General features: G+C 37.3%; 1 protein-coding gene across 2 annotated transcripts; it reads left to right on the forward strand.

The window, feature by feature from the left end:
- Positions 1 to 1,898: 1,898 nt before the first annotated feature.
- On the forward strand, positions 1,899 to 112,234 carry LOC131034024 (uncharacterized). Of its 2 annotated transcripts, none has more exons than XM_057965366.2 (9): positions 1,899 to 2,146; positions 5,714 to 5,740; positions 7,505 to 7,584; positions 24,302 to 24,374; positions 24,736 to 24,799; positions 42,582 to 42,633; positions 78,525 to 78,549; positions 104,753 to 104,788; positions 104,865 to 104,956. In XM_057965366.2, exons 1-8 carry the CDS (start codon positions 2,048 to 2,050, stop codon positions 104,771 to 104,773), a joined length of 441 nt encoding a protein of 146 aa, XP_057821349.2. In that variant the 5' UTR covers positions 1,899 to 2,047; the 3' UTR covers positions 104,774 to 104,788; positions 104,865 to 104,956. The 2 variants fall into 2 exon arrangements, with proteins under 2 accessions (XP_057821349.2, XP_057821348.2); XM_057965365.2 differs by lacking the exon at positions 104,753 to 104,788 and adding an exon at positions 111,850 to 112,234 and having other exon boundaries at positions 1,903 to 2,146.
- Positions 112,235 to 144,179: the final 31,945 nt, after the last annotated feature.

The raw sequence follows: 144,179 nt of genomic DNA on the forward strand, positions 1-144,179 counted from the left end.
CTCATAAGTTATTTAAAAAGAATCCAGGACTGATGGCCTAGGATTGTCTTTAATCATACTCTATGCAAAAGAAAGAAGACTTGGATGCAACAAAATAACAAATGGTTAAGGAAATGGAATATCTACTTGAACGTGTGCCCCACCAATAACAAGGAGATAAAAGCATTTGTTATAGACAAGTTTCGCAAGTGCACTTGGGATAAAAACCTTGGGAGAAAGAAAAAGACGTACACAGGGGTCAATATTCCTTGGAGAGCCAAAATCCTTATTACTCAATTAAGAACTAATTCTCACTTTCATAGTGAAACCCTTCTCCTTCTCCTTCTCCTTCTTCTTCTTGAAAGCTAAAATCCTTCTTGAAAGCCAAAATCCTTAAGAACTAATTCTCACTTTCATAGTGAAACCCTTCTCCTTCTCCTTCTCCTCCTCCTCCTTCTTCTTCTTCTTCATCAACTAAGAACTAATTCTCACCTTCTTCTTCTTCTTCTTCTTCTTCTTCCGAGTCTTGTGCCATGATGCTTGCCCCTGAAGGTCCAGGGGTTGTCTTTCGAGGCACCATCAAAATTATTTGACCCTCCGGAGGAGACTGGATCAACCCAATAAGTCCCATTAATAGGCCTATTCTTTTTAAATTTTTAATTTAGATTTAAATTAAAAAATTTCTTTGATTTTTTTTATGGAATTACGATAAATAGAAGTTATTATAATTAATTTAATTTATAATTATTTATCTTATTTAAAAAATTAAATAATAAATATAAAATGAATGAATCAAAATTGACTTATTTATTAATATATATTTTGGTTTATAGCAAAATATTTATTATTCAATATATATACATTTATTTCAATTAAAAAACTCTCTAAAATTAAAAGATCAGTGTGCTTTCTTTTATTAGGTGAATGTTCCCAAAATTTAGGATGTGAATAGTCCAAAGCTTCTAGACACCCTAAGTAAGCAAGAAATGATCTAATGGGTCGAGTTTCACAATTGAGGAATATATTAAGACCATTAGCATAGTGGAACAATGTAAATAAGATGTTTAAAAAGTGGACAATAAGGTTCAATATGACTGTGGGAAGGCAAGAATGCAATTACCAAGTATTGGCGAGGCCTTAAGAGGTTGAAAATGGTTATTGAATGCCTCTCCTTCAATAATTTTATCGACTCTTTCGGTTCTCCTTCCTTTTTGAATCTTGCATACATCCATTTTTTTTGTACTCGTTAATGCAAGAGCATCAAACAAATTTCTTAGAGATAGTTGGATCATTTGATAGGCTTTTCCCTTGTGTGTACTATTGTTTTGTATTTGTAAATTGGCTCAATACGGTTGAAATACTCCTTTTTACCCTTTCATATTAACTTAGAAGAAGAATTATGATAGTATTCATATGCAAATGTCTTATGCTTATATGGCTAAATTAGTTTCATTGGACATTTATTGTTAAGAGCTTTCATATATTCCTAGTTCTATCGAATTGTTAACACCCTACAAAAATATACAATTTCGAAATGGTCAGATTAAGTCAACATCTCTAGATGAACTCGAAAGCCTAAGTAAATACAAAGATACAAAATGCAATGATGAAATTGACATACCATACTGATTTGTGAGATGTCCTAAATGCTCTTCCCACTAAAACTTCATACTAATCCAAAACATCACACCATCAACAAGATCTTAAGAGAATGCGTCTCTTATTTTAATTTGTTCTTACTAGTTCATCATCCCTTAAACGGTCTTTAGCCTTGGGAAATTTAAAAACCTTCTATTTCTAAAATATACCTAACCAATATTTTTTAAGTTCCTTTAATATATATATATAAAATATGGTCTATCCGTAAAATAAACCATGTTTACGTGGGGTTAAAAGCAAATTGCATTATCAATTTAAGATTAGAAGTTCGCGGGGTTATTCGTTGTATTTATGTCTCCCGTTTGCAGCCAAAAATGTCTCTAGATGTTTGAATTTGTGCCAAGCGAGGATTGGAGCGTATAAAATTTGACAAGGGCATCATCAGACAATTCGTCGATAGTTCAAAACAATGGAAAGATCTATATTACAGACCATGTTTTTGATTCTCTGTCTACTGCGTCCTATTGCTTCTGTAGAAGACAGATGTGGAGCTTGTAGAGCTGTTGCTGTAAGTTTCATGCTATCTGCATTCTTTTTTAGTCTTGAACATTCCCCCTTTTCGGAAAAAAAAATGATACATCATAGGCGGTGTTTGTATGGTGATTTGTCGATTAATTGTTCTACAAACCCAAATACGTGCTTTCAGAGACCTGAACTTACTAGTAGCTACTCAGTGTTCTGTAGAAGACTATTTGACATATTTTTGCATTTCCATATGAATGGTGTCAAATACAATTGTAAGTCGTAGGATATACGCTTAATTTGGCAACACGTGGATTGTGTAAATGAAATTTTCTTGTTTGTTTGCTTGTTTGTGGGTTATGAGTGATTGGGAACATCATCGGAGACTGGTTGTGGATTTGAAGACTGTTTTACATTTTTGGAGGTCGATAGCAATGCTATCAATGGATTTTGGTAGGATATTGCTAAAGTTAAGATCAATTGGATGGTATTGATAGGTATAGCATAATTTTTAGTTTAGGAGTAATTTGGAAGGCCACTGAACATTATTAAATTCAAGATCAAGTAGATAGTATTAATGGGCATAACTTTTTTCTCTTATTTCGATGATTCAGAAAATTACAGGGCCCAGATCGGTTCTAAGGATGAGGTGGATCACGTTATTGTAATGTTGGGTTTCGAACTTGGGCCACTCTCTTTATAAATGGACTACTACACCATCACACCACAAGCTCTTGGACATGTGAATGGGCATTGTGATTTGGTTACAGTTTTAAATATCTTTATAGGTTCCATAATGCTTAGGAGTTAGGACCATGTTATTTGATCTTTATATAATTATGTGCTGCTAAAAATTGCAAACCAGACTTATTAGATGCATTCACTGTGCTAACTTCAGTGCTGAAATCTCAAACACAGTAGCCAGGGGCAGGACCCAACAGGACGAGGAAAATAGTGGAAAATGTAAAAATTATAAGATGAATAAAATTTCAGCAGAAAAGTTTTTGCCTGCAGTTACTCTTATCGTAATTGACTAACTATTTCCAGGTCTGGATCGGTTATAGGGATGAGCCCGCCTACACACTCGTCTCCTCCAAATTGTGGTTAGTCTTATCACAGTGTGGGTATTTGAATCTGAGAGTCTATTTAAGAATGCACCACCATTTCATCACTCCATTAGAACTGCTTTTGACATGTGCACATGTATATACTAGTGAGGTTTCAGTTTCAGGTAATTTGCAAGGTGCTCCATTACCCTGTGGCCTGGACAATGTTTTTTAATCTGTATATCATTGAGCATTGATGAAAACGGATTTGTAGATTCATTACAAGTATTTATCAGGCTTAGCTTCAGCATTGAAATCTCATCCATAGTAGCCAGATCAAGAACTGTAAACGTTACGAAAAGTGTGGAAAATTAAAAAATTGTAACCTGTAGGAAGGTTCAATGGAAATGTTTTGTTCATTTTGCATGAATTTAACTTAAATGATGTCCACATGATAATGTATGAATATATACTAATTATCAAAATGTTATTTAATCTTGCAATTTCGTGAAGAATGAAAGATTTAATTTGCACTCATTGCCCCCAAAACAGAGTACACAGCAGACCTCAGGGAAGAGTGGAGCCACCAGACTTGATGCCATTTGACTTACCCTTTTAGACGTCTAATATATATCCTTGGACAAGTTTTATATGCACGAGATTCTCTCTCTTAGCTTGTGGTACTATGGGCCCTACCTACCGTTGAAAATCTTTTGCTCTTTGCCTCAAGTTACACTAGATATACGTCTCCACATTGGATGGTTTTGAGCTTCATCTGTATTGGTTTGTTTTTGCCTACACTGTGTAAATAGGAGCAGTACTTTACAGATATGGGTTTGAAATTTGGATATTGATGCCAACACAACCTTCATAAACAGTTTGGCCTTATGTTGGATACAATATGGTGTAAACTGTAAAGAATGTGACAAAACTTCCATTCTCTTATTGGAAGAAAGGTGTAGTTTTTAATAACGTCTGTTTAAGTAAAATCTTTACCCTATAGCATTCTGAAGTTTGTTGGATTACTGTGTTTGCTTATAACATTGAACATGCATGAGAGAAGTTTGATGTGCTTTTATCGTCTGTGTTCAACCATCTTAATCTTTTTAAATTCCAAACTTGGTGAGGTATAATCAGATATTGATCTACTGATGAAGGAATGGGCTTGCCAACTTAGTGATGCATATGCATGGAATTAGAAACATTGGCCATAACATTGCCTTGTTTTTAAATAAATTCATACTTATTCTGAGGTTCCTTGATTCATCTGCCAACAGGCTCTGTGACCGGGCTCGGCCAAAACCATGGCCAAACCTGGAACAGTTTGGACAGGGTGCTGCTGCTGTCAGCATTCTATCCTGGCCCTGGGTTTGGGCCAGGGTAGAATCCAGGCCAAATCTGGGCAAACACAGAGAGAATCTGCCCAACAAAACACGAAAAAATTAAAGTTTTTATGAAAAATTCAAAAATATGAGAATTAAAAAAAGACCCTAACTAACCAAACAAGAAATAAAAAAAGAACTAACCAAACAAGAAATAAAAAAAAGGCCATAACTAACCCTAATCCAGTTTAAAAAGTGACTTCAAAGTCACTGACATCACACAAATCAAAAGCAGCTAGTGGTTGCGGCACTGGCATTGCTTGTGTTTCTAACAAACCAGCTGATGACATTGATGATCTCGATGAAAAACACTATGAGCCTGGGAAAAAAATGGCAAATCGTCAAACCTGAGCCTTAACTGGCAACTTAGCCCACAAACCACTAGGACAACCAATGTCATGCAGATGGAGTGCAATAAGTTGTTTGATGTAACCTTTTCAGGCTTGCTTTATATTATGATTCTTAACTTTGTAGATGTCTGGGCTTCTCTTATAATTTTTCCGTTGCTAACTATCATGATAAGAAAATGATTGACAAAGGTAATTGGTCTTTCTAGGATGTTTAGACCAAGTTTGGCTTCCACTTTCAAATAAATCCACATCAGTATACAAAACTAAATAATATCTCTTAATGTGATGTGAAAACATAGCTGTTTGTATCATCTTAAAGTCTGACTAAAACATGGTTCCCATTGTAACATCACTACAAAAGTAATCCAAGAAAGAAATAATCACCCTTACCGTCTACTTGAGCTAGGTAGTTCAGGTTGAAATATGACTGAGTATGAGATGTATCAAATCTTGTTCAACTGTAATTGGATTCTCTACATGCTGCTTCATTTGACTTCATTCTCTTTTGAGTATGTGTTCTCTTTTTTCTTTGTGGTGGTAATGTTTTTATTAAAATAGTACCACCTTTGTTTGTCTTTGGCAAAATAATAGAATGGTTTTTTGATAATTATATTAGTGAGTGCCCATTGTGAATTTTGAGAGGAAATGAGGTAATTTAATAAGATTTTTTTCCCTCTCAAGGATTTCATTTTCAATGTGAACTGCAGTATTTGATACCATGTATAATGAAGCTTGATTTTTTTTGAATTATATTTACAGATAATGGAATAGGAAGTGATATTGATTTGAATTTTTGAAACAATAAGCTAAGCAAGAAAGTTGATTTCTTATGCAGGCTGAGTTGGAGTCCGCACTTGCCAATGTAAGTTTTATTAAAATTCCTGTTTCAATGCTATGTAATCTTATTTTAAATTCATTGTAATGAGGCAAATTGTTTGAAACTTTTGGTTTATGTTTTTCCCTATGTACGTTGTTTCTTGTTTGATGTTATATGATACATTGATATATATTTAAAGTGCTTTGAATTGCTTACACTGCTGCTTATTGTTATAGTTTCAGAATATTCAGTTTCTGTAAAAGCACTTACTACATGAACTTGATTTTTTAAAATATATTGTCTGCACATTTTCTGGTAGAAAAAGTCAGCATGGGCAGTGATTTACATTTATATCACGTTTCTTTTTTTTTTTGTGTTTTAGCATAATAAAAATAAAAAACTGGAAGTTGTCTATGAAATTGTTGAATGTAAACTTATTACAAGGAATTGGGCCTGAGAGAGACTGTTTGATCTCAACAAAATTGTGCCTAAAGCATAGAAAACTTTCAAGTTCATGTCAATGTATGGTTGGAACTTGGTATAAGCAACAACCCTTCTTGTGCTGAAATCCTAGAAAGCTTGCAAAATCTTGTACTTTATTGGTTGGTTTTAGAAATTCCTTGTGCTGGAAGCTTAGCTTAGAAAGCTTGCAAAATCTTTTCAAGACTAGGAGGAGGTTTTTCTCTTGTGATGATGTTATATTTTCATGTCTAGCACACCATTGTAAGAATCTAAGATAATGAAATCGCGCTGCTTATAGGTGATCACTATTGTCTCATTTTTGTTGAGTAATATATTTCCACATAATATAATGCTCTCTCTAGGTAATTTGCTACTGGTTAACTAGGGGTTGCTTTGAGTACCAATTTATTATTGCTCACCTGGAGTGATATTTGCAAAAGAAATAGCCACTAGTTTTTTTAGAATATTTTACGTTGTAGGTAAAATGTAAGCTATATATGTTAGGTAATACCCAAAATAGATATACAGAATATTTTAAAACCAGATCTGTCAAATTTGCAGCAGAAAGCTATTCATAGTTTCTACCATGCTCAGAAAGATCCACGAGGTGAAGATATTGTAGATTTATAGACAAACAAAAATAGGACATAAACTATTGTAATGGCCAGAAAGCTAGGTCCTTGAGGGCTAAATTGACACAGGTCATCTTAAATATAAATGTTCTTTGCCTTTCTTTTTCTTTGGTAATAGTCTTACTTACCATATTCTTTAATGTACAGAGGGAATGCACTATCAAGTATAGAAATTTTGTTGTCAGAAGCTATGCTAGACAGCTACTTCTTCTATCAAAATTCATGCAAGACCTGCACTTAGCTTTGCCTTTGTGGGCCTGCATGGCTGCAGTGGTTCAGCACAGGGAACACATACACAGGGTCTTGAAACCCAGTTGTCGTAATGGCAGTTTCTTTGGCTTATCATATGATAATGTTTCATCTACATAAAGTTTTTGTGATTTTACTTAGCAGAAGACAAGAACGCTTCAAGACAAAGCTAGCATTTTGTTATGCGAATTCTTATTTAGTTTATTTAGATTGGATTATGAATTTAGAAAAATAGTTTTGCACATCATTAGATTTGTATTTTAATTTCCTTGGATGAGGAATAGGTTATGTATGTTATGGAGTTAAATTGAATAATTTTCTTATGAATAGGATCATAATATTCAAAATGTATCAAGTAAATTGAACTGTTCATCTTTTACTTGTGACAGTACTTGGTTTATACCATCATCTGCTGTTTAACGTGATTTTAATTGTGTGTATTGTATATAATATGATACATTACCAGGAAAAGCCAAAAAATCACTTGGATATGCGACATCGCTTGGATTCGAGAGGTCAACGGGAAGGGAAATTGATTGATTACAAGTATCTTTTTAATCTTGGAAGGGCTATATTTTACAATAAATATTGATGACAGGCATCAGTTCTGTTGAGTTATGATTTTTTTGGTGTATGGAGCTGTGTGAAATGTGAATCTTGCTTCTCTTTGATTTTTTCTTGTGATGAAAGAGGTTAAAATTTTCAGAAATGATTTCCCAATGTGTGATTCATTTGTGCTTCTTGTTGAGCTAGATACAACATCCAATCTCAAGTAGATTTAAAATAGGAATAAAGTCATATCATGGAATGTTTCACGAGAAGCATGCTTTGCATGAAATATCCCGAAAAGGTATAATTTCAAAAGAATAAGATTACATTACTGAAATGTTTTATTTATCTACCTAATCCTAATTTCTTCATTGGGGTGTTATGTAGCTAGATGAAAGTTGACCTGTACATCTGACAACAATGGATTTCTTGTATGATTTTAATTTCTTAAGTGATTAAAGTGTTTAACAGTTTGCAACCTACAACAGTAGTATGTTGATTCTATACAGGATTCTAATGTTTTAAATTCATATAGAGTTCTGATTATTTATAAGAATGCCTGGGTTTTCTGCTAAACAACTTTCATGCTAGTTTGACATTTAATTACTACAAGTTTTTGGTCAAACACGTTAATGAGTTTAAAAAATGGCAAGGGCAGACCTAACAATTGTATTATAATCCAAATTACTTTTTAAGGAGACAAAACAGAAGTTTAGAGGTTGATGTGAGGATGGCGTTAATTGTTGTGTAATAGTATTGTTTTTTATTGTTTTGTGTTTAGGGTTTTGTATTTTGTCCTATTAAAGGCTGGTTCTTCATCTTGTTGCCTTGTTGAATCAAGTTACATCATTTTACAAATATGTATAATTCAAACCTTTTGCTCTTAAATGTGAAGAATTATTATTATTAGCCTTTCTGTCTTTTATGTTGATGTTATAGCAGCAGGAGATATCTTTCCCCTGACTGCTATCTTAACGATTATTAATACCTTATTTATTTCCTAATCATCGCTGTCTTTTATCTGCATTTACTAAATTGATTGTTAGTTTGTATCCATTTGTTATCGGATAATTAAGTGTAGTTGTCTATCGGGTGTTAGTTATATCGCACCCCCTTGTTTTGATGGGTTACCCCGATTGGGGTCATGTCCCTTCATATGCCTTGGACAGGTATATTATTTCTTCAATCAGAGCTTTAGAGAATATATAGTCATTGAAGGATATGCTGTATCTATTCGTGTGATATCTGTGAAACTATAGCTGTGCACATTCGCATTATCTTTAGGAGTTATATGCTGTTCATATACTGCAATCTCTGTGAATGAAGAGATTGATCTGCTGTATAGTTTGTGGAACAATCGGTGAATGACCTGTGGTGATTGTATGTGTGAAACCTGTGAGAATTACATGCTGTATCGTGCGTGAATTATATGCTGTGCACATACAGTCAAAGCTCGTGACATATATATATAAATGCTGGGTATCTTATATGCCTGTCATTAACAAGATAATGCATTTCAAGGAGGCCCTTTGTTCATGAAGAACTTTGTGTACACAAGGAAACACCCGTCATCGACTTTTAACCCTACAAATGATCTACTTAATATGGACATGTATAGGTCAGGCTTCCATTGCCACCAAGAGAATACAGGCATGAATTCTGCCAGAGGAGGATGAGAATAGCTAATGGAGGATACATCACTGCTTCAAAGTTCACTAAGAATCATGGCATGCTAAACTATGCCAGAATCTGCATCAGTATAGATTTAAACCAAGCCTTTGCAATAGATCAATCTTGGACATGGGATTTACTAAGTGGTAGCAGCCTTTGGACTGTGAGAATATCCCCTTCAGATGCAGAATATGCCTTGAGAACGAGCATTCAAGCCAGTATTCACAACACAAGAGCAACAAAGCACACAGATGCAAGAAGAAATAGAGCAGAAGTCCCAGAACCAATAGACAAAGCAAGGAGACTTAATCCAAATACTTCAATACCTCAATTTCTCAGCCAATAATACCTTACGTGTAGGGAATTCAAACATAAGACACAAACTTCATTGATTCTGCACATAATACTTCATAGTTTATCCTATGCCACAAATGTTTTAAAATAAGTTCTAAATAAATTTTCTCCTTTGCAAATCAAGCAGACTCTAGCAAGAAGTCTTTTAAAATATCTCAGAAACATATGAAGAAGGCAAAAATAAAAATTTGAAACCAGTTACATGGATTAAATAAAAAGCAGATTTCATAGATAAATTTCCAGCCAAGACATATTTTCAGCACTATTTTATGAGACACGTAGGGATACAATAGAAAATGACCCAATGACTTTAATAAGAAATTTGGACAAGATAAATAATTATTGAAGCAGTTCAATTATACAGGGCTTGCACCTATACCAAATGCATCTCAAGCTGATAAGAGTGATCAATAAGATCGATACTATTTATGTCATCTGACTTAGAAGATCCTTGCAAAGGTGATTGCATCCCATCTCAGGCCTCTATTGCAAAAGTTGATATCAAATACTCAAAACAGCTTTTTTATTTGGCGGAGTTATAGTATTTAAAAATTCAACAATGACCAGGCATGATCAAATTTAAGATCTCAAAAGCCTTTGCTTAATATAGCTAGGATTTAATTGGACAAACTTTTCAAGCTTTGAGATTTAGCCATTCTGTCTTCAAATGGATAAATAGTTGCATTTGTATTCCCAACATACCCTATTTTTCTTGATGGTTACGGGACAACTTTTCTATTCTACTAAAGGCCTTCGCCATGGGAACTCTCTTTGTAGTTTTCGATTTTGATTGGGGGCAAATTTATTCAAAATCTTGAAGTAAGGAGAACAAGGATGGTAACTAGCATTCTTACAAGAGGTGGCTCCTTTTATTTTCCAATTTTGGAAAATGGGAGATGAAATTTTTGAGGAAAATACAAGAAGTAAACCAAGAGGGCTTGGGATTGCAAATAAATACATGTATATAGTATTATCTTTGAAAGAAGAAAAAGAAACAAACAAGGAAAGAAATTAATAATTTATATAAATGTACACATATGATGTGCAGGTCAAAGGGACTGGACTGTGTTGTGCATTTTGCACCCCATCCCTGTCATGGATAGGGGACCCCCGTCTCTGAGGTATTCGTATGAGAAAGTTTAGGTTGAAATGCTTCTGAAGCCAAATTCGGCCTCTAAGGCCAAGAACTCTAAGGCTCTAAAATCGTCCTAAAAGGCCGAAATATGAGATAATTCATAAACTTTCAAAACAGCTCATTTGGCCAAAAACCATCAAGGAATCCCCAAAACTCGCGAAATAGGCTTTCTGAGCCGAAATTCCCAAACTCACAAAGTCAACTAAATACCCGAAACCCTAGTCACGCGACCATATACTGAGTTCGCTAAGTTCGCCAAAAGTGTCTTGTAAGCCGAAATGAACATGTTGGTTGAAAATTTTGTACACTTGGAGAAATATACAAAATTGTGGTTTCAACCACAGCGTGTGAGTAAAACTCTCCTAATTAAGGGAAGGCTCCCCCTATCTAACTACAACTTTGAAAATAAAATGGGATGGGACAACAATCTTTCTTCTTCTTTCAAGAAAGACAATATCCTTTTCTCTTCACAGAAAAGCGATAGCGATTTGATATAAAACAATAGTAACAACTTTCGAAATGAAATGAGAGAAAGGAAATGAAGTTTCCTGAAAGCTCAAAGACTTCCGTCACTTCCTTCGGGACGGGACAGCAATATCAAGCTCAAAGACTTGATTATGTGAAGTCCTATCTACCCTTTTCTATACTAACGCTATCAAGAACAAATTATAACAGCTCAAAGACTGGAATATCTTATTCTTTTCTACTTAAAACAATGAGAAGTAGTATAAGCTCAAAGACTCACAACTATTTCTCACAAAATCTTCTTATAAACTCTTTTAAGAATAAGTGCAAGCACAAAGACTTACAACTCCTCTTAAAAGAGTATTTATTCTAATTTATATTAACCTCAAGTACTTGGAGCACAAAGACTGCAAATCAAATGCAATTAAGCTCTTTAAGAAACACTTGCAAGAAAGATAAAATAGAACACAAACTCAAGAATGTAGCACAAAGACTCAAGGCTTGAGCAATTTCCTTCTATTCCTTTTGATTTTTGAATTCACACATGAAAGCCCAAAGACTTCTTTGCTGTAAATTTGGCAGAGTTTTTGCTTGCTTTCCAAAAGATCTCAATTACAATAGACCCCTCAAGTATTTATAGAAGAGCAGCCTTGAGAAAAAGGTGGGAGGATCCTAACTAACTTTAGAGATTCTCTCAACCACCAAGACTTATTCAATAACTAACTAAGACTTATTCCAACTACAGTCCTAATTGAACACAACTCGTAGTTGCCTTACATGTAATTACAAAAGTGCAAGTAGAGACTTAACTTGCATTTTACAAAAAGGCTTTTACATGTAACTTGTCAAAAGAAAAACTACAACTAAAAGATTACAAATCTGGAAAAATACAACTAAGTGTTGAAAAACACTTAAGCTGCAGCACATGAAGACATGAATCCTTCAAACTTCTTGATGATCATTCGTAGTTCATCAGGATCCGGTTCATGGATGTTCTTGGTAACAACCATGGTCTTCACAATGGTATCATGGCATCGGAGGAGCGTAGAGTTGTCCTTCTCCAAGATGGATTGAATTTCATGCAAAAAGATTTGGTGTTTCATCAAAATTTGAATTGAAGCAGCTGAGAATTGTTCGCTCCTCCATTCATTATGAATCCTCATTTGTAAATCTGCAAGAACTTCTTCTTCTGGTATCAACTCTCCCTGACTTATTATGTTGTAAGAAGCCTTTTCACAACGAGAAACAATATCTTGGAAAACTTCACCCCGTAATCTCATTGCATCACCAATCTCCTCAATGAGGGATTTAAGAACAAGGGCCTTATTTTTCAGAAGCTCTTCAAATTCCAATAAATGACCTTGGAAGGGATAATGGCATGGTCCTGTAGAACACTCAACTGTTGTTGGGGCATGGTGTGCCAGATTGTCAAACTATCTTCAACACTTTCCAGATTCTTCTTAAAAACGTCGGAGGTATGACTTAATTTCTCTTCAATAGTCTCCAACTTAGACATCATCTGAAAAATGTCTTTCAACACTTGTGCACATAGATCATGAAGCTGATCAACCCAGGAATCCAATGCTTGTACTTTCTGAGCAGCCCTTTCAACACTACGAATTGATTCTCGTGCCTCGGTAGAACTTGAAGGATTACTCACCTCACCGGTATGTTTTGTGATTTTACGAATAGCTGCAACAAGTTGTCGGTTGTCCTCTTCTAGCTTGTCTTTCTTAGCTAAAAGTTCATCGCACCGCTGTACCAGTGAAGCTACATAAAACTGAGCATCATGTTTAATCACCTCATGCGTTTGCTTACCCAATTCTATCCTTGTAACTTTGTAATCAGCAACTGACATCTCTTCAAGTGGCTTATCTGCAATGGGTTCAACAATTTCAGCTACCTTCATCTTGTTGCTGTCAACAGTTACTTTGGAGATAGTCTTGGCCTTTTTAGCAACCTTGGGTCTAAACTGTTTAAGTTGTTGATAATCAAAGGCATTAGGTGAGATTTCTTGCTTTTTCCTTTTTGGAGTAAAAGAACTAAGCCATGGAGGTAAAGCCATCAACTCTCCTTTAGTAGCAGCTGTAGGCAAAGGAGAAGCAGTTTCTGTTTGAACAGCCGTGGTCATCTTGGGAGGAGTATCTGTTTGGATGGGACCACGGTTTGCTCAGTAACCAATGGGCATGAAGATTGCCTCGTGAATTCTTCAAAACCAGAAGTGGAGGTATCAATCTCCGATAGCTGGATACATGCAAGAGTATCTTCAGGAACTTCCAGCACACTCTCTTGTTGATGATCAGGAGGCGGCTCGTATGCTGAAATAGGAACGACATTCTAAGGAGACTCCTCCACCATTAAGTCAGGAGGAGAAAGGGGCGTTTCAATGGACACTGCGGAAGGGATCTCATGAGGCGAGTTCGATGTTGGAGACTTAGGAGCATCATCAGATTGCTGCTCTTTTTTTGGATTATCAAGATCGATCACCTGAACATGAAAACGTGGCTTTTCCTTCCCACGAACTATCGCCTCCTCAGGAGGAAGCACTATTGCCCGACTAACTCGCAATTTGATCCTGGTGCCAGAAGATGATGTGCCTTCCTTGTTGTCCAGCTGAATCTCAGACTTGCGTCCAAGAGGCCCGGTAGAATCATCGTCTTTTCCAATCTTGATTTTAATGAGTCTAACAACATTACTTTTTAGCCAAGCGTTGGTGTTAGCCAAGATAGGCTGAAATCTCTCAAGAATGGATATGCACTCCTTGTGTGACCTTTGGATTAAAGGAAGTGGAGCTTCCTCAACCCTTTGTGAAATATATTTAGGATCAAGTACGTGCCCATCGTCAATCATTCCTTATGGAATATCCACCAAGTTCAAATCAACAACTTGCTCAGCAGTGAACATGCAGTAATCCATCTTCAGAATTTCTATCTCTGTACAGAGATCTACCCAGATATCCTCAATACGATCCATGTGCACGAAGGATTTTTTGATCTTTTCCTTCATACCTCGGTAATCAAAATCAGCTCTAACTTAAACCTTTTGAGCTTAATTTCCTGCATTTCGGTTTCCATGGCCTTGGCTTTAACAGATGTGACAAGAGAATACCGACCAATTTTTAATGGGTTTGTTGTAGAGATCCCCGTTCCAACCTTATGTTTGACGGACTGATGAGCGTGGACAACCATGATCTATCTTCTCAACTCCATAAGAATGATCTTATCAGTTGGGTATCTAGGGAGCATGTATGGCTGCCCACTATAGCATCCAATTCTCATATAGGTAAAGGTCGGGAATTGAAGAAACAAGCATCCATACTCATTCACTCTTTCCCATGCCTCATTTGATATCCTTTTTTTCTTTAGAGTTCTGTCAAACTGGCCTTGAAATAAACGAAGAATGCATCTTGAACTCTTCTGAAATGCAATCTGCTAGGTCTCAAAGGCAGCTGATCATAATTTTCCCATACCGGTATAAGTGAGCGGTCACCCTTGGTAGAAAGACCAGGGAAATGTCTGAGTGACGTTGCCAAATACACTAAGTATGAATTCATATAAAAAGTCATGGTGGAAGGGACTGCTGCAAGTTGTTCGCACAAGGCGTCGCTGATGACTTCTCCCCATGATATATGATGGGACTGCCTTATGAATATGACGAACTGGTACATCCAGGGCTCAAAAACATTAGAATGTTCAAGACCCATTATCCTGCTGAGGAGGGTTATGATGCCTCCAATCTCCCATTTGAAGTCACAGCGGTACAACTTAGCCCACTTTGAGAAGGTGGCTCGTGGCTCTTGAATCCACCTGTTAATGTGATGTTTGTAGTCCTTCTCCGTTTTCACATAGTACTCAGTTGCACTATCTTTGGAGATCTCCATATAAACAGGTGCAGGAGGTATTCTGAAGACTTTCTCAATTGTGTCTGCATCAAGGCGGATTATTGCTTCACCATCAACATTTTTAATGGTTTTTGTCTACTTGTCAAAGTGATGGGCGCAAGCAAGAACAAGTAAAGAGGGAAAATGGGGAAGATCAATGCAATTCAAAAATTGCTTATCAAGGGGGAAAATCTCTCTCACAAAACCGATTTTTGGGGAAAAAACAACATATTTACAAATCTACAATTAGGAAGGAAAATAAGAAAACAAGAAAATAAGAAAATGAAACAAGAAAAGGAAAGAAATCATACCTTGTTTCAATCTGAAAATGCCTCTCCAAAAGATGATCAATCTTTGGAAGAAAGAAGAATAGCTCTTAAATAGAGATAAACCACAATCAAAAACCCTAGCCACGTTTTTACCAAATCGCCATAAACTGAAAAATGTGGCAGCAAATGCAAATAAAATGGCCCAAGGAGGGGTCGAATCTTCATCCACCTTCAACGCTTAGGCAAGAGAGGCAAAAACGCCTTAGGAGTTTGCTGCTTTGTGGAGAAAAAATCGCCTAGAACTTAGGGAAGTTTGAAAATCGTGAAGTCTTGCAAAAAGGTCTAAAAAGCCGAAAATGAAAAACAAGTGTTGAGTCACTTAATATAACCTTGGAGGCCGAAATCATTCAAAACTCACAAATCGACTAAGTTTCCCGAAATGCATATAAAGGAATCAATAAAGAAAATCATGAGGAAGAGATCTCAAAGCCGAAAAACTTAGGAAAATGCAAAATTGTGCAATTCCCCATTTCAGCCCGAAAAGCACAAGTAAAACCAAAATCGCACAGAATTTCCTTGGAGGCCGAAAGTTCAGAAGCCTGAAAATGGAGAAACACATTAAAACTCGCGAAATACTAATAGCCCAAAATCGCATTCGCCCCAAGTGACCCGAAATAAACCTAAAGTTTTCCAAATCGTGCAATTTCATCAAGTAGGCCGAAAAAGAAAGAAAAATCGCACAAAACAACTTCAGTAGGCCGGAAATTAGAAAAGGACATTAGGTTCGCATTTTAGCTTTATAAGGCCCGAAAACATTAAAGTTTGCAAAATCGGCATTTAGGCCGAAATTGCTAAGAAAGACGAAAATTGCGAAAAATAAACTTATAAGCCAAAGATGAAGTAAAAGAAATAAATCACGCATTTCAGGCATTCAACCCGAAATTGGAAGGCAATACAAAGAAGTCTCGCAAAGTAGCTCCAAAGGCTGAAATTCGAACATTAAGGGCTGAAAAGAGGAAAGAGTTTTAAGTGGGCCTTAACTTAAAACGAAATCTCTCAACTTGCCTAAAGGTCCTGAATTCCGAAAGGGGAGGCGAAAACATTTAAAAGATACATCTCACAAAGAGCTTCTCAAGCCCGACCTCGCCAAAGAAATTTAATATTTGTCAAATTAATTTAATTAATTTTTCAAATTGATTTATTAAAGTGGAATTCATTGCTCGCAGATTGGCAATGTTGAGAGAGGCTAAGGTATCGATCTAAAACGCAAGGTGAAGACCTGATCGCAATCGACACCAAGGAGCTAAAGTGACGATTTTACACAAGATCTAAGACAAGCGCTGGAAGCTAGAGAAGAAGATGTAGGAGCGTGAGATCGGAACCAAGCATTGGGAAGCGTGCCGCTGGACCCCGAGTTGAAATCCACCCCCGAGACCAAAGACCGAAGAACATTAAGAATCTAGCAAGTATGCGCATTCCTAGAAGGATACACTGCTGGAAGAAATTCCAGAAATTCAGTTTGAGAAACTGAAATTGTTTTAATGTAAAACTGCCTGTGGGCCCCACTCAAGATATTTTAAAACAGAGGGGACATAGGTCAATTATGTCCAACTACCGGATAGACCCAAATTAAAGCCAAACAGTGATAGGTAGTTGAGATAGTGGTTGGATAGATAACTGAAAATTTAGTGGGCATGGGTTAAAGATGCCAGCTTCTGGAAGGCAGATTGCAACCCTTGGATACAGTCAATCCTGGCCACTAGTTCGACATGTAAAATCTATAAAAGGCAGGATGCCTCTCATTGTAAAGGGTTAGAGTTTTGTAGTTAGATTTTAGAGTTAGAATAGGTTAGATTTTAGGCATAACATAGAGATGCTGCAAAAACTGTTGTAATGGCAGTTGAAGCAAATATATGAACGTTGAAATATGGTGTTTGTTGTCTTTGTTTTAGTCAGTTTGCTTGGTTTCTTTTAGCTGGTTAATTTTAGAGTGCAAGGATTTTAATGGTGAAGTGTGGAGGGGTATTTGATGCATTTCTGGTTCATACCATTGGGGGTTTGTTGATTGTAGGTCACCATGCATGGTTAGTCTGAACCCAAACTGTGCTTAGTTCAACTGCAGGCGTTCATTTTAGGTTGCGCCATAATTGGTGCTTAAATGAATGTCTTCGGTTTGAAAATCCTTCATCCCTTGGAGATTGCACAGTTCTTGTCTAGTTGTGAGTGTATCTCTGGCAAAAACAAGAATCTGTTTATCGAAATCTAACTACCCACTGCATCAACTGTTATCATCATTGTCCTTAGGTTTCCTGAACCTCCCTTCCCTTTTGATTTTTATTTCGCAGTTTGAGAATCGCAGCAGACCATCTTGTTGCAAAATCGTAAGACCCCTTGTGCTCCCAGCAAAACACATTGATCACTGAGTTATCTTGCAGTCAAGAACTGACATTTGGAACCTTGAGGTTGCCCCCATTGATCAACTAAAACAGCATTAGGGATTTCCTTATCTCAAGAGAGGATAGGATACTCAGCGAGATCATTCTATTCTGCGTTGGCCGGATAGAGTTGCAGCGATGCGATTTTAGCCACGACAACAGACTATACATTAGTTATAATTATTAATAGCAAAGACTTAGGGAAAATGGGGGGCTGCACATTCAAACTCGCAAAGCAAATGCAATAAAGTAGAAAAAAAGCAAGATTAACAAATAAATATACACAGATGGGGTTTACATAGAAAAAGTTATCTCCTAAACACGTACAAGCATAAAAAGTGTGCAAGGGGAGGATTGTACAAAGTAGTGGAAGTAGATGAAGACCAGCTATGCAGGGAACAAAAACTTTGAATTATTGTATTCTAGGATGTGTTGGAAGAGTCAACAATATTATTGTCAATAACTTTAGGATTATCACAGCAAAGTCTAGGAATGCTGATTGAGGAAAGTCTAGGACTAGGGGGATTGGGTTGGATAATCCGAGAAGACAGTTGATTCCACATAGAACCCTCCTTAATGCTCAAGACTGAAGAATTGCCGGTGATAGAAAAGAAATTGGTAAGTTGAGTTTGTCGTTGGGTTTTGCGCTATGAGAGAGGGGTGTAGAGATTAGAAGAGAGATAGTCACAAGCATTAGTATTAGAGCTGAGCTGTGGAGGAGTCTTAGCTATAGTATACCATAAAGATGTGTAATGTCTCATTGGCTTGTCTCCAACTGTATGCGAATCAATAGTATCCAAAGAGTGGTTAACACCTCCAACATCTGTAATGGGATGAAAGAAGAATGTAATCAATCTGCAATATTTTGTACCTTTATAGAGAAATCTATGCCTGAAAATGGTGACCTCATGAAGAAAAAGGGTAAAGGACCTCTAATCAGGGTGGTGGAGGAAAGTTGATACAAAAGGACTAGAATATCTAAATAATAGTGGTACCTTATGTGGATTTCACTTTAGACTAGACACTAGTAAATAAAGGTGTGGTTCACTTCACTTTGTAAAATATGGCAATCCCTTTTAGCCTGAAGCTGATAGCACACCTGCAACTCGCTGAGGGGTCAAAGTTCAAACCATGAAACCAATGATGCTGAAGATAGTTGGGCTCCACAGTGGTCCCATCAGCAACTTGTAGGAAGTCCTCAGTTGTAGAATTTTTCCATATTTTGGAATTCAAATAAAGAAAGTTGCCAATGAATTATCAAGGTTTTCCCATACACTTATTAAGTACTTCAAAGCTCTAAGCTCTAACTATAGCAAAATGCAGCTCAAATTATCTGCTCATATTGGCTAGACAAATTCAATTTAGCCAAACAGTTTTGTTGGCTGTCACAGATTTTATGTCGTCCTATCTGCTCTTATCTCCTAAGATTTAAGTACAAACAAAGAGGTTACAAAAGAATTTTTAATGTAAAAGAATAGATGATAACTCCAAACATCCTCTTATTGCCTAATCCCTTGTGAGCACCCTAAAACAAAAGGGAGGATTCAATTTAGAAGATATGGGATTGTTCAATCAAGTATTGACTACGAAAGCTAATTGGAAATTTAGCAAGCATCAGATTTGCTTTGGGGAACAAATCTCCAGGAAAAATTCATCTTCACTACAATAAGGATAGCACTAATACAGATTGGAGACAATCTCTTTTTAGTACATACAAGGTAGTCCAGTTCGGAGAATAGAGGCTAAAAGATCATGCTTATTGGCAATAAGAAGATGAGACAAAATTAGATTTTGGGAACACTATAGGAACTGGCAATTTTCCTCCTCATAAGCCCAGTTATAAAGAATTACAGCAGGGGCTTCAAATAGAGGATATATCATGATATCTGATTAGTGCATACAAATTGAACAATGCCTCACAATTTGGAACAGTTCCAAATTGAAAAAGTTTAAGGTCTGAACTACAAAATCAAGTGCAGAAGCTGAAGAGGGATCTTAACAATAGACCTATCTTTCCTGTGAACTTGGAATATAAAAAATTATGGCCACATACTGAAAACAAAGGCCGTACTGTCACCTCAGCATACCCAATTTGCTACACAAGGAAATGACATTATATGGAACCATTGCTGGAATTACTAGGTTCAAAATGAAATCCCACCTGTAGCTGGGATGGATCACAAGAAAATCCTGACAGCTGGTAATATATAGAAAAGGGAAATATGGGTTCTGTAATCTGTTGGAATTGCAAAAGCTATACAGAAACAATCCAAAATCTATTTCTACAGTACCCTCTAGCTAAAACAATCTAGAAGGTCTATGCTGGTCTCTTTGGTAGTACAGGTCTGCATTTTAATTCTATTGAGCAGGTCCTTGAAAACAGATGTGTACACACAAAATAGAAAATTCTGAAGTGCATTCCATGATTCATGCCAGGTTTTTTAACATGGCATAGCTGGAAAGAATTCCAGAACAAAATTCCTGAATATTCAATTTTGAGATCACTGCACTTTCTCAGCTGATAAACAAAATAATGTGGATGTTCCTAGTGCACCTACGACTCATTATTGCAAACATATTAATAATTTAGATGGATTGATGGCTTGTCACAATGGAATTATTTTCTGCAAATATATTAAGGATCCACAAGGCTACAATCAAATGGGATTTGTGAATTAATAATTATTGTTAAAATGATGGACACGGCTCTCAGCAGAGTGTGCCAAATATTATACACCAAATAGTTGGCACATGCTCTGATTTTTCTGGGCATTCAAGTGGGAACATAATTCAGTGGCATGAATCTATTATCAACTACTGCAATGCTTCTTCAGCGAATCAAGAATTCCCAATTTTTACTCAACTGTCGTTGGAAGTGATTACTGTCAGATCTAATGAATATGGGAAGTAATTTGAGAAACAAAATAAATTATCAAGTTCATTTTACTCATCGTGTGCTTAGATGTTATTTTCAGTCACAACACTTTTATTTTTACCCTTAGTGTATGTTAACCATTCCCATAGGCCTTCTGATAAATTCACCCTTTCTCCCATGCTACATTTTTGATAAGAGAAATGGATCCTAAATTATTTGTGACTAGGAATAGGATATCGTTTCATAATAATATATTAGTATCTTTTCCCAAGTCATTTTCCTTACCATACTTCTAATACCTTTTTGCCGTTTTGTGATTCATGCCCCATTTGCTTCCCCATGCCAGGCAAACGTCAAGCCACATGCATTTAACATATTCACATCCTTTTTCATTTTTTGCCCTAGGGTAAAATTGGCTTTTTCTCATTTTTGTTTACTCCTTTGTTTTTTTCACTCACTCCCTAGTGTTTATCACATTTATCATATTCAGTCGCATTTTAATTTTTATTCACCATTTGACCTCTTTTGCTTTCTTTTTCAACTTACGCCATTTATATGCCTTATTTTATCTCAATCCTTGTTAGCATTATTCTTTGCAGGTTGTCTCCCCTGTGTCCATATTTCAGATTTTAAAGGGCTTAATGCATTCAACAAATCAGTAGTTTCTTTTTACAGGCTCCTATTGGCTATCAGGCACATTAATACCATATATATTTACTTTGACATAGTTCTACGCTGTTGTCAACACTGAGAAACCGAAAGGTATATGATTTAATGGCCAAGAACGATTTCCTTATATGCTTTTTAATTAAGGGGAAGAAGATCAGATCTATGAAATTATGGGTAACTCAGCAACAGAAGTGTTTATGAAGGAACACTAATGCCGAATGGATTAGGGAGTTGTAGTATTTAGATGAGCTTCTAATGATTGAACTGTTTATAAGCAAATCCCATGGTAGGATCAATGTAATGCTGTGTTGTTTAGGTTCCTTTCCATACAGTTTCCCCTTCATAATGTTACTAATTGTTCTTAATACAAAATTATTATGGCAGCAGCATTTTTACTTCCATAAATCCATCTTTTTGATCTGTGAAAGATTACACAAGATCTGTCATTCAACTCCAAGTCAGGGTACTTGAGTGCACATTGATTTTTTTGGTGCTATAATATTTAGGAGTGCCAGGTTTGAAGGATTGAGCCAAACTAGAGAATGAGGAGGGCAAAATGCACAAGGGGTAGGCACAAAAATAAGAATCTACAGGTGTGTTGGAGAGCTTCAACACAACAAAGAGAGAAGAAGTAATCTGCATTAGTACTAGGTACAAAAACAAAGATGGAGGAAAATGCTGAAAAGCACCATCATACTCGGATTGAAGGATTGAGCAAAAATAGAGAATGAGGTAGGGTAAATTGTACAAGGGTGGCCACAAAACAAGATCTAAAGGTTTTTAAGAGGAAAGGTTAAAAAAATGAAGAAAAATGAAGAAATCTGTGTCTGCATTAGTTACAAACTTGAAGATGGAACAAAATGCTAAAATTCACTAGCCTACCCTTGTTTATGAGGAATATATTATCACCAAGTGCACTGCTAATTGTGAGCTACAATCCGATCTGCCCCAATGCAAGGTCGTAATCCTCACGAAGAACTCAGTCTTACTCAGGTAATGGCCAGTGCTTCCATTATGGAGAATAGGGCTTGGATTTTACTGCTTCCTTCTTTCTCTAGGCTGCAGTCTATAGCTCAAGTTTATTTCATGACCGAGATGCATCAAATGAATAGCAGAGTCCATGGCTCTTTTGTTAATCTTAAGCAATCAGATGTTAATCTTAAATAATCAGGTTATAACAGAACGGTAACGGCAATAAAAAATACAAAACAAGACACACCAATACCCTGGGAAAACCTCCCTATTGGAGGTGAAAAACCCAGCCACAAAGTACAATGTGTATTATCTCAAATGTAGGCAATTACAAGGCAAGTGTGCTTATCTCAGATTGCTGTTCAACCAGCAAGATAGCAGATCTGAATTTCTCTTTATATGGTAATGGAGATTTCAGCCCTTATCATCAGCATCAAATTCGCTCAAGGCAAGTCTTCGTTAGCTTCGCAAGATCTTGATAGCATCACCTAACAGCCAGCCTTCACACAATGGATGAGGAACACGTTCGCACAAGAGAGAGAGAGAGATCGCCAAATGTTGGAGAGCAGATTACATTTGTTGACAGCCTTAAGAATGATTCGCCTTGTATGTAAATTGATTCATTATGCTATGCAAATGACTTGCTTATATACTTGACTTGTGGTGTCAAGTCTCAAGTCGGCCTGCCTTGTTAATTTAATAATAATATTATGTATATCGTACAAATAGGTCTTGACCTATTAAGACGTTATTGCTTGACTGCCTTTACCATACGCTACATGAGTTTGGGCCCAGCCCAATTACATAATCGCTCAAGATACATATTGGGCCTACCCTATCTACAAGTTACATTCAATATAGGACCAGAAGTTACATTGCCCAATTAGGGTCAGACCAAATTACTAGTTACATTTATAGTGCCTGTCCTATCCACAAGTTACATTATATATAGGTCTTGCCCAAGCAAGACATAATTACAAGTTACATGTATTTGGGCCCAACCTTAAGTTCGATTTACATAATAGATAATACATGTCTATTTTAATTATCATTGACAACATTAAAATACAATAGATAGGTATCCGAGCTAGCTACTATTTCAACATCTTTGGCCCCTGTTTGCAATTATTTCAGCAAGTCTCTTGGCCAGTTAAATATTCCAAGGAATTCCTACTCTGCTTCTCCAAAAATTGGGCTTTCTGCAAATGTGCAGCCTCAAGCCTCTCACTTTATTCTAAGGAATGCCAGTCCTATAACAGAGATTTCTAAATGAGTTGCACAGGGTCCCAAGGGAATTGGAATTCCTCTAACAGTTATGCTAAAAACATCAGAACTGATCCTTGAAATCACTCTGGTCACATGGTTCTGCACACTTCAAAATAATGCTCATAGATTATAATGTTATTTTTTTGTTTTATCTTTGTATATTTGAGACTTGGTTTATCGATTGGCTCAGCAAGGATAAAATTGATGCAAATGATAATAGTTATGTACATAATCGGAACTTCAGGAATGCCTTCTAGCTGCTGCCACTAACACTTATAAGAACTGTTGTACGCAGTATGATGTTGGCACATTTATAGACTATAGTGCTTTATAGTTGCTATTAGTTTTGATCCAAAGGTCTTTCTGTCTTAAATGTATTGAGCTAATATCTGTAGGGAAATGTTGAATGCCTGATTTTTTTTCCTCCATGCATTTCTACACTATTCCTTAAAATAAATAAAATATTTTAGCTTCCCTCCACCCCCTCCTAAAAAGGAAACGTGAATTGTAGATCTGCAAGTGCACGACTATGTGTATGTGTGGTGCACATGGGTGTGTATGTGTATTTATATCTATGTGTACGTGTATATGCATGCAATTTTATTTTCAAGCTATTTGAAGGAGGTATTGCAAATGCTAAGTTGACTATATGTGTGCTATGTGAATGATGTATTGCTTATATTCTCTCAACTAAGCATTAATTGATGTCCATTCAAATTTCAGAGTGAGCGAACTTAGGGTAGTGGAACTATTGGATGGATTGTGCGAGAGAATGAAGGATTATACTCTTGATAAGGTATCTTCCATGGAAATATTTAAAATTGCCTAAAAACATTTAACATTTCCCACAGTAGTGTTGTATGTGCTTCATAACACTTGAGCAAATACTCATTTTTCAGTAATTAACAGTATGTGTTAACTATTACTTAGTTTGTTGTGACTTCATTTTGAGACATTACATAATTATTAATCTTTTAATGATTAATCAATAATAAAAATTCAAACAAATAAGGTCAACAAGTCACAGAAAGACAAATATGTTTAACTATAAACTTTATTCATGATCTTAATTTACCGTCTACTAGTAACAAATTGATGTTTCATCTCTGTTTCTGTTTTAATTTTTGAAGGCTAAATGTTTTAAAACTTTACTACAGGCAACTTCAAGCAAGGGAAATTGGATCAAAATTGAAGATTGGGAAAGAGCAGAACTAAATATAGGTACTCTTATTTTTTTTATTTCTTGTATGCAATAACTTGTAAAAAATAAATATTTTAATCTTTAATATATTTGTTTGCATGGTTTGTTGGCTAAAGCCAAAGGAAGCAAATGCAAATACCAGGCTTAAAATCTATTATCATCCTGGAAGCATTTTAGCTATCATGGAAGAGCTTTGATAAACACAAAGCTCAAAATCTGGTAAATTTGATTTGCTATGACTTGCTTGCCCTCGTCCACAACCTTTATAACTTGTGTCCTTCTCCATGCTGTGTACTTATTTAACAACTTGTTGCAATCTTGCCCTGTAACCAACATTTACTGAGATTTGGACGAGATGTTCAGGGAGAACAAACAGTTGTTAGAGTCCCCTGATTTCAATTATGCCAAAGGCTAAAAGTCTGTTACTATATGACATCACTAAAATAATGACATAGAGAGAACTGTGAGTCTGTGAGTTCCTCTACAGGCGAACTGGAACTTACATAGACAATAATCCATGCTGGGCTAGCAATGTATTCAAGTTTCTTTGCTTCAAAGTTATACATTCTTTCAAAAACTACCTCTTCTTGATAAATCTTCAAAATGCATCTAAAAGGTCTGCTATTGTTTTGTGCTCAGACATTCTCAATTTAATAAACTGCTTTTTTACGAGTCTTGATATTTACAATTTATTTCTTCATAGATTTCATTTCCTAATAACTGATGCATTTCAATATTGCATGTTGTTGCTTTCTACATGTCTATAGGAGAGCCTTATTTATAGTCTGCCTTGCTTGTGCACATGGAAACTTTTGTCGTTTCGATATATATTTGTAGACGTACCTCAATCCTTCCGTAATTAGTGAACATACAGTGGCTTCTGCGTGAACAATGCTTGACCTATTCTACTATACTGCAAGACCTTTAAACACAGTCTAATATTCCCTGGAGATATTTATGCAATTTTCAATGCACTGTAGAAATGGTTTTGTCTAAACTGGTGGCAAGCAATGCTTGGCTGCAAATATAAACTGTTTAATCTTTTGGGGTTCTACCATGCTGGAAAGATTTTACCAATTTAATAACAATCCTTTTACAAATGGGAGATTTAACAGGAACAGACTTTACATATCATTTTGTTGAATGCACAACACCACAAATGAAATACCAAGGGACTCCAATTGAAATAACAATCCTTACCCTTTGTTTACACCTAATCCCCCTAACCCACATGTCGTTGGTTGCTATCACATCCCTAGTTTCATTAGCCACTTCGTCAAGTCAATTTTTCATGTAATCAATCGTATTGTGAATGTTGCCAAAGTTCTTTTTACTTAATTCCTTCTAATCACCTTCTTTTAATTAACTCCTTTAGAGATATGCTAAATAACAATTGATTCAAAGCAGAAAGGAGAGTTCTTGAATTTTGTGGCAAATGGAATGTCTACTTGGGGGCTAATTTTCAATTCACGACTTTTTTAGAATGTTGGATCGAGCAACGTAGCCTTGTATAAGCCCTTATTCATTGATCAATAGTCTATCCGTCTTCTTGGGCAATGTTGACATTTGAGGTCCTCATATTATTCTATTTTTCTTTTTTGTGCAAAGGCTAAGATATCTACTAGATGGATTTAGAGGTTTAGTCATTACAATAGAATATGTTTCTTGAAATGTGCAGAAATGGGAAGAAATATTTGCACAATGAATCTTCTTGACAATAGCCAGCTGAAAAAAATGCAAAAGGAACAAAATGGACATGCTTTGTTTTGGAATTATCAATTGTTTGTCTATTCTTTGTTGTAATGATGTCAAGACAATATCTCAACTAGAGATAAACTTGGTATGGGTGATTCTTAACCAGTATGGATACACCTTCAATTTCACATTGTTGATGCACATGTGGAGAAGATCTGCTCAAAGGCCAACACATTAGATTGCCCTATGAAATGGAAGGTACATTTATTAATGGATCCATGGTACTAGCTTCTGTATACCCTTCAGATTTATGACCGAAAGTTCCTCCAATGTGGCATGCAAAACAAGATCAACAAATTTTATAAGCCTTTGTAAATATTGCTTGGTTTAATGCCTCAAGCAATTATCTTGGACATCATCCCACAAAATTGAATTAGAATGTTATGGCTTTTGTATTTTGTTTAATTGAATTTGTTGAGACATGGACCAACTAGGACTCGAACCTAGGACCTTCCATAGGCTGCTGGAGTGCTCTACCACTGAGCTACTGGCCCCTCTTAGACCAGTCCATTGTCGGTCCGGGTGTGGCTTATTTCCAACACCAACACCCCCCTTAAGCCACACCTCTCGTGTGCTTGGGGCTCCTACCCTGGACCCGGCTCTGATACCATGTTTGATGCAAATTGAACTTAATAAAGATATAGATGAATGTTAACTAAATCAAATTCTGTTTTGAATATGCAGGTAAGTGTACAGTAATGTCTGTTATGATGATTAATTCAATAAACGTGAATGCCCAACACTTATAATATGTATTCGATCTGCAGTATAAACTGCCTTGGATTTTGTTATCAGTCTGTAATATCGAATGACTATTCAGGTTGCTGGGATTATTTCTGCAGAAGAATGCAAGTCATTTATTGATTTCGATGATTGCATTCTTCCATCGAATGAGGATATATATGAAGCTTAGAACTGATTCATGATCGGTTGTGTCCCTTCAATCATAACGGCGTGTCTTAATTACTAACTAACCCAATTCATATGAATCCGTTTAGTTAGTAAGTACTAACTAACCATTAGTGTGTTTATCAATACAAACATGGATCGAATGGTGATTCAATCGCACCTCCAACATTTGGTATATTAATTCATATATATCTCAAGTTTATCTTAGACAAAGATATTAATTCATGTCTTATTTCGGCGCTTCAGTTTAATCTGACTAAAGCTACAATATCTTCAACACTCCCTCTTAGCTAGGGAAGATTAACTAAGTATGAACAAGTTTAGATATCACACTATTTGTGATATCAAGGAGTATATTAAATATCAAGTCAGCATGATATTTAAATACCTTGGTTATGGCATGTGTCCTGACATCATGATGTCTATCATAACTCATCATGGCATATCCATGGATATTAAGTCTGCATAATATCCACCATGATTTATCCATAAGGAATATTAATACATACTTGATATCAAGTCAACATGATATCTATCAATATTTCCAAAGAATGATTAGTATCAAGACATTTCCATGAATATCAAGTCAGCATGATATTCGTCATGATAGTAAGTATTGCAAAGTCGTCACCTTACAATACTGCATATAAGTGTTCATTATTAGAAAGATCGCCACCTTCATATAATGTGCACAGGTGGGCAGGCCCATAACTGTCATAGAGTCAACACATATGACAATAAAGAGTTTACACATTAAACAACTTTATATAAGTACAAATAAAACATTTTTGAGACTGTGTCTCAATTATATTTCAACCATACCAAGTTTCTTCCTGAAGTGCTCCACTTTAGCTTTTGAAAGAGGCTTGGTGAGAATGTCAGCTGTTTGATCGCTTGTACTAACATATTCTAATTGAATAGCATGTCTCTCCACCATGTCTCTTGCATTGTGATAGGGGATTTCAATATGCTTGGATCGATCTTGGAATACTGGATTTTCAGAAAGCTTTATACAACTTTGATTGTCACACAGAAGAGTGGTAGGTTTCAGAGGCTTTCCAAATAGTCCAAAAATCAATTTCCTAAGCCACACTGCTTCTCGGGCTCCCATAGAGGCTGCTATGTATTCTGCTTCGGTAGAGCTTTGAGCTATAGAGGACCATTTCTTGCTTGTCCAAGAGATTATGGCAGATACTAGATTGAAACAATATCCAAAAGTGCTCTTATGGTCAATCACACTTCCAGCCCAATCTGAATCCGTGTATCCATCTAAGTCGAAATCAACTTTCTCATATTTAAAGCCATATCTAATAGTGCCTTGTAGATATCTCATGATATGTTTTGCTGCTACAAGATGTATCTCTCGAGGTTCACACATAAACTGACTTAAAGCATTAATTGCATAGCATATGTCAGGTCTAGTGTTAACCAAATACATAAGTGATCCAATGATCTGTCTATAATGAGTAGGATCCACCACTTTGGACTTTGATGTAGCTTCCTTCAACTTGTGCAAGTTTGTTTCCATGGGTGTAGACATCGCTCTACAGTTCATCATTCCAAATCTCCTCAATATATCAATGGTGTATTTTCTTTGATTCAAGAAAATATTGTCAGGTTTCTGCCATACCTCCAACCCTAGGAAGTAGTGTAAGAGTCCCAAATCCTTCATATCAAATTCTGCAACTAGATCCCTTTTACACTGAATAATGAGATGGTCCTTACCTTTGATTAGGAGATCATCTGCATAAAGTATTAGGATCAGCAAGTCACCATTAATAACCTTAAAATAGAGATTTGGATCTGCAACATTCTTTGAAAATTCTAAGTTCATGAGATAGTTGTCAATTCTTTCATACCAGGCTCGGGGATCCTGTTTTAGCCCATAAAGAGCTTTCTTTAGTCTGCACACATGAGTTGTGGCATCATGAACTATAAAGCCTTCAAGTTGTTCCAAGTAAACCTCTTCTTCAATAATTCCATTTAGGAAGGCAGTTTTAACATCCATTTGATGAACCTTCCACCCTTTGGATGCTGCAATGGCTAATACTATTCTAACTGAGGTGTATGGAGCTACTGGTGCAAAAGTTTCTTCGTAGTCAATACCTTCTTTCTGTGAGAAGCCTCTAGCAACAAACCGTGCCTTGTGTTTTTCTATACTGCCATCTGCAACATGTTTAATCTTGAATAACCACTTGGAGGACACAACTGATTTTTCTTTAGGTCTGGGCACTATGTCCCAAACATCATTTTTCAAGATGGATAGGTACTCTTCCTTCATGGCATCTTTCCATGCTTGACTTTTGAGGGCTTGGAGTTCAGGATTTCATTCATCAGTGCATCATAAGTTAGTTTCCGGGACCTCTTGCTTTCTTTGAATGTACCATCAGATGCCGCGAAGCTTCCTGCTTCCTCTACTATTTTTTTAGCCCAGAGTGGTTGTTTCTTTTTGTTGATATTTGGATTTTATTCTTGATACTCCCTGTGAATTTCAGCTTCAGGTGGGTTTTCATAAGAAGTGTCTTTAGGAGCTTCCATCTGAACTTTAGGGAAGTAACATGTTTCCTCATTTGAGGGAGGATTTTGTATTTCCAACTCATCATAATTCTTTGCCCTTTTGAAGGCAATATCCTCCTCAAATATTACATCCCGACTTAGCTCTATTTATCTCTGTCCAGGAATGTGGATTCTATAAGCCTTTGTAGTCTCATTGTATCCCACAAAAATGCCTTTCTTTCCGGAAGGCTCCAATTTTGTTCTCTTCTCTTTTGGAATATGAATATATACAGGACAACCAAATATCGTTAAATGACTTATGTCTGGTTTCCGACCTGTAAATACCTCCTCTGGAGTTCTGTTGTTAAGATGAGAATGTGGACATCTGTTTTGGATATAAATTGCTGTTCGAGATGCTTCCGCCCAGAATGAGGCATCTAAGTTCTGATCGAACATCATTGATTTTGTAGCTTCCACAATAGCTCTATTTTTCCTCTCTGCTACTCCGTTTTGTTGGGGGTTATAAGGTACTGTAAACTCCCTCTTAATCCCTGCGATTGCACAAAACTCTTTAAACAATTTTGAAGTATATTCTCTCCCATTATCTGTTCTCAGAGTCTTGATTTTCTTCCCGGATGAGTTTTCAGTCAGGGCTTTGAGTTCTTTGAATCTATTTAGAATTTCTTCAGATTCTTTGTACTTTAAGAAATAGATCCAAGTCTTCCTTGAAAAATCATCCACAAAAATCACATAGTATAAGGCTCCACCTATGGAGGGTTTGGACATAGGTCCACACAAGTCTGAGTGGATTAGCTCCAATGTATCTTTGGTTTTGCTTGAGCTGTTTTGAAAAGAACTTTTGGTGTTCTTTCCTAGAGCACATCCTTTGCAGGTCCCATAGTGCGAGAGGTTTAACTTAGGTAATCCTGTTACCATCTTGTCTAAAGAGTTTAGAGCACGGAAATGTAAATGCCCTAATCTTCTATGCCAAATTTCACTCAAGACTGAAGTTTCATGAACAAGGGCTTGTTTAGGTTCAGTGCATAATTTGTAAAGATATCCATGCCTCTTTCCTATAACTTGAGCTGTCTTGAATGTAGATGATTTAGGCCATGCCAGGACTTTTCTATCCATGAAGGTGACCCTATAGCCATTATCCTCAAGGGCAGAAATGGATATCGGGTTCCTTTTGATTTCTGGTACATATAGTACATCCTTCAACTGAATAGTTATTCTTGATTCTAACTTGATTGTACAAGACCCCACTCCTTTCACTGGATGTGCAGAATCATCTCCAATGGTAACTTCCTCATCAGTTTCTTCCACCATAACTTTCATGTTTTCTCGATATCCGGTGATATGTCGGGATGATCCACCATGAATCACCCAGGTGCAGGATATGTTGGAAACTTGATTTGAAAGTGTTGTGTAGAATGTGAACATTTCAGATTCCTCTTGCGAGTATGGTTTTCCAACCTTGACATTTGTTGCATGCTTCTTTGTTAGATCTGGATAGTTAGCAGCATAGTGTTGATATAGGACGTATTGGAAGCATTGAATTTGAGAGACATCTTTTCTTGGTTTGCCTTTTCCATTAAATTTTCTCTTCCTCTTGAAATTCTTCTTCTTTTCCTTCTTCTTAGAGTTGGAATTAGTGTTAAGAACATGAATGTCCTCATCTAAACCCTTTTGTTTGCTCCCTTTGGTGAGTAGTCTAGTTTCTTCAAGAAGACAGACAGATCTTAGTCTGTCTAAGTTAGGAAGTTCAGGTCTTGCACTTATGCCTTGCACAAAAGGTTCCCACAAGTTGGGTAATCCACTTAAGGCAGTGTAGGTTAATTCCTTTTCATCAATTTTGCATCCAACTGAAGATAGTTGATCTCGAAGTGCTGTTATCCTCATGAAGTAAGCATTTATAGTCTCATCTTTATTCATGCTTATGTTGTTTATTTGCCTCTTGAGTGCGAGTGTCTTGTCGGTATTATTGATTTCAAATGCATTTTCAAGTGATTTCATCATGAGATGTGCAGTTTCTTGTCTAGCTAGGATTGGAACAATGTGATCTCAAACAACATCTATGATCAATCTCATGGCCTTCTCATTGTTTTCTATCCACTGAGATTTTTCCGGTTAATCTTTAGGTTCGGTGATTTCATCGTATACATATGGGTATACTTTGTTTTCCTTTAGCAACATAGTGATTCTTAGCTTCCATGACGAAAACTTATTTGCTCCATCTAATCGATCTTCGAATCTGATCGTGCTTGCCATGTTTGATGAAGGAATTTGATTAGTCTTCAAATTGTGTGATCTTAAGTTACTCAAGTTCAATTTAGGACTAGTTTATAACTTGGCTCTGATACCATGTTTGATGCATGGACCAGCTAGGACTCGAACCTAGGACCTTCCATAGGCTGTTGGAGTGCTCTACCACTGAGCTACTGGCCCCTCTTGGACCAGTCCATCGTCGGTCCGGGTGTGGCTTATTTCCAACACCAACAGAATTAGAATGCAAATTTGGGACCAACACCACTTTATATTGGTATCATATGGCTTTTACAAGGAGGAATTAGTTTGACACAAGTTCTTGTACATAAATAGGGTTATTCATGTATAGAATCTATAGTACTCAGCCAAGTTTCTAATGGCTTGTGTCATGTGACCATTTTTTTAACAAGTTACTTGCCCTTGTTCTAAAATGAGTTGACACAAACAACTTGGAAAAACTTTGGCCAATTTATACTTGCCAGAGAACTTGTGAATTTTTGAGCTTGCAAAAGTTTGGGAGTTGTCGAAACTCTTTGAGTGTTATTTGTTATTAGCAATTATTTGTCAAATATTAAACCTATGCTATTTTTGGGGTTTGCAACAGTTTTGGAAGGTACATTTTCATTATCTGTTTTGCAGAAAATTGACGAAGTGTGAGTCACATGGCTTTTTTCACTTTCCCAAACCACCAACTGAATGTGCAACATTTTGTACTTATCAGAAATGTGGCCGTTTTACCATATGGTGATTTTGCTACTCAACCATGTTAAGGCTAATTGTTTTTTAATCAAAGGGCAATGGACCTGTTGATGTTGATCTAGTAAATAAAGCCACAAATGAACTTTTCTAATACGGCTGATGTTTAAAGTTTGAACATTCTTCTTCAGCTTCTTATAATCCATAAATGATGGTTTGGCTTTCCAATTTATCTTATGAGTTGTTGAACGCCTGTGTAAATTATTCAGCATAATTATTGAGGAAGGTACATTTATTAATGGATCCATGGTACTAGCTTCTGTATACCCTTCAGATTTATGACCGAAAGTTCCTCCAATGTGGCATGCAAAACAAGATCAACGAATTTTATAAGCCTTTGTAAATATTACTTGGTTTAATGCCTCAAGCAATTATCTTGGATATCATCCCACAAAATTGAATTAGAATGTTATTTCTTTTGTATTTTGTTTAATTGAATTAGAATGCAAATTTGGGACCAACACCACTTTATATTGGTATCATATGGCTTTTACAAGGAGGAATTAGTTTGACACAAGTTCTTGTGCATAAATAGGGTTATTCATGTATAGAATCTATAGTACTCAGGCAAGTTTCCGATGGCTTGTGTCATGTGACCATTTTTTTAACTAGTTACTTGCCCTTGGTCTAAAATGAGTTGACACAAACAACTCTGGAAAAACTTTTGCCAATTTATGGTTGCCAGAGAACTTGTGAATTTTTGAGCTTGCAAAAGTTTGGGAGTTGTTAAAACTCTTTGAGTGTTATTTGTTATTAGCAATTATTTGTGAAATATTAAACCTATGCTATTTTTGGGGTTTGCAACAGTTTTGGAAGGTACATTTTCATTATCTGTCTTGCAGAAAATTGACCAAGTGTGAGTCACAAGGTATTTTTCACTTTCCCAAACCACCAACTGAATGTGCAACATTTTGTACTTATTAGAAATGTGGCTGTTTTACCATATAGTGATTTTGCTACTCAACCATGTTAAGGCTGATTGTTTTTTAATCAAAGGGCAATGGACTTGTTGATGTTGATCAAGTAAATAAAGCCACAAATGAACTTTTCTATTACGGCTGATGTTTAAAGTTTGAACATTCTTCTTCAGCTTCTTATAATCCATAAATGATGGTTTGGCTTTTCAATTTATCTTATGAGTTGTTGAACGCCTGTGTAAATTATTCAGCATAATTACTGAGGAAGGTACATTTATTAATGGATCCATGGTACTAGCTTCTGTATACCCTTCAGATATATGACCGAAAGTTCCTCCAATGTGGCATGCAAAACAAGATCAACGAATTTTATAAGCCTTTGTAAATATTGCTTGGTTTAATGCCTCAATCAATTATCTTGGACATCATCCCACAAAATTGAATTAGAATGTTATGGCTTTTGTATTTTGTTTAATTGAATTAGAATGCAAATTTGGGACCAACACCACTTTATATTGGTATCATATGGCTTTTACAAGGAGGAATTAGTTTGACACAAGTTCTTGTGCATAAATAGGGTTATTCATGTATAGAACCTATAGTACTCGGCCAGTTTCTGATGGCTTGTGTCATGTGACCATTTTTTTAATAAGTTACTTGCCCTTGGGCTAAAATGAGTTGACACAAACAACTCTGGAAAAACTTTGGCCAATTTATGCATGCCAGAGAACTTGTGAATTTTTGAGCTTGCAAAAGTTTGGGAGTTGTTGAAACTTTTTGACTGTTATTTGTTATTAGTAAATTATTTGTCAAATATTAAACCTATGCTATTTTTGGGGTTTGTAATAGTTTTGGAAGGTACATTTTAATTATCTATCTTGCAGAAAATTGATCAAGTGTGAGTCTGTTGGGCCCATAGAGAAATCTCCATTCCATATGTGTCCTTGTTTGAAGTAATGCCCGTCTAATCCGTTGGTCAAGTCATTTCCTTAACCTTCCTCATGTAACTCGTCCATTGTTATGTCATTTAAGTTTCACTGTGTTGAACTTGAACTTTGAACTTGAACCTTTTGGTTCAAGGTTCAAAGTTCAACAGGCGTTGTTTTGAATGTCTTGTTCTTCTGCGCAGTTTTAAGTCTTTACTAGTCCTTGTCGGCATTTTGCATTCTTTGAACCTTGAACTTGAACCTTTTAGGTTCAAGGTTCAAGGTTCAAGATTTGTAATGTTAATGTTGTGTCGCGATTGTTTCGCAAAGTTCAGAGTTTGATGTATAGGCTTCTTGGAAGACATGTGAGTTGCCACGAGGTGAGGGCGCGAACTATTAGGATATGATAAATGGCCGTAGAGGGGAGGAATATTCTTTCTTCAATGATTTGAAATCTGTCATTTATAGCAAGTATGTGCGAAGATCCGTAGTGTCAGAAGTGAAGTGACTTAGCATTTAAAGCATGCTCCAGTGCAATCATTTCAAAGTAAGGTCACACGAACGAAGAGTAATGAAGACAGTTTTTGGTAATGATGGGTAAGATTTTTTCGGCTTTAAAACTAAGTAGTTGTCACGTTGAGATTATCATTTTCTTTGGAAAGTTTTGAGAAGAAGTTTTTGGAGTGGGAGAAATAGACTGCGATAGGGATTTGCAAATGTCAGAGGAAGGTATGTTCAACAACTTTCTCAATTGTTGCAGTTTTCTTTAAAAGATCTGGGTATTTTGTTAGCTGTTTGTTTCCGTTTTCCCTTTCCTTCTTTGCCTGGGGTAATTGGGAAAAATCACGAGCTAAGCATGAGGCCTACTTTGCCCAAATTAGTGAACTCGTCTTCCCTTGTAAGCTCTTTACCGGAACTAGGTGACACAACACTAGTTCAACTGGATTTAGATGTTTTTCTAGAAAGAGTAAGGAACCTAGCCGCAGATCCTATGATGAGAGATGTTGCACAGAGCGGATTATTAGAAGCAGCCGCATTTTCCACAACTGCTCCTTGCCCTGAATTAGTTTTAGAATGTATGAATCATTATGACAAGGGTAATAGACGCATAAGGAAAAACAATGGTGAGGTTTTGTTATCCATTGATAGACAGACAGTAATGGCAGCCATGGGTATCCCACACCAGGAACCTTATGAAGATTGGACGATTGGGAAATCCTATGGAATTTTCTCTGAGAAAAAGCAATATTACAGAACTGTTATTGCACGGAATTGGCTTCTAAGATTCCAAAAAGGAGGCTCAAGGCTGCCAAGACCTCTTACCCGCGAGCATTTAATTCCCGCAATCCGAGACTTGGTAATATTGTTAAGCAGAGTAAAGGGTAATTCCCACTCTTTCTTTTGGGAGGACTGGATGTATTTCTTCATCTAGGTCACTCTGGATAAAAATCGGTTCATCAACTGGGGAACTGTTATCGCGGAAAGGTTACATGAAGGTTTGAGTAATTATCTTGGAATGCCTAACTTTTATATGTCTTCCTACTTGTTATATATGCGTGCCTGTGTGAGAGAATGGTCTGGATTGTCCCATGCAAAATGGGTTCAAGGCATAAGAATTTATGAGTATCATCCTAATTTGACTTTAAAAGGGTATGTTGATGATTATGTCCGTTGCAATGATATTTTCGCTGGGAGGTTGACCTTTGAATTACAAGGTAACTTGTATAGAAGGATGTCTGTAGAAGTTGTTGAACTTGTTAACATCTACGACAGTTTCTTTACACAGTTTAGTCACTTCACTTACCTAAGGGTTGGAGGATTTAAAGGTGAACCCTTTAGGCTACCCAGGTATGTTTTAGACTCCTGTATTTTGAATGAAATTTCCAGGCAGCTTGCCTATGTCGCAAAGGATTATGGTGTGGACTCCGACACAAGTGGGATTTTCCCCATTGATTTAGGCCATTATAGCTGCATGTCTGTCTCTGATGTGCTGAATCTTGAGCTAGAATTTAAAAGGTTTCATTTAAAGACCTTTGTGAAAAGAGATAATTTTGATAGTAAAGGTTTCATTGCTCAATATGTGAAGAAGATGGTGCCTGATCAACATGTTACTCAGTTGGAGGATTATTGGGAGGGTTGTCAGGATGAATTTGAAGTAAGGAAAAGGAGTTGGTCCAGGTTAACCTTGAAACAAATTCATGACATGAAATTGCCATTGGATACTTCAGGTGTCACCACTGATGATGAAGATATACTTGATTCTGAGTTTATGAAGCGGGTACATAAGGAACCTCTTCTAGAGGTGGATTGGAGCAAAAAGATGGAGGATAGTATTCAGACACGCACCTTCAATGTAATTCGCAGTATAGAAAATTGGCTTAGGAGTTGCCGATTTCATCCGACACGAGCAACCAATTCAAGAAGCAAAAGTGGGAAGAGGAATACCACATGCAAAACTTCTTTTTTAACTAACACTCCCGTTTCTGTTGCAGGAAAAAGGCAGGCAAAGATTAAAGAAGAGAAAATTGACACTGAGGCTGAACTTTCTATTGGGGGTCGGGTTACCAGGTCAAGGTCCAAGAAGAGTTTTCAGCTGTCGGCTCCTCATCTCATTCTTGATTTGGACGCAGAGGAAACACTGTGCAATATGGCATCCCCTGTTTCTGATACAGACAAGGTTTCAACTGGCATAGATACTGCCTTCCAGGATTCAGGGACGCTTGATATCTGGTCTCATGTAGACAGTGCCACACCGCCACCCTCAGCAGGATCTCCACCCATGCTATCTAAGGAACTGACTCTGGCACCCAAGTGGTTGAGTGAATCCATTACTAGGAAAAGGAATGTGGTCCCTATTTCGGTATCAATGGAGGGTGCTGTGAGTAAATGTCTGGAAAGTCCATGAAGCCCAAAAAGCTAAAAATGGAGGCTATGATTGGTTTCGATGAAAATACGAAGCATTGGACTGTAGACATTGCCAAACCCGCGGCCGACAAAGATGCTGTTATTGTTTCAGAAGCAGACTATGCTATTGAACGAGTTGATTTGGGGGTCGGAACCAGAGCCGTGGATGTGAAACACCTGGAGGCTTCAACCAAACGAATTATCTCTCGTACTTGGAAGATACTGCAGAGATGATTAACTAGTTTAGTAGCCACATTAAACAAATCAAGGTGGAAAAATCCTTGGCCGTGGGAGATTTTACGAGGATTTCCAAAGTAGAATCAATGCTCACAGTTTGTCTTGATCACCTGGACTCACATAGGGACAAAGTGCAGATGGTAAAAAGAAAGAAGGAGCTCTGGAAGTAGAGAGTAATTCACATTAGTTTGCCATATGTAATTGTAATTCAGGAATTTTCGAAGGTGCATCGAGAGTGGAGCGCGGCAAAGGCGGTGATGGTGTCCGTCCAATACACCAACCCGAGCGATCATATCGAGACGGAGCAGACGGCATGACTAGCATTGCTGGCGGTTGTTTGCTAGTGAGTCTAGTCCATTTAAATTTTGGTTATGCAGCTAGGGTAGTTTTCTATTAACTCATTCAAGTTAATTTTACTTTGGTTTAAAAACTATTGGTCTGGCGACCTATATATATGTTTCGCAATGACTTTATTGGGGGTTCACTAAGTTTTTGAAAAGACTATCTTTAAAATTGGCTAAGCACTTTTTGTATGTAGAAAGTGGATGATCATCAATGAATGAAAATCTTGTTAACAGTTATCTTCGATTTCAAATCTGTGTGTTTGATATTTGAAGTTTGGTTTTTGTGAAAATCAGTTTCAAAGAAGGGGCTGTTATAATTTCTATATGTGCAGAAAACTATTGGCAAATTTCATCTTTAAGAGCTTTTCATTTTGTTTTAGTGTACATGTGAAGTCTGTCGGCTTTATGTAAAGAGTTATATATGAATCAGTGCTTGCATTCATTTTGTATTGACTGGTGGATGCAATTACCTTTTAGTGCTTTTTGGTGAAAAGCATTCTATTGATTGTGTGTAATTTGGAGCTGATTGAATATTTATTAGAGGGAGCTGTACCTTAATTCAGAGGTTAATCAATATAATGATTTTCCAACAGTTTGGTAGAAAATTCGTCTTTATTTTCTCGACCCATAATGCATAAAGATTAAACAAATAAAGGGAGACAAATCTGTTTACCAACAGAGTCAGAGGGCATTTTTCACTTTCCCAAACCACCTACTGAATGTGCAACATTTTGTTCTTATCAGAAATGTGGCCGGTTTACCATATGGTGATTTTGCTACTCAACCATTTTAAGGTTGATTGTTTTTTAATCAAAGGGCAATGGACGTGTTGATGTTGATCAAGTAAATAAAGCCACAAATGAACTTTTCTATTACTGCTGATGTTAAAGTTTGAACATTCTTCTTCAGCTTCTTATAATCCATAAACGATGGTTTGGCTTTTCAATTTATCTTATGAGTTGTTGAACGCCTATGTAAATTATTCAGCATAATTACTGAGGAAGGTACATTTATTAATGGATCCATGGTACCAGCTTCTGTATACCCTTCAGATTTATGATCGAAAGTTCCTCCAATGTGGCATGCAAAACAAGATCAACGAATTTTATAAGCCTTTGTAAATATTGCTTGGTTTAATGCCTCAAGCAATAATCTTGGACATAATCCCACAAAATTGAATTAGAATGTTATGGCTTTTATATTTTGTTTAATTGAATTAGAATGCAAATTTGGGACCAACACCACTTTATATTGGTATCATATGGCTTTTACAAGGAGGAATTATTTTGACACAAGTTCATGTGCATAAATAGGGTTATTCATGTATAGAATCTATAGTACTCAGCCAGTTTCGGATGGCTTGTGTCATGTGACCATTTTTTCAACAAGTTACTTGCCCTTGGTCTAAAATGAGTTGACACAAACAACTCTAGAAAAACTTTGGCCAATTTATGCTTGCCAGGGAACTTGTGAATTTTTGAGCTTGCAAAAGTTTGGGAGTTGTTGAAACTCTTTGAGTGTTATTTGTTATTAGCAATTATTTGTGAAATATTAAACCTATGCTATTTTTGGGGTTTGCAACAGTTTTGGAAGGTACATTTTCATTATCTGTGTTGTAGAAAATTGACCAAGTGTGAGTCACGGGGCATTTTTCACTTTCCCAAACCACCAACTGAATGTGCAACATTTTGTACTTATTAGAAATGTGGCCGTTTTACCATATGGTGATTTTGCTACTCAACCATGTTAAGGCTGATTGTTTTTTAATCAAAGGGCAATGGACCTGTTGATGTTGATCAAGTAAATAAAGCCACAAATGAACTTTTCTATTACGGCTGATGTTTAAAGTTTGAACATTCTTCTTCAGTTTGTTATAATCCATAAACGATGGTTTGGCTTTTCAATTTATCTTATGAGTTGTTGAACGCTTGTGTAAATTATTCAACATAATTACTGAGGAAGGTACATTTATTAATGGATCCATGGTACTAGCTTCTGTATACCCTTTAGATTTATGACCGAAAGTTCCTCCAATATGGCATGCAGAACAAGATCAATGAATTTTATAGGCCTTTGTAAATATTGCTTGGTTTAATGCCTCAATCAATTATCTTGGACATCATCCCACAAAATTGAATTAGAATGTTATGGCTTTTGTATTTTGTTTAATTGAATTAGAATGCAAATTTGGGACCAACACCACTTTATATTGGTTTAATGCCAATTTATGCTTGCCAGAGAACTTGTGAATTTTTGAGCTTGCAAAAGTTTGGGAGTTGTTGAAACTCTTTGACTGTTATTTGTTATTAACAATTATTTGTGAAATATTAAACCTATGCTATTTTTTGGGGTTTGTAACAGTTTTGGAAGGTACATTTTCATTATCTGTCTTGCAGAAAATTGACCAAGTGTGAGTCGGGGCATTTTTCACTTTCCCAAACCACCAACCGAGTGTGCAACATTTTGTACTTATCAGAAATGTGGCTGTTTTACCATATGGTGATTTTGCTACTCAACCATGTTAAGGCTGATTGTTTTTTAATCAAAGGGCAATGGACCTGTTGATGTTGATCTAGTAAATAAAGCCACAAATGAACTTTTCTATTATGGCTGATGTTTAAAGTTTGAACATTCTTCTTCAACTTCTTATAATCCATAAACGATGGTGGCTTTTCAATTTATCTTATGAGTTGTTGAACGTTTTTGTAAATTATTCAGCATAATTACTTAGCAAGGTACATTTATTAATGGATCCATGGTACTAGCTTCTGTATACCCTTCAGATTTATGACCGAAAGTTCCTCCAATGTGGCATGCAAAACGAGATCATCAAATTTTATAAGCCTTTGTAAATATTGGTTGGTTTAATGTCTCAAGCAATTATCTTGGACATCATCCCACAAAATTGAATTAGAATGTTATGGCTTTTGTATTTTGTTTAATTGAATCAGGATGCAAATTTGGGACCAACACCACTTTATATCGGTATCATATGGCTTTTACAAAGAGGAATTAGTTTGACACAAGTTCTTGTGCATAAATAGGGTTATTCATGTATAGAATCTATAGTACTAGGCCAAGTTTTCTAATGGCTTGTGTCATGTGACCATTTTTTTAACAAGTTACTTGCCCTTGGTCTAAAATGAGTTGACAGAAACAACCCTAGAAAAACTTTGGCCAGTTTATGCTTGCCAGAGAACTTGTGAATTTTTGAGCTTGCAAAAGTTTGGGAGTTGTTGAAACTCTTTGATTTTTATTTGTTATTAGCAATTATTTGTGAAATATTAAACCTATGCTATTTTTGGGGTTTGCAACAGTTTTGGAAGGTACATTTTCATTATCTGTTTTGCAGAAAATTGACGAAGTGTGAGTCACATGGCTTTTTTCACTTTCCCAAACCACCAACTGAATGTTCAACATTTTGTACTTATCAGAAATGTGGCCGTTTTACCGTATGGTGATTTTGCTACTCAACCATGTTAAGGTTGATTGTTTTTTAATCGAAGGGCAATGGACCTGTTGATTTTGATCAAGTAAATAAAGCCACAAATGAACTTTTCTATTACGTCTGATGTTTAAAGTTTGAACATTCTTCTTCAGCTTCTTATAATCCATTAATGATGGTTTGGCCTTTTAATTTATCTTATGAGTTGTTGAACACTTGTGTAAATTATTCAGCATAATTACTGAGGTGCATGAGTTTGCTCAAATTGGTTGGCTACCATATGTTCCTATTTGGTATGTAGTCAATTGGCATGATTTGTGCAGTTTTTCTGTGTGCCAACTTGGAAGTGTGTACAGCCTTGTCCCAACTGCACATTACACATTCTGCTCCAAAGACTTGACATGTTAGAGCATCATCTTTTGTTATTCTTTATAACACAAGGGGCTGGACGTGAGCTTTAGCAAGCTTAATTTAAAAATTTAAAGTTTGAAATCTAGATCTTTGTCACTTTTCAGTTATAATTTTTTTATATTTCTGTTATGTATTCAGAAGGTTTCGTGAGATTCTTTTGTTACTCCTTTTTATATCTTGTGGAATCTTACTCTTTAACTTATATATTTTTTGTGATATTTAGTTACTAATACTGTAATGGATAAACTAGCAAGACTTTTTCCTCTATGGGGAAAAGGATTTTAAATCTATTCAGAAACTAATTTCAGTTAAATTTTTTCATATTTCTTTTGGGTTTTACCAAATTAGTTTCTATGTCTATTTTCACTTTTTTGGTGTTTGTAATTTATTTCCCCGATGACTGAATTCCTCCTTTACCATGACATGAATGACAGAAAAACAGGAAGCAAAGGCACATTCAAAAGATATATCAAGTTTTTGTGGCAGGTATGAAATAAAATCACACAAAAAAATCTCTAGAAATGTTTCTTATGTAATTTTGTAATAGATCTTTGTGCGTGTAAATTAAGTTCTAATATACTTTCAATTATGGCCTTGGCAACTCTTTGCCAACTACAAAGTTGAGCTGCTATGAGTGTGAAAGGCCTTAGATCATCTATGTCAGGCTTATTTAGACCTAGAGTATACATGACATTGAGCTGACCTCTACAGACGTTCATGTAAGAATCCCCTGTTTCATGGTCATTGACAGAGTTCGTCGTCAGCCATAGTATTGCAGTGACACAAGTTTGTGCTCACCTTAGTTATGATGTGAAGGTGGCAGGTTTACATTTGCCATTAGTTTAGGGAACAAATAGTTTCTGCTGGTGCATGTGTAAGACTCTTTCTTGCTGGGTTGAAATGCCTGTGTAAGACAATTTCTTGCTGGGTTGAAATCTTTAAACTTTCAAACTAAGCCTCTTTAAGGGAAGTTCCTGAACAGAATGGTAAGGGATACTTTCCTTTAGATGAAAGTTCAGTGACAGTCCGTCTCTGTGTTAAGCCTCCACATTTTCTGGCTACTGAACATTGCCAATCAACTTCGTTGACTTGTTTTCCTTCATAGCATCTATCATTTGCTTGAGCAAGCCTCAATACATACCTCCTTCAAGGTAATAGTTCTAATAGACTATTCCTGTGAGTTGTTGCTTTTCCAAACATATTTTGACCAAACAAGGTACGAATAATTAGTTAAGTGGTTCTGTTAACATAATTCTGTTTCGCCGTCCTTTATATATTTCGAATACTGTTTTCCTGATAGAGATTGGTAACCTTGCGATGATTGTTTGGATCTGAGAAATTCATTTATGCCCGTACCATGTTTGTTATGTGGATAGGTGTTGTTTGACCAATGGGAGCTGAATGCCACAACTAGGGGAAACTCTACCTACAAGCTGATTTAAAAAATCTCAAAATTTTGAAATAACTACTATAAATTTAGATCTGAACCTTTAATTTAAAATGGAAACTGAAAAATCAGATATTTCTTTTACTGTAGAGTCTGAAATCCAAACATGTTGCTACAAAACTGAAATATGAAAACTAAAAAGATTGCACTAAAAAATCACTGAAATTATGAAACTGATGTTTTGTGATATTGGAAGTGTTAGAATTTGTTGTCATTGATGTCAAAGGAAGTCAAAGGTTAAATGGTGTCATTAAAATCGTTGAGGAAGAAGTTTGTTGATGTTTGTTGGCAGCCTTGCATGAAGGGAAATAATTAAATAATATTTTGGGTTAACCTCCTAGTCTTTCGCGCCTTGTCTTAAAGAATAAAAATAAAATAAAATTGTTGCTTGCTAAGCTCCAATCCCCCTCCCATTGACAGGCAACGGGATGTCTTCTCCAGTTAATGTCTTCAACCTAAATGCATTTTCTCCCAATATCTCTGAAATTTGATAAGGACCTTTCCAAAGCTTATCAAACTTATCATGTTCTCCTCTTTTTTCATGTGCTTTGTCCCAATACAGGACAAGATCTGAGATTCTGAATGCCTCGACTCTAGCTTGTCGATCGAACCATCTTTTCACCACTCCTTGGTGTTTTGCAAAATTTTCCAACGCTTGATCTCTCTTTTCTTCCAGGTTCATTACCTGCGTCAGTCGGGCTTGTACTGCATCAGTGTCTTCCATGTACTCCTGAATAAATCTCAAAGTCGGGATCCTGAGTTGCATGGGGAAGACTGGGTCTTGGCCATAAACCAGAAAATAAGGTGAAATGCCTAATGCGTTCTTGGTTCTGATTCTGTCTGCCCATAAGGCGAATCTTAACTGGGTGTGCCATTCTCTCGGACTTCTCTCTAGCAATTTCTTGATAACGCTGAGTAAATTCTTGTTGGTAGACTCAGCTAACCCATTACCCTGAGGATAATAATTTGATGAGAACTTAAGGGTTATTCCATATTCAAAAGCCCAATTCGAGAATCTTAATGATGTGAATGCCGAACCATTGTCGCAAACCAACGCATAAGGACATCCAAACCTTGTGATTATGTTTTCCTCCAGAAATTTGATTACAACTTCAGTAGAGCAAACTTTAAGTGCTTGTGCCTGTGACCATCTGGTACAATAATCTGTAGCTGTAATGATGTACTTGTGTTGTGCTAAGGATGCGGGGTTAATAACACCAATAAAATCCATTCCCCATTTGGCAAATGGCCTGGCTTCAATCACTGGATTCAGTGACATGGCAGGATTCCTTTCTCTAAAAGCTGCGACTTGGCATGTATGACAAGTCTTGATGTGATTAAAAGTATCTTTGAAAAGCGTAGGCCAGTAATATCCTGCTCTTAAGATCTGGTGAGCTGTAGCGAGGTTGGCTCCATGTCCGGTTCCAAACTTGGAATGGAAATGTTCAATTATCTGTTTTGCTTCATCTTTGCCAAGGCACCTCAAATATATTCCCTCATGATTTCTGCGATATAGAACAGATCCTTGAAGCATGTAGTGTTGACACTTCATTCTTAGTGCTCTTTTCTGTGTGGGTGTCATGCGAGCAGGACATCTGTGATTAAGTAAGTATGTCACAATATCTTTGTACCATTCGTCATGTGTGACGTCTTCTAATTCATAAACTTGCTGGATTAATCCTGGTCCGTCAATTGCCAATGTCTGCGCCAAAGCTTGTCCTCGAACAAGTTTCATGGGCTGGATTTCAATATCAAATTCTTGGATAATGGCGACCCACTTACCTCTTCTTTCTCCTAATTCATTTTGCATGAGAAGAGTCTTGACTGCAGCATCTGGTACTATTGCATAAATCTTGGCCCTTAGTAGGTAATGTCTAAATTTCTTAACGGCCTTTACTAGGGCGTATGCTTGTTTTTCAACATTGGGATATCTAAGTTCTGCATCTTTCAGCGGAGTACTCATGAATGCAATCGGATTTTCCTCCCTTTCTTCATTTCTCTGAGTGAGAATAGCGGCACAAGTGTAGTCAGAAGCGAAGGAATATAAATAAAAGGGTTTGAGGTAATCTGGACTGATCAATACTGGTGCTTCTGTGATTGCGGTCTTTATTTCCTCAAACGCCCTTTTGGCTTGTGGAGTCCATTCAATCTTTGCATCCTTCTTTAACATTTCATTCAAAGGTTTGACAATCTCGGCAAATCCGGTAATGAACTTTCGGACAAAGTTGATCTTGCCGAAAAATGACTTGAGTTCTTTCTTGCTAGCCGGCAAATTGATAGTGGATATGGCTTTCACTCTTTCAGGATCGATGGATATTCCTTTTTCTGAAATGACATGTCCTAAAAGCTTTCCTTCTGTTACTCCAAATATACATTTCTTTGGATTGAGAGAGACACCGTATCTTCTGCACCTTTGGAAGACTCTTCTTAAGTCGTCCATGTGATCTTCTCTTTGCCTGGAGAAAACTGTGATATCATCCATATATATAATAATGCATTTTCCAATTAAGTCCCTGAAAGCGATATCCATAGCTCTCTGGAATGTGGCTCCGGCATTTATAAGTCCAAAAGGCATTCTCTTATATGCAAATGTTCCCCACTTGGTGGTAAAAGCAGTCTTTAGTCGATCTTCAGGTTCGACTAGAACTTGGTTGTATCCTGAATATCCATCTAGAAAGGACATCATCTGCGACCCGTTGACAATTTGTAACACTTCATCTAGTGATGGTAGCGGATAATTATCTTTCTCTGATGCTCGGTTGAGATTTCTGAAATCAACACACAATCGGATCTCTCCATTTTTCTTTCTGACAGGTACCAGGGTGGCGACCCACGTCGAGTGTCGTACTGGGAAGATGATCTTGGCTGAGAGCAGCTTCTTCACTTCTTGGTATATCAAGGGTTCCAATAAAGGATTAACCGGTCTTTGTCTCTGCCTGAATGGCTTGCTTCCTGGCTTCAACGGGATTGTGTGAGTAATAATCGCAGTGTCGTAGGTCTTGAGATCTTCATAACTCCATGCGATGACATCTGGGAAATCTCTCATGTTTTTCAGGATTCCATCTCTTTCAGTCGCTGTGCAGGACTTTCCAATGAAGACATTTTTAGCTTGTATATCGTCACCTAAATTGATCATATCGCACATGTTCCCTTCCATGCTGTGGTTCCTCTTTTCTTTTAATTTGTCAGGATCAAAAATTCTCTCCAATTCTACCATTTCTCTTGGAATAGTGTTTGTCTTTAAATTCAGGACACCTTCGGCATCAAATTCGGCTTCTCCCACTTCTTCTTCATCAATGATCTGGGCTAGGAAGACATCTGTGTTGGTTAAGAAATCCAGGATGTGCTTGTCGTCCTCGAAAACTTGAAAATTTGTGATGTTGTCTGGGACCGAAGGGACTGATGTCAACTCCACTGTGAATTTCTTCAATCCTTCCATTGCTAATGGTATCAATGAACTGGCAGCCTGTGCGAGGGAATTCGCTACTTGATTCTGATGTCTATAAATCGAATTGATATTGAAAGCTTCAAAACTCTCAATGAGATCCCAGACTCGATTTCTGTACCTGGTCAATCTTTTATCATGGCAGACATACTGCTTCCTGATTTGTCTTATAGCTATTTCCGAATCTCCATATACTTGTAGTATTTTTGCCCCCTTTCTGATGGCTAATAATAGTCCATGAATCAAGGATTCATATTCAGCTACATTGTTGGTGCAAGGGAACTGCAATCTGTGAGCGGCAAGGTGGGTTTCTCCTGTTGGACTAATCAATTCGTAACCAGCTCCAGATCCTTGTTTAGATTTAGATCTGTCGAACCTTAATGTCCATATTGCATCTTCTTGGTTCTCTATCTCTGGACTTTCCTGGCTTTCAGATGATGTATCAGATAAAGTTTCATCTCCTGAGGAACTTTCTGCTTCTGAATCTTGAATCTCTTCAATGATCAGTGTTTGTGGGGCTCTTTTGTATATTTGTTCTAATGCAGTCTGACATAAAGCACAAGATAGTTCTGAATGGACGGCATTGTGAATTCTACACCAATTTGGAAGAAGCAAATCTCGGACGGACGTTAGGTTGCCAAGTTGCACACTTTGTTGGATGTTTCTATGTACGAATCTCCTGAAATTTTCAAACATTCCCTCATCTTCTTGGTCGGATCCTGTTGACGTGTATTTTATACATCATCATACACAGAATAAAATACCAATAGGCATCTTATCCTCTCTTGAGAAAAAGCCTCTAACTGCTGAAGATTCGCATAAAGGATCAGTTAGGAAGACTCCAAGGTTCTGGTTAGTAGGGTCTCTACGTGTGGACAAGCTTCCAGCGGTATGATGTGATTTGCTGTTTCCTTCAAGGGGTCTTATGCATTCCGAAAGTTCAAGATTTTACTAAACTAAAGAAACTTTCAAAAAAATAACAAAAGAGTAGGGTTTGAAAGAGGTCTAGTCTAATCTAACCCTAAGAATGACTTCGTGTAGACAAGACTTGGCAAGATTCAACCAATCTCAATTTTGCCATAAGGTAACAACTCTATTGAAATTGATGCGATCTTCTAAGGTAACAAAATGATATTCAATGCATCAAAGATCAAAGACACTACCACGAAGGTACATATCCAAGATACAATAATGATTGAAGATTAAGGGACTCAAAGTATTCTCCAGTCGACCACGCAAGGCGTTCCTACAATCAGCAAGAAGCTAGTGGTTTGGATTACGAATCCTACCAAAAATCAAGTCTCACACTATGTCCTTCAAATTAACACACTACTTTGATTGAGCATGATTCAAGTAGATTAAACAACCATGAAGATAACCAAGAAAGTTGTAACAAAACACCATAACTTCAATATTTCATTGATTTCAAAGTCATCATGTACAACAATTGCTTGAATTCCTTTCCTCAAAACTCAATCTTGCTACAAAATAAAATTGCTTCTAACTCTAAATTCTCTAAGCTATCTCTCTTCTCTATTACTCTAGTTACAAATGAAATGAAAAATGAGGGTATAAATAGCATCCCCAATTACAATGAAAGGTCCAGATCGAAAGTAGATCAACGGTCAAGATCATGACACCTAAACCCTAATTAGGGTTTGTTACAAATGGCCTCCTTTTTACTGAACAATATTAAATACATAGCCAAATATTAAATTTGGCACAAAAATCTAGGAGACATAAACCAATGACAAATAAGATGCCATGTCATCTATAACAACCTTTCATCTAGAATCTTATTCCCTTTCCAATGTTCTTTTTTGGCATATGCAATGAATCTTGTCACGATTCCTTCGATTTCTGCAATTGGAATCTCGAGAAGATTCTTCATACTCTCTTCCAAGTGGATGACCTGATCGAATGCATCTAGAAGAGCTGCGTCCCAAGTAGATTCAAGTTCCTTTGTTCTTTCAATCAGGAGCATGGTGGCAAACATTTGATCATATTGCTCATCTGTAACATTTGCGTCCTTGCAAAAGATGACCTTGATTCTATCCTCTAATTCCTGCATATTCACATCTGTCTCGACCTCGATCCTTCTGCCAAGAATGGTACGAAGTACCTCAAATACCCTGTCCTGGATCGGATTGATCACCTCCTCAACTTGGCCACATCTAACACTGATGTCCTCGAAGAAAACACTCTTCATATGGAGTAAGGTTGACCACTGAAACAAACTGTGAGATTCTCCATCCAAGATCTTCTCTTGGGCTAAAACTTTCCTTGATGTGTGTCTAATTACCTTCAAGACAGGAATGATGACATCTTTGGTATGGGCAAATGCAGCTACTGTTATCATCAAATTGTGGATTATCTCAAGAACTTGGATAACTTGATGAATAATCTTCATCATCCTTGTTACAAATTCTATGGCCACTGTATGAGATTTATCCATCCAAGTACTTGTACGTTGGACCATGTTCCTGAATCTTTCTGCCTCATTGATTGATTGAAGTGGAAGTGCTTGCACTGGTGATCTAGCTGGATCCTGACATCCCAAAGGTTCATTGATGTGACTGAAATATGTCCTCCATGCACCTCTCTCTCTCTCAAGCTTTCTATTCTTCTCCATTTCTTCTCTAAGCTTGTCTTTTAATGCTTCAAATGAGTCAGTAGCATCATCCAATGTCTGCTCTGCTGTGGATGGTCCTAGCTCAAATGTTTGTATATCATATTCCTCTGCTAGGATCTCACCTTCATATTTGTCTACTGCCGGTGTAGCTATCTGCAATTTCCTGGATCCAGTCTCATCTCGAATCATCTTGGACATCTTGGTAGCCTTTCTCTTCTCTGTTACTTCGTGTGAACGTCCAACAAGGCTCTCTAAATCAATTGCACTGTCCTCGTCCTCTACTACGATCACCTTGGTTAATCTTTCCTTCAACCAATCTGGGATAATCGATCTTGTTTCTTGAACTTGAATCTCTTTGTGCACTATTTCTTCTTGTCTGGGAGGAGATGTCATTTCGTTGTCTTCTTTATCTTCATCTAACTCATAGTCCTGGAGAGATCCATCTGGTGAACCATGCTGTGCCTGTCCTCCTTCCTGCCTGTCATTCTGTACCATTGACTCCATGGATTCTTCCACTTGAAGTGTTCTCTTCTCTGGTCTAGAAGAAGTACCGGATGATCGATCTCTGTTAGCCTCTTGTTTCTTCTTGGAAGATTCTCTCTTTCCAGGTCTCTCTTTCCTCTTCGAACCTCTTGGATGGAGATTGCCCTCACTGGCACATCGAAGGTTACCTTCACCTGAATTTTTAGGATTAGGATTGCCTTCACTCACACTAGCTCCACCTTCGGCTGGTTTCTCTTCCAAAGTGAAAGTCATAGCTATACCTTGTTCTCTCAACTTCTGATGCTGTACGTCAACCCATCTGCGAGTACAAGACAAGACTGGAGCCATCAAAGTATCTAGATCCACGACCTCGGGCTCATTCCAATCTAACCTTATGGATTTGCTTTCTCGATCATAGGATGACTGGATATGCCTGCCACTGTCCTGAGCTTGGTCGGCCACTCTATAAATCCTGCATTTCCTGATGAAATCCAAAGGCAATCTAGAATGCATTTTCCGTTTCACTTCAAGATCATCTAAGAGATTCATCATAAAATCTTCTATTTGGTACTCATGCCTAAACCTTCTGCCGACCGTCTCCTCTAAATGTCCATGTGGATCAAAGCTTTCTCTCAAAGCAAAAGATGAAAAAGAATACAAGGCTAACTCCTTCTCTGCGTCATCCATGGCTAAAGCATTAGGACATACCTCAACTGAATTGCCCAAAATGATGGGTACTGGAACTCCATTCTGATGTCTGTCTGAATGCCCTTGCATATGCTGCCAACTGTCTTGTTACTTCAAGTAACACAATTCTGTCTGTCGGATATCTCGGCAACATGTATGGAGGTAAAGGACATCCATGCACCCTAATATAAGTGAACTTGGGAAACTGAATGAACCAAGCACCGTACCTCTTTATGAATTCCTGTGCATCCTGAGATAACCTGTTGTGAATTCCACCTTGCAACGTCCTTGTGATGTGCATCGTGAAGGTATCATTAACTAGCTTGTAGTTGCTCCCTGGCGGATGATGCAAGTAGGCATAGGAATCACAAGCTCTGACCTCGCCGGGTCCTCTTCCAATCACTCCTCTGTGAGGTAGTCCTGCGTATTCAACACTCCTGATCAAGGCATAGATGACGTATGAACTCATGTGGAAGGTCTTGGTAGCCTTGAGTCTTCTCAACTGCACGTCCAAGCAATGGCTAATTATCCTAGCCCAATGTATGGTACCCTTCCCTTGAACGATCACCTGGATGAAGTAGAACATCCACTTCTCAAAATAGAAGGCATGAGGGGCTCCTGTAACTCGGTTGAGCATAGTAATCAAATCTCTGTACTCCTCCTAGAAATCAATCCTGTGCGGTGTGTTCGGGATCTTGCTTAGACGGGGACGACTCTTGAGTAACCAGTTCTTGTTAATTATGCTTAGACAAGCATCTGGATCATCTTCGTACATTGACCTGGCTCCTTCTAAGCTCTTATATATCATGTCCCTGTGCTCTGGAAGATGGAAAGCTTCACTTATAGCTTCCTCTGAAAGGTACGCCAAAGTGTTTCCCTCATTGGATACGATCGTTCTGGACTGTGGATCATAGTGACGAGCACACTCGATCATCAACTCATGGCACTGAATGGCTGGAGGAAAGCCGGCCGCCTTAATGATACCACTCTCGATTATTCTCCGGGCGACAGGTGATGGTTTGCCAATGTAAGGGACCTCTCGAAATTTCTTCGTGCTAAAGTTGCCTAAGTTTGTATCCCCAATGTTGCTCCACTTGGACACGATCTTAGTCTCCACTTCTTCGGTCTTCTGATCTTCTTTCATGAGAGCTGAACGACTGGTGGATGCTCCCGCCTTTGGGGTTGCCATACCTACACAACATTTCATAATGAGAAACTAGATCTTGCAATAAATAACATGGATTAGAGAATATTTTAGGAAACTTCATGATAAGTCCTTGAGTTATCATTTCCTAAAATAAAACGATTGAGCTAGGAATTCAAAATTCAAAATTTCAAAATTCAAAATTTAAGCTATGACGATTTAAAACTTAAAACAATAAAACCAAATCGCCATACCTCACGAAAGAGCTAACTCTAGGATGCAAAATGAACAAAATTCGCCTAGGCAAAATTGACGTTACAAGGCCTTCAACGCGATCTCTCTTCAAATAGCAATTTCGCCACCTTTGGAGATGCCCTTGACGTGATCTCCTTTAAATGATCGATCCTTTATCAATTCGCTCAAGTGAAAACCAAGTTCGCACCTCCTTGGATGATGTTTGCGCCTTCCTTTGGATATGAATTCGCACCTCCTAACTTGAAATGAAATTCGCACTTGAACTCAATTTCGCACTTCTCCCTTTGTCTTCCAAATCGCATGTGAAATGGCAAAAAAATGATAATGTGAAAATGAAGATTTTCACCCTCCTTTTATAGCGCTTACCTCTCACCCCCATATAGGCCGACTTGGTAAATAATAAGGCAATTTAAACGATTTTTTAAACAAATAACAAAGCCGACCTTTATATACCAAGCGCAATATTTAATTTTTTTTTAAAATTAATAATTAATTATTAAATGCCATCGTTATTATTTAATAAATTTCGATTTTTTTATAAGGCAAAATAATTAATTAATACCAAGTGCAATATTTAAATGCCATTTAATTGAATTTTCAAAACATATCGAATTTTAGCATTTAAAATAAATTCAAAAATATTTGTTTTGGGCGCCAAAATTTGAAAATGAAATATACATACCTCATCGCCCTGGTCCCTGACTGAGGGACATGAGCGATCCATCAATTTGGTCTTGATCTTTGCATTTTTGACGTCCAAAGTCTTCATCTCCACGTTCAAATCGACATTTTAGCTGGGTCCTTCGAGTTTGATTGACTTGTTTGTGCGAAGGAATGTCTTTAAATGTGATATCGCCCTGGTCCCTTGGAGAGGGACAGGAGCGATCCTTGTCTTCTAGCTTGAAATTCATCGTTTTTGATTCTAACTCTTCGTTCATTGCCTTCCAAATGGCGTTTTAGACCCTTTGCAACTTGTTTTGTTATGATCTTCGAAGGATAATAGGTGTTTTGGCAAATATCGCCCTGGTCCCTTGGAGAGGGACAGGAGCGATCCTCATAATTTCTCCTTGACCTTTGTAAATTCGAGCCTCAATCATCTTTGTGAAGGACAAACAATGCTATTCTTTCATTCCATGCTCATTTCGCTTGAATTCCACAAGACATTTAAACGTTGGAAGGATCATCGCCCTTGTCCCTTGGAGAGGGACAGGAGCGATCCATGTGTCTTGGCTCAAATTTGCAAACTTTTGATCTTGGTTCTTTGTTCATTGCCTTCGAAATAGCGTCCTTGATATTGCCTATCCTTGCCTTGTCTTGGTTTTGACGGGACATGAGTGTTTTAGTAAAAATCGCTTTGGTCCTTGTCCAAAGGACAGGAGCGATATAGGCCTTTTGTACAAATTGGTAGCATTTTAACGTTCAACACCTTGGTATATGACCTTCAAAGGACGCCTTGAACCCTTTACGACCTTGTAAAGTCTTGACTTAACGTGATTTTTGCATGAATTGGCCAATATATTCAATATCGCTCTGGTCCCTTCCTGAGGGACAGGAGCGAACTTCAACATTTTGAGCTTGTCCTTGTTTCGACCAACCTGCAATTACTTTTATCGTGTAAAATAAAGTCCCTCGATCCCTTTGGACATTTGGAACGTGATCAATTTTCAAAATTTAGAGCCTTTATGCAAATTTCGCTCTAGTCCCTTCCTGAGGGACAGGAGCGAACTGGGATATTATAGTGCAAATCTTTCAATGTTGGCGACCTTTGATGTTTTGTGCTTGATGAAGATGCTTTGAAACATCCTTGCCACCTTGTTCTTCGTCTTGGAGTATCTTGAACTTGGAGGAAAAGGCATCATAGTCATTATATCGCCCTGGTCCCTTGGAGAGGGACAGGAGCGATCTTGCTCTTGTGGGCTTCATCTTACTTTATCATCTTCGAAAATTATCTTCAACGGATTCATCATACCTCCTTTCATCCATCCATGCCTTGGGATTCCTTCAAACTTGGCAAGAAAATCATCTAAAGTAAAAATCGCTCTGGTCCCTCCCTGAGGGACAGGAGCGAACTTAGGTATTTAGGTCCCTTGTTGACGTTTCATAATCTTCAATTTATCTTCAACGGGTTCAACTCACCTCCTTTCTTGCCTTCAAACTTATAACTTGCTTGATTTCTGCAGGAATTTTGCCTTATGAAGAACTTCGCTCTGGTCCCTTTGAGAGGGACGGGAACTACAAAGAACTTCGCCCTGGTCCCTGATTGAGGGACAGGAGCGATTTTGGCATTTTGGGTCATTCTTCTTCATGACGGCACCTCAAGTTATATTCATTTGGTAAAACATATCTCCTTGGACCTCTTCAAATCGTCAAATCATTAAAATCCTGCAAGGACAAAGCAATATTTAATTTTTAGCTCTGGTCCTTCACTGAGGGACAGGAGCGATTTTGACTCCTGGAGGCATTTCCGTGTTCGTGAAATTCTTCAATTTATATTCAACGGAAAGATCACGCCTTTCTCTACCACTTCCAATTCGAAATTCATCTTGACTCTGCAGGGACAGTGAGATATTTGAAAACGAGCTCCGGTCCTTCACTGAGGGACAGGAGCGATTTTGCTCCTACAGGCCAAAATAACATGATTTCACAAGTTTAATCAATTCACGAGGCAAAAACGAATCATTCCCAATGCCCGGGATCAAAAATAAAAAAAGTCAAAATTTGGTCAAAATTACTCAATTGGACAAAATTCACATTTCATCTTCAACACTTAGACAAATTTAAGCTCTGCACTCAAAATTCCAATTGAAAATAGACCATTTTGGCGAAATCATTGCATTCAAAATTGCATCCTACAAAAGGAAGCTCAAAAGCTCTCAAAACTGACTGGATTCTGGCCTGAAAAGACGGCAATTAAAACCCTAAGGCTTGACCCTAAATCCAGACAATTGACTGACTAACAAAACCCTAAAAGCGAAGCGAAAAGCGAGTGAAAAACGAGCAAAAAAGAGGGGGTCCCCATTTCAAATGGGGCGATGTGTGAAATGGTCACAACATCTGGCGACACCACTGAGAAATGTTGAAAAACATTTGGGAATCAATCTTTCTAGAAGAAAACTCAGAAAATCTCCCTCAACAAAACCAGGAGTTAAGAAACACTTACAAGAAGAGACCATCATATTGAGACAAAGAATCAAGTCCGCAGTTACCCATGTGTGTGCAAATGCGTTAATTCCCCTCAACAAGACAATCATGATCTTCAGGTTCCCCTATGATAAGCTACGTAGTTCGTCTAAACTCCAAAAGCATCCTGCATAGAGCCTCGCTGCCAATCAGACGTCCATAGTCCCGACGAGGTTATCGCCGCAAGCTCACGAATATTGCTCCATTGCCAGCCAGGCGTCTATAGCCCCAATGGAGTTATTCGTAAATTCCCTTTAGCCAATTTGATATTTCTTTTAGCTCATCTTTTTCCTTTTGATTTTTTTTTTTTTTTTTTTTTTTCTTTTGATACTGCTTTTCAGTTCCGTCAATTCTTTGGCTCGTGAGTAGTGAAACTCACTAGGGTTTGAGGATTGCGGTGGCGCTGAAGTTAGACTTTAGATTTTTCACTGATCACAGCTTCGCTTGGAAACCATGATGACTCGGAGATTATAAGTGTGTAAAAATATAATAACTGGAGGACAAAAATACGTGACTTCAATAAGTTAATCTACTTCAATGCAAATACGTCCTGACTCAAAGCTTTATTAAAAGAAACTCTCTTTGTATTTCCAAAAGACCTCATGATTTTCCAAATGCAACCAACAACCTAGTGGGAAGTCAGAGCGTTACATGACAAAATCACCCAATGTCAAATGGATACCCCTCAGGACAAAACAACTAACCTAAAACAAAACACCTAAACTAAGAACGAAAACAAAAGGCAAACCAAAGCGAAACGAAAAACAAACAAACGGAAAACAACGAAAACAAACTAAACTAACTATGTACAAGGGAAGGCCTTGGGCATCTTATGACTGGAAATAATGTTTGAGATATCTCCCATTGACAGGCAACGGGATGTCTTCTCCAGTTAAAGTCTGTAACCTAAATGCATTTTCTCCCAATATCTCTGAAATTTGATAAGGGCCTTTCCAAAGCTTATCAAACTTATCATGTTCTCCTCTTTTCTCATGTGCTTTGTCCCAATACAGGACGAGATCTGAGATTCGGAATGCCTTAACTCTTGCTTGTCGATCAAACCATCTCTTCACCACTCCTTGGTGTTTCGCAAAGTTTTCTAACTCTTGATCTCTCTTTTCTTCCAGGTTCATTAACTGCGTTAGTCGGGCTTGTACTGCATCAGTGTCTTCCATGTACTCCTGAATGAATCTTAAAGTCGGGATCCTGAGTTGCATGGGGAAGACTGGGTCTTGGCCATAAACCAGAAAATAAGGCGAAATGCCTAATGCGTTCTTTGTTCTGATTCTGTCTGCCCATAAGGCGAATCTTAACTGGGTGTGCCATTCTCTCAGACTTCTCTCTAGCAATTTCTTGATAACACTGAGCAAATTCTTGTTGGTGGATTCTGCTAACCCATTACCCTGAGGATAATAATTTGATGAGAACTTGAGGGTTATTCCATATTCAAAAGCCCAATTTGAGAATCTCAATGATGTGAATGCCGATCCATTGTCGCAAACCAACGCATAGGGACATCCAAACCTTGTGATTATATTTTCCTCCAAAAATTTGATTACAACTTCAGTAGAGCAAACTTTAAGTGCTTGTGCCTCTGACCATCTGGTACAATAATCTGTAACTGTGATGATGTACTTGTGTTGTGCCGAAGATGCGGGGTTAATGACACCAATAAAATCCATTCCCCATTTGGCAAATGGTCTAGCTTCAATCACTGGATTCAGTGGCATGGCAGGATTCCTTTCTCTAAAAGCTGCGACTTGACATGTATGGCAAGTCCTGATATGATTAAATGTATCTTTGAAAAGCGTAGGCCAGTAATATCCTGCTCTCAGGATCTGATGAGCTGTAGCAAGGTTGGCTCCATGTCCGGTTCCAAACTTGGAATGGAAATGTTCGATTATCTGTTTTGCTTCGTCTTTACCAACACACCTCAAATATACCCCTTCATGATTTCTGCGATATAAAACAGATCCTTGAAGCATGTAGTGCTGACACTTCATTCTTAGTGCTCTCTTCTGTGTGGGTGTCATGCGAGCAGGACATCTGTGATTAAGTAAGTATGTCACAATATCTTTGTACCATTCATCATGTGTGACGTCTTCTAATTCATAAACTTGCTGGACTAATCCTGGTCCATCAATTGCCAATGTCTGCGCCAAAGCTTGTCCTCGAACAAGTTTCATGGGCTTAATTTCAATATCAAATTCTTGGATAATGGCGACCTACTTTCCTCTTCTCTCTCCTAATTCGTTTTGCATGAGAAGAGTCTTGACTGCTACATCAGGCACAATTGCATAAATCTTGGCCCTCAGGAGGTAATGTCTGAATTTCTTAACTGCCTTTACTAATGCGTATGCTTGCTTTTCAATATTGGGGTATCTAAGTTCTGCATCTTTCAGCGGGGTGCTCATAAATGCAATTGGATTTTCATCTCTTTCTTCACTTCTCTGGGTCAGAATAGCGGCACAAGTGTAGTCAGAAGCGAAGGAATATAAATAAAAGGGCTTGAGATAATCTGGACTGATCAATACTAGTGCTTCTGAGATGGCGGTCTTTATTTCTTCAAACGCCCTTTTGGCTTGTGGAGTCCACTCAATTTTGGCGTCCTTCTTCAGCATCTCATTCAAAGGTCTGACGATCTCGGCAAATCCGGTGATGAACTTTCGGACGAAGTTGATCTTGCCGAAAAATGACTTGAGTTCTTTCTTGCTTGCTGGCAAATTGATAGTGGATATAGCCTTCACTCTTTCAGGATCAATGGATATTCCCTTTTCTGAAATGACATGTCCTAAAAGCTTTCCTTCTGTGACTCCAAATATGCATTTCTTTGGATTAAGGGAGACACCGTATCTTTTGCACCTTTGGAAGACTCTTGTCAAGTCGTCTACATGATCTTCTCTTTGCCTAGAGAAAACTGTGATGTCATCCATATATATAATAATGCATTTACCAATTAAATCTCTGAAAGCGATATCCATAGCTCTCTGGAATGTGGCCCCGGCATTTATAAGTCCAAAAGGCATCCTCTTGTAAGCAAACGTCGCCCATTTGGTGGTGAAAGCAGTCTTTAGTCGATCTTCAGGTTCGACTAGAACTTGGTTGTATCCTGAATATCCATCTAGAAAGGACATCATCTGCGATCCATTGACAATCTGCAACACTTCATCTAATGATGGTAGCGGATAATTATCTTTCTCTGATGCTCGGTTGAGATTTCTGAAATCAACACACAATCTGATTTCTCCACTTTTCTTTCTAACAGGTACCAGGTTGGCGACCCACGTCGAATGTCTTACTGGGAAGATGATCTTGGCTGTGAGTAACTTCTTCACTTCTTGGTATATCAGTGGTTCCAATAGAGGATTAACCGGTCTTTGTCTTTGCCTGAATGGCTTGCTTCCTGGCTTCAACGGGATTGTGTGAGTGATAATTGCAGTATCATAGGTCTTAAGATCTTCATAACTCCATGCGATGGCATCTGGGAAGTCCCTCATATTTTTCAGGATTCCATCTCTTTCAGTCGCTGTGCAGGACTTACCAATGAATACGTTCTTGGTTTGTATCTCATCACCTAGATTGATCGTGTCGCACATGTTTCCTTCCGAACTGTGGTTCTTCTTTTCTTTTAACTTGTCAGGATCAAAAATCCTTTCTAATTCAACCATTCCTTTTGGAATAGTGTTTGTCTTTAAATTCAGGACACCTTCAGCATCGAATTCAGCTTCACCCCCTTCATCTTCATCAATGATCTGTGTTAAGAAGACGTCCGTGTTGGTTAGGAAGTCCAAAATATGCTTGTCATCTTCGAGAACTTGAAAATTGGTAATGTTGTCTGGGACTGAAGGGACTGATACTAACTCGACCGTGAACTTCTTCAATCCTTCCATTGCTAATGGTATCAATGAACTGGCGGCCTGTGCAAGGGAATTAGCCACTTGATTCTGGTGTCTATATATAGAATTGATATTGAAAGCTTCAAAACTCTCAATGAGATCCCAGACTCGATTTCTGTACTTAGTCAATCTTTTATCGTGGCAAACATACTGCTTCCTGATTTGCCTTATAGCTATTTCTGAGTCTCCATATACTTGCAGTATTTTCGCCCCCTTTTGGATGGCTAATAATAATCCATGAATCAAGGATTCATATTCAGCTACGTTGTTGGTACAAGAGAACTGCAATCTGTGAGCGGCAAGATAAGTTTCTCCTGTTGGACTAATTAATTCGTAACCAGCTCCAGATCCTTGTTTAGATTTAGATCCGTCGAACCTTAATGTCCATATTTGATTTTCTTGTTTTTCTGTTTCTGGGCCTTCCTGACTTTCAGATGATGTATCGGATAAAACTTTATCTTCCATAGAACTCTCGGTCTCTGTAGAGCTTTGATTCTCTGAATCTTGAATTTCTTCCAGGATTAGTGTCTGCGGGGCTCTTTTGTATACTTGCTCCAATGCGGTTTGGCATAAAGCACAAGATAATTATGAGTGGACGGCATTGTGAATTCTACACCAATTTGGAAGAAGCAAATCTCGGACGGACTTCAAATTGCCAAGTTGCACACCTTGTTGGATGTTTCTATGTACGAACCTCCTGAAATTTTCGAACATGCCTTCATCTTCTTGATCGGAACCTTGATCGCTTTCGATGACCATCTCTGTAGATTCTGTTGCTTCTTGTTGAGCGTCTTCATCTTGTACGCTTTGTATCATCAAGACTTCCTCCACTTTGGGCTTGTACGTCCCCAAGTCGGAATCCAAAAACAGGACTTCGTTGTCTTCCCCATATTCAGTTATCATCAATCTCAACCTTGGAGTGCTATCAATTTTGATCTGGTTCGGGACTCCTCTCCATGGTAGCCACATGTGTGCGAAATCAGTTGACACATACCCATTCAATTTTCGCGACCAATCTCGACTTAGGAGCATTCCGTATGAATCTGGAATATCCACCACTGAAATATCTATGAAGTTCTGGACTCTTGGATCTGCGGCCAATTGCATATGTATGTTGTTCAACTCGCCCATGACTGGAACTTCTGTCTTGTCAAGCTGAGTGACTTTTCTCTTGGTAGGAGCGGGAGTTATACCTAGTCTTTGACAAACAGCCAGGGGCATCACGTTGCTTGAAGCTCCGGAATCATAAAGGCAATTGTGCAGTAATTTTCCAAAGATTCTAACTGATAACAGGAACGGGGCCGGTTCGTCTTTTCCTTGAGAAGGGCCTGAGGTCTCCTCACTTGGTTCCTGATGTTTGACTTCATTAATCTTTGAATGATTGTTCTTTGCTGGGTTCTCCTCTTTTGAGTGATTAGCTTTGTTTGTAGATTTTCCTTTCTTGACTACATCTTTCTTGATTGCGACTTCCTTTTCTGGAAGAGTCTGATTAGTAGCGAGGCCTTCCTTGATGGTGGGCTGAGTCTTTGTTAGTTTCGCCCCTTTTGAGTAATACTTTTCCTTCCAACATATCTTCCTTTTTAGCTGGGAAGGTTATGGTCTGGACCATGCATTCATTCTGTTCGGACTGCCCTTGGTCAGCGGCTTCCTCTTGGGTCACATTAATAGTGGCTTGAACATTTGACCTAGCTGTACTAGACTCACTTAGGCTATTGATCACTGCATCCTTGATTTTTGAAACTTTGAGCAACTCATAGAGTGGTAGACTCACTTTAACTCTTTTAAGTTCATCCAACACCAACGCGGCCAACCTTTTCATTTCATTACCCGCGGGAGGTGCAATATTTCTTTGTCTGTATTCTTGTGTGTTCTGCGGGTACTCCGGAATGTTGCTGGCTTGGGGATCCGGCGGAGTAGAGAAATTGTTTGGAGGGATGGACGTAGTTAGAGGTTCTTGATTCCTTTGATTTCTATGATAAACTCTTTGATTCACGCCTCCTGAAGATTGGTGAAACACCTCCTTTATTCCTTCTACCAGGACACTGTCGTTCAATGGTGGAAAATAATACTCTGAATCCTCTACAGGTCCATTTGCAGATGCAGGTGGGAATTGAGATCCTGGTGGTACCATCGGTCCATTAGCTGACTCTGGTGGAAATCTTCTATTTTGTTCTTGACCAATTTCTTGTTGTGAATATCTGCAGGTTTCAACAATCATGGCTTGACCATACTGCGTGGTTGGAACAATTTCGTATCCTGTTGTGGGAGGATTTTCAGGTGGATTAGTGGTGCGCATCTCTTGTTGGAAAATGTCGGCCGCAATCTTGAACTCAGGACACTGCAACTCAGAATGTTGGTTTGTATTGTGGAGTCTGCACCAACTGGACAAGGCTGCTTTAGCTAAAAATACTTTGCTTGTAGAAGGATTTTCTTGATTTTGCGAATTTGGTGGATTGTCCAAAGGCGTCACCACATTTCCATTGTTGGGAGCCGTATTCCAAGGTCTCCTCTGGAAGCCTTGGTTGTTATTTCCTTGATAGTTGTTTCTAAAGCCTTGATTATTATTTCCTTGGAAATTTTGATTGTGATTGATCCTTTGCATGCTTTGGAGTTGATTATTCTGGTTCCTCAGGTGGGTCACCTCAGTTGATAGCCTCTTGACTTGCTCAATCAATTCTTTCATTTCATCTTTCTCTTCTTGTGTCCTTGACGAGCTTGTGGCATTTTGCAGGTACACAGGTTGTGCGGGTGGAGCTTGAGAAATTGGAGCTCCAGGGTGAAGGACCAACTGATTTGCCGGCTGTACGCTCGGGTATGTTGCTTGCGGAATTGGATTCATGACTGGAGTTTGGTTGGCCAATGCCGTACCAACTGCCTGCATCTGGTTCGGTGCTGCGACAGGTCCCATGTGTAATAGTGGCCCAGTGATATTCTGTCCCATGTGCTTACTAACTTCAATAGCCTTTGCGTACGCCGCATTTAGATCATTCGGGGTTGGATGCGTCCTTACAAACATAGCAGTGAGATGATCTAAAGCTCCATAGTAAATTTCTCTTGGATCTGCAATGAGAGAAGGAGGACGTAGCATTGTGTATGCGCGGTGAAATCTGTTGTTGAAAGAAGTAATGGGTTCATGTTCTCTCCTTCGGACCTCAACAAATTGTCTATACAACTCAGCTGGTGTAGTTGGGATACCAAATTTGGCAATAAATGCATCTTTCATTGCGTCCCAAGTCCCGATGGAGCCTGTAGGCAAGTGAATGAACCAAAAGTATGCCTCTTCTCCCAATGAGTAGGGAAAAAGCCTACATGCCACATCTCCATATTCAATTTGTCTGTTACGAAGAAGATCCTCGAACATCTTGATATGATCTTCTGCTGTGCGATGGAAATCACTGACATTGAACTTGGAACAAAAATGCTCTGGATTCTTCGGCATATCATGATAAACTGCAAATTCCAACGGTGATGGATTGTTGACTAGCCAAGTCGCACCATTAAGTATATGAGGAGGAGGAGGAGGGGGCAGAGCCCGTTGAGCCATCGTACTCTTTGAAGCTTGAGAGTTTGAAACTGAACTTGATGAACTAGCTTGGCTTTTTGTTTGAGAAATTGCCTGGATACTGGATTGGATCGCTGCTTGTACTTGTTCTTGAAGAACTTGTGATGACTCAGGAGATTCTTCCAATCTTAATTCAAATTCTTTGGGAGTGTCCTCTCATTTGACTCGCTTCGCCTTTGAAGTGAACTGAAGTTCGCCTAGATTCTTGATGCTTGGTGTCGACCTCAATAACCTTTGATGTTTCTCGGGCGAGAAAGAACCAATGCGATCCAGCGTGAAGCCTTGCGAAGATTTATTGTGGATTCCTTTGATTGCGAAGTTCTCTAGCTATGACCCTTTGATGTTCTTCGGCTCTATCTCCTTCTTGTTCCAAGATGATTCTTACTCTGTTATACTCAACTTGACTTCTCCTTGCGTTCCACGCTACTTGATTCAATCCTGAAACGATATCTTCTTGAGTATTGCCTATCTGCAAATTTGGTTGCACTACTTGATTCAATCCTTCATGTGGCAACACCATCGTACTTCATGATCATGTTTGCAATGTATTCCTCTTCAAAATTTTAGGATTTTCGAAAACTCAGGCCCTCCTTCTAGCGCCAATTCTGTTGACGTGTATTTTGTACACCATCATACACAGAATAAAATACCTAAAGGCATCTTATCCTCTCTTGAATAAAGTCTCTAATTGCTGAAGATTCGCATGAAGGATCAGTTAGGATGACTCCAATGTTCTGGTTAGTAGGGTCTCTACGTGTGGATAAGCTCCAGCGGTATGATGTGATTTGCTGTGTCCTCAAGGGGCCTTACACTCCGAAAATCTTACTAAACTAAAGAAGCTTTTCAAAAATAACAAAAGGATAGGGTTTGCAAGAGGTCTAATCTAATCTAACCCTAAGAATGACTTCATGTGGACAAGACTTGGCAAGATTCTACCAACTTCAATTTCGCCATAAAATAACAACTCAATTGAAATTGATGCGATCTTCTAAGGTAACAAATGATTTTCAATACATCAAAGATCAAAGACACTACCACGAAGGTACATATCCACGATACAATAATGATTGAAGGTTAAGTGATTCAAATATCTCCAGTTGACCACGCAAGGTGTTCCTACAATCAGCAAGAAGCTAGTGGTATGGAAAGCGAATCCTACCAAAGATCAAGTCTCACACTATGTCCTTCAAATTAACACACTACTTTGATTGAGCATGATTCAAATGAATTGAACAACCATGAAGATAACCAAGAAAGTTGCAACAAAACACCATAACTTCAATATTTCATTGATTTCAAAGTCATCATGTACAACAATTGCTTGAATTCCTTTCCTCAAACTCAATCTTGCTACAAAATAAATTGCTTCTAAACTCTAATCTTTCTAATACATCAAACTCTCTCTCTAATCTCTTAACTATCTCTATTTTTCTATATCAAATGAAATGAAAATGAGGGTATAAATAGCATCCTCAATTACAATGAATGGTCCAGATTGAAAGCAGATCAACGGTCAAGATCATGACACCTAAACCCTAATTAGGGTTTGTTACAAATGGCCTCCTTTTTACTGAACAATATTAAATGCATAGCCAAATATTAAATTCGGCACAAAAACCTAGGAGACATAAACCAATGACAATTAAGGTGCCATGTCATCTATAACAACCTCTCATCTAGAATCTTATTCCCTTTCCAATTCTCTTTTTTAGCATATGCAATGAATCTTGATACGATTCCTTCGATCTCTGCAATTGGAATCTCGGGAAGATTCTTCATACTTTCTTCCAAGTGGATGACCTGATCAAATGCATCTAGAAGAGCTGCGTCCCATGAAGATTCAAGTTCCTTTGTTCTTTCAATCAGGAGCATGGTGGCAAACATTTGATCATATTGCTCGTCTGTGATATTAGTGTCCTTGCAAAAGATGACCTTGATTCTATCCTCTAATTCTTGCATATCCACATCTGTCTCAACTTCGATCCTCCTGCCAAGAATGGTACGTAGTACCTCAAATACTCTGTCCTGGATCGGGTTGATCACCTCCTCAACATGACTGCATCTAGTACTGATGTCCTCGAAGAGAACTTCCTTCATCTGGAGTAAGGTGGACCACTGAAGTAAACTGTGAGATCCTCCATCCATGATCTTTTCTTGCGCTAAGACCTTCCTTGATGTGTGTCTAATTACTTTCAAGACAGGAATGATAACATCTTTGGTATGAGCAAATGCGGCTACTGTTATCATCAAATTGTGGATTATCTCAAGAACCTGGATAGCTTGATGAATAGTCTTCATCATCCTTGTTACAAATTCTACGGCAACTGTATGAGATTTATCCATCCAAGTACTCGTACGCTGGACCATATTCTTGAATCTTTCTGCCTCATTAATTGATTGAAGGGGAAGTGCCCGCACTGGTGATCTAGCTGGATCCTGACGTCCCAAAGGTTCATTGAGATGACTGAAATACGTCCTCCATGCACCGACCTCTCTCTCAAGCTTTCTATTCTTCTCCATTTCTTCTCTAAGCTTGTCCTTCAATGCCTCAAAGGAATCTGTGGCATCATCTAGTGTCTGCTCGGCTGTGGATGGACCTAGCTCAAATGTCTCTATATCATATTCCTCTGCTAAGATCTCACCTTCGTACTTGTCTACTGCCGGTGTAGCTATCTGTAATTTTCTGGATCCAGTCTCATCTCTAATCATCTTGGACATCTTGGTAGCCTTTCTCTTCTCTGTTACTTCGTGTGAACGTCCAACAAGGCTCTCTAGATCGATTATATTATCTTCGTCCTCTATCACGATCACCTTGGTTAATCTTTCCTTCAACCAATCTGGGATGGCTGATCTTGTCTCTTTGACCTGTATTTCCTTATGCACTATTTCTTCTTCTCTGTGAGGAGATGTTACTTCGTCATTATCTTCTTTATCTTCATCTAGCTCATAATCCTGGAGAGATCCACCTGGTGACCTTTGCGGTACCTGTCCTTCTTCCTGCCTATCGTTCTGTACCATCGACTCCATAGACTCCTCCACTTGAAATGTTCTCTTCTCTGGTCTAGAAGAAGTACCGGATGAACGATCTCGGTTGGCCTCTTGCTTCTTCTTGGAAGATTCCCTCTTTCCAGGTCTCTCTTTCCTCTTCGAACCTCTTGGATGGAGATTGCCTTCACTTGCACTTCGAAGGTTACCTTCATTTGTATTTCTGGGATTAGGATTACCTTCGCTCACACTAGCTCCACCTTCGGCTGGTTTCTCTTCCAAGGTGAAAGTCATAGTTATGCCTTGCTCTCTCAACTTCTGATGCTGCACATCAACCCATCTGCGAGTACAAGACAAGACTGGAGCCATCAAAGCATCTAAATCCACGACCTCGGGCTCATTCCAATCTAACCTTACTGATTTACTCTCTCGATCATAGGATGACTGGATATGTCTGCCACTGTCCTGAGCTTGGTCGGCCACTCTGTAAATCCTGCATTTCCTGATGAAATCCAAAGGCAATCTAGAATGCATTTTTCGTTTCACTTCAAGATCATCTAAGAGATTCATCATAAAATCTTCTATTTGGTACTCATGCTTAAACTTTCTATCGACTGTCTCTTCTAAATATCCATGTGGATCAAAGCTTTCTCTCAAAGCAAAGGATGAAAAAGAATACAAGGCTAACTCGTTCTCTGCGTCATCCATGGCTAAAGCATTAGGACATACCTCAACTGAATTACCCAAAATGATAGGTACCGGAACTCCATTCCCATGTCTGTGTCTGAATGCCTTCGCATAAGCTGCCAACTGTCTTGTTACCTCAAGTAACACAATTCTGTCTGTCGGATATCTTGGCAACATGTATGGAGGTGAAGGACATCCATGTACTCTGATATAAGTAAACTTCGGAAATTGGATAAACCAAGCACCATACCTTTTTATTAATTTCTGTGCCTCCTGAGATAATCTGTTGTGAATACCACCCTGCAACGTCCTTGTGATGTTCATCGTGAAGGTATCATTAACTAGCTTGTAGTTGCTTCCTGGCGGATGATGCAAGTGGACATAGGAATCACAAACCCTGACCTCGCCGGGTCCTCTTCCAATCACTCCTCTATGAGGTAGTCCTGCGTACTCGAAACTCCTGATCAAGGCATAGATGACGTATGAAACCAGTTCTTAGGCAAGCATCTGGATCATCTTCGTACGTTGACCTGGCTCCTTCTATGCTCTTGTATATCATGTCTCTGTGCTCTGGAAGATGGAAAGCTTCACTTATAGCTTCCTCTGAAAGGTACGCCAAAGTGTTTCCTTCATTGGATACGATCGTTCTGGATTGAGGATCATAATGACGAGCACACTCGATCATCAACTCATGACACTGAACTGCTGGAGGGAAGCTGGCCGCCTTAATGATGCCACTTTCAATTATCCTCCAGGCGACAGGTGATGGCTTGCCAATGTAAGGGACATCTCGAAACTTCTTTGTGCTGAAGTTGCCCAAGTTAGTATCTCCAATGTTGCTCCACTTCGACACGATCTTGGTCTCCACTTCTTCGGTCTTCTGATCTTCCTTCATGAGAGCTGGACGACTGGTGGATGCTCCCGCCTTAGGGGTCGCCATACCTACACAACATTTCACAATAAGAAACTAGATTTTGCAATGCATAACTAGATTAGATTAAAGATTAATTTTTTAGGAAACTTCATGATAAGTCCTTGAGTTATCATTTCCTAAAAACAATTGAGCAACTGGAATTCAAAATTTCGAAATTCAAAATTTAGGCTATGACGATCAACAATTCAAAATTAAAACAATAAAACCAATATCGCCATACCTCAGTAGAGAGCTACCTCTAGAATGCAAAATATATAGATTCGCCTAGGCAAAATTAATGCTAGATAGTTTTAACGTGATCTCCTCTTCAAAATAGCAACTTCGCCACCTTTGGGATGTCCTTGACGTGATCTTCCAATGTCTTTGACAAGTTCGCACAAATGAAACTAAGGTTCACACCCCCTTTGATGATACTTCACACCACCTTGCTTGAAACGAAATTCGCTCTCTCTAAACACAATTCGCACTTTCCTTTGTCTTCCTCAAATCGCACTTGAATGTGGATGATAAAATGATAATGTGAAAATGAAAATCTTCACCAACCTTTATAAGCGCTCACACCTCAATTACCACTAGGCCGACCTTGGTAAAATTAGGCAATTAAAAATGATTTTTTAAATAAATAACAAGGCCGACTTCCATAAACCAAGCGCTCTATTTGATTTTAAATTAATAATTAATAATTAATTATTAAATGCCATCGTTTATCATTTAATAAATTCGATTTTTTACAAGGCCAAAATAATTAATTAATATTTTGCGCTATATTTTAAATGCTATTTTAATTGAATTTTCAAACTTTATCGATTTTAGCATTTAAATAAATTCAACAAATGCTTGTTAGCGCCAAAATTTGAAAATGGAGAAATGCAAACCTCATCGCCCTGGTCCCTAACTGAGGGACAGGAGCGATCTAGCAACTTGGTCTCGATCCTTGTGCTTTTGACGTTCAAAATCTTCATCCCTACGTTGAAGTTGGCATTTTTGCTAGGATTTTCAAACTTGAGTGACTTGCTTGTGCGAAGGAGTGCCTCTAGATGTGATATCGCCCTGGTTCCTTGGAGAGGGACAGGAGCGAACTTCATAGTTTCTCCTTGATCTTGCTTTTTAAATCTCAAATCTCCATCATAAGGCGAACAATAATGTTATTTCTTCATTCCATGCTTGTCTCACTTGACTTCTACAAGGCGTATTTGATGTTGGGAGGATTATCGCCCTGGTCCCTTGGCGAGGGACAGGAGCGATCCTTGTGCTCTAATCAACATTCTTTGTAGTTAACCTTTAACTTCTCGCTCATTGCCTTCCAAACGACGATCTTGATCTTGTGCGACCTTGTTTTGACATGCTTTTGAAGGAAAATGAAGGATTTAATGAAAATCGCTCTGGTCCTTGCCTGAAGGATAGGAGCGATATAGCTTCCTTGGCTCAATTGATAGTCGTTTGACGTTTGAAACCTTTGTATATCATTTTCTTAAGATACCTTAGACCCTTTACCACCTCGCACAACCTTGACTTAACGTGATTTTTGAGAGATTTGGCCAATATGGTAAATATCGCTCTGGTCCCTGCTTGAGGGACAGGAGCGAACTTTAAGGTTTTGAGCTCATGCTTGCTTTTAACAACTTGCCACTGCTTTCATTGCATAAAATGAAGTCCTTTGGTCCTTCTTGGCCACTTGATACGCGATCAACTTTCAAAATCTAAGCCCTTATGAAAATTTCGCTCTGGTCCCTGACTGAGGGACAGGAGCGAACTAGGGTATATAATGAAAATTTTCCATCATCTTAACTTGTAATTGTCTTCAAAGTGCAAAACGATGTCCTTTACTCTCTTTCAATCATTCAAAATGTGAATAGCAACCCAAATTTAGCCTCATTTGAATACTTTCGCTCTGGTCCTTGCTTGAGGGACAGGAGCGAACTGGGTGTCTTGGTGTAATTCCTTCAACATTGGCGACCTTGGATACTTCGTTCTTCATTAAGATGCCTTAAAACGTCCTCACCACCTTGTACTTCGTCTTGGAGTGTCTTGAACTTGGAGGAAAAGGCAATATAACCATCATATCGCCCTGGTCCCTGACTGAGGGACAGGAGCGATCTTGCTCTTGTAGGCTTCATCTCACTTTGCTAACTTCAAAAATTATCTTCAATGGTCTCGTAGTGCTCCGCTTCACTCATCCATGCCTTGGAATTTGCTCTTACTTGGCAAGAAATTTGTTTAAGGTAAAATCGTTCTGGTCCCTGACTGAGGGACAGGAGCGAACTTAGGCATTTGGGTCCTTTGTAGATGTTTTATAATCTTCAATTTGTCTTCAACGGGTTCAATTCACCTCCTTTCTTGCCATCAAACTTAAAACTTGCTTGATCTTTGCCTAAGACATGCCTTATGAAGAATTTCGCTCTGGTCCCTGGGAGAGGGACGGGAGCTACAATGGATTTCGCCCTGGTCCCTGACTGAGGGACAGGAGCGATTTTGGCATTCTAGTCCACTTTTCTTTGTGTTTGGCCTTCAAATTATATTCATCTGGTAAAATGCACTCCCTTGGATCTCTCCAAATCGTCAAGTTGTTAAAATCTTGCAAGGACAAAGCAATATTTGATTTTGAGCTCCGGTCCTTCACTGAGGGACAGGAGCGATTTTGCTTCCTGAGGCATTTCCGTGTTCGTGAAATTCTTCAATTTATATTCAACGGAAAAATCACGCCTTTCTTTACCATTTCCATCCGAAAAATCATCTTGACCCTGCAGGGACAGTAAGATTTTTGAAAACGAGCTCCGGTCCTTCACTGAGGGACAAGAGCGATTTTGCTCGTACAGGCCAAAATATCATGATTTCACAAGTTTAATCATTTCTGAAGGCAAAAACAAATCATTTCCAATGCCCGGGATCAAATATCAAAAAACTCAAAATTTAGGTCAAAATTACTCAATTGAATAAAATTCACATTTTCATCATCAACACTTAGACAAATTAAGACTCTGCACTCAAAATTCCAATTGAAAATAGACCATTCTGGCGAATTCACTTCATTCAAAATTGCCTCCTACAAAAGGAAGCTTAAAAAGCTCTCAAGATTGACTGGACTCTGGCCTGAAAAGACAGTAATGGAAACCCTAAGGCTTGACCCTAAATCCAGACAACTGACGAACTACCAAAACCCTAAAAAGCAAAGCGAAAGGCGAGCAAAAAACGAGCAAAAAGAGGGGGTCCCCATTTTAAATGGGGCGATGTGTGAAATGGTCACAACAGCGCCTCATTTTGGGGATTTAAATTTAAAAACTCTCTCTCTCTCTCTCTCTCTCTCTCTCTCTCTCTCTCTCTCTCTCTCTATATATATATATATATATATATATATGTTGTCCTCATTTTTGTTTCCAAAAATGAAGGACCACTACATAAAATTTTTGTGAAAAAATGAAAAATTTTACTCTATGGTATGCTTCCCGAGGCAGAATTTCGACTAATCTTGGATTGGCTTAATCCTCAGTCCATCCTCGAACTACGTTTTGAATGTCGTCAAATTCTGGGTTTGTTTGCTATGTCTTTCCTTCAATTTCGGGTTTTAAAATCCCGACTGCAGGTGGAGAATTTTCTTCAAACTGCAATTTTTAATGATGTTCATTGTTTTGGTCTTTGTAGGGGAGTTTTCAGCTTATTACATGTGCACTTTTATTAAAAATTGTTACTTGTAATTTGTTTTAAATTTCCCTTTTATTGTTTTTTGGTATTTTTTAGTTAAAATAGGGATTTTTTGGCTAAATTACAAGTAAACTTGTAGTTCTCTCCAAAAACCCCTACTTTAATGGTTTTTACATGTAATAGGGATTTTAAACCCTCGTTACATGTGTGCAAGCAATTCTAACTTGTTGTAGGGATTTTATTTCCCCTTTACAAGTAATTAAAACGTGCAGTTCTCTCCCAAAAACCCAATTTTACACATAAAGTGCATTTTTAACAATTTTTAAACTTGCAGTTTGTTCCAAAAAACCCGAATTTGCTTTCTAAGTGAAAAAGTGCAATTTTAAACTTGTCTTTCTCTCCAAAAAACCCGAATTTGGCTTTGTAAGTGAAAAAGTGAAAATTAGAACTTGTCATATGTTCTAAAAAACCCGATTTTCACATACTTATGCATTTCGAACTTGTTCTTGTCTCCCAAAAACCCGATTTTCAGTTGGAAGCAAATTTGTTGAAATTTTCAATCGATTTTCTTGGAGATCTTCTAGGAAGGAGAGGCGTTTTGGTTTCTACCCTATTCTTATGCATTTGAAACCACTTGTCACGCCATTTGGGGTTTGCATTTAGTGGTTTTTGCTTCAAATCAGCAACCACGTGTTTCCAAAACGCCACATTTTGGGGGACCAAATCTTCATCAAGTTGCAATCTCCTAGTTTGTTTTTGCCTCTCATGCCAAGGCGTTGAGGGTTAAGGAGGTTCCAAGCATTTTCCAAGCCATTCTACACTCATTTGCTGCCACGTTTTTTCATATAAGGTGTTTTTTGCAAAACGTGGCAAGGCTTTAGTATTGCGGTTGGTCTCTATTTATTGATTTATCTTCTTCATTCCAAAGATTGTTGCATTTTTGGAGAAGCATTTTCAGTTTGAAGAAAGGTATGTTCTCTTTCCTTTCTTTCCTTCATTTTATTATTTTCTTGTTTTTTTAGTTTTCTTTCTTAGTTGCATTTTTGGAAATATGTTGTTCTTCCCCCAAAAATCGGTTTTTTTGAGAGAGATCTTCCCCTTGGTATGCAATTTTTGAATTGCATCGTTCTTCCCAAAATTCCCTCTTTATTTCTATTCGGGATTTTTAATCCTGATTACAAGTTCGCTGGAAATTCTTGTTCTTCCCTTACGGTTAAGGAATTTAACCATTTTTGGTTAAAATTCCAAGTTGAAAAGATGTGAAATATCCCTCCCTTTCAAATTCGGGTTTTAAAAACCGGATTACATGTTGAAGAGTTCTTCCCATTTTCATGAAAATGACATTCCCGGATTTTCCCATTTCTATCCATTCATTTTTCCCATATCCGTACTTTCCATTTCCGTCATTTTCTGCAAGTCAAATTCTCATTTTCCATCCATTTCTCCATTTGCAAATTTACAAGTGTACTTGCATTCGGGTTTTAAAACCTCGATTGCATGTATGTTCTTTCCAACTTGTATACTTGCGAAAATTTCCCCAAGATCCGAAATTGGTCAAAGTCAAGATTTTCCCATTTCCATATATTTCCCCTCTTCCTCTCACAAAATCGTGAAGTTCAAGAGTCGAAGTTTTTCCTATTTGGAGAAGGAAGAATGATATTTGCAGCTGACTATGATGTCGCCTTAACTTTTTTAAGTCTTCATCACAGTATTCCAAGTTCACAATCAATGTTAGATTTGCCGGCATCTCCAGTTTCAAAAAAGATGAAGTACAAATATGACAAATATCAGAATGAGGTAGCACCTTCCCAGGTTTCTTCTCCTTTGGATCGTATTAGAGATACAAAAATAGGGCACGTGGATATGTCGGAATTCATCAAGAGGGTAGAAGATCCATAGGATAATAACTTGCAGCGGCTGTTGGACAACCATATCCACCATGCATCATCTTTTCCGGTGGCTACATTAGAACCTGAATTTGTTCTTGCCTGCGCCCATCATTTTGACAAAGAGTCAAGAGTCATAAAAAATGATGATGGCGAAGCTATAATCCGTCTTGATGCAAATACGATCGAGAAGGTCTTCAGAATACCTCTTGCATTTGTTTACATGGAAATCTCCAAAGAAAGTGCAACAGAGTATTATGTGAAGAGGGAAAAAGATTGCAAGCGACATATCAATAGGTGGATCCAAGAGCCACGAGCCTTCTTCTCAAGGTGGGCTAAGTTGCATCGCTGCGATTTCAAATGGGAGATAGGAGACACCATAACTCTTCTCAGCAGGATGATGGGCCTTGAGCATTCCAATGTCTTTGAGCCATGGATGTACCAGTTCATCAGGTTCATAAGGCAGTCTCATCACATTTCATGGGGAGAAGTCATCAACGATGCCTTGTGCGAACATCTTGCAGCAGTTCCTACCACCATGACCTTCTTCATGAATTCATATTTGGTATATTTGGCAGCATCACTTAGACACTTTCCAGGTCTTTCTACCAAAGGTGATCGCTCACTTATACCAGTCTGGAAATATTATGACCAGTTGCCGTTGAGACCCAACAAACTGCATTTCAGAAGAGTCCAAGATGCATTCTTCGGATATTTCATGTGTCAGTTTGACAGAACTCTTAGAAACAAAAGAGTATCAGATGAGGCATGGGAAAGGGTATGCGAATATGGATGTTTGTTTCTGCAGTTTCCCACCTTCACCTATATGAGGATTGGATGCTATGGTGGTCAGCCATATATGCTTCCCAGATACCCAACTGATAAGATCATTCTTATGGAGTTGGGAAGATAGATCATGGCTGTCCACACTTTTTAGTTTGCTAGGCACAAGGTTGGAATGGGGATCTCTACCACAAATCCACTAAAAATTGGTTGGTATTCCCTTGTCACATCTGTGAAAGCTAAGGCCATGGAGACTGAACTGTAGGAAATCAAGCTCCAAAGGTTTAAACCTAGAGTTGATTTCGATTACAGGGGTATGAAGGAGAAGATCAAGAAATCCTTTGTGCATGTGCATCGCATTGAGGACATCTGGGTAGATCTCCGCATAGAAGCCGAAGTTCTAAAGATTGATTACTGCAGGCTCACAGTTGAGCAAATTGTTGATTTGAACTTGGTGGATATCCCACAAGAGATGATTGATGATGGGCACATACTTGATCCTGAATACATTTCTCGGAGGGTTGAGGAAGCCCCACTTCCTTTGATCCAATGGTCGCACAAAGAGTGCATATCCATCCTTGAGAGATTTCAGCCTATCTTGGCCAACACCAACGCATGGCTGAAAAGTAATGCTGTTAGACTTATAAAAATCAAGGTTGGTAAAGAAGATGATTCTACGGGGCCTCTTGGACAAAAGTCTGAGATTCAGGTTGACAACAAGGAGGGTGCATCATCTTCGGGCACAAGGATCAAGTTGCGAGTCAGTTGTGCAGTAGTGCTTCCTCCTGAGGAGACGACAGCTCGTGGGAAGGAAAAATCACGATTTCATGTTCAGGTGATTGATCTAGATAATCTAGAAGAAGGGCAGCAATCTGATGATGCTCCTAAGTCTCTAGTTTCAGACTCGCCTCATGAGATCATTTCTCCAGTGACACTGCTTTCTCCTCCTGATTTGCTTGTGGATGAGTCTCCTCAGAATGCTATTCCCATTTCAGCATATGAGCCATCTCCTGATCCTCAACAAGAGAGTGCGTTGGAAGTTTCTAAGGATATTCCTACTTGCATCCAGTTATCAGAAATTGATACTTCCACTTCTGGTTTTGAAGAATTCACGAGGCAATCTTCATGCCCATTGGTAACTGAGCAAACTGTGGTCGCTATCCAAACAAATATTCCTCCCAGGATGACCACGACGATTCAAATAGAAACTGCTTCTCCTTTGCCTACGGCTGCTACTAGAGGGGAGTTGATGACTTTGCCTCCATGGCTTAGTTCTTTTACTTCGAAAAGGAAGAAGCAAGAAATTTTACCTGATGCCTTTGATTACTAGCAATTGAAACAGTCCAGATCCAAAGTTGCTAAGAAGGCCAAGACTATCTCCAGGGTAACTGTTGATAGTAATAAGATAAAGGTAGCTGAAATTGTGGAACCTATTGCAGATAAGCCACTTGAGGAAATGTTAGCTGCCGATTATAAGGCTACAAGGATAGAGTTGGGCAAACAGACGCATGAGGTCATTAAACATGATGCTCAGTTTTCTGTTGCTTCGCTGGTGCAAAGGTGTGATGAGCTTCTAGCAAAGAAAAACAAGCTAGAAGATGAAAATCGACAACTTATGGCAGCTGTTCATAAAATCACAAAACCAACTGCTGAAGGGAGTAACTCCATAGGTTCTTTTGGTTCCCAAGAATCAATTCGTGGAGTGGAAAGGGCTGCTCAAAAGGACAAGCACTGGATTCTTGGGTTGATCAGCTTCATGATCTATGTGCACAGGTAATGAAAGACATTTTTCAGATGATGTCTAAGTTAGAAACCATTGAGGAGAAACTGGATCAGACTTCTAATACTTTCAAAAAGAATTTGGAAAGTGTTGAAGAAAGTTTGACAATCTGGCGTACTATGCCCAAACAACAGCTGAGTGTTTTGCAGGAGCATGCCATCATCTCTTCTAGGGTCATGTACTTAGAATTTGAAGAGCTCCTGGAAAACAAAACCCTTGTTCTTAAATCCCTCATTGAGGAGATCGATGATGCAAAGCGATTTCAGGGTGAAGTTTTCCGAGATATTGTCTCACATTGTGAAAGGGCCTCTTGCAACATAGTAAGTCAGGATGGAGAGCTGATTCCAGAAGAAGAAGTTCTTGCTGATTTACAGATGAAGATTCATAATGAATGGAGGAGCGAACAATTCTCGGCTGCTTCAATTCAGATGTTGATGAAACACCGAGTCTTTTTGCACGAAATCCAGTCTATCCTGGATAAAAACAACTCTGCGCTCCTCCGGTGTCATGACACTATTGTGAAGACCATGGTTGTTGCCAAGAACACCCATGAACCGAATCCCGAGGAACTACAAACGAGCATCCAGAAATTTCAAGGAATTGTGTCTTCACAAAATGCAACTTAAGTGTTTTTCAACACTTAGTTGTATTTTTCCACTTTTGTAATCTTTAGTTGTTTTTTTGTTTTGACAAGTTGCATGTAAAAGTACTTTTTGTAAAAACAAGTTACACATTACTTGCACTTTTGTAATTACATGTAAGACAACTACAAGTTGTGTCCAATTAGGACTGTAGTTGGAATAAGTCTTAGTTAGCTATTGAATAAGTCTTGGTGGTTGAGGGAATCTCTCAAGTTAGTTAGGATCCTCCCACCTTTTTCTCAAGGCTCCTCTTCTATAAATACTTGAGGGGTCTATTGTAATTTTTATCTTTTGGAAAGCAAGTAAAAACTCTGCCAAATTTACAGCAAAGAAGTCTTTGAGCTTTCATGTGTAAATTCGAGAATTGAAAGGAATAGAAGGAAATTGCTCAAGCTTTGAGTCTTTGTGCTACATTCTTGAGTTAGTGTTCTATATTATCTTTCTTGCGAGTGTTCCTAAAGAGCTTAATCACTTCTGATTTGCAGTCTTTGTGCTGCAAGTAGTTGAGTTTAATATAGATTAAATTAAATATATTGTTGAGAGAAGCTGCAAGTTTTTGTGCTTTCACTTGTTCTTAAGAGAATTTAGGAATAGGTTCTGTGAGAAATAGCTGTAAGTCTTTGCGCTTATACTACTTCCCATTATTTAAAGTAGAAAAGAATAGTGTTTTTCCAGTCTTTGAGCTATCATAACTCGTTCTTTATAGCATTAGTATAGAAAAGGGTAGATAGGACTTCACATAATCAAGTCTTTGGGCTTGATATTGCTGTCCTGTCCCAAAGGAAGTGACGGAAGTCTTTGCGCTTTCAGGAAACTTCATTTCCTTTCTCTCATTTCATTTGAAAGTGGTTACTGCTGTTCATATTCAATCACTATCCTTTTCTATGAAGAGAAAAGAAAAGGATATTGTCTTTCTTGAAAGAAGAAGAAAGATTGCTGGCCCATCCTATTTTATTTTCAAAGTTGTAGTTAGATAGGGGGAACCTTCCCTTAATTAGGAGAGTTTTTACTCATGTGCTGTAGTTGAAACGACAATTTTGTATATTTCCTCAAGTGTACAAAATTTTCAACCAACAATGATATAATCAGCATTACTTATACATATGATTTTATGAGATTACTCCGACCGAAGCTATAAATCATCAACAGTAAAACTTGCCTTAGAGTTGAAAACTACAAATTTAAAGCAAAAATTTGTAGGGGTTGTCAATTTTTGAAAATTCAAAAATTAGGACAACATACTGATATTGTCGTTCTCCAACAAAACAAACTGTAGTAACGCAAAAAGAAGGAAAAGGAAGGACTTACAAGATTCATAAAAGTCCTTATCAGCTTTCTTCATCAGCAGTCTGAAGCCCCGTCAGTTTTGGACATGCACTGCTAAATTAGTACACTGTGTATTACTAGCACAACACCAACCTCACCAATAAAAGTGAAGCCATTGATGATATCTTGACCTCTGAGGCTTGAAAGCTGCAACTCCAGGAAGAAATTGAGAAATTCAGAATGCTGTTGCAAAAGAGGCGGCCATAACAAAATGTTTCTGATGAGATGAATTCAAACCCACTCCTAAGGGTTCAAACACAGGCTAGAAAAGTGAATGGAACATTGCTGCCAGTAAGTCCTTGGTGGAGAATCTGGGAGATTTTGTTGGTTACTATCCTATCATTCTACAATCTTACTAAGATCTTTTCTTATTAGCATGTTACTTTTCCTTTCGGGCTGTTTTAATATACTGTAATTTCTTATGGTCTTAGATGTTTCCTTTATCGTTGTGTAATGTCATCGTGTTACTTATTTCGTTCACCTCTGATGTAATCACTCCTTTTGGTTCAGGCTTGTCTTCACACCCTTTAACAAGCCTCAATGGACTATGGCATTCTGTAAAAGCAGTCCCTTTTGTCAATATAATTCAGGCTTTTATCAAAGACCTTCACAATTAAATTGTTTTGTTGATTGTGCCTAACAACAGTTCTGACGTCTTTATGAAACAGAAACCTTAGTGTAAGGTCAATCTAGAACAATATTTTCCAGAAGAAATTGTTGGTTTTGTTGATTTTGATACAAGAAGATTGTTAATTATACTTTTATAAAATTGTCCTAGTGATGAGAATAATCTTTCTTCAATATTTGTTTTTTGTTGTGATTTTTTCACCTTTCTTAAGGGATTTGTTTATTTCTTAAATGCTCTGATATAAATTTATGATCTTCGGTAAATAGAGTAATGAATCTACATTTTTTTTAATTATTGCAATGTCGTGTTACTAGGTAGTGAAATATAACATTGCCATTTTGTTCATTGTCTTTATAGGTTGTTGGAGAAAACTGAAGAAGAGGTACTTATAATTTATACTATAAATGACTTTGTACTGTTTATTCTTTATATGTATAGGCATTTATAAATTATTTTATTTGTAGAAATTTGTAACATGTAATTAAAAACGTAGGAGTGCAAGCCAATTCTGTTTTCGAATTTCTAATTCTACAAGATTGAATCAAAATGAAATCAAGGTATGCATACTGTTGTAAACATACAGAATGTTTTGTGCCGAGTCAAATTGTAAGCCATTTTTCAGTCATTTCTTGTTCATAAGTCATATTTGAGTTCTTGTTCCCTAAATTGTAAATGTCATTGTCTTTAAGTCAGCCAAACACCTTTGTGGGTGTGTAAGAAAGGAGTATTTCAACTGCATCAAACAAGATCAATGCAACAAATTTGGATACAAGGAAAATTAGTGAGGTGCCAAAGTAAAGAATTGAATGTCAAAGGTGCTGGAGCGTTTCTTGATGAAACAAAGGTACCTAAGGGCAGTTTCAACATTGAAGAAAAGGGTGTGACTGATTTGGAGCATACCAAAGTAGGAATATATTATATTGGGAAGGCAAAATCACAAATGAAAAAATGACACCCAAATGCTTGGCTACGGCCCTAAGGGGTCCATTGTCTTGTTGGGATCCAAAAATCAGTTAGGTCATAAAATGCATGCACTATTCACTGTTATTGATGAATCATATCACTTAGTGACGAAAAACACTTTTTCACTTAAAGTGGCAAATGGCAATGAAGAACTATCATGAATAAAGTGATTTTTCTATGCTTAAATGCTTGGAGGTACCTAGGTTGAGTTAAATGTTAGAATGGTAAAGTGAAGACATAGCAATAAATGTTGCCAACAACTTTGTGCAACCCAATTATGATGCAAATGTATGTTATATTGTCAATGAAAAATCATGTTAGAAGTGCTCTTAAGTGAATAATGGTGGCCCTAATGACTTGAGTGTCAAGATGTCAATGCAAAATTAGACCAAAAGTGCTCTCCCAAGCCTAGGTGCACTTGTATAGGTATGAATGCCAAATTGTCAACTTGAAATTGATTCAAAATTGCATAAGTTGCCGCTAGCATGCCCAAGCCTCCTAGTGTCAATGAGAGATTAGATAAAAATGCACTAGAGGCTGTAGGCATGCCCATGAAGATCTCGATGTTAAGTTGTCAATGAAAAAGTAGATCAAAAAAGACTCTTAAGTGATTGAGCACACCTAGAAGGGTCCCAGTGTCAAAGTGTCCGATTGTAAATGGAAGGAAAAAGTGCATTTTTCTCTCAAGCACACTCCTAGACATTTAGATGCTAAGATGCAAACACAAAAACATAAGATGAAGTGCTTCCAAGTTCCCTAGGTGCACCTAAGAGAGGTTGGTTGTGGAAAAGTAGGTTAGGAACAGAAGTGAAGATTTTCATCTTTAGAACTCCAAAGGACACCATTGAAGTAAGCTTTTGCAACAGTTTTTTGGTTGTTAACAATAGACTCTTCAAGATCTGTCACAATTGTCCAAGGATCAACACTTGCCTCCTTTTTCCTAGCATCTAAATTAATCATTGGATCTTCATCATGGACAAGGTGACAGACACTAACACTGAATTTCACAAGTTTTTTGCAAATCAGATTCAAGTTACTAGTGTTGCTTGGCAAGTCATAAATGATCATTAGGGTTTCATAATTTCTTTAGAGGAGCCACCATGGCCAGATTGGAGAAGCTTTATCAGAATCAATACTAGGACCCAAGTAACACATTCTCTATCTTTAACCATCACTAATTTGGAGATATCTATTTCAAAGTGATCATAGTGCAAGATCTAATTATAAATGTTCTATTTTTTAGTTGAAGTTATCCTTTTCGGAAACCCATTTGAATATTTTCTTGATTTAGATACTAGATTTGTGGACCAAATTGTATATTAAGCTTGCTTTGTATGCAAACAAGCCATTCATAACATAGATTAAGTTCACCTTTCAATTATTTTTCATGCAAAGTATTGTAAGCACTTATAAATACGTACCATTTACATTTAGGTTGGCATGGAATGATAGTTTTACAAGCACATTCTACTAAAATTATTGTTCAAGCTATTGTTTAATGTATGTGTTGTTTATGTAGATTGAATACCTTTGTATTGTTGTTTTCACAAAAGTAGGTAATTTTAGTTTTCTATATGTTAGCAAAAATGGATTTGGTGCTATGATATTCCATTGAAATTAGCAACTCACCTAATGGGAAGCAACAAAACAAATGTTTGCAATAGCTGGAGAAATTGCTATTGGATAAGCAATTTTCCTTTGTCTTTCAGAGGGTTAGCTCCCTTGTGTGATGGGGTTTTTGTGATTTTTGTGTCCCTTAACTTATAAAGTTCAAAATGAAAAACAAATATAGGAAAATATGAGAGGAAAAAGGAAAGAAGAAAGAACATGCAAACATTATTTAAGACACAAATTTCTCTGATTTGTGTGCAGAACGTCAATGATAGAGACACTTTAACAGTTTACTCCTTCAAAGTACCCAGAAAATGAGTGGAATCTATCAGACATTATGCATACAAATAATCTTCAATAAATGAAAAGCACAGACATCGTTCTTGAAATGATTTTCTTATTCCTTCTAATTAGAGCACAAAGCCTCTAATTCATTTTTTGTGCGGCCTAACATATAAGAAAATTACTAACTTATGATCACAAGTCAACATACAAAGAGCTGAAATCAATGAAGAATAATGACAGTTCAAAAAATTCTTTCGATTTGCTCAAAATCATGGATCACAAAGTCTCCTTATAGTTCCAACTTTGTGTACATTGGTTGTGCTGAGAGGTGTTGGAAATATTGTTTTCATTGATGTCAAAGGAGAGTAAATCACAATTGCTGCCTTCAAAGGAGAATCAATATGCTAAGGAAAACGAAACAGAAATAAGGAAAATATTTATTGTATTTTAAAGATAAATTTTGGTACTTCATTTGTTGGCCGACCCCATTCATGTGTTGTGTCCAATTGTGAGACAAATCGTCCACATTAAATAAATTTATAATTATTTTTAGGGGCCTTAATTTGTTGGCTCCACATGCATGGAGGATCACTCTTTTTTTGCTGAATTTAAAAGATTAAACTATTATTATTTCTAGGGACCGACTAGTTGTGACGTTTTCACACATCGCCCCATTGCAAGTGGAGACCCCCTACTTTTTAGGCCCTTCCGGTCTTTTGGATTTGTTTTTTGGGTCTTTTTCGCAACAGTCTCGTCAGTCTCTCTGCTTTGCAAGTGTTTGGGGGTCATATTGATTAAGTCTGCTTTTCGTTTGAGCAAATTTGGTTAAGTATAGGATTCGTTTTATCAATTTTAGGGTTTCTACCTTTAGTCCTAGATTTTAGGGGTTTCTGTTAGGGTTTTGGAAAACTAAGCATACAACTGGAATCAGGACCCTTCAAGGAACCTCCTAGTAAAATTTGAGCGAATTCTGAGCACTAACTATTTTTAGTAAGTTTCATTGCCTCCCGGATTGGTCTAATTTTGCCAAAAAATCAAACTTACTATTTTTAGTAATTTATATTTTTAGTAAGTTTCTATTTTTAGTAAGTGCTTTTCTGACCTATTTTGCCCAAACCTTGACATTTTGAAACACATGGCAGTATGTCAAGGTTTGATCCCTGAAGACACTGAAGACTGAACGCTCTTGAAGATCATTTCTAAATCCGGAAGAGTTAGAAGGCAGACAAGTTGGATAAAAAAAATGGTTAAGTTTGGAACTCCTATTCTAGAAGATGAAAGCATGCAAAATCATCCAAGTCTGGAAATTCACATCAATCCACCAATGTCATGCTGATCCGAAAATGACTTGAAATTTGACTGTTTGAAAATTTGAAAGATCTTCCAATATCCAGAATTTGCATTATGATTCCTAGGGACCTGAAACAACTCTGAAACATCCTGACACAATATATGAAATATAACTTAAAGTATAAGAAAGGAAAAAGACATATTGAAGATGCCACTTATACCTAAATGTTATATTTCATATATATCTTGACGAAGAGAGTGAGGAAAAATCATGAAAATCCTTCCCGAAGTCAATTCAGCGCCCAAGTTTGGCCAAGGGCACCAAACAAAGGAGTCCATGGAGAACGTGGAGAATGTGAAAATCCTTGCCTAGGTGGTTTTAGCACCCATACTTCACCAAGGGTGCCGAAGTGAAGTTGATAGGAGAAGCATTAAAAGATGAAATTCCTCCAGTATGGTGGCAAATTCGTTGCCGGAATATTTGACCAAATGGCGACCTGGTCATTGCCTGTTGAATTTATGGCAGATTCTTTTTGCATGCAGCCGCCGCATGTGGAAATGATGGAGCATTTATGACATAATGGGGTGATTTTTGCATGGATGAATATTCAACGCATTTTGGGCATGTTTGATGTAATGGAGTGCATTTAATGCACTGATGGACACCATTTTTGGGCTTTTGAAATAATTGTATATGTGCCTTATGGGGCATTTATTGCTGATTCCCACCTTGTTGCATCTTGAGTGGGGAATCTTCTAGGGTGAAACCCTAATTAGGGTTTGCGTGTGTAATCATGGCCTGGGGCCTATATAAAGGGGTGACCCCCCTCATTTGTAAGAAAAGAGAGATTATTATCTGAGATTGTTGCATCAGATTGTTGAAGTAGCCAACTTAATACATTGTTCGATTTTGATGGTGTATTCTTGTTCTATTTTAGCAATCTGCATGGTCTTGCTCTCTTCATAGATTAGATTTGCTTACATGTTGTTAGGAGAACTGGATTTGATAGGATTACTTGTTGCAGAGTCCAAGCTCATACTTTTGGTGTGCAGCTGATTGTTGCATAATGTGCAAAGTTAGCCTGAGCCTTTTGTTATGTGTGTACGCTTAGCTTCGATTATTAGTGGAGATTGTTTGATTTGATGGTCTACATTGGTGATCTGAAAAACTTCTACACACCCTTTGAAGATTGCACCGCCTTCGCGTAGTTGTGCTCTGCTGGCGAAGCGAAGTGTGGTTTGATTTTGCATGAGTGATCCCGTCTCTTGTTCTTAGGATTATATTAGCTTTAGCATAGTTCTCTCTACCCTACTCTCATTTACTTTCAACATATTTCGAAAATCCAAAAAATCCAAAATTATGGCTTTCATTGCAAATCATTCATATAAAAATCCTTGAACTTGGATGAGTTTATTATCCTCTTCAATTGAACATACATAAGGCCCCTTGGGTTAACAACAATCACATCAGCCAACTGAGTCACGTTCGTAGCATAAAGGAACCTTGGAGTCGATTGTTTGAACTTCTTGCAATCTTAGCATGCAATCACAGTTTGATCAAGAGAGAGTGAAGTGACCGTTAGGCAACTTTATTCTATGTTCGACGTAGTCATAAAAAACACGTCAACATGACCCCCTTGAGGAATCAATTCCCTTGGTATAGACACCTCCCTTGGAAGGATTGCCCCTCTTTGGTGAAGAGGCACGAGGAGGGTATAAAAGAAGTTGTGGAGGGTAAATAAGGCAAGCAATTAAAGTTATATCATTCGTATTTTTCAGCAGATCTTTTTTGAAGATATTTATGTGAAGAAGGTGTGAGCAGATTTTATGAGGGAAACTCAAAATATTATCATCCATTGAAGATGCTATATTCAAGAAGGCGAAATTTTGTTCATTTGGAGGTTGGTAACTCCCACTAGAAGATATTGGTGTCTCTTGCTAAGTTGGTTCTAAGTGGTTGCGATTGGTGTCTCCAGTGGGTTAGTGTCTACGAAGATTTGAAAAGAGAATTTCATTGTTGGCTGTATTTGGATAGTAGGTCCAAACAGTCTTTTCTTCGTGGTTATCTCTAGAAAGGGTTTCCATGTAAATTTTGTGTGTCTTAGTTGTTAGATCTTGTGTGATTGGTATTTTCATTGTTGTTAGATTTTAAATAAGTAAAATTTTATCATATATTTGACGCTGATTCACCCCTGTGATTGCTATTTTCATTGTTGTTAGATTTTAAATAAGTAAAATTTTATCTTATATTTGACGCTGATTCACCCCTCCTCTGAGTATAAGTGTTTGTGCTCATCAATTGGTATCAGAGTGGGTTTCTTTAAGAATAGTCTAATTGCTAGAAGGTAGATTTCAAAAGCACACATGGCGATCAAGAAGGTTTTTCTTAAAATAGAGCCCCATTGTTCGACAGAAAAAACTATGCATTCTGGAGCATAAGGATGCAAACTTATGTAATGACTCTTGGCTCTTGGCTTTGATATTTGACAATCAATGGTGAATGGTTGTGTAACTCCATTAACTCCACAAACGGATCTTGCTAGAAAGAAGGCAAGTGGAAATGATGCAAAGGCTATGAATGCTATTTTGTGTGGTCTATCCGAATTAGAGTTTATCAAAATAATGCATTGTGATTCGGTGAAAGAATTATAGGACAAACTTAAGAACATCTATGAAGGTGATGACAAAGTTAAGAAGGCCAAGTTCCAAACCCGTAGAAGACAAATAGAAAACTTGAAAAAGAAAGATGAAGAAAATCTTGTAGCTTATCTCTTTTGTATGGATGAAATTGTCAACACCATTTGACGATTTGGTGAAAAAATTGAAGATCATGTGTTCATGCAAAAGCTGCTAAGATCTCTCCCTTTGATTTTTGATGCCAAAATTTTTGCCATTGAAGAAATCACGGATCTAGATAAATTAATGATGGATGAGTTGCATGGGATCCTCACGACGTATGAATTGAGGATGGAAAAGGACAAGTCATCAAAGAGAGAAGGGGCCTTTAAAGCTTAAAAGAAGATGAATAAGAAAGAGCTTGAATGAAGCGATAGCTCCAACAATGAATTTGATGTGAGGGAAGCCTACTTTGTGAGAAAGTTCAAGAAAGGATACAACAAATACAAAGGTAAGTTACCCTTCTAATGTTTTAATTGTGGTAAAATAGGTCATTTGTTTGGTAAGTGTCAACGGGTCAAAAGTGAAAGTAGTGATGATGAAGAAGATCACAACATTAAGAAAGCAAGCAAACTTCTTCAATACAAAAAGAAGTACAAACAAGGTAAACATGAAAAGAAGAACTTCCATAAGCACAAGAAAAGCCTCTTTTTGAAAGAAAATAGTAACTCATTTGAGGAGAGCCATGAAAGTATCTCCAATAGTGTAGAGAAGAAACTCTCTTCATGGCGATAGAAGCTAAGAGTGATGCCTTGAAAGATGAAGACTAAGGAAAGAGAAGATGGATTTAGGAGTGGAAGGAATTATCAAAATGGATAGAGAAGTGGATCTTGAGGAACTCATTTGTGTCTTAAGCATCGATATCAAGAAGCTTAAGAAAAGTAATTTGAAGCAAAAGGTATAGCTGGAGAAATATGAATAAAGGAACTAGATAAAGCAACTACCCAGTTGAATAGAAGCATGAGAATTGGAAAAAGAACCAAAATACTTGACGATATTATCAATGCCCAAAGGCCACCATTCATCAAGATTGGTCTTGGCTTTGAGGAAAATTAGACGACTAACAAAGAACATTCAAGTTCTAAAGCTACAAAATTACCAAAGAAGACAAATGAAGAAAAGCCTAATGGTTATGCTAATGCGCTTAAGAGCTCCATCAATAGTGATAGCAACAAGGAGAAAGTGACATCCCACAAAAAACTAACATCCCTCACAAGGACATTGAGAAAAAATTTAGAAGTTCATTCCCTCCAAGGCAGTCTCACATAACCAGGTTTCAAAACTCATCTTTGGTTATTGCGCTTTTTGCAATCAATTCGGTCATAGAGCAATGGATTGTAGGGTACGTACAAGAAATGATTTTGAGTTCTTAAAGAGAAATTACAATTCTTTTGCTCCGTTGATGGATTATAGCATCATGTGCTATAAGTGGAACAACTATGGTCATATAGCATGTTTTTGTAGAAGTGGTTTTGTGGAAACCTTTAGACAAAACAAGGAGGATAACCTTGGCAAGAAAAGGGAAGAACATACAAAACTTTGGAAAAGAAAGCAAGGCCAAGAAAATCGGAAGGAGGAAAATTCTATGCCTGTGCAAATAGCCTTCCATGCCCAAAATTAGGGAAATCAATGGTATAATAACAGTGGATGCTAAAGCCATATGATAGGGGACAAGATAAAATTTCTCCCTTTGAAGGAAGTGAATGGAGTTGTCGTAAAATTTGGAGACAATGCTACATGGATAACAAGAAAATGTATTGTTAGTCTTGACAATGGGAAGACAGACAAAACCGTCTTGTATGTTGAAGGTTTGAAGCATAATCTTCTTAGTGTGAGTCAATTGTGTGATCGAAGACACACACCTACTTTTCATGCTCAAGTTGTGAGATAAGGAAGGCAAGTATAGGAAAAGTAGTTGCTTATGCAAATAGAATGACAAACAACCTATACATCCTCAGTGAGATCAAGGGATAAAAATGCTATGTGGGAAAAATAGATGTAAGCTGGTTATGGCATAGAAGAATGGGGCATATAAACTTTGATAATCTAGTGAAAATCAGCACCAAACAAGCCGTAAGAGATATGCCAAAGATTACTACACCTTTAGGCACTCTTTGCAAGCAATGTCAGCATGGGAAACCAACAAGAGTATGTTTCAAATCAAAGGAGTACTAAAAAATAAAGCCCTTGGAAGTTGTTTGTATAGACCTCTATGGGCCTACAAGAACACAAAGCGTGCAAGTCGAGAGTTATTTTATATTGGTCATTGATGACTATTCAAGAATCGCATGGGTTACTTTCTTAAAAGAAAATCCTGAAGCATTTAAGTTGTTCAAAGCTTTTAAATCCTTGGTCGAAAATGAAATTGGTTTGAAAATCAATTGCTTGAGATTAGATCATGGAGGTGAGTTTATGTCAAACAAATTTAATAATTTTTTTAGTATCATGGAATAAAAAGACATTTTTCAGTTGTAAGGGACTCCACAACAAAATGTTATATGAATCTATATGCTACCAAACAATTTTTGGAGAGAAGTGCTTAAGGTAGTAGTCTACATTCTAAACGGAGGGCAAATCAAAGTTAACAATAGCAAGACATTTTATGAACTATGGAAGGAAAGACCGACAATGGTCAAATACTTAAAAGTTTTTAGAAGCAGAGAAGCATAAGAAGAGATGATGAAGATTTGGGAAAATTTGACTCTAGATTTGACGAAGACATCTAGGAGAAAATACAAGCAAATGATCACCTAGAAGATTCAAGCTGCAAGGAAGAATAAGAAGTAGTTGGAAACCAAGGAATAGGGCGAAGAGATACTAAGACTATTGGAAATAGTGTTGTCATTGATGTCAAAGGAAGACTATTGTCACGATTGAAGTCAAAGGTGTCATTGATGTCAAAGAAAGGAAGAGGAAATTTATCGTCTTTATGGATGACAATTTTCCTCTTTCTTTCTTTGATATCCATGGTTACAACTTGTAAATTAAGTAAAGATGATGAGTCTCCTATAGCAAATCATGTGTTGTTGACGGTTAGCATTGGGAGGGAGCTGACCATCGTCAAGATGGAAATAATGGGGAATAAACTGACAAACACCATCGTCGACAGAGGCGAAGCAAACACACTTAGAAATGCTTGGGGAGGCCAACACTTTGGCCGCCAACCTTCCATTTGGTAGGTGCCGACCAACATGGCATTAAGCCGTTGGGGATATTGATGGCATCAAAAAGCTAACATTATGGACTATCGAAATTACATGAGTTCAACATGGCATTAAGCCGTTGGGGATATTGATGGCACACAAAATATTTATTGGGACACAACAGTTTTTAGGAATAGACTTTAGGAATATTGTTTATTCATTTTTCCGATGTGGAGAAGAGGGACATAGAGCCTATGGCTGGCCTCATGATCAAGGAAAGACAAATAGGAGGTTTGAAAATCATGCTAGGGTTGGACATGCTGAAGAGGATGCATAATCTTCACAATTAGAGGATGCTAAAAGAGGACATTGAATGAAGTCAATGAATAAAAGCAAAGGAAGAATTTGTTTTCAACATGATGCAAGTGCCAAGGAACGATATGTAATGTTATTATTGATGGTGGAAGTACAAAGAACCTTATTTTTGAGGAAATGGTAAATAAGTTGAATTTGGAAAGGAGAAAACATCCGCATCCATATAGGATTGCTTGGTTACAAAATGATTAGAAAGTTTTTGTTCGCAAACAATGCTTTGTAAAATTTAAGATAGGGAAGTATTATGATGAGGTTATGTGTGATATCATGCCTATGGATGTTTGTCATGTTTATTTGGGTAAACCTTGGCAGTTTGATAGAAGAGCAGTGCATAATGGGTTTGCGAACGAGACACAACTTGAAGCCATTAAGAGAAGAAATGGGAAAGGTATGCAGCAATGCAATAATGTGTTTAGTAGATGGCAATTTTTTTTTAGATTGTATGAAACACGAGCATGTTTGTTTTGCTTTAATTCCTAAAGGTAACCAAGAAGAAGTGGACAATGTTCCCATAGAAGTTGCAGATTTGTTAGATGAATTTCAAGAAATTGTGTTTGATAATGTACTAGAAGGTTTACCACTAATGAGAAATATATGTCATCAAATGGATTTGATACCAGGAGCTAGTTTGCCTAACAAGGCAGCGCATAGAATGACTCCTACAAAAAGTGAAGAGCTGAATGGACAAGGACAAGAATTGTTGAAGAAAGGTTTGATCAGAGAGTCCAAGTCCATGTGCAGTACCTGCAATATTGCCACCAAAGAAGAATGGAGAGTGGAGGATGTGTACAAATTCTTGAGCTATAAATAAGATCACCATTAAGTACAAATTTCCTTTACCTAGGATGGATGATATTACGTATTGTTTGAGTGGAGCTGAGTACTTCACCAAAATTGTTTTGAAGAGTGGTTATCATCAGAATCTAATTAGAGAAGGAGATGAATGCAAGACAACGTTCAAGAGCAAAGAAGGTTTGTATGAATGGTTAGTCATGGCTTTTGGGCAAACCAATGCACCAAGTAATTTTATAAGACTGATGAATGAGGTACTAAAAGAGTTTTTGTGCAGATTTGTTATTGTTTATCTTAATGACATTTTGATTTTTAGCAAGACATTAGATGAACTTTTGATGCATATTAGGCAAGTTTTTGAAAAGTTAAGAGAAGAGAATTCATGGAGGTGAGTTTATGTCAAACAAATTTAATAATTTTTTTAGTATCATGGAATAAAAAGACATTTTTCAAAGTGCTTAACGTAGTAGTCTACATTCTAAACAGAGGGCAAATCAAAGTTAACAATAGCAAGACATTTTATGAACTATGGAAGGAAAGGCCGACAATGGTCAAATACTTAAAACTTTTTAGAAGCAGAGAAGCATAAGAAGAGATGATGGGGATTTGGGAAAATTTGACTCTAGATTTGACGAAGACATCTTCCATGGTTATTCTTCAAGAAGCAAGGCTTATAGATGTTACAATAAAAGATTGCAAAATATTGTGGAAAGTGCCAATGTAAAAGTGGATGAAGAAAGGCATCAATAGGAGAAAATACAAGCAAATGATCACCTAGAAGATTCGAGCTGCAAGGAAGAATAAGAAGTAGTTCCATGAGAGAGAACTTGATCAAGGAGAAGTATAGTGGAAGACTTGCGGGACATTATGGTCGAGATAAGACCATGGCACTTGTTAGAGAACATTACTATTGGCCACAATTGCAACAAGATGTGAAGAAGTTTGTACATAATTGTTTAGTATGTAAGATGGCAAAAAGCACAAGCCAAAACACGGGTTTATATCATAAATTACCTGTATTGAAGAGGCCATGGGAGGACATGAGTATGTATTTTGTTCTTGATTTACTGAGGACATAGAGAGGGCATGATTCCATTTTTGTGGTGGTGGATAGATTTTCAAAAATGGCACATTTCATTCCTTGTAAGAACAACAACAATGTTGTTCATGTTGGAGAGTTGTTTTTCAGAGAGGTGGTGAGACTGCATGGTCTACGAAAGAGCATAGTTTCAGATTGAGACACTGGTTATTTCTGGAAGACATTGTGGAAGAAGTTGAAGACAAATTTGAAGTTCACTTTTGCCCACCATCCACACATTGATGGACAAATTGAAGTGGTGAATAGGAGTTTGCATAACCTACTAAGATGCTTAATATGAGATAAACCCAAGGGATGGGATTTGATTTTACCATAGGCAGAGTTTGCATACAACAATTTTGCCAATAGGAGCATTGGTAAATCACTATTCTAGATTGTATATGGAAGTAGTCCAAGAACTGCTTCAAAGTTGAGGAAAATAGATAATGGATAACTTGCAAAGCATTGAAAGAACTTGCATCAAGAGGTGAGGAAGGGAGAAGTAATGAATTTCAGATGGGAGATAAGTCATGGTTCATTTGAGAAAAGAAAGCTTTCTAGTGTGAGCATACAATAAGTTGCAAATGAAGAAGTTTGGACCATGCAAAATACTGAAGAAACATGATTCAGGGAATGCTTATGAGGTAGAATTGCCGAATGGACTTAACATTTAACCTGTGTTTAACATTTCAGATTTGACAGAATATCATAGAGGAATTGAAGAACTGATTGAAGTACAATGGAACATTTCTGCACCTACTTTAGAGAAAGAGGAAATTGAAGACATCTTGGATAGTTGAGTGGGACGAACTACAGGGAATAAACAATACACAAAATATTTGGTAAAATGGAGAGGAAGACCTATTGAAGATTCATCTTGATTGTCTAATATTGAGGTTGACCATTTTGGTTTCCCTCTAACTCTCAAGATGTGACAAGGTCACTTCTCAAGTTACCCCAGGTGTCTAATGCAGGAGCATCCAGGGTGTATACCCAAAAATTTGTTTCTTTTTCAATAAGGGCTAAATAGGACAGGGTTACTATTTTTAATAAGTTTTGATTTGTGGATATATGAACCTAAAAACTGACCCCAAGGAAGAAAATGGAAAAATATGACTGGTGAAAGAATCATGTTAATATCTTGTATCGTATGGGAGATATTAATGTTTCAAGGTTCGAAAATGCTATAAATGTTCTAGTTGAATTTCAGACCTTTAAATCATCGAATGGGACTTTGATCAAGGTCTAATCAAATGATGATTTGGAAAAAAGCATGGTGTCGATCTCTTTGAGATCTTCAGTTTAAAAGAAAACTAGGCTCAATTGGATTTCGGGATCAAAAGTTATGACCTATGAAACTTGCACTACTTTAGGGAGGAAAATAAAAAAAATTCAAAATACTTTGGTGGACGTCAAAACCCATTTTGGGCATATTTTCGACATATTCCAAGGCAAGAGAAAAGAGAGGAAAGTGGTCGGTCACAAAACGGAGAGGTGACACTATCTAGAAGACTCTAGGGCAGTTATACTCTCCAAGATAAAAAGGGCAAATAGAGGGTACAAAGCACAATTTTGATCGTGTAGATGGTGGCTCTGGCTTGCAAATATATGTAATGAGAAAGCCCATTTGGTTGTAGATGTTATTTTTTGAATGTTGTAATTTCCTTTCATTGAGATAATCAAAAGCAAGTGTTTCTTTCTTGCAATTTTCTATTTCTTTCTCTATTGTTGTTGTATGTTTGGCTTTGTAAGGGGAGCACTCTTCATCAATTGACATCTTAGAAAGAAGGTTAATTGTATTGTTTATGGATGGTTTGATGGATCGTTTAAGGCATTGGATAAAAGTCCTTAACTCTACCACTCTTCAGGAGGCCATCAAAAAGGCAAGGGATATGGATTCTTCCACTCATAAGAGTAAATTTCGGTCCAAGCGGTCCTAATCTTAGAAAGGTAAAGGCAAAAAGCCCTTTCATAAAGAGAGGCCTAAGTGAGATAGATTGGATGTTGAAGCTCACAATTAGTTGAGAAATAAATTGTGTTTCAGTTGCAAGGAGCCATGAGAACCGAGATATAGGTTTCTTGGTAAAGGAAAAATACATTATATAGAGGTGGTCTCTGATAATAAGGAAGAGGAAAAGATAGAACAAAATTAGGACATCGATATTAGTTAGTTTGATGAAGAGCAACGAGTGACTATATTTTTTGATAGTGGAGCTACCCACAATTTCATAGATTCTACCTTAGTGGCTAGAAGAGGCCTTCCAAATAAGGAGCATAAGCGTTTTGATGTGAAGGTAGCCAATGGTTATCAGATGTCATGTCTACGGAAGATTCCTCAGCTGAGTATTACTCTTGGTAACTACACTGTTACAAATGATTTTTATGTCGTTAACTTGGATGATAAAAATTGTATCTTGGGTATTCAATGGATGCATTCCCTTGATAAATACACTCAAAGTTCATGGCAAAAAGGTGGTCTTAAGGGGAATGTCAAATGGTGATCCTTAGAGTGGTTTCAGCTAAGAGGATGGAGCCCATTTTCAGACATAGAGATGTTGCTTGGGAAGCTGAATGATTTCTTTTAAACCTACTACTAATGGTCCCATCTACTATCATGATCATATCTAGGAGGTGCTAGATAGGCACAATCTTGTTTTCAGTGAGATTCATCTAGGAAGACCTCCACACAGAGGATTCGAGCATTCAATTGAATCGGAGGAAGGAGCAAAGCTAGTCATCACTACTCCTTATAGATATCTGAAGAAGTTCAAAGATGAGATCGAGAAGGCCATCATTAGGCATCCTCAATTGTTTTGGTTAAGGAGGATGATACTTTGAGAGTGTGCATTGATTATCGTGCCTTGAACAAGAAGACTATAAAGAATCGACAACCCAATCCTAGGATTGATGAGCTTCTAGATTAGCTGCACGGTGCAGTCTACTTTTCCAAGATAGATCTCAGATCTAGGTACCACCAAATTAGAGTAGAGAGCAGGATATCCATAATATTGCTTTTAGGTGTCATTATGGATACTATGAATTTTTGGTTATGCCCTTTGGGTTGACCAATGCACTTGTGACTTTCTAGTCATGTATGAATCATATCTAAAACAAACAGTTGGGGAAGTTCTTGCTAGTATTATTTGATGATATTCTCATCAATAGTAAGACATTGGAGGACCACCCAAAGAATTAAGTATTGAGTATTATGGAGGCACAATCATTATACGCTAAGGCTTCCAAATGTTAATTTGATATGATGGAATATCTAATACAAGAGTATTTGGTAAAAAATTAATTAATTAATGAATGAACAAAATGTTCATTTATAGATTACAAAGGAATGATGTTTCTATTAAGAAACAATCGTCTAAACTAGAAAGAATCTAATATGTACAAAATTTACAATATTGACCATTAAACTGAAATAGAAAGATAATACGAAGATATTATACTAATACCCTCCCTTAATGGTCAATCTGTCTACTACACCAAATAGCCCGCTAAACTTAACAAACTTATCCGGATGTAGGGACTTGGTGAGGATATTTGCAGTCTGGTCCTCAGTAGGAATATATTGCAAATCCATAGATCCATCTTCAACTAGCTTGCGGATGAAGTGACAATGAAGCTCAACATGCTTGGTCCGCTCATGGAAGACAAGATTTTTAGCGAGTTTCAAAACCCCTTGATTGTCACAGAAGAGGGGTGTGGAACCTGCTTGAGACAACTAGATATCTGAAAGCATCCTTCGAAGCCAAACTGCCTCACAAGCTGCTTTGATTTATCCTCGATATTCAGCTCTCGTCGAGGAAAGAGCTATGACCTGCTGCTTCTTACTGGTCCAAGTGACAACACCTGTGCCCAAATTGAAGACATGCTCGAAGGTGGACTTTCTATCATCAACAGAGCCTGCCCAATCCGAATCTGTATAACCGATGAGTCTGGGATCTTTGGTCCGTCCATAAAGGAAACCAAAGTCTGAAGTTCCCTTGACATAGCCCAGGATCCGCCTCGTTGCAGCCCAATGATCTAATGTAGGGGCAGTCATGAAGCGGGATATATAACTCACTGCATAGCTCAGATCAGGTCTAGTGGAGGTGAGATAGATTAAACTGCCCACTAGTTGCCTGAAATTGGATTCATTCTCAACTGGAGAACCGGATTTAGCTGACAACTTCAGGCCTTTCTCCATAGGTGTAGATGCAAGTTTGCAGTCCTGCATTTAGAACTTGTCTAGAAGAGCCATGGCATATTTGGACTAAGAGATGAAGATGCCATGAGACTGCTGCCAAACCTCAACACCTAGGCAGTAGTGTAGAAGCCCAAGGTTGGTCATGTCAAAAGATTGGCATAAATTTTGCTTGATTCCCTAAACCAAAGATCTCGGGCTGCTAGTGATGATCAAATCATCAACATAAATAACTAGAATGATGATATCATTGCTAGTAGTCTTGACATACAAATTTGAGTCGGAAGGACTCCTCTGGAGACCCTGATCTGTGAGGTACTTATCAATTTTCATGTACCATGCCCAAGGAGCCTATTTCAAGCCATATAGTGCTTTCACTACTTTGAGCACCTGGTTTTCTTTTCCGGCAACCTTGAATCCAAGAGGTTGCGTCATGTAGACCTCTTTCTGTAACTCACCATTCAGGAAGGCACTCTTGACGTCCATTTGATGGACCTTCCAACCACATTGAGTTGCCATGGCTAGGACTAATCTAATGGTGCTCATCTTTGCTATCGGAGCAAAGGTCTCCTTGTAATCAATTCCTTCATGCTGAGAGAAGTCTTTGGCGACGAGACGAGCCTTGTACTTATCCAAAGTACCATCAACCTTGTATTTGACCTTATAGATCCATTTGCATCCAATGGGTTTCTTCCCCAGAGGAAGATATGACAGAACTCGAGTGTTGTTTCTCAGCAAGCTCTAGTGCTTAGTTGCCATAACTTGTTCCCATTCAGGTATCCCTTTCGCCTTTGTGTATGATTGAGGTTCATACACACTTTGAATGTTGGCCATGAGAGCAAAATTGACATAATAAGGATGTTTGCTCATCTTTCAAGCAGTTTTACCCTTGATGAGCTCATCATCGTGAAGATCAACAATCGTCTTAGCCCACCATTTAGGCCGGAGAGTAGAAGTGCCAACATCAGATGCAAGAGGTGCAACAAGATCAGTTTCTTCAAACAGAAGATCACAGGAATCCTGAGGAAAGGTAGGTGGTGCAGTTCCGTGTCCAGGTGATCTTGCAGGAGAAGGAACTGGTGTAGGTGCAGGAATTGGAACAGCTGGAGCCCTCCCACTAGGTGAACCTAATGGAGTATGGACACCCAAGTCAGAAGCCTTCAAAGGTTGGTCCTCAGAATCCATAACTGGAGGAGAGATCTGAAATGGCCCTCGTTCCTCATCAAAAACCACATCTCGATTGAAGATGAGACGATCTGTGTCGATGTCAAATAGTCGGCAAGCTTTGTGATTATCATTGTAGCCGGTGAGCATGAGTTTCTGGCTCTTGGCATCCAACTTGGTGCGTTTCACATCAAGGATCCAAACAAAGGCAGTGGAGCCAAAAACTTTCAAGTGATTGATTCTGGGCTTGCAGCCTGACCAAGCCTCTTCTGGAGTCTTCTTCTTCATAGCCACAATAGGAGACTGATTTAGAAGATACACTGCAGTGTTAATTGCTTTAGCCCAAAATTTCTTCAGAACACTCTTGTGTTCAAGCATAGACCAAGCCATTTCGTTAATCGTGAGGTTTCTCCGCTCAACGACACCGTTTTGCTAAGGGGTGTAAGGTGTAGTGAGTTGGCGCTTGATGCCTTGTTGTTCACAGGAATGGGAGAAAGCAAAAGATCAGAATTCTCCCCCATTATCAGGTCGAACAATAATAATATGATTACTAGACTTTTTTTCTACTAATGCTTTGAACTTTTGAAAGCAAACAAGCACCTCTGATTCTTTATGAAGAAAATACACCCACATTTTATTACTATAATCATCAACAAAAAGAAGAAAATACTTGGACCTAGTGACAAAAGGAGTAGCCAAAGGTCCACAGATATCGGCATGGACGAGTTGTAGTACCTTAGAAGCTCTCCAGGAGTCGCCATCCGAAAATGGAGTCCTGTGTTGCTTCCCCGCCTGACATGCTCCGCAAACTCCAAGCTTCTGGGTCTGAATTTTTGGCAATTTGATGACAAGATCTTCCCGAACAAGCTGAGAAAGATAGTGCACATTTAAGTGCCCATACCGCTAATGCCAGAGAGTATTGACAAAGGAGCGCTTAGTTGCCATGGCAAGCTCCTGCAAATCACCAGAATCAACTAGTCTAAATAGACCATGATCCTCAAGACCCACGACAACCGTAGATTGAGTCTCTCAATCAATGATACTGCACCGATGTAAATTGAAGGTCACATCGAGACGAGGAGAATGTCTCAAAATTTGACTGACTGAGAGAAGGTTGAGTTCCATTCCTGGAATAGAGTACACATTGAGGAAAATCAATTTCCTCCCTCCAGATTGAATTTGCACATTGCCCTTTCCGACAACAGTGTACTCCCCATCCTCCAAAGATAATTGAATCCGAGTAAGGCTGAAAATCAGTGAACAATCCCAACAATGAGTGAAGTGGTGTGAAGCACTTGAATCTATATACCATGTAGAGGATTTGACATGGTCTGCAGGTCTTTTAGCCATGAAGGCGTAAAAGGCAGACTCACTCTGCTCAGTGTGCTCCGCTACATTTGCTTTCGGCTGCGAACCACTTTGCTTAGCCTGTGCAGCCAAGCGTTTACGACACTCAAGTTTCATATGACCAAAATTATGGCAGTAATTGCACTAAACACTCTTCTTCTTGGAGCCTTTTGATGATGGAGCAGGGTTCTTCTGCTGAGAGGGCTGAGAAGACTCAGATTTGCCTTTATCCTTCTGAAAGGATTTGGCTACAAATGCTTGTTCTGTAGAGGATTAGTTGGTACTGTTGCCGAATTGCTGCTTCCACCAATCTTGCTGCAGAAGTTTAGTGCAGAGTTCAATGAACTTTAGATCAACACCAGTTGAGGTAATGTTGAGAGTTTCGACAAAATGCTTGTAGGACTCTGGCAAACTTTTCAATGTTATGACAACCATGTCCTCCATTTTTCGGTTGATGGCTTCCTACTGGTCACAGATTTCTTTGATCTGATTGAGGTGATCATGAAGGGATTTTCTATCATCCATGACAATAGAGGAGCATATTTTTCAGAAAGAAGGCTCTGCTCTTATTAGACGTCTCATGCAGCGTCTTGGGATGCTCCCATGTCTCGGCAATTGTTTTCTTAGAAGGTATCTAAGGAAGCTGATCATCGGTCACTGACAGCTTGATGAGTATGACAACTTTACGATTTTGCTCATCAAACTTGGTCTGATCAGGACTGGCTTCAAAAAGACGTATTTTGCCAAGAACTAACTGATCAATAACGCGATACTCAAAAATGGTGAGCATCTTCTTTTTCCAGGTTTTGTAGTCTCTGTCGTTGAATTTATGCCCCTCGAGCAGAATATTCGTCAGAGATGTCATCAGGAAAAACTAAGGTCAAAGTTGGTTGATCGAATGAAGGCACAAATATCGAGGTAGGAGTTTTTCAATGCGTGAAATTGCATAGACCCGACACGTGCAAATAATTGAGGCAGAAAAGAGCATAGAATTTGAGGTAGATCAGAAAATATTATCGACACAGATCCCAATGTACGGATTTCTCATGACCCAAAAAATTTTGACAGAGACCTAGTAGAGTTTTTGAAAAACCCAGGTAACAGATTTTGGGAGTGATTTTGCATAAAAACCCTAGCCGTAGAAAAATATTGAAAGTTTGATTAAAAAAACCTTTGTCGGCTTGTAGGAATTGAGAAAATTTGTAGAAAATGTGCAAAATCTAGGCACGGAAAGCACAGAGCCACAACTTTCATATTGTGTGGCACACAAAAAGTTGTCTTCGCGTGCAGAAAAGGGATTCGCGGACAAAAATCACGATTATATAGATGTCTCGGCCATGACAGTTTGAGGGTTTGAACCCACGAAAATATAAGGAAAAATGATGCCGTAATATATGCACAAAAGACGCGAAAATGCAGAAGACAGATCACAAAGAATAGTTGCATGAATTGCAGACAAATCCCGCTGAAAAATCGGTGCGAAATAGGAAGCCACAAACCTGTTATACGTATTGCACACCCCACCCTGTCCCGAACAGGGGACCCCCTTTTCTTAGTTTTGCCCAAAGAAGAAAGTGCGATAGGAAGCCAAAATCAACAAAGCATTGAATTTACCCATTATAGTGACCAGCCTAGAGGGTTTGTCATTTGATATCACTTCTACATAAATACTGAGAGAAATCCCGAAAGGAGCACAACTTGATTGCTCTCAGATGCCTTCACAATGTCGATGAAGGCGTAGTAGTGAAGTTTGAGCTTTTTCTTGAGGTATCGATAATTTGTGTTATCCCCGACTCTAAAATCGCCGGTAAAGCCCGATGAAAATGTCAAGGGTCGAGCATGTAAGTGAATAGCAGGGAAAGTCCGGACATTTGCCGTAAAATGCAACCACTATCTTGCTATCCAAAAGCCGAAAATCTCTCCTTTTGAGAAAGAACCACAATGTGTTGAAATGGCCCGAGGCTTCACTGGAAAGCTAAGGCGAATTCGTGCATTTTTGTTGAAAACCCCGAGTTTCTCCCATATCAAGCAAAGGCCGAGTAAAGGAAACTCATGCAACCCGTCTTCAAATCATGTGAATTTCATCTGTGAAGAAAGGAAAGAAACAAAGTTCGCATGATTAGGCCACAAACGCCGAAAACTTCAAGAACAAAGTTTGCATTCTAAGCCAAGTCAGCAAAAATCGCACATTTTAACCACAATGGCCGAATTCGCCAAATGAAAGAGGAGTAAGATCGTGTAAAATGATAGGGTCCAAGTTCGCCAAAGGGTCTTTTAGGCCGAAATGGCTTCAAACTTTTACATTGTGCAAAACGGCTTATTAGGCCGAAAAGGGTTCAAATCGCATTCTTAGACCTCAAAATGGCCAAAAAAGAACGAAGTTCAAAGGCCTGCAAATTGGCTTTTAGGCTGAAAATGATAAAAAGACATTTTCGCCAAATGCTAAAAGGGTTCTAGGCCTGCAAAATCGTCTTTAAAGCCGAAAATTTTCATAAGGCCGAAAACCAAAACTAGAGACAAGTTCACCAAACCGGTCAATAAGCCGAAAAGGAGGAGAGAAAGACTAAAATTGGTATTTTCGGGTCATTTGGCCAAAATCAAAGCACTCAATATCCTCCAAAGGGCCCGAAAAGGTAAAATTGCGCCATCTTAACCCTCTAGGGCCGAAAATAGGAAAGAAGGACAAAATTGCGAATTCCCTCCCATTTGCCCGAAAATCTCAATTAGCCAATATGCAAATTCAAGTGGCAAACTTTCAATTCGTGCTAAATGGCCGAAAATCTCCAAATTCGCACAATCTACTTCATTTAGCCGAAAAATCATTCAAATTGAGAGTCATGCAAAAGGACTTGAGGGCCTGAATTTACAAGGTGAGGAACGTTTTAGTTAAATTGCCCCCCTCCCCTTGTTTGGTCGAAAATCACTGCAAAAACCTTTTCAACTTTAAGCGCCTTCAAGACCAAATTGCGCAATAGGGGTTAGTAGCCCGAAATTTTAAACGAGTCACCAAAATCGGCCTTTTCCCACGGTTTGCAAAGGACACAAAGTTCGCATTTTTAATGGAAACATCGAATTTAGGCTAGGTTCACTTTTTTTCGCAAAAGTGGCCGATTTCCATGAAACAAAAGGAGGTGTTTAAAATTAAGAGTCAAGATCGCCCATTTACCTCAAAAGGTCCGAATTTGACTAAGGAGGCAAGAAAACATTGAAATAAATTTCTCTCAAAAAGGCCCCTTAGACCCGAAATTGCAAAGGAGGCCCCTTTTCACTTAAAATTTTAAATCGCTCAAAACATGTAGAAGGCCTGATTTTCGTCTAAGAGAGCGAATCAAGAGCAGGGACCGAGTTTCATATTAGAGAAGAGGAGCACTTAAATATAAAATTTAATATTATTGTTAGAATTAATTTATTGAATTTTTTCAAAATGATTTTTAAAAGTGGAATTCACTGTTTACAGATTGATGAAGGCCTGAAGCGTGAATCAAGGATGCGATCGCGATCAACGGAGGCCAACAAAGAATGCGGAACGCACCATAGAACACAAGACAAAGCACGGGGAAGCGCATCACCACTTGAACTAGTAAGACTGAAGTAAAGAACACATAATGCTACAAAATGTGCATTCCCAAAAGGATACATAGCTGGATTTAATTCCAAAAATTTTGTTTAAAGAACTGAAATTGTTTAAAGTTGCCTGTGGGTTCCGCTCAAGATATTTTGAAACAAAGGGGAAACAGGTCACTTGTGGATAAGTTTTGTCTAACTGCCAAATTGACTAAATTAAAGCTAACTTCTAGAAGGCAAACTAGGGCCCTTGGATGCAGTCAATCCTGCCCACCAGTTCGAATTGTAAAATCTATAAAAGGTAGAGGCCTTTCTTTTGTAAAGGGTTAGATTATTGTTAGAGATTTTTAGATAGTTAGACTGTTAGATTTCAGTTAGAATAGGTTAGATTTTTGTAGAAAGTTAGATCTTAGTAGTAGCATAGAAATGTTGCAGAAATTGTTGTACTAATCAACTAGAATCAATATAATGGACATTGATTTGGTGTTTATCATCTTGGTTTCAGTCTGCTTGCATGGTTTCTTTCAGCAAATTTAGATAGATCTTTCTTTTTGGGTGTGCAGGTATTTGATGGATTCAGGCTCATACCATTGAGGATATGCTGATTGTGTATCCTTGTGTATGGTTAGCCTGAGCCTTTAAATCGTGTTTAGTTCAATTGTAGGTGTCTGTTTGAGCTGCGCCAGAATTGGGTGCTTAGCCATGCACCTGTAGTCTGAAAATCTTCCAAGTCCCCTTGAAGATTGCACTGTTCCTGCGAGGTTGTGAGTTATTCTGGCCAAGCAGGGATTAGTTATGTTGAATCCGTCTACCCGCATACCAGTCTTGTTAATTTTAGGTTTCCTAAACCCTTCTCCTTTGCTTTTATTTCCCAGTTCGAGAATCAGATGCTGAACAGGTTGTTGCAAAACGTAAGGCCCCCTTGTGCTCCCAACAAAACACATCGACCGTTGAGTTATCTCGTAGTCAAGAAATGGCATTTGGAACCTTGGGTTGTCCCCTTTGATCAACTAAAACAGCATTAGGGATTCCTTATACAAGAGAGGATAGGATACTCGGCGAGTAAATTCTATTCTGCATTGGCCGAATAGAGTCGTAGCAATGCGATTTTAGCCACGTCAACAAAACCCACACAAACAAAAACGCGAATATTTGTAGGGTTCACGTGATCTGTAGACACGTGAAAAATCGTGAATACAGAACCGTCGCTGACCACGAACACAGATGCCAGATAACGAAACCCTACACAAAGAAATTCGCGCTTAACGAAAGCTAGAGAAATGACCGGAAAAAAAAATTCGTACTTTTGAAAAAATTTCAAATTTTTTTGTAAATTTTTTATGAATTCTTTTGTTTGTTCTAGTTCTGATACCATTATACAAGAGTATTTGGTAAAAAGTGAATTAATTGTTGAATGAACAAAATGTTCATTTATAGATCACAAAGGAACGATGTTTTTATTAAGAAACAATCGTCTGAATTAGAAAGAATCTAATATGTACAAAATTTACAATATTGACCATTAAACTGAAATAGAAAGATAATACGAAGATATTATACTAATAATATCAATTTGAATAATGATCTTCATTGCAAGTTGATGATCGAGTGTCATATGCTCTTTTACTATATGGAGCTCACTCAAGATCCTCATTCATCTAGAAATATGGGAAGAATTAGAATGCTAGTAGGTGCAACATATGCCCTCATATATTTAACCTATTATGGGCTTCACTTATGAACAACTCAAAGGAGGACAATAAAGGCTTTGTGAATTGCTATATAAGGGAACAAAAGATTATAAACGAATGAAACTATTATAATTGATTAATTGGTAAAATGAACAAAAATAGAATGGAAATTTGAATTTATATCTATGATATCTTTCACTTGAAACCAAAAGCCACGCTCATTAAAATTCTAGTTAATCATGTCAACCCTTGCCTTGGTCTTATCACATAAAGATGAAGGCCACTCTTCGCTAATAAATATGTGGGTTAAGGTAATCTTTGATTGAAGCAAAGCTCTAATTCATGGGATTTCACCATGATCCTCTAATACAAGGTCAAGGAAATGGCCAATACAAAGAATCCAAAACCAGGATGGGTGCCTATGCATAAGATGTTTATGTGCAATAGCATAATTTGTTGAGTTATCTAGTAACTATCTACACAACACTTTCCTCATCCACCTCAAACTAAACTTTCTCTAAAATCTCTCAACTCAAATCAACATTTTTTATTCTTCTTAAACCATCAATATATTTGGGAAATTTGTGCCACCTATGGAAAAAACAACGAAACTTGAATTTTTAGAGTTAATCACTTAAGTAAAAGTTAGAAATCTTAATCACTAAATCGGAAGAAGAAATAAGGAAATTCAATATTGTCCTATTTCTTGTATCTGTTAAACCTTTGTTTATGATTGTGCAACCATTCTTTGTCCCTATATCATGTCGGTCCTCAAATTTGGCTGTCACATTGTCCACCCTTTGAGTCAAAATGGAGTCCTTTATCTCTTAACCCTTTGAGGTTTTGATCCTTGGTACACAAACAGCAACATCTAATATTTTTGCCAATAGAGAGACCTAGGAAAATAGTTTTAAAAAATAGCACCAATAAATTTAAAAAATCTAGTAGACAAAGAAATCAAGCATCATATTTTAAAACAAAAATAACAATTAATTACTTCGATGTGTGAAATGAAATGAGACAATAAAACCAAAAGTCATCTTTTGCACTCTTTGCTGCATCAGGTTTGTCCAATAAAAATGTTAATAAGCTTAGCTAAGAATTAGTTCACACCAGCTTAGATGTGAAACCAAAAAGTGGGTGATACCTAAAGAAGATGCTGTTATTGTACTCTAGAAATGGTGGAGATGGAATGGCATTACGCCATGGAGTGTCTAGCTTACAAGGATATTCATATCAATTACATTGAAACTCTAAATGTGGACTCCATGAGTAACTTGTTTGAAGAAGAAAGGATAACAAAATTTGTAGATTACTTGATCAAGATTCACAACAAAAGATCCAAGATACAAAGGGAAAGAGTGATCACGTATGTTAGGTGTTGGCTGCCTGTTTATTTTGGGCTTTCGTGCTTATCTATGTTGTTGTCTATCCATGGGTCCATAGGCTGTTTGGTCTTGTGGATGTTATAAAAAGCATTCATTCAATGATTCAACCCATGCTCTCTTTTGAAGTGATCATTGAGAACTTGGAGTAATGTATGGTATGATATATGAACATAATCTAAATCCATGAACTCTAGATCCCATATTGACAATGTCACTACCACTATCACAACCACTAGTGGTTGAATATCCAAGAAATGTAGGAATCAAAGAATTGTCTCCATGGATTGATGGCATTTTTTTTTTTTTTGCCTTTTTTGTAATTTTTATTTTTGTCAAATGATTTTTAATTGACTTTGTACCTTGTGCACAACATCTATAGGAGCAACATTGAACAATTTAACATCTCGATCTGTAATTTGTGTGAGGTGATGTTTCAATTAGTTAATGTCTTGCCAACTAATTTTCATCTTGCAATGTATGCAAATGAATTTCCCTTTATTTGCCTCTAAGATGACATTTTTCTATAAATTTGAAGTATGCTGTAATAACAAATATATCGCAATGAATTAACGTTTATGGTTTTAAGATAAATTATGATTAAAAAATTTGGAAAAAGAAAACAGTTAGGGTTTGCAGCTAAAAGATAGATAAAAATTAAAAAGTTGTTAGGGTTTGTTCTAGGAAATCTAAAATGAAAAGTAGAAGACAATTTAAAAATAAAAACAAGTCGGTAATGGCATGGTGTGATGGGTAAATTGTGGTTTTGTGGTTCTTGCCACCTAGGTTACAACCCCATTCGGGTGTTATTGTTGAGTGTTCATGTTAGGGATGAGGTCCCCTATCTGTGATTTGATTTGTAGCAAAGGAATTGATTTGTTCACTTTAAGTTTTTCTCATTTGTTTGTAGAATTTGACTGTCAATTTGTATGGAGCAGTACGTGCAATTTATTCAGCCACTAGTTAAATCATTATTGTGTTATTAAGGGTCATTTAACTCTGCTGAATTTCACTTATGTTACTTGACAGAGAAAATCGGGAATGTTTTGATATTCTCTTAATAAGGTGGATCTCATTTTCATTACTTCCAAAATAGTATTTCTTGGAAGGTATCTATGATTAACTTTATTTGTATGGGCAGCTAGCAGAGAAAATTAAAAGCGGAACTGTGAGTGTGGATGGTGTTGAAGATGTACTATGTCGAGATCTTACCAAGAGTTGTGATCCTGTAAAGTATGCTTTTACTTTTCTTGAAATCTCTTGCTTCACTGTTGAGATTATCATTTTTCAAACAGATTTTCTTTTTGAACATTTTAATTAGTAACAAGATAAAGAAATTGAATTATGGAGCATGTACTATAAATAAAAGGCCGTGCTTGCCTTTGTTTTAATTTTCTGTATTTGTTGTTCATTGTTTTAATAGTGTCAATCTTAAATTGTTATCATTGTACAATAGGAAAGGTAAATACAAATGTTTTTAAATCAGGTTCTCTTAATTACAATCCATCATGCATCAAAGTAAAAGACATTTGACGATCAAATAATGTTTTACCAAATCACTAGAAAGGAATAGTGATTGCCTTTGTTTTAATTTTCTGTATTTGTTGTTCATTGTTTTAATAGTGTCAATCTTAAATTGTTATCATTGTACAATAGGAAAGGTAAATACAAATGTTTTTAAATCAGGTTCTCTTAATTACAATCCATCATGCATCAAAGTAAAAGACATTTGACGAGCAAATAATGCTGAACCAAAACACTAGAAAGGAATAGTTTGAAAATAGATTAAAGATGGAAATTATGGAGCTGGAGGGATCATGATCTTGATCATCTTCTAGCCACCAGATGCTATAGCAAGAAAATATCATAGTTCTCTAAAGTTTTGGAACTGGGGGATTCATCTTGAGGACAGGGGGCAAAGGTATAGATTTGTGTATCACAGGGGGACAATGAGGGGATGATAATGCAAAAATATATAATATTTGAAAAATCAGTTCTAAAAAATGTATAAGGAATGGCAAATGAAGCTTTCAAATACTAAATACATTGCATTGGGTGATGAAAATACCAAATATCAATAATCAATATATTATTTTCAAAATAATGATTACATTTAATATAAAAATGCTATTGGCCAAAAATTCAATCCTTCAATCACTCTGAATGTCCATGCCAAATTACTCATCACTTGAGCTGCTAGGCTCTTGAAGGTATAGCTACTCCAAACCAATACCACCCAACCCTATTTGTGTTGCATCATTATCAACCTATGTTGGCTTCTTTGGCTCTACGTTCCATTAGGTTGTTGGATTTCGTTGTACATAAATGTGTTGTCGTCAATGAGCTGAAAGCACTATGTACAACTGCAATATTCTTTGGCCTTTTAGAGGTAACCTTATTCCTCTTAATAGAGTGGATGAATCTATAAGTAGACTGGTTTCTCTCAAAAGTAGAAGAACTGGAAATATGTGACAATAGACAAACGACTAGCTCTATTTTCAAAGAATGAGATCCATGCATACTATACCATAGAATTGGGTCATTCTATGCCACAGTCTCCCAATCTATCTTGGCCTCGTGTGGATATCCCTGAAGTGGCAATTTTTTGTCTAGTCATTATGAATGGTGAGGACATCCTCAACATTGTACATCCTTTGAAAATCTGTCAGGTCCCCCACCTTCATCTCAATTCATAGGCAACTATGTGCAAATGAGTGTTGAATTTCTCCCAACTTTGTTGAATGATTGGCTAAATATGTTCGTGATATAACTGCAATGTGGGGTCTTCCTGTTTTCAACAGCTCTCATTTGGACAAGCATGTTGCCAATGCATTCATACACCTCTCCAAGGCTAGGTGCATTACTGTTGCCATATTGAATGATTGTGAAGACTAGAGAAATAAAGAGACCCCTACAATGGGTTCCACCCTCGGACCCCGCTAGGGGCGATAGGCCCTCGGGCCTCACAGTAGGAGCTTTGCCCCCTTTTTACTCCCTCATTAATTGATTTTGGGGGGAAAAAAGGCTGTTAAAGTCACCAAAATTTAAGCCCAACAACATTATCAGTTGCCACACACCAAAAATCTCCCACTTGGAGACTGATTAGTCTCCACACCAAACACAGTGCCCATAATGAAGAGAGTTTGGCCTTCAAAAAGGATAAAAGGTCACCAATGTCTGATAGCTCCCTTGGGGAAATAACTAAAAGAACATTTGTAAAATAATTGTTATATATATTAAGTATTTTGTGTTTGTGGGGTTTTCACTATGCAGGAGTAATTTTAAAATCAATCCATAACAATGAAACTAGTTTCCATGATTAGTCATTTCTCTATACCTTCTAACTTATGACATACATTGACTAATTGCTAGGAGACAAGAGAGCACAAAACAAGCATCTCTATGCATTTGTTAGTATGGTCAAAAGTGGTGAATACAGTCCACTATTTTGGATTTTCATCCTCGAATTTTTTTTCGTTTGGCTAAGGTTTTTGGTATAGATGTGCATTATAAGGGTTCTCCATCTCACAATTATTATTATTATGTACCTCTTGTTTCCCCATTTAAAAAGAAAAGATATGCCTGTTTTGGAAACTTGTGTCATTCCCTTTTTCATGTAATGGTGAAAAAGTAGACATTTTTATATAGTAGAGGACCTTAAGTTGATCTTTAGAACAATGGTCGGTTTCGTTGTGGAGGTAAACAAAAATAAATATTTGGAGAGGATTCCAATGCAAGTCACTTGCACAAATGGACTACCACGCTTTGCTAATGATTTCAAGAAGTATATGGCCAAAAATGTAACCAACTAAAGCTGATATTATTGACTGCTCAAGAGAAGGCTTGTACTCTTCAAGATTGATTGTTACATGGGGAACACATCATTACCTTGTTAATTCTAGTAGTGGTGAGGTGTGAAGGGGTTGTCTGGCAAGCCTTACAATCTTCCACTATTTTTTGCTATAATTGTAGATTTCATCTACCACTGCTCAAAGAGAGATAGTTTTGTTGCATATTCTTTTATTTTCATAGTTTCATGGGGTTTGGGGACGTTTCCTTGGGGGGATGGGGAAACATGTTTCAGGGATGGCGGTACTTGGGGCCTAAGTTTGGAAACGGCAGGGGGAGCAGTGCTGACATAATACATTTAGTACTTGAAAAATTAGTTTTAACAATATGTATATGTATAACTATATAAGGAATAAGTAAACACAATGCAATGATTGCAATGAAATAAGTTATAAGTAGAAACTAGAAGGATTGTGTTGGAGTATCTTAAAAGGATCTAACCCTAAAGATAGTAAAAGCTCTAATTAACTTACCCCTATCATTTCATCTCAAGGTATAGAAAAAATAGCATAAATCTATTTCAATCTTGTCACCATGAAATACATCTTTATATGTGTAATGACCACTCTAGATGATCTTTTATTTTTTAACTAGCATAAGAACCATGCAAACTAAAATAATGCTTATCTCTGCTATTAAGCACTGATAACGATTACAAGATGATACAAATGTTGGTACAAGGCACCACATTGAAAAGACACTTTCTAGATTGCCCAAATTGCATGAAACTAGCATCCAGTAGAAAACAATAAATGAAAATACCTTGAAAAGGCAGCTGAAATGATCACTATAGGTCCGGAAGACACATTTTGGTTTAAATTACTGTATACAACAATGCAGGTCTGATACAACTGGAAAATATGTTGCAGGTTTGAAATATCACCATTGTAGGTCCAAACAACCCCTTAAAGCCTCCTAAAACTCACTCTATGCAACCATGTTTGCCCCCAATCAGTATTAAAAAATTGCAAGTCAGTTTGCAAGTCCCTCCCAAGGTTGAGGGATGTCTGGGAGTCCCCTTTGGCGTTTCTAACACAAGAAACTTCTGGGAAACGTCCCCCTGGTGAGGAAACATCTCGGAGATGGCGGAGGAAACTTGGTGGCGGTGGAGGGACGTTCTCTAGGAGTCCCCTTAGCAAGTCGCGGGCAGGATTAAATTCTTCAAAAAACGTTAGCTGCATGCAGAGTGTGCCACGTGTTGAAGCGGCACAGTCTGCAACAAGTCCATAAGCCTTTCCCTTGTGAAATTCGGCCAGGTTGCTACGTGTTGGTTTCGTATGTTGATAATATAAGGTGGGTCCGACTATCAACCTTTGTGAAAGCTGCAAACAGAGAGTGCCACGTGTCGGCACCACGAGACTTTTTGTAGGTTAGAGAATCGAAAAAACTCACAAGCTCCGCTAAAGCGCCACATGTTCCAAGCGGCGAGTTATTAAGAGGAATTGCAAAGGAAGCTCTAGGTAGCACCAGAAGGTGCCACTTGTCAACAAGGTGGAAGCCTAGACATATTTTGAGCTTGGGGAACGACTAAAAGCACACTATTGGCTATTGTCAAAGCAAGCTAGTTTTGATGCATATTCTTTATTTTTTGAAAAGCCTCATAGCTTATGGTGTTTTTTGGCTTTCGTCTTAGCAAGTCACGAGCAGGGTCAAATTCTTTAAAAAATGTTAGCTGCAAGTGAAGTGTACCACGTGTTGAAGTGATGCGGTTTGCCGCAAGTCCATAAGTTCTTTCCCTGGCAAAATTGCACGAGTGCACCACATGGTGGTTTCTTGGGTTGATATTTGATAATATAAGGTGGGTCGGACTTTTAGCCTTTGTGAAAGTTCGAAGTGGAGAGTGCCACGCATTGGCACCATGAGACTTTTTGAAGGTTAGAGAACCGAAAAAACTAACAAGCTCTACTAAAGCACCACGTTTTCAGGGCTACGGGTTATTAAGAGGAGTTGCAAAGGGACCTCCAGCTAGCACCAAAACGTGCTACTTGTTAGAAGGGCGTAAGCCTAGACATATTTTGAGCTTAGGGAAAGATTGAAAGTGCACTATTGGCTATTGTCAAAATGGAAGGACACTAGAGGGCACCATGTGGCAAAACCAGAGAGTGTGAACACAAACAACAAAAAAGGCCTGCTCTTTTAAGCAGTTGGAACTTGGAACAGATGGTGATGGAACTCCAGCTGGCATTGCTGCCACGAAGGAAGGAGCAGAAAAGATGATTCACGAGTGGTTATAACAACCGCTAGGATGACAATAGACACATGGTGAATATGTGGAAGCCATTTCAATTGCAATCGCAACATTTGATTCAACATGATTTTTTATATAAAAGCCTACAGACACTTTGTAAAAGGGGTTCACCATTTTTAAAAAGGAACACTTAGATATAGCTATATTTCCATTCTTAGGCCTTAGCTTTGTATCGAGTAAACAAATGAAAGAAAACATACTAGATTGTACCTACTTTACCTCTACTATATGTTTATTTTCTATTTTGTGAATGATTTAAAAGCTGTCATTTTAAATAAATATAGCTATAAATTGTTATGTTCAGACTACATAATTTCAGCATAAATGCACAGGTCATTGAACCATGTTTTGTACTCTTTCAATTATCTGTAATGGTTTGTGATTTGAAATTATGTAATGTCATCTGGTGAGCTAGATCTATAGGGAATAACTATTGTAGTGAGATAATACAAACAATCTGCGCTCTAGGGAGCCTTAACGGATGCTTCTCGCGGAAGGATCTGAATATTATGCCATCTGTCTTTATGCATTTTGTTCTCCCTCCAACAATGAAGAGTCTGCGGCGTTCTATGCTTAGGATTTAGGGGTTGTACATTTTCTATTATTATCCCTTAAGGGAATTGAAAGTGTTGTAAAAGCTTTGCCGGATGGCCTTAGACTTAGGTTTGTTTATGGTTGTTTCTTTCTATCTTTTTCCTTCCCCTTTGAGTCAAAAGAAGAGTCGGCTTGTAAAATTTTGGAGGTTGTTTAGTGAAGCAAAATCTATCCCCCATTCACTAAGCTTTAGGGATAAACAATAACTATATGAACAGATTTCATGCATGCTGCTTAGAGAGTCGTGTCCAAGACCAAGATACATGCAATTAGCTTGAACCGTGCATTGCAATAATCATAGGCTAGAATCTTTTGTTGTCCAAAATTCAATGTTGAAAGGAAAAGAAATTTAGATTGTAGAGACCAAGAGGGATTTAAGCATTCAATCGCATGTTCTACATCACTAAACATGTATGGATGCCTTCTGCATCAACCAAGCCACAGCTGGTTGGGTTGGGCCCCAAAATAAGCAACTTAATATTAAAAAAGGACTATCAAGATGATATAAAAAAGAATTTGAGTTCCAAACGATGTGATGACTTATCAGTTTACCTTGAATAGAGCGCTTGATTCAACAACTAGGAACAAACAATCCTCAATCCTGATAACCCAAATTTGGGTCATAATGCTTGAAATTTTAGTGAAAATGATGCTTTAGGTAAGTGAAAACTTTGATACAATTTATCTTTTTGTAATATTGACTTGTGCCATCTTGGGGAATTAAATGGAAGTGCATAAACTGCAAGCTTTTCCTCAAGTTGGATTTGTATAATAGCAGTTAGGATTTAGCAACGAAGTGTATAGTTGAAGGGATTCAATATTCTAAATTGTGATTGTGGATTTGTAGAATTATTCATGAAGTACAATTATCAGGGTACTTGGAGTACACAATGTCTCTTGGCACTTCTATTGGTGTGGGTGCCCCTTGTTTCATAGTCCTAGTTGCACAATGTGGTTCATTTCTTTATTTAATACAAAAACAATTTTATATATCTAATATCATTAAAATACAATTCTTAATAGGAAAGACGTATAAGACTTTTGTAGTGATAGTTACGGTGTAATCATATACATATGTTTGGAAATAGAAATTCATAGATACGAAATAATTGTGTGCCACGATATTCATTACAGATTTAGTGTGAAATGCCATAACATGATTTAACCATGGAGGAAAAGTTGGAGCTGTTTATTATATTCAAAATGAATTAGTTATAAAAAATTTGAACTTTGATTTTCAGGCTATATAATTAAATCCTCTCTAACCAGCATATTTGAACTCCTAGAACCTTATCAGTAATCTAATGAGGAATGTAAACATGCTCTCATTTTTTTTAAATGTAAATTACTTTTATAATAGAGATTTGCTTTCTTTGCAACTGCACTTGTACCTTGATACATGCAAGACCTGTTTTAATTTTGAATTTATCTGAAGGTACAATAATATGCATAAATCAAAGGTTTCGGCAGATCTAAGCATTGATGATGGTGAGCTCTAAAGTTCATACAAATGGTGCCCCATCTGCATCATTCCACTATCTTCGGATCATGATAGACACGTGCCAAAAGTGAAACACAAAACTCTAGAGCAGCAATTCGGAAGTTCAATGCCTGAACAACGGAGCAACAACACGGCTTCAAATTTTTAAACTGAGCTCTGTAGAGATACAACTTTCATTGATACATCTAAAAACCCTCATATTCTAATAAAATATTACCTTTACCTTTTTGAAAGTTGAAGATATTTGCTATTTGTGAAGTGACTTTTTTTCCAATTAGATTCTATTATTTTGAATTTCTAAGATTTTTGTTCTTTCTTAGCACTGAAATGTATGCAATTGGGTAATTTCTTTGATGGAACCATCTTGAATGTCTATATCGTATTGATCTGTTTTTCAAAATATGGTTCTCTTAATACAGGCTTTCGCGTTTTTATGGTCTGTTTGATTTAACTATTTTGACAAAGTTAAGAGCCTTAAAATTAACTCATCCTGACGATGAATCACAATGCATGGTTTGAAATGTTTTTTCCTGATCATTTTGTATGCAATTTTCCACGAATGTTTTCATTTATTTGTCTTGAACAGACTTAAAGTGATCTAACCTACGAGAGATGTGGAGTAACTTCCACACCATCCTTCTCAATACTGCTTTAATAAATATTATTTTACCTCGAAGTGTTTTGACTCTATTAATGGCATAATCACCATACATTGAAGTTTTGAGAATTTTGTCTAATATTTGCCTATTATAATTTTCATTGTCATTTTAACACGGAAACAATGGCAATGATGTAGAGTTACATGGATGACAATTTTTTTGACCATTATTGTGTGAATTATATATTATAAAAAAGTTTTGAGAATTCGAGAATAAGAATGGAACAACAATTGCAAGAAGTTTGAAAAATTGACCATTATTGTGTGAATTATATATTATAAAAAAGTTTTGAGAATTCGAGAATAAGAATGGAACAACAATTGCAAGAAATTTGTAATAAAATCAAACTTGTGGGTAAACATGTGGACGACTGATTGATGGTGTCCTTGTCAAGATAAGCTTTTCTAAATGAGTAGGCAAGAAAATAAGCCTATATAAATATGCTACAAATAGTTTAAGAAGAATAAAGCATTAGTTTCATATTTGGAAATTTGACAATGTTGCATGTTTTTAGCAAGCACAAATATATGAGGAGTCATAACAGACCTGCAAATATAGATTTGTTGATGCTAAAATAATATGCAACTTAGTCTAAGTAGTATATAGATCAATATTTAAGGTTCTTAAATAAAAGGAAACAAATGTGTTGTAAGGTGGAAAAGGCATTTATTTTGAAAGCTATTGTTGATAGTTAGCTCACCAATATGAAGAACTAAATCAAGCTTACATTTTTATAACTAAAATTATGCAATAAAATAATAACTATCTAGAATGGTTAACATTTATTAACATGATTTGACTACAGTGCTCGGGACTACTATAGATTCAATGGTGTGTGATGGCCCTTTTCTTGGAAATACTACCACTTACTCTTCTTGCATGTGTGGAGGTTTTGCCCTTTGTGGTGGTGTCTAATCTTATTGGTGGTTGATCTCTTGTGGTTGATGTTGTGACTAAGATCAGGTAGAAAATGTGGATTTATTTCAATGTTACGAGTTGGTGTGTAGATCTTCCTTGTTGGAGGATGGATTCTTGGAACCTCTTAGTTTAGTAACATTGAGTTCTCCCCTTGTGCCAAGGGCTTTTTCAGTGCTTCTTCTAGTGATCATGACTTGGTGTTGAGCAAAATGTGGGCTTGCAGAGTAAACTCTCTCGCGATGATGGCCTTGCCTTTCCATGTTGTCGATGCTTCTCAACTAGCCACTTCACCACAAATTTTCTCTCGTATCGTAAAGGTGTGCCTACTTGGTGGAAGGACACCAATGCGATCACTTGGCTATCTAGGCTTTCGATTCTTCTTCAGATGACACTTCCCAAGATGATGACTCCTCCCAAGCTAATGATGAGCATGTTGATGACTCCTCACAGGTATGACCTCTTCATGCCCTTTGATCCTTGTTCGGGATACTCCTACTTGGTGTGTGTTTCCTACTTTGCCTGTTGCCCTTGTTTAGCCCTAACTTTTGGTGGAGGATGCTTCATGTGCTAACTGGTTGTCTATGAGGGTCTCCCCTCATGCTTCCCCTTGTATTGGTGTTCCAAATAATAGTATTGATTGGATTGTTGTTAGTCGATGAAGGAAAGGTTCTTCCTTCTCTCCCCTAAGTTGTGAGCTTGAGTCCAACCTGCTCTTAATGGGGGTTGTTTGTAGCCTATAAGTGGTTTGTTTATGGCTTGGGTAGTGTTGTAAGTGATTTGTTAATAGCCTGTGTAATGTTGTAAGTGGTTTGTTAATGGCTGTGTAATGTTGTAAGTGGCCTAATTTTGGCTTGTGTTTCTTTGCCTTTGGACCTTTTGGTTGTAAAGGATTGACACCCTAGTTTGCTTCTTTTATTAATAAAAAAAACTTGGATTAATTAAAGGCAAAATTTATACAATCCATGAAACAATAAAATAAGTTTAAAAAAATATTTATGTAGAATAGTTTAAATCAATATTGGTCCACAGTCTATGATGGATTATAGAAAAGAATATCATTATATTAGATAGTTATAATATAGTATAGTGATGCTAATTATAGTCTTATTTGAAAAAAGAAATAAAAACTAAATAAATTGATCGATATCAATATTAAATATTATTATCAACTAATTAAAAAATATGAATTGTTATTATCTTTTAGATAGTGTGCCACTTTATTGAATTGAAAATTTGTCTACATGAGTGACCTAAGATCATCAATTAATCTCTATTAAAAGCTTGAATGTGTTCCCTAATTTCAATAGTATGCTTGAGTTGTCTTTCAAAATGGTGTTTGAATATGGTGAGAACTTTAATAGTTTCAATGCAAATATGTTGCTTGGTTTTGCATGAACTTTAATTGTATCATGTTTTTTAAACTTTTGTATTAGTGAAGCAACCTAATTCACTAGCCTAACATAAACAATGAAGTAGTATACCCCACTACTAGATTTGGACTCTTATCCTTTCTTGATATGACCTGCTTTTTCTTTTAAAGTATGGCTATTTATTTGGAATACTTTATCTTCAACTTTTTGGACACTTATTTATAGAGAAATAAAGTCAACTAAGAACCCTGTTCATCAACATTTGAGACCCTTGTCAAAAATAAATATTATAAAATATTATATTAAATATTTACTTTTATAATTTATTAAATATTTAAAACTTTATGTATAACATTACATAAAAAATATAGCAAGTCAAATTATATAAGCTAATAAAATATTTAATTTTAATGTTAAATCTTAAAGTGAAAAATGGATCGAATATATCATCAAATTCGAAAGCCATTTTCAATAATGGTTGGGGATTGTTTGCCTCATTTTGATCTTATTAAATTTTAATATGCATTGTCAAATCCTTTTATTACAAGAGCTTGTTCAAGTCAAATATTAAATGGTTGCATTATTCAGTTATTCCATAATCTAAATTCATGGTCCTTTTGGTTTTTGACACTGGGATCCTGTAGCACATTTTTCCTTCGTCATTGACTTCCATCCCTATTGTTACGACATCCCAAGGAGAGCTCAAAACTTTTAAAAAAGAGAAGGTGCCAAACACATATGAGGCTGAAGTTCTTGGCTAGGTATCATGGACTCAAAATGTCAAATGTGTCAATAGATTGTGTTAGGATGTGGTGGAAGGAAATCAGAGCATGGAGGGAGAAAATTTGCTACCTTGATGGGAGAGGAGACAAAGATGAACAAGATGAGAAAGGTTTCAATCCAAAATGTGATGGAAATATTGTCATTGATGTCAAAGATGCAAAAAGACTATCATCAATGTCAAAGGTAATGGTTAAGGAATTGGATAGCTGTGATTTATATGAAGAAGACATCTACATGAAACCATTAATAATCAGAATTGAAGGCATATCCATGATCAATTAATAATAGTATTGAAGATGAACTCCATATACAAGATGCAGGTATACAATGATCAGAGCATAGTGACTGAGAATATTAACTGTATATTTTGATATATAATACTGTACATACACAGCAAGATATGACTACAACAACAAATGGCTACAGAATACATATGTTTATATACAGCAGCATATAGAGACTCAGTAGACACATAATACATATATCCAGTGTGTGTATATATACACAGTAATATATAAAAAGATGACAGCATATATATGACAGTATATACAGGTCACAGCACAAAGAAGACCCAGATATATAGATATACATACAATATACAGCTACTGTACATGGAGACGTGTATTATCGGAAACATACTATAGTCTGGTAACTTCATTGAATAAGTAACACACGTGTTTATATAATAATAGCGATTCACATATTTAGAAGATTGAATGCTGCAATCAAGTGATACAGATACGATGTATACCTGTATTAATAAAGTGCAACAGATACAGTGTCAGCAGTCAATAAAAAAATATAAAATAAAATAAAATAAAGGAGCCCACCTCCTTATGCTGGAGCCCTCTAAAAAACAAAAGTAATGGGGCCCACTCCTTATGTTAGAGCCCCACTGAAGACAAAATAATCCTACGTAGAAGGTAGCATCGGATGGGGCTAGCACATTCACCCTCCATCCTCCTCGATAACCACCTCTGTATCCCCCACCATATCCTCCTCGGTCACCTCCCTCGGTCAGAGCATTCCCCACCTCCCCCAACCGGAAGGAGCTTCTCTAAAACCTCTCAGCCAGAACCTGCAGGGCGCAACAATTTTATGTGCTTTGGGTATGGGCCCTGTAAAAGTCACACAGTATGGTGATCAGTGCTGAGGTATACTTCTGTAACGTAGGACACATTATATGAGGGTGTCCATAAACTCGACATATTGAACAGTACTCATTAACTACATTCCCAGGTAACCTGGTAGGAGGGGGGGTTGGGTTAGGGGCCGCAACCCCCACCCTCAATGAAGGGCAGTCATTAAGTGAATAAGGAAGTGACATGTATAGTCACAAGAAGGCAGCGATTTGTATTGGCAATCGAAGAAAAACATCAGATAAGACAAAAGCTTTTGTGTGCAGCACATAAGACAAAGTAATGCCACATAAGACAAAATCAGAATGAGACGGGGACAACTGTTGGAATAAAAGAACAAAGACCCAAAAGACAAAAGACATTTAAAAAGTTGAGTTTGTTTCCTAAACGCAACGGAGAAAAAACAAGAGAAGAATAAAACAATATTGGTGGGGCCCGATACCAAACCTTGTTCTGGAAATTATGTTGAGGTGGAGTATAGAGTTTACCTGGCATACAATTTTGATATACCAAAAGTTCTGTGGCAGTTTTAATTAATAAACAAATGATCTATTATTAAAAATAAAGAGGTGCAGTTTTACTTTTTAGTTACCAAAAGCTACGATTATTAAGCAAACGGGTTTTGTTTAAAAAGAAAGACACTATCATTCGTGGTTGTTAAAAGTCACAACCTTTATGGAAAGATATGTATAAAGATATATAAGAAAAATTCAAATCATTTAGTGGAGAGCGTGAGAAGTGCGTACTGTATAATGCGAAATTATAATTTATAAGGGAAAATCTGTAGGCATATGTTGTGAAGTTAATAATCGTATACAACTGAAGGAGAGAGGACCATTATGCTGAAAGTATAAGGAGAGATATAAAAGGATCAAGTACAGATTTATATAGATAGTATGGTGAGGTATGGCATGTGTAAAGTGTATATGTGGATAATGAAGTGATTATAAGGAATACGGCTGTGTGGTGTGTGAAACGCTAAGATATATCATTTGAAGATCTATTTGTAAAAGAATAATAGATGTATCTCTTCATTTGGTAGAGATAGATATAAAATAGAAAGAGTGTGTATATAAAAAAAAATATATTTTAGAGAGTGGTGTATGGTAAAGTATGAAGAGAAGATCTTGAAGTGCAAAGTGTTGTGTGTGTGGGTAGAAAGTGGTAGGAGCAGATATATCAATATATACACCAGATTTATATGAGAAAACTGTTTTCAGATTTATGAAGAAGACATCATCGAAGATACAGGTTTAAAGTAGAAGAATATGCCTGACTTGAGTAAAGGATAGAACAAATATGAACAGTCAAGAGATCAAATGTGTAAGAAGAAAGATCAAGCATATACAGAGTCAGAATTGATCGAACATATGAGGCAGATTTGTTCAGACATATGAAATAGAGTTGAGCAGATTTGAGCAGATCTTTGAAAGATTTGCAAGCAGATTTTTGAAAGATTTGCAAGCAGATTTTATGATTAACAAGAAATATAGTGTGTGTGTGCTGAGTATGGAATAAAAGGAAGATCCTTGAGATGTACATGTGTGCAGTACATGAGGAGAACTTTATATCAGATTTATGAAGGTTTTATTAAGCCCTTATGAGCAGATCTTGTATAGAAGTTTGGATCAGATTTGGAGCAGAGTTAATAGCAAATTTGAAGAAGACTTCATAGCCGATTTGAGGAAGATATTATAGTAGATTTGTGGTGAAGATTTATAGTAGTATTGCAGGTCCATCATCTGTTGAGTTAGCAACATTGTCAAGGTGGAATTTCAGATTTATATGAAGTGGGAGTTGGTGCTTCCAGTGGGTTGGTGCTCACGAAATCAGATTTGGGAGTTGGTGCTTCCAGTGGGTTGGTGCTCACAAATAGAGTTAGGGGTTGGTGCCTCCAGTAGGTTGGTGCTTACAAATATTGTAAAAGAAGATTTATATAAAAGCATTTATTGCCGTGGTTTTCTCCCGCAAGGGTTTCCACGTATATATCTTGTGTTCTATTTTGTTATATTACATGTGAATGTTGATCACCAATGAATATGTTTATAAGATAAGTTATATACATGTAATGGAAGTTGAAAAAGTTTAAGTTGGTGAAATATTGATTCACCCCCCCCCCCCCCACCCTCTCAGTATAACCGTGTGCTCTTCAATTGGTATCAGAGCCGGTTCCTTCTATAAAGCCTAACCGCTTGAAGGTAGATCGTGTGAGCACATATGGGAAAAAGAAAAGGAAATGCTAAAAGGAGTATTAATATAAAGGTACCTAGTACAAGGAATGAAGTAATAGATGATGAATTCTTTGAAAGAGAAAACCATTCTATATGCAATGATGATTGTATTGATATCATAGAATCAAATGCATGTGATGACATAGAAGCTAGCAGATGTGATGAGGTGGCACTCGGAATACACATGGCAATAGCAGATGATGAAGTGACAAATGAAGATGACCTTGGAAGTGAAATAGAAGAAGAGAATATTGAAGAAGAGGATGTAGATTTCATGGAAGAACTTCATTATGCTTACAAGGAAAATGAAAAGCTCAAGAAAAAGATTGCAAAACAAAAGGCACAAATTGAAGAAGTGTGTAAAGCTCAAGAAGAATCAAATGAAATGATTGAAAATCTGAAAATACAACTAGAAGAGGCCAAGCAAACTGAGAATGTAATGAAAGATCAATTCAAAGAAAAAGAATTAGATTGTGGTAGATTGAAGATTGAAGTTGAATCCTTAAGGAAGGAGTTAAAAAACTCCTTGAAACAATTAGATCATTCAAAAGAGGTTAGCAGCTCTAAAGATGTGGACTCTTCACAAAGAGAAGATGGAAAACCAAGAAACTACATGAAGACTCTTATGAAACAACCCTCTACTTGAGAATATTAAATTGTATGGCTTTGGTTTTGAATTAGACTAGCTTATAGTAAATTTGATTAATACCAATGCATGCTTCTATTGCCGAAAAGGAGGCCATTTGATTTGTGACTACCCTATTACAAAAAATAGGTCTCACTTCATTCTTTCCTCTTTAGTGTTAGTTAGCAAAATACACTCAGTACCTTTGATTGTTCATAACACCACCCTTGTCATTCCCACTGAAACAAACCTTGTGCCCTTTGTTGCTGGAATTCAATCTTCTTCTTTTTCCCCCAACTTTAGCCTAACGCCCTTTGTTGTTTGAAGAATGGAAAATTGTAAGGAAAATAAAGGAACCTTCTCCTCCCACTTCTAGCATGTGTCCTTCTCATGAATAATCCCCTATTCATTCTCCAAGAATATTTAAATCTCCTAATAGAACATCCATCTCCTCTCCTAACTCTCAACAAGGATCAAGATCCCCTTCTGTGTTTTTGGATGAACGATTGAGCAATGAATAATCTATTTCACTCACTAATTGTTTTGGAGTTTTGCCACAAGAAAAAAATAATATATCTAGTTCATCATGAATTGTAAAATCATGTGTTTTAACGCTAGAGGGCTTTCCCTCCTGCAATGAAAATTCAATGTAGAAGAGACCTTATTAATATGGAAACACATGTTGTTTTCTTTCAAGAAGTCAAATTAAGTAATGACTGCCTTGTTCTTTCTCTATTCAATGTATGGAAGGAAGCACTTTTCTTTCATATCACACATAGAGATGGAAGTGGCGGGGTTGTTACTGACTTCACTTTTCTTTAGAAAATATTTTGAAAAAAAAAAAAAATTATATGTTTGACAAGGGGACGGGCCACCATTCCCCATGCCCTACCCCCCTCCACCATATGCACTCTTGTTGGGCCGACATGGCCTGCTAGTGGGGCATCTATTGAGCATCGGCTAAATGAACAAAGCCCGCCAAATTATAAAAGAACAAAAATAAATATTAATGTTTTTACCGCCCTCCAAAATGAATTTAAAAAAAAAAAATGTCGCTGCTCAATTCTCTATGTTTTGGATCTAATTGGGGGTCAAGCTCGACCGAACGCCGTCACCCCCACAACCCCCTGTCCCCCCCTTGCCCCCCAATATTATTATTTTTCTAATTAAAAATTGCAAATTAAGGCATATTGGGAAAAAAAAATTGGAGTCCATGCATTATTTTGCTTGCACATAGCCTAATTAGTTGTTTTCATTCAACGGAGCATAACTTGGGCATATAATGTTTTTTTTTTTACTTCTTATAGTTGTTGAAAAGGTGACTTAGAGAACTATGTAGTTGTGTGGTTGATTTTTTGATATTTTATCGTTTTGAAAGTGAAATGCTTGCTAGAAGTCAGTTATTCCCTTTTGACTGAGAGATCATAACTTGAGCAAACAGAGTTGGATTTTCACTTCCAATAGTCAACGAAAAGGTCAATCAAAGTACTACACGGTAGACTAAGTTTAGAGTTGATTTAATACGATGTATTTGTTATTTTTCTAATCTGAGTTGTTTATGGGTTCTCTTAACTATGGTGACATTATGAGTTTATGGTAAGTTAAATCTTGGAGATTTGAAGTTTGTGTCATTGTATACTTAGTTTTGTATCCCAAATTACTCTCATATTGATATAGTTATCAATATTTGGTTTGGATGTGTGCATTGCATTGTTGTCTACAAATTGTGCAGTGTTGTAGGTGGTCTATACTTACAAGGTTGCATATGTGGCTTGGATGTGGGTTGTCTATGTCCATAGTCAATTAATTGTTGATTCATATTTATATTGGTGGCTTGGTTTACTCACTTGGTTTAATGATTTGGTTGTCATGTTGAGGAGAGATGGTGTTACCAGGTATAGTCATGATGGAGGACCTATGTTATTGGTGATGTGATTCTTATAGGCGTGAGACATTTGGAGTTAGATGCTTGTTTAGTGGAGGTGATCATGATGTCATAGATGTTCTTTGTGTTTGGGAACTTTGGTATTTGCAAGTTCTTTATTGGTGATGGTTTTTTATTCCTGATTGGTTATGGTGGTGCGTCTTCTTGTTTGAGGATCATGGTTACTTCAGATTTTGGGAGATCATGAAATGCATTTGAGTTATTTGATTGTGTGAGGACATTCTTATGTAGATAATGGTTTATCATGATGGCATGGATACCTTGTTCATACACTTTTAGTGGGAGCGAGTGACAATGATGTTTGATGGTATTGTATCTTCTTGGCTTGGATATCTTTGTTTCGCTTGATAATATTGGCATTTCAATTGTATGTGTAGACCTGGATGATCTTCATTTAGGAGATGCTTATCACGATGCCATATGTGACTTTGCATCATGGTTCAATAGGAGTTGTTTGCAGTGATGTGGATTCATCGTTTGATGGTGGATGATCTTCTTTAATGTTGTAAATGTTTGTAGGACTAGTTAGGTTCTATTGTTGCAAAAGGATCCTTCACATTTGCAGGTTCACTAGTAGGAAATGGTGCTCTTCATGATATTTGGGGATGTTGACATCTTGGAGCCATTGAGGACTCATTGAGTGTTTGATTCAGGTGTGGTTCATGCTTTCATTTGACATCTTATCCTTGTTTGATAAGATGGTTGCTATTATGTCACGGTATACTCTTGATTATGCACATTAGAGTTTTGTCATGATAGAGTTATTTGATATGTTCATACGAAGCATGTTATGTCCTAAGAGGGGATGGTTAAATCATGTTGTCATGTTTAATTTTCTAATTTTACAGTTGGAGATTTGAAATGATCTTGTTTTGGTTCTCTTTGTATTGAGTACACGATCATTTGTTTGGTTACTTCATGATGGTGTTATGTTGCATTTTGGAGTTTGGCATGCATTGTTTGGTTATAGGTACTCATGGATACTTGGAGATATAAGTGAGAATTGGAGTTCTCGTATGATGAGAGACATATTATTGAGATGGATAACTCTTAGTGAGGATTTTAGTGGGAAGTCCAAGGAGTCTACACCTTGGTTGAATGTGAGTTCAACATGGACCTGTAAGGAGTTTGTTCTTATATGAGTCATGATAGCTTGGATATCCTGGAGGAGCATTCTCATTCCCCACTATTGGTCCACTTAGTGGTTTGTCACTTGAGAGGTATTTTCCCTTGATTACTTTCAAGTGCGTTAGGATTTATACTTTGTCTTCTGATGCATATAGATCTTGATCTACATTTGTTTGGTTTTGGATGGTTCATTTAAGCACTGTATGACATATTTATATCCTTATGCATTATGGTTCATTTATGATGGCTATCATTGATGTTGAGTTTAGTAGATGGTATTAGGCTTATTCTTTTAGATTGTCAATGTTATTGGTTTGATCTTCTTGGTTAGAGAGGCTTACATCCATGTTGATTACATGATATATATGTTTATTTGATCTTTATGGTATTGAATGGAGGGGTGTTGTTGATTCTATTCTCTTTGGGTATTTATTGAGGAGATCATACTTGACACAACTGACATTTAGAGGTGTATGTAGAAGGACATGCTATGAGTTTCGATTTGCAATTTCTCTCTTTAGTCTTACTTATCTTCCTGGATGTTTAGAGCTATATTGATCAATAGTTTGTGGTCATGTGTTGTCATCTGGGAGATGACATGGAGGTTCCTTTATCTCTTTTCTTTATTGGTTGTGGAGAACATGAGAGATCCTTAAGACTTGTGGTGATACTTGTACTTGCGGATGATTTGTACAAGTTATCCATATTGTTATGTATGTTCCTTGGTACTACATGGTTATTTTTACACTTTCCATATGATTCTATTAGTCGATCTTTGGATGTCTTGATCATTTTTTAGGTGTATATGTGACACATATTGCTCCTGGAGCTTGATCCAAGGGAATCCCAGAGGATGTCAAGCTGAACCTAACACTGAAAGCATGTGGATCCTTTTTGAGCCTTACGGAGCTTGTGGATCATGTTGTGTGGTGGATATAGGGTAGAGAAACATCCAGATATGTTTGCACCTATCCGCACCAAGATTTAGGCCTTCTCCAAGCATCCATAGCATGTGCACACATTATATTAACTATGTGGCTTGGGAGGCTAACACAAATCACTTTTGATGTTGGAACCTGAGATATAAACAGTTCAAGGAGAATAGGAGATCATCAACAGTAACTAGGTAGTAGTTAGTAGGTAGTAAGGGGAATGTAGATCTGAAAGACTTAATTTGCTATTTCTTTAATAAGCCCATGTGTCCTGTGTGTTTGTACGTCGAGCCAATGGGCTGAATGTATGGAACATGTGAAGGCATGTTGGCATGTGATCATTCTAATCTTGTTAATAAAAGTTTTGTTCTTATTCACATTCAATTTTGTGTTTCTGTGTAAGTTAGGTTGCAAGGTTGGACAATCCATTTCGAACCCTATAACTTTGATTGTGTTAGAGCTTATGATTTCATGTTATGAGTTGTATATGTTGTTGACATGAGATTCACTTGATATTTTTTGTATACCTTGGAGGTATGGATAGTTGGACATGTTAGCACTTGTTGTGGGTGCTATTTCATCTATTGATACTAGCTCTTGACAGCTATTGATGCATTTAATACCTTTGGATTGAGTGTTTGTGTTTAGGATATCGGTTGAGGATTGACTTATGCTTGATTATGATAGATTGTGTGACTTATCTTTGGATGGCTTCTTATCTTTGAGCAATGGTAGTGGCATGGTGGAGGATGAGAGCATTCATGTTTGAGATAGTGGTCATTGTTTCCTTGTTATAGGTATTTTGATGGAGCACATGGAGCACTTTGATTCCTTGATGGTATGTGTGGATAGAGGGATTGTTCCCTTGTTTGTATTTGAGGTTAATTGTTGCCCCTTATGCAATGTATAATACAAGTGGGAGAATGTTGGGAATTAGGTATTGTATCCTTGCATAATGTTTATAATGTATTATTTATTTGTTATGTGTGTTGCACTTAGGGGAACCTAGATGCACGTGCATCACGTAAAGATTGCATTCTTGGGGCCACTCGATAAGTTGTATTGTAACATTGGGGTATTATATTGTATTTATTTAATATTGGGGAATGCAATTTAATAAAGTGAAAACTTAGTACCTAATATTAAATGTGGGGCCAATGGTTTGTAATCTCATGGTTTTATGTAATGTCACTGAGTGGTTTTGTGGGAGCTTGTTATTATAAAAGAAACCACAAGGGTAATTGTTTAAGTTTGGCAGGTTTGCAAGTTATCCAAGTTAGCATTTTTGGAGGTAGGAAACATGACATGGATGTGTGGTTACATGCTTGTTCATATGGAGTGCTTGTGATTGAGAGTTGTTCATGGATGTATTGTAATGTTGCATTGATGAATAGTACATGGTGGATGGATGCTTTTGGAGGCTAGGTTTTTTCCTAGTGCGGGTTTTCCTAGGGTATATCTCGTGTCATCTTTGATAGCTATGTTCTCTATTCTTTTGGATGTGGATTCTAAGTAGTTATTTGAAATTTGGGTTATGTGGAAATTGTTTTTATGAAGCTGGAAGTTTCCTTTCATTTTGAAAAAGTTGAAAAAATTACAAAAAAAATTGTCTGAGGAGAAGCCATGTGGCCTAAGGTATCATTAATTTTATAAAAAAATCTATAAACCTATCAGCACCTTTTGAAAAAATTTATTGTAAAAATAAAATAAAATGGTGGGCATTGTTTTTGAAAAGAGTTAAAAAAAAATTGGTACTCACCCCCTTATGCAAGTACCTGTGTTGTTGGCTCCCTGACAGCTGTGGATATCGACACTAGTCACTAACCTCGATCCAATAGGACCGACTCACATTGTCACTTGCCCCAATAAAGCTTAATTGCTAGCTTTAAAAAAATTAAATATCATTCAAAATATTAAATCCACCTTTCAAAAATTTAATATTTAAAATTTAAAAACTTTTTCAGTTGTTGTCACCTTTTTGGAGTGCCACCCCCCTAACGAGCAACATCACACAGAGGTGCCACTGCAACGGGTGGGTTGCTGGTGGCTTTGCCAAAGGACCATCCTACCACCACACACATAGAAGAATTGGACAACTTTTTTTAGAGGGCATAACTTTGTCTCGTGATGTTTGTTTTTCAACTTCTTATACTCATTGGAAAGTTGGTTTGAACACAATGTTCTGGTTTAGGTTTAATTCCCTGATTTTGCCATTTTGGCCAATTTTGGGAGCCTAGAAGCTAGATGTTCTTGTTTTCATAATTTTGAATATAACCTTTGCATAGGAAATCAATTTTCCAATTTCAAATAGGCATTGGAGAGTATTAACAATGTACTTTAATAGAGTTATTATTTTCTCAAATTCATAAGCAGGGAGAGTTGAGTACTTGCTTGAACACTTGTAGATGGTTAAGATTCAAGGTGTGATTGTGTCAGCATCTAGACGATTCAAGAGGCAAAACCTTGAGGGAGTGCATGTTTTTATGTGATATCTATGATGCTACAACTAGGTTTCAAATTGGATAGATTTTATGTTTCTCATAACCTTCAACTAAATTTTTATCTACTAGATTTCACCTACCTCATATGAAATAACCTATGAGTTTCACCTCTAGTGCTTATGCCCAAGAAAGGAGGTGCATGGGATGTCTATATTGATTGTAGGGAACTTAAACTAGTATAAGGATGGATCATTTCCCTTTCCCTTTATTGACTAGGCCTTAGATATACTAATACAAGACAATGCCACTTTTTTCCTTATGGACAATTTTAGTGGATATAACAAATAAAAATTACAATTGAATACCAAGATAAAACTACATTAACATGTACTTGGGGTACATATTTTTATGTGGTCGTTGCATTTAGGTTATGTGATGCCCCCCGCTACTTCTGAGTGGGTCATTATAAGGAATCTTTTATCTCACCCATGATTGTTTGGAAATTTATATATGGATGACTTCACAACCTATGAGAATTCATATGATAAATGATTTTATGATTTGGAGAAAGTTCTATTATGTAGCCTGTTAGCATCTTCAAAATTTCTTAGGAAATTTTCAGGGCCCAAAAGGGAATCAAGATTGTGTCCCAATAAGAATTTAAATGTCCCTTTGGCGGGCATGTTTTTTTTTATCATTGACCTTTTGTTTCAGTCACCTATTGTTTAAATCATTTTCCCATGGGGTTTTTATCATTGGAAACCGACCCTTAGTTCCTAGCCTCTTTTCTTCAACTGATAACTTTAACGTTTAATTTACCTTAATCTTTGCCCCCTCCCACATGATTTCCTAAGCACATAAATCAAAGCACATGCTTTAAGTTGTTTTAAAGTGGGTCCCACTTCTAAGGTTTCTTTATTGGTCGATTGATTTGTTGTCCGATGTGGTGATTAAGTAATGTTCCAAAGGAGAACTCAACACTTGGTGAAGGCGCTTTTCTTATTTCATCGAGTCTCGAGTCGTTCCACGAAAGATTAAGAGCTCGAAGCTTGGTGAACTTTCTGCTTCCAGCTCAGTGGGTATCTAAGGATAATTATTGAGGAAGTGATATGCAAAAGTTACTCGACATTTGTTGGGGGTGTTTTCTTCATTTCAACAAGCCCCGAGTAAAAGAGGACAAGATGGTTTGTCAGTTTATGAAAAGGGGTCTAACGTGTCAACTTGGCATGCGGTGAGGTTAACGGGATGACTCTAGCAAGTTCCAAGTAGAAGAAAGAAATGTCAAAAATACATATGGATTTGAAGAAAGCTCAAAAGGAATGACATGTGTCAAAATCAAGTGTCAAGTTGAGCCTTTGCAGGTAGTGATAGATGTTGCCTAAATCGATGGATAGGATTGAAAAGATTGACACAAGGGAAATTATAATGCATGGAACTAGGAAACGTGAATTTTATGATCAAATGACAGGAAGATCACGACAAATCACTTGTATAGGGTTACCTCAAGATGGGATAGTCAGAAAGCCTTATATGAAGTAGGCCCAAAGGATTCAAAGCATTGGTGAAAGAGGCTGCATGGGTACGAGTGACGAAGCTTTTCAAAAGAGAGACTACATTGGTGATTGGAAGACTAATAAGGAATCTTTAGTTTTCCAAAAAGGCATAAAGTAGAAAAGATTGTTTAGATGAGTGACATTATAAAGTTAGGCTATTTTAGAGCCTCTAGGTTTTTTAAGATAACTGTTAGCGCATTGGCCAAACATGATTACAAAAGTCACCCTCTGTGTTTACTTGAGAATAATTTGAGAAAATGAAGCAAGCATGTGCAGAGAAGGATTGTGTGTTCATAGAATGTAAATTTTATGATACTGGGTGGAGGGTATTTCAATAGATTGCCTTTGTAGCTAAAGGGATATTGAAAACCCGATGGGTAGCTAAAGGGATATTGAAAGGCCCTTTCTATTGCAAGGAACCTTTCAAGAGCTACCCATAATCATCCCTTCACCATCAAACCACTGAGAGGCAAGGGGAGAGGAGAGGAGAAAAATGAGGATAGGGGGTGAATAGTTCATATGCAGAACCTATTAAATTAAAGATGAATGTTGGAGCTGCAACCCCCACTCCGATTACAACATTGCTCTTTGAACTCCTTTTTCCACTTTAGTATCTTTTTTGCTAGTTGAGTGAGCTACTCCTCTATTTTGGGGATGCTCCACTTCTTTTGTTGTGGAGATCCTCTTCTAGTTAGTATGGTGTAAACCTTGCCTCCTTTGAGACATCTACAACATGATGGTGGCACGACTCAAAGCAATAGGACCTCAACGATATTTTATTCTCCACCCAGGCGATTCCTAGCACACATAGTCTAATTTTATCTTATTATGAATTTGTAATAGGGCTTCTTTTTAAAACATGTCAAAAGAAGGAAAATCTATTTGTAAGAAACTTGAAGCTTGTTGCATTCCTTACTGCTATAAAAGGAATTTTAACGCTGTGAAAAAAGAATTTTGGTTGATCATTTTAGAGATGGTCGAAGGTAGTAAATGGATCTGAAGTCATGGAAATAGTTCAGAACGAGGAGAGTGTAAGTTTACTGATGGGCAATGTGAATTAGTTTATGAGTTGCCATGAATATTCTATTGAAATTGTCTCTATTGTGTATTTATTATTTTACATGAATATCAATACCAAGGGTTTTTGTTATTTGTCTTCACAGGCTTTTGTGAATGTGTAATAATGTTGGTAGGTTTTCTTCAAGGAAGAAAATAATATCATCCTTTCATATTACAACAATATCAAAAGTATTCTCTATATTAATTAAAGAATGGTTTTTGTAGTGATAAGAGGGGTTGCACTAATGTAAGTCATCAATGCTATTATGGCCCACTAATTTCGATAAATTGGTATTGGTATTTTTATTCTACATTGTTCTGACTCTATTCCATTGATTAGACACTGGTCTACTAAGATTTCATGGCCATATTCAAATAAGATATTAAAATACAAATTCATTTTCTCTTTCCCTCTCTGTTTATTTCCATTTTGAGTTTTTTTGTGTTTGAGCATCTCCGGAGTGATTAAAGAATGAAATTGAATATGGTATGAAAATGTTGTTGTTATGCAATTTGTTCATACAAGGTTAATGGAGAAGTGGGATTATTATTATTATCAATGGTTAATTATAAGAAATGGGACAAGCATTTGATAATCGATGAATTTTAAATACCCATTGATGATAAATTTGAGAATTATCCACCACTGAGAAACTTGTGGGTGTTGTGTGAGGATTATTTAAAAGATTCATGAGATCTATAAGTAAGGAACACCCTCTTGAGTTTGGTGGAGATCGAAGTGAGGAAGGCTAAGTGTATCCTTGTTATGTTGTGTTTTTGTTGTCTTCATCCTGATGATGGTGCAAATTGAATACTATAGGTTCATGGTCCCATAATCTAGGAGTATTAATTTTCCTTAGGGTTGGAGGTAGCAAGAAAAATCGTCAACATAGCCAATATCATAACTCATCTTTAAGAAATGATAAATGTTCCATGATGATGGAAGAGTGAATAGTATTAGGATATTACATCTTCCAAGAAGTCTTACAAAAATGACTAATTCCACAATATAAGGATGTTAGGAGTTTCCTTGGACATGCTAGCTATAGCCATAGATTTATCAATACTTTAGTAAATTAGCAAACCTTTGTTTGTAATATCTTATAGATGTTGACTTTTTTGGATATTACTGAGAAGTTTGCTAGAATGATGTGTTGTCATTGATGTCAACATATTCTTCTGTGTATTCTAGTGTTGCAGTTAGATTAAATGAGTTGGTTTGGTCAGTGTGTTGCAGATGAGTTGTTGCGGTTTAATGGGTTTTGAGATAAGTATCTCTAGTTGATTCAAATAAAGTTTCAATGGTTTGTATGGTGATTTGATCGATTTATGAGGTTCGGTATTGCGGTTGTTTGCTCAGTTGTTTGTGGTGTTCAGTGTTCTGGATTTTGTTCTGCATTGTTTCGGAATTGAAATATCTTGGTTTGCGGATTTGGCAGTTTTTATGACGTTCATATGTGTCCTCAATTCAGATGGTTCATGATTTGGAGGTCCGCAAGTGAATCTTTTAGTTTATCAGTCAGTTCAGTGTGTGTTCTTGATATTTGGGATAATGATGATGAAGATTCTAGTAAGTGGTGATGTTGTGGTTGTTGTTGTGGTAATTCAAGTTCCTTGTAGATGTTTCTAGATCATGTTCTATCCATTTTGATGGTCCACATTGATCGTTGTGTGCATTATTGACCAGTTTCTTGATCCAGTGGTGTTCTTCGTGTTATGCAACATTCATGATGATTGTATTGTGTTGCGGATGTTTCAGGCGTAATTCTTGGAGGTATTTCTTGTGTGCGGTGTTGGTTTAGGTCCAAAATATGTCTTAGCCAACATTGTTTTGGTCTGCATGTATTGATGTAGCGTGTATGGATATTATTTTGTAATTTGTGTTGAGGGTTGAGCCAACCTTAAAATATAGGTTGATGATTTGTATAAATATATGTAATAGTCATATGAGAGATGTATCTACCTATGTGAATAATGCTTTGAGCTTGTAGAAGCAGCAAAGTGTTGTGAAGAAGTGTGAAGAAGTGTGAAGAAGTGCGAAAGAGAAGATTGTGTGTTTTGTGCTTAACCAGAACTGTACCCAGGCACGTGGAGATGTTATTTCATCAGTTCATGATCCTCGATTTGTAATCCAAATTTTTATGTAAGACAGTGAGTCTTCCTCGGAGTTGTAGCCCTTCTTGTTTTGTGATTTGATAGTGAGCTCTAGGCAGTGTGCTTGAATGCATGTGCATTGCCCATTGTAATATTTCATTTACTCCTAACAGGCTATTATCTCATTGTAGGTAGGTTCCCACCGTGGTTTTTCCCTTAACTGGATTTTCCACGTCAAAAATCTTGGTGTTATGTGTGTTATTGATGTGGTGTTGATTTGTGCTTTCGTTGCTAATTATCGGATCTAAATTTAAGTTTGAGTTGTATAGTGTTTGCGAGCAAACTGATTCACCCCCCCTCCCCTCTCAATTTATTGCCTTGTTGCCAACAAACTTTGTTTTGGCAAATACATGCTAGGAAGCATTCTAGTCTCACAAAGATTTGTTGACCATAACCTAAATTCTATGTGGATCAAATTGGATAATTCCCTTCTAGGTTCATACTGATGCATTTGATTCAATTATAGGCATTGTTCTCGAACAAAATGTGCTCCATTAGAATATGCAATTTACTTTATTAGTAAAACTTTATGAGGAGCTAAACTTAACTACGTGATAATGAAAAATAATTTCTTGTAGTAGTGAATGAAATCAATAAATTCCACCACTATATCATTGGTTATCCTTTTTTTCATAGTGACCATGCAACAGTAACATATTTTATGAACAAACCAATGATCAGTGGTAGAATAGTATGTTGATTGTTGTTGCTGTAAAAATTTGATATCGCCATGTAGAGTAGAAAATTGCATACCCCTTTGCAATTCCACCTACACTTTTGTAGCCACTTTAGTGTCCATTCCCCTAGAATTTGAGTAGGCTCATTTTAGGCTTGCATCAATCTTATCCCTCTCAAGATACTCTAGACACCTTTCCAACACCTATCTTTCAACTTCTATTCTGCATTGGTCGTGTGTTTCTCTTGCCACTTGTCATTTTTGAGTGTGTTTCGTCTGGACACTAGCACGTTGCACAAACATTCATGCACCGCGCATTCATCCTACGACATCTTAACGTTCAAATGTTGGTTTTGCGCGTTTCAACACTTGTCACCTATCTTAGTTGGTGGAAATGACTCAGAATCTCCTAAATGGCTTGCTAGCCTCTTTTCCCCTCTTCTCCCATTTTAAATCCATCTTTTCTCTCCATTCAAGCTCTCTCTCTCTTTGGGTTCTTCAAGCAATCTCTCTTTTTCTTTTGGCTCACATAACTTTCTATTTCTCTCTCGCTTGCTACATCAATCTCTAGCTTGCTACAGGAATCTCAAACTCTCACAATAATCTCTTTGTATCTTTCTTGGCCTTCTCAAGCCTTGCTAGTAATATCTTTCTATCTCTCTTACGTCTTTGAACATCTTGGGATTTTTCACATCCCTTATCTATCAAATCATTGTCTTTTCTATTTACATATTTATCTATCTATATATATGGCTACTATAGAGGTGGAAACACCAAAACATGGACTTGACTGAGGCAAGTCTCTAAATAGCCCTAAACATTTTCGCTCTTTTGTATGTGTGTAGGTTTCTTGAAGGCATTCAACTACATGAAGGTTTTTTGCATTATTGATTTTGTTCCTCTCGTTCAATCCCTTAAATCTTGTTATTTATTTTATTCTTTTCTCTGTATTTTCTATTATATTTCTAACTCCTAGGTTTTGCAAGTCATCTGAAACATAGAGTTGGGTTTTCTTTGTTTTCTGAGTTTTTTGTTTGTGGTCTATATGACACTACAATATGTCGTGTAGATGTTTGCACGTTGCGCTAGTGTCGTTGACCAAGATGCTCAGATTCAAATCGAAAACTACCTATCGTTTGCTCTTAACATTTCTCTAATTAGATATCTTCACCAGTTTAACTAGTTGGAGATATCTGAATGTATGTTGTGAAGTTGGCTCTCAAGGGAAAATAGTTCTTCCCTTTGCAAGGTCACTTTTTCACCATTACACACCATTGCACACCATTATAGGTAAGCCTAATAAAGCTAATATTGTGGCAAATTCTATTTTCAAAATCACTTTTCATGAAGATAAACCTATTGTTGATTATTTATTTCTTGATGAAAATTTGTTTACATTAATAATTACCAGTCCATGATATGTAGATATTGCTAATTGTTTGGTTACTATAAAATCTCCTCCAAATTTATCACTAAGACAAAAATATAATTTGTTGGAAAAGAGTCTACCTTACTCATGGATATCCAAATATCTCTTCTATACTAAACCAAATAATGTAATGTGCTAATGTATTTGAGAAGAAAAGGTCCTTGACATTGTTGGTGTGAATATGGACATATCCTAGCTAGTTCTTAGTTAGCACCTATTCACACATGTTAAGTTTACTAAGCATAGCTTAGTTGTTACATGGAACTCTCATTTAATATTGTTCATATTAGTTATCTTAGGTGACATTCTAGATAGATATTAGTCATAGCTCATTATTTAATAGTAGTTTCATACTGCATCGTGCATTTAATAAGGGTAGTTGTAACTATTCCCTTATCTCTTGTCTATATAAGCAAGGATATTGAACATTTGTAAATCCTCTAAGCAATATAATTTATCATTTATTAGTGAATCATATAATTTCTCTCTTATGTAGAAGTCGCTTGTAGTTGTGATCCTAAATTGGGAGATTGAAAAATCCAATATAGTACCAAAGCCTTTCCATCTGCTCTTTTTTCTAGTTGAGACTCTTCACCAAGTTTGTTGAGATCTTGAGAGTCTTCAGATTGGTGATATATGTTTCCACCATTTCATATGGCACCACTCATGTTGCATATTTAACTCTTGATTAATTGCATCAACATTTTTCCAATCTGTTTGTGGGCTTGCATCATCAATTCCTTGTGATATTTCAAACTGTGTCTATTATTATCGATTTGTTCAGAGCCACTATGGAAGGACTGCATAGTCTCTCATTTTCTCTCCTATGGGGGGCTATCATTTATATAATAATCTCCCAAAGTTTCACATAAGGGGGGGTGTTGGTGTGAATAAGGACATATCCTAACCAATTCTTAGTTAGCACCTATTCACACATTTAAGTTTGCTTAGGATAGCTTAGTTGTCACATGGAACTCTCATTTGATATTGTTCATGTTATTTATCTTAGGTGTCATTTTATATAGAGGTGAGTCGTAGCTCATTATTTAATATTAGTTTTATAATGCATCATGCATTTAATTTTGAATCAAGGGTAGTTGTAACTACTCCCTCATCGCTTGCCTATATAGGCAAGGATATTGCACATTTGTAAATCACCTCAGCAATATAATTTATCATTTCCTAGTGAATCATATCATTTCTCTCGTTCTGTAGAAGTTGCTTGCAGTCGTGATCCTGGCTTAGGAGGTTGCAAAATCCAATATGCATCCTCCGATCTTGTCATGATGAAACTTTTGGGGTTCATTTTGCAACTAAGAGGATAACCTATAAGGTGATATTATTTGAAGGGAGCCTATTTGAGAGAAACTTTTATAGGACGTTTTCTACAACTCTCTAGGATTCCACTAGAGGTGATAGTATTTGAAGGGATCCTAATAGCCTTATGTAGAGCTTACTACATTCCCTTGTGATTTGATGACAACATGATAGCTTCCACAAATTAGGGATTAATCATCCAAATTTGAGCACCCCTTTGTGGACTATAAGCTACATTTAACTTGTCAAACCTAGGAGTGTAAAACTTGAAATGGGTTTGCACTATATGTGCATCATGATTATATCTACGCTACTATCCTACGTTGATAGAAAGTATTGTAGTAAAGAAAAATGCAAGAAGTAACTGCTTAAAATTATAATGAGTGATAATGAAATGTTACAAACTGAACAAGTATAATGAAAGTAAAGCATGGTAGCAAGAACGATTATTAAAAAAAAACATCTATTCTTAATGAAAGGAACAATTCTACTAAAGGATCATTGTTATTGTATCAACTTAAGTTTCACCTCAGAGATTAAACCTGCAAACTCATTAGTCTATCATGCAAATATAACTCAAGTTTCAACCAATGAAACAACATGAAATGAAAAGGCAAATAAAAGATTATACCTTCATGATTTATGTCTCATTGTGTCCTAACCCTATTGTTCTTGGTTGTAGATGATTTTGCTCTCAGACAAGCACTGGTAGCTTCCAAGATGGCAAGTGTGGAATGGACTGGTAATTGATATGATATGCAAAACTAAACTATGATAATGATTTATGCTAAATTTCTCAAAAATAACTCTAAAAATGCTAAGCAAATGATCTCATGGATGCAAAGATAAAGACTCCTGATTGACTGTAGGATTAGCTATTAGTTTTAAAAATGGCTTAGGAGACCTCTCTTTATAGATTTTTGAGTGCATAAGCTTAGGTGGTAGAGATCGACAATCATGATTAAATCTTGAAAAGTGGATGGCTATGAGCACGGGGTTAAGATGCGAGAGAGAAATGTGGAAGATGTTCCTCCTATAGCTACATGATGGAGGAAAAGGTGGAAGGAGAAGCCAAGTGTCATTCATGTCACCTTGACTGAGAGGAAGACTTGAGAGAATATAGGATAGCTGGAGAGGACTTAGGGATAAGAGGACAAGTGGACTCAACTTCCTCCAAAGATGTAGGAAGGTTGGGGAAGTTGAGGAATGTGTGTACGTACACATTATTTGAAGAATAAATTGAACGTTGAAGATAATGATGCATATTAATATTAAAAATATTGATATCTTTAGCCACATGATTGATGAGTTGGCAAAGAAGAAGTGATGTAGAGATGAGGGTGTGTTGGAAAAGGAAGATTAAATAATTAAGGAATTATTTAATTGATGAGACTATAGGATAGTGGATAGAAGAATAATTAAAAATAAGATATTTAATTAATTGATTAGAAGAAAGGATAAATGAATTAATTAATAAAATGTTTCAATTGAATTAATTAATAGAAGAATATGAAATGAATTAAATAAATTAATCTTTTCAAATTAACTATTTAATAGAAGAATAATTATTAAATAAATATAAAATATTTTTTTAATTGCTCATAGCCAATTTTATGTGTATACATTTTTCCCCTCTTTGAAATGATGTTGAGACAACATGTTTCAAAGATTAAATCAAGTCTCGATAATGCCTATGACGAAGATGAAAATCCTAATTGTGTGCCCCCTTGGGAGATGGATCGTGAAATTGTTGGAAAAAATTTGATTGAGAGATTGATCTCACGATAATTGATTGAAAAGATTTGAAAATAGGCCTCTCAATTAAATTCATTTGAAAAAACAAATAAAATTGCCCCACTTGAAAAATTATTACCCCTTCAAAAAAATCAAAAAGGTAATAATAAAATTAACCTAGGTCAATTTTATCCTCATTTGCAATTTTGTCAGCTTTTGGAGAAAAAAGAAATTGGAGTGTTGAGCTAGCAAGGTGGTGATCTAGTACAAGAGCCATCAATTTGAGCATGTTCGCCGATACCAGAGACCTGTTGAGTATGACCCACTGGTGAGTGACCTATCCTAATGTTGGTTTTGATTTTCTTTATAACTTTTAGATTTTTTCGTACGTTTTAGGGATAGGTTGAAAATTTTCAGATTTTGGAATTTCGTTTTCACGCATTTGTTAGCTAGTTTAGCGCATCTGTTGTTTTGGTTAGTGCTTCTACTAGTTTAGCGAATATATCTTTGATGGATTTTTAGCACCTGTGTCTAATATGTTCACGCAAATTATTTGTATGTTAGTGCATTTACTTGTTTTAGCGCTTGTTCTTTGTGTGTTCACACATTTGTGTTCTGGGCTAGCGCTTTCATCTGTTTTAGTGCCTGTACACTGTAGGTAAGCGCTTTTGTTTAAAATTATTTTTTTGTGATTTTGGAAATGTTAAAATTCAACCAGATGAATTTATTAGTTAATTGATTTGCGAGTTTTGATAGATTGATAGATGATTAATGATGATTAATCAATTCTTTGTGATTTGATTGATTGATTGATAGATAGATAGATAGATAGATTGATCGATAGGATTGATGTTGATTTGTTGATTCATGAGTTGATAGAAGCTTGAAGAGACCAATTTAGTCTTTGATAAAGAGCTTGATTTGTTTGATCATTTGATTGATAGCTTGATTTGCTTGATAGAAAAAAGATTTGATTGAAATGTTGATTTGATAGAATAGATGATTGATAGAAATTTTGTCTGATTAAAACAGGAGAAACTAGATGTTCTCTAGTGTCGGGAAAAATTCCCGGCTATGCACCATTTAGTCCCAGAGTTGACTCAGGACGTTTTAGACACATTGATGCATGTGGATTGTGTCACCTGTTATACATGCCAGATATTACGCATAATAGGGGTTTGTTGACTGCATTAGCTGAGAGATGGCACAACGAGCACAACACGTTTCACCTACCCATTGGTGAAATTAGTGTGACACTCAAGGATGTGTATAGGATCCTTCACATCCTTGTGACTGGAGAGCTTGTCCAGTGCGACTACCAAGATCTTGGTGGGACCGATGCATGCAAGACAGTGTTTGGAGATCAGAGCATCGATGGGGGAGAGATTCGATGGGAAGACATGATTATGCACTATGATACTCTCCCAGTGATACTTGCAGGCTTGATTGGCGGGTTTATATGTCCTGATAGGAGATCCCAAGGATTTTCCATTGGATGGGCAGGTATTCTGCAAAGCATGATGCATCATCGTACTCGGTATTCATGGGGTGTTTGTATGCTTGCACATCTATATCATGATTTACACTAGGTTGTTTATGATGTCGGAGCTAGTCTCTCGTCTAGATGCACACTGCTTCAGGTCTGGTGTTGAGAGCACATTGTTGTTACCCAACCGATACATGATAGAGTTTGGAGTGATGGTCATCCATTTGTATATTTGTACAGAGGTATCATTACTCAGCCTAAGCTAGGTAAGCTCAATTTTTGGTGATGGGTTTTAGATTCCATGGGTGTTGTTATTTGGAGACCATATATTCATTGTGAGCCTTGGTTGGAGGACACTCGGATTTTGCCATTGATTTTATAGAGTAGATATTTGATCGGTCATACTCCATTTATCATTGAGAGGGATTTGTTTGGTAACATTTTGAGACAGTTTGGTATTAGTTAGCACATGCCTTCTGGTATCGCTATGTATGCACAATGGTACAAGGACAGACGAGATTAGGGTCCTTCATTGTCTTTTGAGATAGCATACACAGAGTTTTTGGTTGTTCCAATTGTAGCATATGATTTGAGACCACACATTTGGATGCAGGGATTACAACGGATTACGCTCAGTACCTCCTTGCACACCCCTTTCCTCGCATTACTTATCCAGTAGACCCTCCTCCCAGCTCAGGAGATGAGGAGAAGGATTCAAATGATCTTGTTGTCTGACGGAGGAAAGGGAGGTGAGAGATTAGAGCTTCTCAAGAAGCTAAGGGAAATGGGGGAGATGATGGTGGAGATGACCGAGGAGTGAGATGAGGACGGAGATGAGGATGGGTTAGAGTCTGAGGAGGACCTTTTGGATAGGTTAGGAGGGGTGGGAGGCCACTTCCTATGGCAAGGAGAGACCCAGACAGAGGAGGGTTTGGAGAAGCGAGAGGATTACCCTCTCTTGGATTAGGCAGAGGTGGAGGATTGGATAGAAGTCGGGGCACAAGGATTGATTTTGGGCAGATCCATCCAGATCCAGGAGTGATTACGACACAGGGTGGTTGAGATGAGGGGGAGGAGGACATAGAGGATCATGTGCCCCTCATTCGATGACGGATCATCAGAGCTACTCGAGCACATACTCCAGCAGGTGGAGAGGGAGGTGGTGATGAGGGGATGCAGGATGTAGCCCAGCAGGATGAACCACAACAGGAGAGCATAGATGACCTTAGAGCATAGATTGATCAGCTCAAGGCAAAAGTTTAGATGCTCACTGTTCAGAGGGATAGAGCTTTGAGGATATACCAGGATACATGGGCAACACTGGATCACATTCAGGAGGTTGGATCTGGCACTCTCTGAGCTGATTGATGGTATGATGAAAGAATAAGTATACGGCAGAATACTGAGAAGGGGGGGTGAATCAGTATACTGAAAAACTGATACAAAGTTCCCAAACTCAAATTCAATCACCCAAGGTAAACATATCTCAGTCAAGATCAATATTCATAAGAATACTTGACATCAACTGGTTTGACTGTTATGACAACTTAACAGTAAACAACTTCAATCTTGTAAACATCAACAACGCTTAATCATAACTCAATATATTCATCTCTCAATGCTTCTAATTATCATGCCTTATCAGAAGTTAATCAAATCAACAAATAAGATCATAACCACAAAAACATTCACCACTTGACACAAATGTTTATACGTGGAAAACCAAATAGGTAAAAACCACGGTGAGATGAGACTGACAAGGATAGCTATCTAAACTCTTCTGAAGTTCACGTTGTTAGGAGCCAAGTCTATTAAAGCTTTACAATAAGTCCTGTTAAGAACTAATTCCGATTAGGAATCACCCGGTTAAGGGATTTAAAAATATATCTTGATGAAAAGCACAATACCCTATTACGAGTAACCTCGCTGGAGGATTTAAGAATCCAAGCTAATGGACCACCTTGTTAGAGGATTTAATGAGTAATCAAGCTTGTTAGAGCTTACCCAGTTAAGGGATTTCACTTTTGTTGTAATTGTTAGAAAACAACAGGTTTTCTTGATCTGTCTGAATAGAACTACATTTGCTTGATCAGATCCTTTTAAGCTTCAATCTGCCTTCACTCAAAGTGTAGATCCATTCACTGGTTAGGCAACAACACACTCAACAAGTTTCTACCAATCTTGCCAACAAACTTTACAAGCAACTTCATCGACCTTAAATACAAATAATTAGGTCGGTAACACAACAAAAACCTAATTCTCATCATCGAGATTACAAACAAGTCCGTACAATCTTGACCATTAGAAATCATGACAATCTCTTCACATTCTTCAAGAAAATTCCAACCGCTCCATCGGACTTTGTAACTCATCACGTGTTGTGCATTAGATGCAATCCACTTTGCTCCTTCCCTAGACAATAAACAAACACGCCAAAACAATTTGAACTTATCCTCATACAATGATCACACGTATCTCCATCATTACTGCTCATCAGATAATAAACCAACAAACTTGATTGGTTAGGGTTTAACAGTTGATAGGGTTTACCGATTACATTGCATAGAAAGGTTTAACCCTTTACACCGATTTACCAGTTCAACTCATAAACTTAACATACTGGTTTACAACATCTTCCACAAATCTCTTCTTACCGGTTACTAGCCAATATCAAAAACAACAATATCAGCAAATACATGAATACCATTACCGGTTCAATTGACATCAATGACAACATATCATTAATGCAATCTCTATGCAAAATGCCAACAATATCCCCCTTTGGCATTGATGGCAATAGAAATATCAACGCCTCTGATTGCTGCTGAGATTGGTGAATAGGAATCTTGGTTTACATTACCAAGTATTCACCTTGCTCTGTCTATCTTTAGCCTTCCACTGGTTCACCTAATCAGACACATAATTGTTCTCCTCAATCACATAATTCTTCTCCCCCTTTGACAACAATGCCAAAGTGAAAGTAAAAACATGTAATTCTTCTCTCACTATGCATCAACATCATACTTGCAACTTGATGCTCCCCCTATGGAATACATCCACTTCTTTATCAATCCATGTAAGACTATACAAGTAATTCAGGGATTGATGTAATCAACATCATGCTCAACTAACTTCATGAAGAGGGACAACCCCCAATTGACTTCTAAGATACTTGAAAGTGGTCTTAGGCAGAGGTTTGGTAAAGATATCTGCACGATGCTCCTTAGTAGAAACATGCTCCAAGATAACATCTTTACTTTGAACTTTTTCCCTCAAGAAGTGATACTTCAATTCAATGTGCTTAGTCCTTGCATGCAAAACAAGATTTTTTGAAATATTTATTGCACTTGTATTATCACACAAAATCTTTATTGGTTCTAAGATTTTCATCTTCAAACATTCCAAAATGTGCCTCATCCACATAGCTTGTGTGCAATTCATATAAGCTGCTACATACTTAGCTTCAACGGAGATATTGTGAAGTACAACTTTGCTTTTTACTACTCCATGAAACTATCCTTCCTCCTAGAAAGAATGCTCCATCGGTAGTACTCTTTCGGTCATCAATATTTCCTGCCCAATTAGCATCTGTGTATGCTTTCAAATCAAAATTTCCACTATATGGATACCATAACCCATAGTCAACAGTACCTTTCAGATATCTAAAAATTCTTTTGGTTGCCATCAAATGTGCCTCCTTTGGATTCTTCTAAAATCTTGCAACAATACCAACTGCATGGGCAATATCCGGTCGACTGTGAACAACATAGTGTAATTTGCCAATCATTGACTTGTATTCCTTTTCATCTACAGAATTAGATGCATCTTCCTTAGACAACTTACAACCTGTAACCATTGGGGTTCCAACTGGTTTACACTCACTCATACTGAAAGTCTTCAAAACCTCTTTCACATACTTGGATTGACTAATGAAAATACCATTCTTCATTTGTTGTATCTGCAAGCCTATGAAATTTTGTATTTCCCCTACTAATGACATCTCAAACTCATTCTGCATTTCATCTGCAAAATAATTACTCATGTCATCATTACCTCCAAATATAATGTCATCAACAAATACTTCATTGACTAGTATTTCATCTCCTTCAGACTTGAGATAAATGTTGTTGTCATCACTAGTTATAGCAAAGCCTATCTTCATCAGATGAGTATGAAGGTGTTCATACCATGCTCTGGGTGCCTGCTTTAATCCATACAAAGCTTTATGCAATTTTCATACCATGTCTTCCTTATATGTCAATGTATAACCATCAGGCTACTCTATATAAACCTCTTCTTCCAATATCTCATTCAAAAATGTAGACTTAACATCCATCTGGTATACCTTGAACTTCTTATGAGCTGCAAATGCAAGTAAAGTTCTGACACCTTCCAGTCTTGCTACTGGTGCAAAAGTTCCTCCATAATCTTTTCCTTCTTCTTGTGCATAACCTTTGCATACTAATCTTGCCTTGTTGTGAACTACAACACCATCTTCATTTAACTTGTTTCTGAACACCCATTTAGTACCTATAACATTCTTGTTTACCGGTCGGGGTACCAGGGTCCAAGTGTTGTTCTTCTCAATTTGGTCCAATTCCTCCTCCATAGCTTTAACCCAACGATCATCACCAAATGCCTCCTTAGCACTTATAGGTTCAAAGGTGGAGATCATGCAAGAGTTCTCTCTTATTCTCCTTCTAGTTAGTACTCCAACATCCTTATTCCCAATAATTTGTTTAGGATTGTGATTCAATCTCACATACGTAGGAATAACATGATCATTCTCTTCAGGTTCGACTTCTTCATTATCATCTTCTTCTGAATTTATTTGTTCCGGTTGAACAAGTACATCAAGATTTACTTTACCGGTTTCTGATTTAACAGTTTCACATTCCAAAAGCAAAATGCAAGGATCTTCATCCTTCTTCACAGAACAAGTTCCTTCTAACTTCAGGACATTCATCTACACGAACATCAGCACTCTCAACAATTTTCTATGTCCGGTTGTTGAAGCATTTATAGGCCTTACTCTTGGTGGAATAGCCAAGAAATATGCCTTCATCACTCTTAGCTTCAAACTTGCTTTTGTAATCACCTCTTTAAATAAAACATTTGCTTCCAAATATGTTAAAATAGCTAACATCAAGTGATCTCCCATACCAGTATTCATAAGGGGTCTTGTCCTTACCTCTTTTCACCAGAACTCGGTTCATTGTGTAGACAGTTGTACTTACAACTTCTTTCCAAAATGTTTTTGCTACACCTTCTTGTATCAACATAGTGCTAGCAGCTTCAACCACTAACCGATTGTTTCTCTCTGCTATACCATTCTGTTGTGGTGTCCTTGGTGCAGAAAGTTGTCGCTTGATACCATTCTCATCATAGTACTTAGTGAATTCCTCAGAAGTAAATTCACCGCCTTGATTTGTTCTCAGACATTTTATCTTTTTGCCACTCTCTTTCTCAGCTAAGGCCCTGAATGCCTTGAATTTACCAAAAGCTTCATTCTTATCCTTCAAGAATGTGACCCACATCATCCTTGAACAATCATCAGTGAAGATCATGAAATATATGTCACCTTGAATGCTTCTTGTTCTTATTGGTCCACATAGATCTGTATGAACCAAATCTAACAAGTGTTCCGTTGAGAAGGACTTGCTCTTGAAAGTTGAAGAAGTCATCTTTCCTAATTGACATTATTTACAAAGAGCATTAATCGGTTTGTCTAGCTGAGGTAGACCTCTTATTGTCTTAGACTTGCTTACTTTAACAATATTGTCAAAATGTATATGAAAAAATCTCCTATGCCAAAGCCAGCTATCATCTATTTTTGCAATCAAACAGTTGCTAACTTGGATTAAGATGAAATAGATTACCTCTGGTTTGTTTCCCGATTGCAATCAATTCACCTTTGTTGTCAAAGATTTTGCACATACCATTTCTAAACTCCAGTGGGTATCCTTTGTCGTTAAGTTGTGCCACACTCAAAAGATTGTGCTTTGGGCCTTCAACCCAATAGGCATCGTTAGCATTGATCTTCCAATAAGAGAAAAAACTCCCTTACCTTTAACAATACAAGGTGAGTCATTGCCAAATCTGACAACACCACCATCAAATTCCTTCAGGGAAAGAAATTTGCTTCGATCACCGGTCATGTGATGTGAACAACCACTATCAATGATCCAATCATCAGAGTTATCCATCTTGGATACTAGTGCCTTCTGATCTGATATTTCTTCCTTAATAGCTACAAACATAATATCTTCACTAGCATCATCATCAGATTCTTCATCAATAATACCACTGTCAATAGCTACAACACAATCTCTCTTGCCTTTACCCTTATACTTCTTAAATTTGTCTCTCTTGTATTCATTTTCACTATTAGGGCAATGACCAATCTTGTTGCATGCAAAACATTTTAAAGGTAGCTTACCTCTATATTTACCAATGCCTCTAGACAGTCGTTTTGCCAACAATGCTTCAAGTTCCACTAAGTTGTCTTCATCATCAGCATCTTTGCTGGATCTAGATTCATAACCATGGTCAGTATCTCTACTTCTTCTCACATATGGGTTAGAGACAGAAGCTCTGAATGTAGATTCTGATTTTTGTACACTACCATCATAGCCATTTAGTTCAAAAGCAGTAAGTTTGCCAATAATAGAGTCAAGAGTTACCT

Source organism: Cryptomeria japonica, chromosome 2, assembly GCF_030272615.1.
Source record: "Cryptomeria japonica chromosome 2, Sugi_1.0, whole genome shotgun sequence".
NCBI lineage: Eukaryota > Viridiplantae > Streptophyta > Pinopsida > Cupressales > Cupressaceae > Cryptomeria > Cryptomeria japonica.

Excerpts from the sequence above, each read along its gene's own strand:
- LOC131034024 (XM_057965365.2), top strand. The coding sequence starts at position 2,048 with ATGGAAAGATCTATATTACAGACCATGTTTTTGATTCTCTGTCTACTG. Across the intron at positions 2,147-5,713 it reads GAGCTTGTAGAGCTGTTGCT|GCTGAGTTGGAGTCCGCACT; the intron begins GTAAGTTTCATG and ends TTTCTTATGCAG. Across the intron at positions 24,375-24,735 it reads AGGATTATACTCTTGATAAG|GCAACTTCAAGCAAGGGAAA; the intron begins GTATCTTCCATG and ends ACTTTACTACAG.